This window comes from Lemur catta, chromosome 17, assembly GCF_020740605.2.
Source record: "Lemur catta isolate mLemCat1 chromosome 17, mLemCat1.pri, whole genome shotgun sequence".
Lineage (NCBI taxonomy): Eukaryota > Metazoa > Chordata > Mammalia > Primates > Lemuridae > Lemur > Lemur catta.
The window spans coordinates 40,911,024-41,032,346 of NC_059144.1; the positions used below are offsets into that span (position 1 = coordinate 40,911,024).

Genomic DNA, 121,323 nt, shown 5'->3' on the forward strand with positions numbered 1-121,323 from the left:
ATAGCACTTCCGTCAGTTATGAATTTAGGCAGCAAGGCATAGTAGTACTGGCAGTTCCGGTGACATTGTCATAAACCGCCCCCACAGATTGTTTTGTATCTCATTACAGCTGTTGCAGGTGTCTGGAAATAGAACTTAGCTCTTTGTGACCTCAAAATTACAGTTACTAGACCCACTGCTGAATCTTGTTATTTAATTTGTTAATAAAGAAGGACATATGCTACTATATCACATCTAAGAATATTTTGATAATTGCATTTCAGTAGAATTTGTTTCTGTTGTAAGCCTATGTATTTTATTTTATGGACTTTGAAGTATTATCCTGAAAAGGAGGTCCACGGATTCCATCTGACTCCCAAGGGGGTCCACAGTACACAAAGTTTGAGAACCCCTGCCCCAGCGGGTCCCAGTAGACAGTTTACAAACGCTACTCCACGCTGAAAGCTCCCGGAGGGCAGAGCTCTGGAGTCTGTAACCTGGAGCCCAGCACGGAAATCACATCGATGGCCAATGTTTATGTAGCACTTACCGTGCCAGCCTCGGTACTAGACCCTCTGCACGGATGGTTTCTGTTAATCTTTGTACCAGCTCTGGTGAGATGGGTACTATTTTCAGCCCCATGCCTCTCTCTGTCTCTTTACCCAACTTCATTTTTCTTCTTAGCACCAGAAGTGTCACATATTTTTATCTGTTTATTGGCAGCCTCCCCCACGAGGATGTGTGTCTCTTGAAGGCAAGGATTTGCTTTGCTCGGTGCCACCTCCCCAGAGTATCAAAATATGCAAGATTTAAGGGGATGCCAAAAACTCAGGAGTCAAGATAAAGACTATTTTACTGCAGTATTTAAAAAAATCAAAATTAATGCCAAAAATCCATGATGAACAAAATATCAAAATTTCGAATAGAGACAGGATCCAACCCTGCACTTGCACAACGCTGCCTCGATCTCCTCACCCTATTCTTGGCCTGCTTGATACATAAGGGGCGCTGACGTGGATTAGCCTCATTCTGCAGATGGAGACTGAGGCAGGGAGGCTGGCGACCTCCCCGATGCCAGTAACTGGTCAGTGGAGGAGTCGGAATTTTGAACTCAGATGTCTAGTTCCAGACCCAGCTCTCTTAAACCCTGCACCATCCAGCCTGATGAATTATCCTGTTTAACCCTTTTGGCAGAGGCGGTAACCTGGTGAAATCAGATAGATTTGGGTTAAAATCTCAGTTTTGCCACTTCCCAGTTGGGTGATCTTGGACTAGTCATCTCAATGCTCTGAGCTTTAGTTCCCTCAGCTGCAAAATGCAGATGATAATAACGTCTTTCCAGGGGTGTTTCATGAAGACTGCAGCCCATAACACACCCTAAGGGTTTGCAAAGCCCTGGAGACACAGGGGGTCTTGGGCTGCATTCCCCTTCCTGCAGGCGCCCCTGATATGTGCGTGTCTATGTGTGTGCGGGTTCTCTGAAGCTCCTCGCCTGGGTCTGGGGCGAATGAGCGTGATCTCCCGTGTTAGATTGTTACCTCCGTGAGGGTGGGGACTCTGCCCGATTCAGCTCGATAGCCCCAGCACCAAGCTGAGAGCCTAATACACAGCAAGTGCTTAATAAATGTGTATGAAAAGCAAAAATGCATGAAGGAAGGAGGCAAATGAAGGGAAAGGAAGAAGAAAGAAAGAAAGGAGGGGAGGGCATCTTAATTTATCTCAGAATCGCATGCTTATCCACAGTTGACAGGCAGAAGATGCTAGTACATGTTTGTTGAGTGAATGAGTGACCTACAGACCAATGACTGGTGCCGCTAGGAGACTGTGAAGTTCTTCTGAGAGCTCCCATGCAGGCCTGAAAGTTTCCAGGGTGGCCTCCTGCCTTCTGGGTTGCAGTGAAGTGAGTGCTGGATGAGGGGCCCAGGGATGTGGCTCTGGCCCTGCTCAGCTGCAAACACACAGTAGGGCACTTGGCAAGTCATGCAAGTCTGGAGCTCAGGGTGCTAATCTGAATAAAGGGACCAACACTGCTCTCAGGGTGGTTGTGAGCAGGAAATGTGTACATCAGAGGCTCTGAAATGCTGGCCACAGACACACAGTCAGTCTCTGATGAAGATTTCTCCAGTTCATGGCCGGAAAGGAGAAAAATAATAATGAGTTTTTCGTAAAGATAAATGAATTCCACTGAAAAAACTGTTCTCCACCCACTCCCTCCAGTCGCTGGTGGGAGCACACACGGGGCTGCCTCTGTGGCAGGTAACTTCGGCACGATGGCTTTCCGACCTACAAGGAGCTTATAAACCCTCCCCCGACAGTGTGATTACTAAGGGTGTTTCTTTTTTTTTTTTTTTTTTTTTTTGAGACAGAGTCTCACTTTGTTGCCTGGGCTAGAGTGAGTGCCGTGGCATCAGCCTGGCTCACAGCAACCTCAAACTCCTGGGCTCAAGCGATCCTCCTGCCTCAGCCTCCCGAGTAGCTGGGACTACAGGCATGCGCCACCATGCCCGGCTAATTTTTTCTATATGTATATTTTTAGTTGTCCAGATAATTTTTATTTCTATGTTTAGTAGGGACGGGGTCTCGCTCAGGCTGGTCTCGAACTCCTGACCTCGAGCCCCGCCTCGGCCTCCCAGAGGGCTAGGATTCCAGGCATGAGCCACCGCACCTGGCCTAAGGGTATTTCTTAAAAGAAATATGCACACAGTATGAAATGACTTCATTTATGCACGCATTTATTTATTTATTCCACATTCAACAAATTAGTTATGGAGGACCTACTATGTGCCAGGCAGGCACACTTCCAGGCACCGAGGGCCCCTGCAGTGAACAAAACTGAGACAAATCCTTGCCCGTGTGGAATTTACATTGTATAGGAGGGAGATAAACAACAAACAAAATAAATAAATAAAATAGAGCGTGTCAGGAGGTGACACATATCATGGAGAAAAATAAAGTAGAGAAGGACTGGAGTGTGTGTGTGTGAGCGCGTGGGAGTGTGACAGTGGGCGTGTGTGTGTGTGTGTGTGTGTGTGAGCACGTGTGGTTGCTATAGGGTGGTCAGATGAAGGGGTTGTTGAGAAGATGACACCTGGAGGAGGTGACAGATGAGCCATGGGGCCAGCCTGGAAAAGAGGTTCCAGTGTGGGGAGCAGGCGGGGCCAAGGCCTCGGGGTGAGAGTGTGACTCGCCTTCTGGGAAGTTGACGGTGGCCAGTGTGTCTGGGGACAAGCACGGGAGGGAGTGGCTAATAAGACAGGACATCCAAGAGGGCAGAGGGGTCAGAAGGGACATCCAAGAGGGCAGGGGGGTCAGAAGGGTGTCAGTCATGGTGGGCACGTTTGGGGAACAGGGAGGAGGCCGGTGATGTCACAGTGGAGCACCCTCGGTGACAGCAGGGGAAGCTGAAACAAAGAGGCGGGCAGGAGCCAGCAGAGGTAGGGATGTGCAGACCCAGCCAAGGACTTTGGGTTTTATTTAACACATGATGGGAAGGCTTTGGAAGGTTTCGGCAGCAAGGTGACACGATCAGACTGACAGTTTGGCAGGGCCCCTCTGGCCACTGTGTTGAGAAGAGTCTGAAAGATCAAGGGCAAAAGAGCCCAGTCTAGAAGCTGATGCAACAATACAGCACTAGACAATGGTGGTGTGGCCCCGAGCAGCGGCGGGGGAGGGGCAAGAAATGCAGATCCCAGATCTATACTGATGGCAGAGCCTGGAGGAACTGCCGATGGGCCATTCATTTCGGCACTATTTATTATAGCGAAAGTTCAGAAGCAACTGAACTTGGCAGTCGGAGACTAGCAATGACCGTGTACAATAGACCACAATATAGGCTTACAAAAAAACGAAGAGGCTCTTGGTATATTAATGCAGAATGATTTCCAAGATATATTAAATGAAAAAAGCCAGGTGCAGAGCAGTGTAGACAGTATGTTGCTATATGTGTGGGGTAAAATAAAACAAGGCAAAACAAAATACATGTATATGTATGTGTGTGTTTGCAGAAATTATCTCTGGAAGGGTACGTGAGAAACTGGTGGTAGTAACTGACTCTAGGGATGGGGGACTGGGCCCCAGATGTGCGAGGGAAATTTCACTGTTCACGGTACCTTTCAGATTTTGTACTTCCAGAGATTCCCAACTGGAGGTGATTTTGTCCCCCAATGTCCAGAGACATATTTGGTTGCTGCAAGGCTGGGGGAGATGCTCCTGTCATCTAGCAGGGGTCAGGGATGCTGCTAAACACCCTACAGTGCATGGGACAGTCCCCACAACAACGAGCTGGCCTTAAATGTCAACCATGCTGATGCTGAGAAGCTTTGAGCTCTTAAAAAACATACTAAAAGTTTTGGTTTTTTATGGATGGTGTTTTCTCTGAGATTATGTATTTTGGGGGTTTGAAATAGCCTCTGATTTACTAGGTGATGATAGTATGTAGTATGTGGTAGTTACCTTGTCAACATCTTTAAACGTTGGCAAGGCTTAGACACCTCCCCAAACTGTGTTGGAAATTTTACTGGGCTATGAAATTCTAAAGTCTGGAAACCACTCTTTCCACTCAATGGGCTTTGGAATGCAGTGGTTTTTTAAAGACGTCAACAAAATCTTTGATCTTTTTCCCTCAAGAGGTGGGATTCCCTCCTTCTGAGTGCGAGTAGCATTTAGTGACTCACTGCCAACAAATAGAATTTAGTAGAAGTGATGGGGTCTGGTTTCTGAGACTAAGTCACAAAAGGCATTGCGGCTTCTTCCTTGCTCTCTCTCTTGGACCATCCCACGGGGGAGGGGGGACGCCAGCTACCGCGCCGTGAGGACACTCAAGAGCCCTACGGAGAAGGCTACATGGGGAGCAACTGGGCCTCCTGCCAAGAGCCAGCAAGGAACTGAGGCCTCCTGGCCACCACACAAGCAGATCTTCCACCTTGGTCAAGCAGAGGACTGCAGCTGATGTCTTGATTGCAACCTCAAGCAAAACACCCTCCCTGCCCCCCCAGCCAGAACCACCCAGCTAAAGGCGCTTCTGAATCCCTGACCCACAAAAACCTATGAGGCAATAAATACTTCAAGGTGCTAGATTTTAGGGTAATTTGTAACACAGCAGTAGACAACTAATACAGAAATTGTTGAGCTCTATCCGTCAAGGCAGAGATCACACAGTGGTAGCTTGTGGGCGGTCGTCTGCCCACAGATATAGGACTAACAAAATCAGAATTAATTGCTAACACTTAAAAGTTGGGATATTTTCCCATAAAAATCCAGATTTCTGACTTCTCTTGAAAAGAGCTGGCATTGCTGGGCCTGCATCCTTATGGGGTAGCAAGCAGTGGGAGATGAATGGCATCCACCCCTTTAGACGGGGTATGTGCTCTCCAGTTTGCCACACTCACCACCGCTCCCTTATGTCTCTTAGTTGGGTTGCTTTACTCATATATGTTACTTTCTTGGCCCCTGTAGGTGTTTGAATTGTACATTTTATTGTGAGACATTTTTTATGAGAGAGGGAGACTTAGGCATAGCTGACATGAAAACCAAATGACCAGAGTTGGGGCTTTGCTCCATGAACACAGCATCGGGTGGGTTACCACTGGCTTGCATATCGGGGGTGACAAGCCAGGTATATTTTCATGCCCTTCCTCTTCTGGGGGGACAGAAAAAGCCTATGCTGCCTGTCCAGGTCCCCAGGCTCCCAGATTCAGGTCCCCTTACAGCTCTTCATACTCTGCCTCCCTGTACCCTCCAGGAAATAAAACAAACATCACCAAGCTTGTTTTCTCCATACCTTTTATTGAACTCTGCAGACTTCATTAAGGGACCATTTGCTTAGAAATTCTTAAACATTTGGACATATTTTACAAGACAGGACAGCAGCTGGAGGTCACACAAGGATCACAATTTCATCTCACTACATGCATAAAAGACACTGGGTTTTTTGTTGTTTGGATTCTGTGTGTGTGTGTGCACGCACGTGTGTGTGTGTGTGCGTGCACACGTGTAATGCTCATTTTCACCTTTACAGGAAGGACTAGAGACGTCAACTGACAAGAGATGAACAGGACCATGAACACACCCCCGAGAAAAAAGCGGCTGAGGACATTGGTCATTTATGGCTAATGTGGTTGGCTTGGCCCCCATCAAGGGTGGGGTGATCAGAATGGCTTTGCTGGCAGAAAAGCCCCAACCTCACACCACAGGTTCCTGGGAGAGACAGGGTCTAAGCTGATGGGATCAGGGCACATACTGTCACTGGGGGGGGGGGCTTGGAGCTCAGGAAAAAAGGAGACCATTGGCTCTAAAAGCTGGAGGACAGGCTGGCCCTCGTATGCAGCTGGGCTCCCACGGCTCAGGGAATGCAATCCAGTTTCCAGATGTGGGCTCCCATGTTCCTGCCCCAGCAAGCCCCAGACCACGGGAAGCCCCAACTTTGGACTCTTGACTTAGCCCATTGGAAAACCACTTGGTGGTCTCCCCATGGGCCATGTGTGAGCTAAACTAGAACATGAGCCTGAACAATGCAGGGTAGGGGAGTAGGAAGGAGGTGGGGCTGTCCCACGGGGCCCCAGAAGTGTGGCTCTGAGAGGGCTGTGGCCGTTATCAGCTTGGGGCCCACAAGTGTCAAATTTGGACGTCACCTTGACCCCAGATTGAGTCAAAGAACAGATGGCGTTGACGGAGCAGTTATGGGCTTCAGTGGGAGAGGGGTGCCCTCTTTCTCCTCCCCTCCCAGTGAGCAATGTCACAAGCCAGGTGAGAACTCACAAGCTCCTCTGTTCCCCACACAGCCACGCAGCCCATTGTTCACTCAGAGGCCAATCATTCTCACACCCACTCACTTAAAAACACAGGCTGGACGACCAGTATGTGCCAAGGGCATGCATTGGGGGTGACCTTGAATTTCTGGTGCAGAAATGGGGCTCCCAGCCCTAGACCTTGGATTGAAATCAAAATGGATGTGGAGAGCAAAGGGGCCGGCTGCCCGGCCCAGCGGCCACGGAGCCCTCTGGTCCCCCACATTCAGGCACACCCAACTCTCCGATGTCCAGCTCATACAGGAGGGAGCCCCAAACCCTGGTGGAGCCTACGGGGCCGTGAGCCAAGCCGTGGAGAACACAGAATTTTCTGGGCCTCTTCTGTCCTGTCACCTTCTTTCCAAACCTGGTTCAGCTCACAGAAGCAGGAAGGGCGGGGCGATCCACGCACGGCCCTCGCAGGCATTCTGATGGAACAGGATCGGGAGTTTCCTGCATTTTCATGAACTGTGCAATACACCTTGCATTATTGCAACTTGAGCGATTTCTGCAGGGCAGAGCTTCTAGAGGGGGATCTTGGAAACAGACTTTTGTTTTATTTGGGTTCTGGAAGAAGGCAGCTGCCTGGTCTACCCATTAAAACACATCATCCTGCCAAACCTCATAATAAAACCACCCAGACCACCTGGACTTGGCTTCACCCTGAGGTCGAAGGGTTTGAGGTTCCTCCAAACCCACCACACACAAAACCGCTCTCGTCAAATGCTTCCCTTGGAGGATGCATGGTCCAGGCAGGTTTGGGGAGGACATAGCAGACGTGGGTGAGCGGATGTTCTGCTTGGAGGCAGCCAAAGCCTTGCTTTGCTGTGAAACCGGATTGTGGCTGCCTCTCCCTTTCAGCCCTTCGGAATTTACTTCATGGCTGGGGACTTTCAAAGGTCTTGAATGGGATCTCCTGTTTTATTTACCAGAAAAAAAACAAAACAAAACCCTTTGGACTGGTGCCATTCGCCATTGCCTGGGCAGTTGTGCACTGGGCTGGCTAATGGGTAACAGATAATTGCGTCTCTTGTACAGAAAGCCTCAGGCTCATGAGGGCACAGGGTCTGGGCAGAAGGGCTAGAGCACCGTAGGACGGCCAGCCAGCGATGGGGACTTCGTGGATTGCTCTTTGCCTGGCCTGGGAAGCATGAGTCTCAGTCCAGTGTGGTACCTGGTCAGTCACTGGGGATGAGCTGGATAGGTAGAGGGCCATTAAAATTTTCCAAAACAAGGAGCCAGGAGGAAGCAGGGTGTCCTGCTGCCACCTTGCCTCTTGGGCACCCCCTCTGACAGCTCCAAAGCCTAGAAGTGGAATTTCTGCTAACTGTGCTCTACGCCTTTGCCTCTGGCTCGAGCCTGTGCCCAGAATGTTCAAAACCTTCCCCATCTCCTCGCCCACAAACACACACCCCAAGAAATAAAGAAGGAGAATTTCCTTGATTGTTCAGTCTTGATAAAAATAGCCACAAGCAAGGGTGTTTGCTTATCTGGGCATCAAACCTAGGAAGTTACTGGGAGACAATTTTTTTTTTGGTTTTGTTGCTCTTGCGCAAAAGTTTTAAAAAAATCTTGTCTATATTATTTGGTTCTGGTTCAACCCAGACTACCAGGAATTTTTGGAGTGGGAAAACTCTGATTAGGGTCATAGTTCAGAATAAGAAATTCATATTTGGGTTGGGTTCCTCTTGAGAGTTATTTGATGGGGACGGTTCACTGCTACCTGGGGGTCCTGGTTTGGCTCAAATCTCTGATTCTGGGCAGAGCCCAGAGCCCCACAGCTGTCAGGGAGGGAGGTGGGATGCCAGAACTGAAATGAGTGCAAGTTGGAGATTATCTGGCCTTTCTTCCTCCTGTGTGAGCTGATGGATGGAGAATCACTTTCTGCTGAAGATACCGCTTAGTGAGATGTCCTCTGCCCACCCGAGGCTGAAAACCGCCTACGGAATTAATTATCAGGACAGTCCAAAAACTCTGCAAGGTTTGGGCAGGTAGGAGCTATAAAAGTACAACTGTCCTTGCCACACATCTCTTGCTCTGTGGAGCCAGGCAGCTGGGAAAGGGAGGGGAGATGAGCTGGCAGATTCTGGGGACATCTCTTCTCAGGGTTTGGCTGCCAGGGTGTCTGGCCATTGTTTTTTGGTGCAGCTGTTAGAAATGGATTGAAATGAGGAACTGATAAGAAGTCGATGAGATCTGAGGCCTAGCATGTTCTTCTGAGGTTTGCAAGAAGCTGAAAAAGCTCTGGCCTTTGTATTTGATTGATGTTACAGATCTATAGGGTGCCGGACATGGGAACAGCCCAGCCAAAAGGAACTTAGGTGTGTTCTGGGTCTTAGAAATGGCAGTGGGAAGTTCGCTTGCATGAGATTTTTGGTTTCAAGATCTCTGGGGATGAGAAAACTCAGTCCCTTCAGATCCCTGGAGGGGAGTGGGGTATGAGCTAAACCAGCCCACATGCCATGCTGCTCCGGAGGCCCATCTGGAGCTCTGCTTCCCTTGGTCTCCCGCCTGCATTCACGCCCTGGATTCTTAAGCACAATGAATAGGAGACACACACAGACTGAATGAGGAAAGTAACAGCATCGACAGACCCTAGGCCCAGTGTCAGAAAATGCCTCGGCAAGGAAGTCAGGCCCCGAAGTCTTTCCCTACTCCCAAGAAGTCAGAATCAAAAGGAAGAAAAGAAAAAACAGCCCAAGGGACAATGGGAGAAAATGAAAAAGACCAGAAAATATCAAAGCTACGAGAATGACCAACAATGAAACTCCTAAGATAGTATTCTGTATTACAAAAGAAGAGATTCGACTCAATTGCCCTATTATAAATTTGCTAAAAATACATATATATATATATTTTATCTGAACAGAAAAATAGACTACTCTGAGATGCGTGGACATCCTATGACGTAGTCGCGCATCAGATACTTCTAGAGCCAAAAAAATGGCAACAGAAAATGCAGAGGTAACTCTTATTTCTGGGTGTAGCCAGGGCTGGTTTGGGCTGCCCGGGCGGAGTGATGGGAAAGCATTTGGATGCTGTCCTACAAGCGGTGGTAGGCGAGGAAACACCAGCTCGGGGCGGACGCTCTCCTTTGTCCGGCTGGGGTCTCAGGGGAGCCCTCTTCTTCCTTTCGTCCACTTCACAGCTACAGAAAAAGTGTGTTCCCAAAGGAGCGTGTCCTGGGGGGCTTTTTGCCTTGCCCTCCTTTGATTCCAAGTTTCTTGACTTGAGGCCGAAAAGCCTGGGGTTATGTTACTTGAGACTAGTTGGCAGAGAAATAAGGAGAGGAGAGAGATAGAGACCTGGCTTTAGTGGCCCTTGTCCATGGTGAATTTTAAATATCCCCTTGTCCGTGGACTCCGTGGACTCGACACTCCAACCGTGGCTGGAGCGAGACAGAAATATACAATAGTTACAAATATCAACAATACATTACAGTTTTACAGAAGAGAATACTGTTTAGTTTTTCTCCGTAGAAACATGAATCTTATTATTAGGAGAAAGGGCAGCTACAGTTACCAAGACACAGTGGAGGAGAAGTTGGGAGTCAGTTTGCAAAAGTTCGTGTCACCAGCCGTGCTCAGGGGCAAGCCGGGGGAGTTGAAAGGAAATGACCTTCTCAGGATTTTGGTGTGTCCCCTTCTTACTCTTCTTCTTCATTCTTCATCCCCAAGGCTGTTGAGAAAGGGACTTCACAGGAACAAATGTTCTTTCCTCTTTTTTCTTCCCCTTTAAAGTGTGCTTAAGATAGAATTCCTAAAGAAGGCACTGCGAAATCTACTGCACCAAAGTCCTGTTGTTTTCTTTTGCCCAAAGATAAAGAGGTGAACACACTCTCTCCTGCAAAGCTTGCCCAGCTCGCCCGCCGCTGGTTGCAGACTCTCGCCCGTGTGATTGGGACACGTAGCTGCCCGGTCCCTAGCCCTTTCTGATAATGGTGGAAGTTGGAACTCAAGTTCAGCTGGGTTCTGGATGAGTTTCCTTGAATTCGCCAAAGCGGCCAGCATCCATTCACCTCCAGCCCCTCCTTGTATCATTTGTTTGCGTGGATTTGTTCCTTTCTGCTTTTGTTGGTTGAGGAATGGGTGGGAAATGAACCACCAAGTCAAAGCAGTATGTGCCTCCAAACCATTGCTTTCCTCTTCTCTTTCAAGGCCTGTCAAGTTCACTTCTCAGTGGAGACGCGTACGTAGATTTCCCAGTGCGTGTACATACGTGTACGTAGATACAAGTTGGGTATATACATATTACAAACCTGGGTATGTTCCCTTTTGGTGGATGGGGGCTGGGAAAACGTAACAATATTCTATTTCGAATTGAGCACAGGGTAAAAGCTACATTCCCACAATACATACACGCATAAGTAAAAGAAAAAAACAAAACAAAACCAAAACGGAATACTTTCTAAGCATAGTATATGCTGAATTTCAATTATTCTGTTTCTATAAGAACTCTATAGGACTCTGGCTATTAAGCCTGAAAAGGTAGGTTCTTAATGATACTTCTGAATTCATCCTTCAAAAGTGACTCAATAAAATGCTACTTTAAGGTCAGACAAAGTACACGAGGAAGGAAGCGCCAGGTCCTACACGACCACACAAGGCAGAAAGGGCCTTTGGTTACAAGGAGAGTTGCACCAATTGGTTATTAGTTTTTTAATAAAAAGAAAGAATTTCCAATCTGTACACTTCTCATCTGCTTCAACCAACAAATGAAATGCCTCGATTTGAAGAAGGGGTGGTAAGTTCCTTCTCACTATATATGGCTATGTTTAAACATATTCACTTTCCTGATATGTAAAATAGACTATATTATTATCATTATTAATTTTTACAGATAGCATCAGCTCTAAAAATATCTGAATCAGAAATCACAACTATTTACTTTTATCAAAAAGCATTTGTTTGTTTTCCCTGAATTTCACATTTGTGCTGATGGTGGACACGGATGGTGATGAAAACAGGAGACACAAGAGACTGCCGGCGGGGAACCCAGACGGCCGGCGGGGAACCATTCCACAGTCGCTGCTCAAGAGGCCGCCCCCCCCCACCCCAGACCCAGACTGTGCGCTCGGCAAAGTGTTGTGGAAGAGCCGCTGCTCCTTCCCTCGGGTGTGCCAACTGGCACAGACGGATCTCACACTCCCCACGCCCCTGAGTCCCTTTGCATTTGTTGTGCAGGTATCTGAAGATACCTAAGAACAGGACTGAACCCTCTTGGGGGATTCCACAGTCCCTGCAGATGCTGAGAAGTGGTATGAACTGGATTTGTATACAGCAGAGAACAAGCATTTTTAATGGTGGTGGAATGACCCCATGTCATCATACCTGTGACAGGTGGCCCAATCTCATGCCATTATACAGAGGGCAGGCAGAACAACTCCATGATATTTGTGTACTGACAGGTGGGTCATACCGTTGTACCAATAGGCAGACCAGCAACAGGTTATATTAAGAACAGGTGAACCAACACTGTCTTTGTTCCATCGGGAAGACATATGCCTGTTACTGTATTGAGGATAGGCAGACCTACACTATTGTACTTGGGACATCATCTGTCAACATTATAAAGAGACCAACATTGTTCCATTGTACTACAGACAAGCAGACCAATAACATGTTATCTTTACTGACAGATGAGCCAACACCGTAGCATTGTATCAATCAGTGGTTCAACCCAATGTCACTGTACTGAGGAGCTGCCAACAACACCATGCTGTTGGACGAAAAGCAGGCAGGACAGTGCCAGCTCATCAAACTAGGACAGGAAGACCAACATCAAGAGAAACAGCAGAACCGCCCAGGATGCGCACACATACTTATTGCTTTTGTCTGTACCGGCTGCACTGATGGCTGCAGGAAGGAGAGTTGAGCTTTTTGTACAGACAGTGACACTGAACACACACCAATGGCTGGTTGACAAGAAAGGGAACAGAGTAAGACACCCAGTGTCCAACTGTCACTGTGTCCTTCTGAGATGTGCATGTCTCCTGTACACTTGACTTTATGAGAGGCCCCACCCGAGGGCCAAGAACCCCTCCTGACCCATGAGGGTTAAGGGGATACTTCAGAGGGACAGGAAAGGAGCCCAAAGACTGTTATATGGCAGACAGTGATGCCAGCACAATATCACCCACCGTGGCCAGAAACAGGCTTGTAGCAACAACCCAACTACAGTCCCAACAAGTGGCCCACGGAAATAATGCTTGTTTTAAAGTGCAAGATGTTGACACTGTCCCTGGTAGAACCTATTTTTGAAAAACATAAAGTGCTTTTTATTTTAATTTTTTTAGCTTGAAAACCACAGGAAACAAAGAAGAATTTCTATTATAGTAGGCGCTTTCCCTGCCATAGCAGGAAGTATTCAAAGTCTGAACTGGGCATTTCAATTATGGGTATTTTTTTCCTTTTCATTTTTGCAGGTAAAAAAAAAAATCAGATTTTTATGCTGTTCTTTAGGAACACATAGTCTCTTTGAATAAGCTATTTCTTTTGCATATTTGACACTTGCATATCTTTTGTGTCTACACTAGTGATATACAGAAAGCGTTTTCCTCCTACAACCCTAAAGCAATGCTCTGAGTTCATACTGTTGGCTGAGTGCCCGCCTTCTGACCCCTTCCCAGATCACCAGGGGGCAATTAGAATTGAGTACAAGTGGTGCAACTCACCTATGATATCTCAAAATATAAAATCTCAGGTACTATGGAACACCGAAGTCAATGAAGACATTTGAGTAAGAGTTTTGCGCTGGGATCGTTGCTTATGGAGCAGAGATTTCCCCATGACACAAGCATTCTCTGGAGCCTTCTAACTGTGGGATCCATCCAGGAGGAGATGGACAAGTGTAGGTGGCCGGGCAACACACAGTACCAAACTGGTCAACCCACTCTTTTGACACCAGCCACTTGTTCCAGCATCCTTCTCCAGCTGAAGTCAGGAGGGATGGAAATGCTGCCCTCAAAGAGAAGGTTGGGGAGTAGGTGGCCTCAGTTATGTCTAGAATGGTGGTAGTGGTGGCTGTGAGTTCTGCTCATGTAATCTCCCAAAGAGGGCAATGGAATTGTTACAAGGAGGAGCTGTACCCTATGGCTTGGCCAACTTCATGCTGATGAACCTGTCATGGCTCTCAAGGTCTTAGGGAGCCTTCTCTGGAGACTCTCTTCTTCCTGGGGGCTTTGCTGGGCCTTTCTGTGTCAGAGTTCCTGAAGAAAAGCTCTGTGGCTTTTCTGAGCAGCCCTCCTCTTTGGATCTTGCCCCAAAGTCTCTCCTCCATGGCGGGGCAGTTCAGAGGCCTTGATCCTGTGAGCTGCCATGGGCTCCCGCCCCCGGCAACACACGGACGTCGGGGGAGATGTGGTTCTCAAGTTTGCACTTTTCCTGACCACTGGGGCCTTTTCCAGTCAATGCTTCTGTAGAGTAAATACAGTTCTGCCTTAAGAACTTAGGGGAGGTGGGTAAGGGGGAGCTTTCAAAGTGGTTCTTGTCTGATCTTGTCCCGACACTGAACTTGGGGCTGGTGCTCCCTTGGAGGCTTTTGGGAGGGCTGGAGTCCACACTGTAGAGCAGCTGCCCCTCCTCATCTGTGTCTGCGTCAATGTACTGGTGGATTCCCGCCTCGAAGCTGAATGCTATTGCTGTGTGTTTCTCGGGTGACCGGGGGGGTGTCCTAGCACTTGCTGTAGTGTAGATGGAGGACTCTGGGCTCAGCACAGGCTTGTCCAAGAGTGTGGCACACTCCAGTCCAGCGACAGCAGCTGTAGCACCCCCCCGGTTCCTAAGAGGGTCATGGTACATCCCCAGAGTGGGGAGTAATGGACTGGGGTCTCCCTCCATGAAGTTGACTTTAAGTGCTCGGAGCTTCAAGGGGTTGTTGGTCTTCATGGAACTTTTGGGGCTCTCAATGAAGAAACTAGAGTGATGGCTGGCATCGGGGGTGGGGTTGGCCTCTATGAACCTACCACCACTGGCACCCAGAGCTCCCCGCCAGCCCACCTCTGGGGCCATGCTGCCCCCAGTCTTGCTGGGGAGTGATGTTAAAGGGCTGTGGGAGAATCTGGTGGCTTCAGGGAAGTCTGTGGCACAACTAATGAAGCTATCAATGCTTGACATACTTCGCATGTCAATGACCCCTTCTGTGCGAGTGGGCAGAGGGGCTACAGGGCTGGGGATACTCTCCATTTCAAGTTCTTCCTTTGGTTTGCTCTGTGTTGCTGACTCCTTGGTGTTGAGGATAGGTTGGGATTGGGTCTTGGCCATCTTATTGTACATGTCTTCCAATTGCTGAACGTTCAGGTGCTGAGGACTAGACGATGATCTGGCCTTCTCAGGGGATCCCTGCTCCTTGGTTTCAAAGGACTTACTTGAGCTGGTCTCAGACAGTGTCCTTTTTGTCCATTTCCATTTGTTGGGAGACAAGTGGTTATCTTGCACTTTATCCTTCTTACTCATACTCTCCCCATTTTTCTCAACCACGATGTCCATCATCTCGATGCTCCGGGCAAAAGCATCCTTCATGTTCATGGACACAATGCTGCCATTCCGCTTGGCTCTCTCCAGAGCCTCCCTCCGCTTGATTGCTTTCTCCTGCCTCTTCTGCTCCTTATAGAACTCAGAGAAGTTATTGACGATGATGGGGATAGGAAGAGCAATCACCAGGACTCCTGCGATGCAGCAGAGCCCCCCAACAATTTTCCCCAGGAGAGTCTTGGGGTAGATGTCTCCATACCCAACGGTTGTCATGGTGATGGTGGCCCACCAGAAAGAGGCCGGGATGCTTTTGAACTTGGTGTCATCCTCATCCTTCTCAGCAAAGAAGACAAGGCTGGAGAAGATCATGATGCCCATGGCAAGGAAGAGGATGAGCAAGCCCAGCTCGTTGTAGCTCCTCCGCAGAGTGAAGCCCAAAGACTGGAGGCCGGTGGAGTGGCGCGCAAGCTTAAGGATTCGGAGAATACGCATGATGCGGAAGATCTGGACCACCCGGCGGACATTCTGGAACTGCAGCACACTCTTGTTGGATTCGGTGAGGAAGATGGTGACATAGTATGGCAGGATGGCCAACAAGTCAATGGCGTTGAGCGGGCCCTTGAAGAACTTCCACTTCTTGGGCGAGGAGAGGAACCGCAGGAGGTATTCCATGGTGAACCATGCAATGCACACGGCCTCCACGTGGGCCAGCTGCGGATTGTCTGTGGTCTGGCCGAACTCATCGAGGCTCTGCAGCTCGGGCAGTGTGTTGAGGGACAGGGCAATGGTGGAGAGGACGATGAACATGATGGAAATTATGGCGAGGATCTGTGAGAAGAAGAGAGTGGGATTTAGTAATCAACAACCAAGGGGATGATCATCATAGTACCCTGTGTCTACAAGGCACATCTCAATGTTCGGGAGCATTTTCACATCTCACCAGTCACTTAATGACTGAATATTTGAGCTAAAAAGATAATTTATCTGAACCCATTTATCGTCTGGGTGTGAAAACTGGGGCCCAGAGAATTGAAATGATTTAAAGCTAATCAGCAAGCCCAGGGGCAGCAAACTTACAGAGGGCCAGACAGAAACTATTTTAGGCTTTGAGGCCCATGCACCCCCTGTTGTCACTCCTTGACTCTGCATTGGGAGCATGAAAGCAACCTTGGAGAATACACGAACTAATGGGCATAGCTGTGTTTCAATAAAACTTTATTTACAAAAACAGACGGTGGACTAAATTTGACCAGTGGGCCACGGTTTGCTGACTCCAGATCCAAACCAGTGGTTCATACTATTATGGGATGGGGTGCTACCTTCACAACAATGATACTAATAATAATAGCTACCCGTCAAGAAGAGGGCTTGACCTAGAGAAAGGGCTCAGTGGATATTGTTGAAATTAATGGGATCTAGGCCAATCTCAGACTACGCAGAAAAGCAAGTAGATGTAATAAATTGCTCTGAGCGTCTTTTTAAAAAAAATATAAATGAATCACATCATTCCTCTGCTTAATAAGACTCCTCAGGACTAAATGAAAACCTCTAAACCCTCCGTACACCTGTCTTTGTTTTGGAGACTTGCCCTTCCTCTTCCCCTGCCCCTGCTGAAGGGGGTGGGGGACTGGTCACTGTTTGTATCATCTGGTCCTGGCTGCTGCGGATCGGCCCAGGGTTGGACAATCTGTACGCTGGGCTCAGCCAACTCACCCTTGAGAATTTGAGCTCAGGGATCCGGGGGGTGAGTAGGTTATGGAAGGGTGAGCCCCTGTATTAAACAGTCAAGGAGAATCTGGGCTGGAACCAGCTCCATGATAAGCCCAAGCCCCAAGCAAGTGTCTCCCAAGTTGCAGGGGATGGAGATGCCATAAAAAACATCAGAAAGCTGAACCTCTGAGAGAAGCCAGAGAATGAAGGGAAGAGGCAAAGGGCAGATGCAGTGAGGACACAGGAGGGTCCTAAGAAGGTGCACAGGGCATCAGCCTGTTTTGGGTTCAAGCCCCAGCTGAGCCACTTGCTTACTGTGAGCAAGTTGTTTAACCTCTCTAAGCCTCACTTTCCTTATCTGCAAAATGGGATGATAACAACAGTATCTACTTCAGAGAAGTGCTGTGAAGATTAAATGTGTTAACACATGCCAAGTGCTTAGGAGAGCAGCAGCACACAGTGAGTGTCTAATAGATGCCAGCTATCACCACAGGGGAAATATCGCAGCCCACACCACCCTGTCAGCCCAGACCACCCAGCCTCGGAGTGACCCAGCTGGACTTTGCTTCCTGCCCTGGTCTGAGACTGCTGCGGTGTCCTGTAAGTAAAGCCAGTTGCTGCGTGGGTGAGTGTGGGGTTTCTGGCACCTGCGATGTCCCTAGTAAAGACACATCATTGTTGAGTCCCTCTCATTTTGACTCTGACCCCTCTCTCTGGCCTTTCCTGCCACAGGTTCCCACACTACACACTTCTCTAGCCACACGCTATGGTTGGTCAACTCTGCATATCGGAGCCTCTTTCTGTCTGTCGGTGAATTCCAAGCCATCTTTTAAAACCCAGGCCAAGTGGCTCCTTCCCTCTGAAGTGTCCCTGCTTTCCCCAGGCAGGGCTGGCTGCTCCACCCTCAGGGCTCCCTCATCATTCTGCCATACCTTGGGGATACTTACCACATACGTCCCATTATGGGTGTACATGCGTGCATGCATATATGCGTGTGTGTGGGGGGGGGTATGCGTGTGCCAATTTTGCCCGGAATCTGTAAGTGTTGTGGGGGCAGGGATCAGTTCTGAGGTTTACCTGCGTGTCCCCAGCACCTCGCCCAGGGTGTGACACCCGATAGGTGCTGCCAGTGTTTGTTGGCTATTGAGCAACTTCACGGGGCTCTAATTGGAAGGGCCAGAACCAGAATTCATTTTTCAATTTGGCAAATATTTATTGATCATCTACTACGTGTGAGGCACTTTGCATGACGCAGGGGATACCACAGGTTGCAAGAGACTCTGGTGCCTTTATCGGCCAGCTGTGATGATGAAAGGGAGTGTTGCACGGTGAGTGTTGCCCCAACCTCAGTTGCTCGACTGACGTCTTGATTTTTTTGCTATAGTCATATCTGACACGGCTAAAAAATAGCTTCTGAGTCTTAGTTTCTTGATTTGTACTCATTGGAAAAAAATTCTGTAATCACTTTCTAAAATGAAATATTCGATACATACAAAAGCAGACCTATAATTTATGAACCATAATCAAGTGAATACCTGTGAACCCACCACCCAAATCCAAGAACAGAGCAGGTGGTAGCACACTGATACTTCCTGAGTGTTCTTCCCACTCCAGAAAAAATCTTTGTGTGGATTTTTTTACCCTTCATTTCTATATAGTTTTCAATACAAATATATGTCCCTAAAGAAACTGTTGTTTTGTTTTGCTCGGTTTTGACATCATACTGTATACATTCTCCTACTACCTGTACCACTCTTTCCTTACTGGTTAAAACAAAAACCAAAAAAGCCCACTCACCTTATTTTAGCCTTATCCTAAGAAATAATATGCAAAACCCCTGATTTTTTGTGCTAGGGGTATTCAAAATAGATATGTGATTATTGGAATAAAACCCTTCGGCAGCATGCTTTTTGGAGCTCCTGTGTTGAGGTGAGGAGTGTGCTTCCTGGAGCTGGAATCCCAGCCCTGCCATGCATTGGCTGAGTGGCTTTGGGCATCGAAACTTCCCTTGCCTCAGTTTCCTTAACTGTAAAATGAAGATATACCAGTGGTGTTTAATGGGATGATTTTGACCTCTGGGGACACATGGCAATTTCTGCAGAAATTTTTGGTTGTTATGACTTGGGGGAGGGGTGCTCCTGGCATCCAGCGCGTGGAGGTCACAGATGCTGCTAAACATCCCACAGTGCACAGGACAGCCCCCCAAAGCAATGAATTGTGGCCCCCAAACATCAATAGTACCAAGGCTGAGAAATTCTGGGATATGCCAACTGTCAGCCCCTCCCGAGTTGTGGAGCGGGGGACACACAGTAGGGCAGATCTTACAGGGTAGCCCGTGGGCCTTAGGGTGAGTCCTGCAGGAAGCTGTGCCGGCTTCATTCCAGGGAGTCTGTTTCTTTAAGAGCTGGGACGCCCTGTTTCCCCCAGAGGCTGGCAGGGGAAGCCTGCTCCAGCTTCTAACCCCAGACAACTCCAGGGAAGGCCCACATAATTGATGTTCTGCTGACAGACGCATGAATTATGCACCCAGCTATTGTACAGTCCTTGGTGTCTGTTATTCTAAGGCGGGCACCCCCTTTGTACCTGAGAATGTGCCCTCCCTTCTCCTCCCCTCAGCCCGAGGATGCCCAGGAAAGGAGAAAAGGGGAACAGGGGCCCGCTGGATCCTGGGGGTGGGGCAGTATCTGCTGCTTGGGGTTGGGAGGGTCAGAGCACACCGGGCCTCCATCTCCTCGCACCAAATGGCATGTGTGGCAATACAGCATTGGGGGGGCCCCTCCTGGCCCTGCCTACAAGAATATTTTCTTTTCCAGATCCACTGAAGCCCACAGAGTCAGGGCCACACTTCCAGCCTGGGAAACTTCCTAACGTGAACTAAACCCTCTGTGCCTCAGTTTCCCCATCTATAAGACAGAGGATTAATTGCAAGACTGAGAATTCAATGAATTCATATGACCCTTAATTCGTGGCACAGTAACTCTTAACTCGTACTGTTTTTATTATTCCACAGCTTTATATTTATTTATAAGCTGGTTTTGAACTTGGGTTGAATCCAGTGCTATTATTTCCCAGCTACGTGCCCTTGGACAGGTCACTGCCCCTCTCTGAGCCACCATTTCCTTTTCTCTAAAGTGGAGACAAGGCTGGGTGTGGTGGCTCCCAGCACCTCGGGAGGCCAAGGTGGGAGGATCACTTGAGGTCAGGAGTTTGAGACCAGCTTGAGCAACATAGTGAGACCCTGTCTTTACAAAAAATAAAAATTTAAAACATTTAAAAAAGAATGGAGATGAAAGTAATTGAGCATTTACCACATAACAGCCACTTAATATATATTGTTACTAAATTATCAGTTGGGTAATTTAGTGTCAGCCACTCCCAGCCCCTGGACTAGCTGCTTCTAGAAGGCCAGGGCTAGGTCTGTGGACCCCCTGTGACTGGCTAAGGCAGCAGGCGTCCTCTAAACAGCTCTTGAGCCCAGAAGGACAGTGTTGATCAGGTCTCTGGGACAGGCCCCAGGAGTGGGGGACGAGCCACCACCCGGGAGCCCTCCTGGACCTAGCTCAGGCCCCAGTGGGGCCTCTGCTTTTCTGGGATCTGAGCCCAATCGGGTTTGGGCAGAACTCCAGGAACCCAGGGAGCAGAGGCGGGAGCCAGCACCAGGGACTCAGAGGCTGTCCCCAAATTCCCTCCCTGCAAGGAGGCTCTAGATCCTGCAGCCCACCTGTCTGCGCCAAATGGGAGAGGGGGCGTTGGTCCTCTGGGAGAGGAGATCGGCAGGTGGGTCTCCAGGGTGGAATTCAGGTGTGCTGTAGCCAGGCCCTCCTCGTCCTAACTGCCAGCTTTGGTGGCTCATCACCATCAGGTGATGCCCCCAGACTGTTATGGCCTCTGCACACCTCCTGCTCTTCCAGGAATGCGGACAAGGTGCGGAACGTCCATATGGGAAAGTGCTTAAGCTTCTCTCTGAAAGGTGGGGAGATTCAAGCAGAGAAGGGAAGCGGCTCACCCATGTCACACAGTCCTTTGTGGTCAAGGCTCTACAGTAACCTCGAAGCTTTGTCAAGCTGGGAGCTGCTCCTAGTGTTTAGGGCTTGCAAATTGCTCTTCGTACACATGCATGTTTATAACAGCAGGATTCATAATACTTCCAAAGTGGAAACATTTGTCCATCAACTGATGAATGGATAAACAAAATGTGGTCTATCCATACAATGGAATATTCTTCATCCATAAAAAGGAATGAAGTACTGATATATGCTACAATGCGGATGAACCGAGAAAACATTATGCTAAGTGAAAGAAGCCAGGCACAAAAAGCCATGTATTATATGATTCTATTTATAGGAAATGTCCACATAAGGCAAATCTATAGAGACAGAAAGTAGGTTAGTGGTTGCCAAGATGGGGATAGGGATTAACAGTTAATGGGCATGAGGGATCTCATTGGGATGAAAATGTTCCAAAACTCATTTGCGGTGATGGTTGTACTACCTGGTAAAATTTACTAAAAATCATTGAATTGTACACTGGAAATGGGTGCATTATATGATATACAAAATAAGCCTTCATAGAGTTACATGAAAAGTTGCTTTCCATAAAGGGCAACTCTTTGCTTTCCATCCCCACAACCACATTGACAGGTCACAGGACAGAAGCAGAAATCCAAGCAAGCCACAGCCTGCTGTAGACTCTACAATGGCTCCCCAGGCTCTCAGTTAAGTTCTGATTCCTTTGCATCTAGTTGGCATATGTTTATTGAGCACATACTAAGTGCTATGCTAGTTGCCGAGGATGCAGCATGAAGAAGAAAGAAAATTTCCCTGGCCTCACAGAGCTGGTAGAGAGAGACAGACAAAATAGTAATAATAATAATAAATATATATAAATATATATATATATATATATATATATATATATATACACACACACACACCAGGAAAGGAGCAAGGCGATATCAGACAGTGTTATATGCTGCATGTTATTGCAAGAAACAAACCAGGGTGTCAGTAGAAAAGCACTGGGGGTGTCCGCAGGGGGTTGGGTGGTCAGGGCAGGCCTCTCTTAGGAGGTGCCTGGTTGCTGAGACTGGAGGATGAGAAGGAGTGTGTGTCATTCAAAGATCTGAATGTTCCAGGCAGCAGGCACAGCACATGCAAAGGCCCTGAGGTGGGAATGAGCCTGGCATGTCAAGCAATGGAAAGAAGCTCGGTGTGGCTGGCGCTGCGAGGGAGGGTGGGAGGGGGAGGAGATGAGGTCAGAGAGGCAGGGGAACCTGATGAAACATGATAAACAGATTTCGCTTCTGCATTAAGACCACCTTTCTTCTCTCCCATTTTCCCCGTTTCTCACTGCATAGTCCACACTGACTCCTGCTGAAGCCACATACAGTTCCCAAGCTGCACCTCCAGATCCTTGCCCAGGTTACCCCAACCCCAACCCCAACCCACTTCTGCTGTCCCTTCAGGCCTCAGCTCAGGGGCCACTTGCTCCAGCAAAGCCTCTCTGGCCCCCAGCTCCGAGGGGGCACCCCTGTCCGCTGGGCGCCCCCCCACCCCCCAGCGCTTCCCAACACAGCACGGGCTGAGCTGAGATTCTTTCCTTCTGTCCGTCCCGCAGTGAAGTGTCGGCTCCACGAGGGCCCCGGCGGGTCTGTCTTGTTCCCTGCTTGTCCTCCAGCTCCTAAACCAGTGCCTGCCACAGCGTGGGTGCTTCCTACCCAGTCGATAAGTGAATGAAACCGAAGCCAAGAGGATGAAGTGAATTTTCCCGGGTCAAAACGGGTAAGCGGTAGACCCAGGACTCGAACCCGCGGCTCTGGGTTTCCCCAAGACGTTTTCAAGGGCGCGGGAGGAGGCGGCTTCCGGACCGTCAAACCTTCCGCTCCTTTTATGGTGCTTCCGCTTCCCCCAGCTTTAAGGGGGGATTACAGCCGGCGAGTTTTAATTAGCAGGGTCACTGGCGCAGATCCGATTAGGGGATTGGGAGCAGCCGGCGGTTGGCCCTGGTGGGGGCCGGGGAGCGAGCGGAGTCGGGGGCCTGCAGGGGGCGCTCGCGGGCACGAAGGGCAGGGACGGGGGAGCCGCGCTGGACAGCGAAGGACGGAGGCGGAGGCCTTCACCGGGACAAGAAGGAGTCACAGGGGTGGGAAGGGGGCAGTGGCGCTGCTGAGGGCACCCGGGCTGTTATAACCCAAAGGCCTCGGTGCTGAGAATTAACTTAGTTGCCCACGTTTCAAAATTGGGAGATTTCACATCAAAATCCGGATTTTCAGATTCCCTTGGCAAATCAGATGCTCTGTCTTCACCCAGCTGGCGTTTCCCCTGGCAGCGCCTGGCTGGAGCCAGGGAGCAGCTGCTCCGTTGGACAGGGCACAGGCCCCCGGCTTGCCACAGGCCCTGCACCCCTTTCAGGATCTGTCGGTCTCTGCAGGCGTCGGGTTTGCAATCCCGGCCGCACCTGCTGGCAATAATGAAGGCAGCAACCGCTAACCGACCTGCTGCTGTGTGTGGAGAACTTTCCAGACAAGAACCGCACCTGATTGCACAAGGGTCAAGGAGCACAGGGGTCATACGTGCTGCACCCCGCCCATCCTTTGCGCCATACCCAATCCATTGCCAAGTCTGCTCAGTTGTCACAAACATCTGCATCTGTTCCATTCTCTTCCCCAAGCCACCGTCAACTCCCACCAGGACCACTGCAAACAGACTTCTTTCTGGTCTCCCCAAAGACACTCTGGCCCCCTGTGGCGAAGACCACTAGATGTCCTCAATATCTATTCTTTGCTTCTTCCACTGTCATTGTTTTAACTGGACATAGGGCTACCCAGAATAAAGACTACATTTCCCAGCTTCCCTTGCAGCTAGGCATGGACATGTGATTAAGTTTGGCCAATGGAAGGCGAGCAGAAATAACACAAACCCTGTCTCCTTTTCCTCCTTCCTGCTGGCTGGAAGGCAGCCGTGATGGGCAGAGCTGGAGCGACTCTATTGGATCTGAGATGGAAGCTAATCCCAGCCCTAGACTGGCACTTGGACTTAAAAAGTTTGCCACCTCCTGTTCTACCTCATAACGTCTATCTTGTTTAAGCCACTGTATTTTGGGGTCTCACTGTCACAGTAGCTTAGTCTATACCCCACCTCACTCTCCAGCCTTGTCTTGTTCTGTGCTCCTCTGTGCCCTCTCGTCTCAGACACGGTAGCTCTCCCTCCGTCCTGCATAGTCTCCACAATCCTCCTTGCCACACAGCCTCCTTGCCCATACTGTTCCTTCCGTCCAGAATGCTTTTCCCTGCACTCTGCTTGGTTACTTCCTACTCATCCTTCTTAGCTTAACCATCACCTCCTCAGGGAAGCCATCCCTGACCTTCCTGGCCGAGTCAAATCCCCAGCCGCAGCTGCAGAAATGTCCACCTCCACTGGCTGTATGCGACCTCAGGGCAGGGGTTGCGCCTGAGTTTTCTCAATTTTGAATTCTCAGAGCACAGAGTAGGTGCTCAGTAAATATTTATATAATGAAGGGTCTTGTTTCACCCTGATAATAATTCTACAGGCTTTACTGTGCCTCCCCCCATTTTACAATTGGGGAAACTGAGGCTTAGAGAGCAAATGTCCAAAGTGACAATTAAGAGAGTAGCAGAGGCAGAGTTTAAACCCATGTATACTAGTATACCATGTATACTGAAGCCTTCTTTCATTTATTTATTTTTTAAACACCTGGGGTCTTTCTTATCCCAGCATGCTGGGGTCTGGATTATGCTTTCATGCTCTCACTTGAACCATCTCCCGGAAGTGACTGGGCTCTTCCCAGCAAGCCCTGGGCTGGGCAACCTCCGCCTAACAGACCAGCCAAGTTCTCATGAGCCTCGCCAAAGGCAGGAGTTCTGGGAGCCGGTGATGCCACGACCTCCTGCCCACCTGGGGACAGTAGCCTCTGGTGCCTGCAGAGGGAGGAGGTGATGAGGAGGCTTGTCTCCAAAGGGGAGAAACACAGGACAATGTCCTTCCTGCCTGAGTGATCACCAATTTCCTGTATTTGCTGAGGACGTGAGCGGGTGTGGGAGAGACTGCCAGGCTTAACCGTGATGAATGGAAGGGTCCACCCCTGCTGCAGAGAGCAGCGTATTGAACAGGAAACAAGGAGCACAGGAAATGTTAGGCAAGGACAGTGTCCGGAGGTTCTGCTGGCCACAGACCCGTCCGCTTGCCCCCTAAGTCTCGCAGGATAGGGAGTGGGGAGGGTAGTCTCTGAGAGCTTGGCCAAAGTGGCTGGGTCGCTAAGGGACGCTAATTATGTGAGTCTGGAGAGATGCTGGGGTTGGGTACCACTCTGGCTAACGTCTGAATGATGACTCTGTGAGTGGTCTTTCTTGACAATAACCAGATTTGCTGGTTAATGTCCAACATACATTTAGAAGGAGGCATTTGGGTGGCTTAACAATAGATCTTTCTCATGTAGCAGTTTAATCTCTCTAGAGATTCACCCTCAGGTGAAATGGACACGTGGGTAGTCGGGACACCTAGTTTTAATTCTGGCTGGGCACGCTTAGGTCAGTGTATTCGCATCTCTGGTCTTACTCATGCCGTGTCCACCGGGAGTCTGGTGGGTCTCCAGCACAGTTCCTTTCCAAGTGGTGACTCAGGAATCTAGTGGCTCTACTGTCTCAATATGTGGCTTCCACTCTTGCCAAAGCAGAGGAAGGGACAGCAAGGACAACTCACACTTGCTCTGAAATGCCTGAGCCCAGAAATGACACACATCATTCCCTCCTCCGCCAGTGAAGTCTATGATCTCCCTCAGGGGGACACAGTTAGTGCATCGAAACCTATAAAATGTGTCACAGCAGGCGAAGGGGATGGTCCTCAACGTGGGTTTGTGCATGTATGATACACAGGGTGCAGAATGAAATGACTGGCATCTCTACTTTTACTGTAAAAAAAAAAAAATCAAGTTTCACTGCCATTTAGTCCATGAATTAATATCAGCATCCTTGTTCACTCTATGTCAGCCAGCTGTGGGGGACAGAGGTGCCCTGAGGGAAGAGCAGGGGTGTTTCAGCTCAGCAGGTTGAACAGGGAACCCTGGCATCTTTCTCTGATGGCGACAGTGCAGTGTACTATGCCTGGGTGGAGACTTCTAGCACTCACTGTGTCTGGTTTTCGTCTTCTTCCTGGGCACGCTGGGGGACTCTATTTCCTCCAGGCAGCCTGGCAGAGCTGTCTGACTGGTCTGGCCCACAGGGAGGTGACATGCCTTCTCCACATGCAAACTTTGATGTGTAAAGTCAGGGGATTGTAGGTTTGTTCAGTTACTGTAGCGTAACTAGCGCCTTCTGACTAGTTCATCTGGTCGAGTCAGCCGCAGATTCTGCTCTTTGGTTCTGACCTCACTAGTCCGCTCAGACACAAATGAATGGCCAACAAAGCTCCCGGCAAAGCCACGAGGGTTCGAGGGTTCGGAAGCAGCATCAGTGATGCAAACACAGGTGAACATCAAGACAATGGCTGAACTGAAGCTTGTCCCCGAGGTAGGAGCCCTTTGGCAGCCACAACACGGCTTAAAAACAATGATGATTGCATCAGATCTGACAAGAACTTGGCCAAAAAAGGGTTGAAATTATCAGGAAGACTCTTTGTAATATGAATTTTCATCCACTTGCTTTTATAATGAGCCCCATCTTCATTCATTCATCAAACAAAGGAAGAAGGCAGAATAAATGCAATTTTGAAATGAAGGCATGAGCTAGATGCCGTAGGAGAGAGACAGCAGAATGTGTCGGTTGGGAACCTACGTCTGCACTTTAATCTCAGCTTCCCAATTTTCCAGCTGCGAGAGCTTGGACAAGTGTCTTAACCTCCCTGAGCCTCAGTTTCTTCATCTGTGGAATGGGGATGGCAGGGTTCCTACCTCACTGGGTAGTCAGGTGAGAATTCAGTGAGAGAGTGCACACGGTAAGGGCTCAGTGGATGTTAGCGGTTCATTTGTTTTAAAACTGGGAGGGACACATTGCCTTGATTTAAGGAAGACCTAATGGCGGGAGCTGTTACGATGAACTATAGTTATTATTTACCGGAGGGAGACCAAGTAGAAGGGTGGAATCAATGAGACCTGGGTTCAAATCTTGCCCCTGACTTTTACCGGCTGTTTGAATTTACACGAGGAAACTCAACTCTCTGAGCGTCAGTTTCCTCATCTATAAAAGGGGAATATTAACACCTACATGGCCAGGTCTTTAATAAAGATTTACCTCATTCATTTGTTCATTTGTTCAGTGATGTGCCAGGTGCTATTTTAGGCCCTGAGTCTATAGCAATGAACAATTCAGGAAAAAATCCCAGTTTGTGGGGAGCGGACAGCCTTGTTGTAGAGGAAGGGACACACGATGAATAATAATAACAAGTTGACAGGATAATTGTGGGTTATGAAAATTGCTATGAAAAAATGAAGCAGGTTGGGAGGAAAGAACAGGACTGTGAGATGGTTGCTTTGGCTGGAGTGGTCATGGAGGGCCTCTCTGTGGAGGTGACATCTGAGCTGAGACTTGAATGATAAGGAGAACCTGGTCATGTGAACATCAGTGGGAAAAGCACTCCAGGCAGAGGGAACAGCAAGTGCAAAGGCCCTGAGGTAGGAATGTGTTTGGTAAGCATGGGTGAGGTAGGGTGGGTGATGGGAGAAGAACATGGCGACGGGGGCAGATGTTACACTACGTGCAGAGCACACTACAATTATTGTTAATTTTATTAGCAGCTGTCTTCCTCTGATTCCCTTCTTTGCCCCCCAGTAAGGATGTGCTTTGAAGGAAAATAAGGACGGCCATTCCTGTGTCCTGGAAGGTCCCCTGGGATTTTTAGTTGTCCCCCCCCTGAAATCACTCAGGGCATCAAAACTCCAAGTCCTTGGTCTGATTGTTGAAGGGGAGGCTGACTCATGGAAGTGCATGGAATTATTACACTACCTGCCCAGGAAAGTGATAAGAAGGTGACCAGGAGCTCCAGGCATAACATTCCGAGCTTTGGCTTTGACTCTTGGGAGCTTTGCCTGCCACCTCCCATTCTCTCAATTCTTGAGGCTCAGGGGTGAGTTCCCCATGGGCCTGGGGCCCCTTTGAGGAAAGCTATGTGCTCCAGAGACAGCAAGCATCCATTTTCTACTCTTTTACATTAACGGAATCCTGATTTTCAGTGGGCTAATGTGGCTTCTTTGCTGTGCTTCTCAGCCTTCCCTGCAGCCAGATGGAGGTCATGTGCTTGGATATGGCTAATAAGAGGGAAGTGGAAGTTTATGTGGGACTTCTAGAAATCTCTTCCTCTTTCTAGACCTTTGTCCATCCTGCTGCCAGGGATGATCATGTGATGGCTGGAACTTTAGCAGCCATTTAGAGCCACGAGGCTGCAAGCCACACTCTGCGAAAAGCAGAGAAAAGAGGTGGAATGAGCCTGGGGCCATGACAGTTTTGTAGAGCCACATACTAGTCCTGGACTGCTTACATCTGGACTGATGAGAGAAATACTCTTCTCTCTCTGAGTCTCTCTCTCTGTTATAGCAGCCAGGCCCAGATCCTAATCAACACAGCTGAAGTTAGCCCAGTAACGCTCCATTACTTACACATGGACTGCCAACCCATTTGACTGATAGTGACACTGAGGCAAAAAGAAGCCAGTTTCCCAGAGTAACCTAGCAATGGACTTGAAACAAGTTGCTCTGAAAACAACTCCACTCCACGGAACCTGAGCGGCTCCTCCTGCCCTTAACCAGCTCTAGTCCACAACCTTCCTTCCTGCTCTGGACCCCTAGCAGCCCTCACTTGCCGGGGATAAAAGGGGAGTCAGTAGAGTCCTCGGCACCTTCTCATTTGCTGTTCCCTGGGCTTTGCCCGGAGAGACCTTTGCTCGCCACCTCTCCACTATCCCCATTTCCAGTTGCTTTCTCTCTTCTTTTTGGACCCAGGAGAAATGTCACCTCCTCAGAAAAGCCTCACCAACTTTTCCCAGGCTGAATTAAGTGCCGCAATCTGAAGTCATCTTGTTTATTCATTTGTCCACTCATTTATTTTCTGCTTCCCCACCAACGCAGGGCAGCCCTAGGAGGGCAGGAACGGCGGCCAATGGCAAGGCTGGATCCCTACTGCCTGGCACAGAGCCTGGGATGGGGCTGGCACTCGACAAATACCGGTGCATTAAGGGAATGAATGAATGACTGAGTAGATGAATGGCTGGTTGGTTGGTCAGTTGGATGGGTGGGTGGGTTTAGAAACCGTCACCCCAAACAGCTCACCCAAATGCAGTATGTTTATTGAGTACTCATCCTATGCAAGGCACTATGGGAAAATGCAAGCTTGAATTAGCAGATAAATGTCTGATAATGATCTAATTACAGCTAATATTTATTGATTTTTCACTAAATCAGGCACTGCGCCAACTGCATTATAGGACCAATCTAATTTACTCCTTGTATCAACCCTGAGAGGTAGATACTCTCATAATTCTTGTTTTGCAGTTGGGAAAACCAAGGCACAAAAAGGTGAGGCTTCGTTGGAGGAGGAATCATTTGGGCTGGGCTCGAAGGCTAGGGATGGATTCCAGCAGGCAGAGAGGGGAGGGGCGGGCGTCCCAGGCAGAGGCAGCTGCACGTGCAAAGGCCTGGAGGAGGGGAACGACAGTCTGCACAGTTCGGCCCGGGCAGGTGTGCAAAGAGAGAGAAGGCTGGCAAGAGTGGGAGCCACCACTTCCTGAGCACCCGCCACACGCAAGGTCCCAAGTCACTCCAGAAAGTGGCTCCTCTTATCACCTTCATTTTTCAGAAAATGAATCCAAAACTTGAAGCATTAAATAACTTGCCCAGAGCCATGTAGCAGAATTACGACTTGAACTCAGGCTGGCCTAACTCTGAGGTGGCCCTGCTGGGTCAAAGGGATATTCAAGTGTTCTGGAAAAAGATGACAAAGGCAAGCCAGAGAGTAATGTTAACTGAGCATGTACTAGAAGGCACTTACAGCATGTCATCTCATTTAAGCCTCACCAGTACCTAGGAGGTGGGCATTACTGTGGTGGACAGGTTTCTGGACTGTTGGGCATGTTTTTGGGGAATCATCTCTCCTCCATTTTCATGTATTCAGTGGAGTTGACCCTATTCCTCAGCTCCAGGGGTTAAGAATGAGACCCAAGCTTTATCCCCTTGGCCACAGTGATTAGTTTAGCAGTGTGGGCATGACTCAAACTGCCCAGTTAGGGTTCACGTTGGGACTTTCTCTGGAATTAGTAGGAAAGAGGTGCTGTCTTTCATCAGCGGCTGTTGAGTGGACAGCATTTCAACCCCAAGAAGCTGGAGGGTCAACTCTGGCCCTCTGGAAAGAATCTGCCCAAGAATGCAGCCAGTGCAGGGGGACTCTGTGCTGAGAGACAAGGGCAGGTTTCTGATGACACTATTTGAGTGCCTGCCTTCAGCCGTTCCTGAAGATAGTAATCCGGACTTCCCAATAACGTGAACCAGTTTATGCCCTTTTTATTTTGATTTGGCCAGTTTGGGTTGGGTTTCTGATCCTTGCAAATAAAAAGTGACCTGGCTTAACAAAATTGTCATCTTAACTTTACAGATGAGATAGCTCAGATTCACAGAGGTGAAATGACTTGCCGAGGACCACACCGTCAGGAAGCGGCTGAATCACTCTGAAATGTCACACAGAAGGTGCCTGGCATCTACCAGGTCCTCAGCAAATCCCAGTTCCCTTCAAGCACAGACCAAGGAATAGTGGCGAGGGGGACTGGAGGAGATACACCAGATACTCCAGTTAGTGACCCCCCCCTCCCCGCCCCGCCACACACACGCCAGGGCCCTACGCTCCAAGCTGCTGGTCAGACTCTGAATTCCATCTGGAATCCTTCAAACATTAACTCTCCCGCCCTCCGCTCGGGTCTGGCAGGAGCAGGAACGAAGGCCCTGGAGTTGGCACATAAAGCGAGCCAGCTGCCAGGATGTTAGCATTTGAACAAAATTCCTGAGGATCCCACTCCCTTCAAAAAATGTCATCCAAGGGTCCTGGCTACAACCCAGGGTTTCCAGGGAAGGGCCTGAAGTCCTGGCGCTTCTTAGAGACTTACACTTGGTAGGAGCTCGCACAGATAATGGTTTCAGCACCACCAAGGGTCCTGTGGTCATTTGAACTTCTCAAAGGCTCCTGCACATTGGAGCTCGATGGAGAGTAAGGGTTTAGCCTGCAAACTCTGACGCTGGACAGAGTTGGGTTCCAATTCTGGCTCTTGCCAGCCGGGTGACTTCTGATCTCTGACTTAACCTCTCTGAACCCTCTGTGTGAAACGGGCAGGACTGGAAGGTGAAGTCAGGCAAAACAGGTGGATGCTCCTAGAGAAGAGTTTGGAGCTTCTTTAGCTTCTGGGGAAGCAAATGAGTTCTAGATATAGGTAGAACCCTGGTGTGGATGTCACATTCTCTCTCTGAGCCTCAGTTGCCTCATCTGTAAAATGGGGGTCAGAACAGTTCCTACCACACAAGTGGTTGTGAGGCAGCAATGAAATTATGCATGGAAAATGCATACCCCAGGGCCTGCCACTTGGTGCCTGTGAGTGGCATGGCAAGTGTGAACCAAGGCCACCCTGCCAGCAGGAGGGTCCCACCCACGGGCCGGGAGTTTTGGCCCACACAGTGAATTTGTTGCCAATGTTTATTTTCCCTACAAATTCAGATTCCAGCTTCTTAAGAAAAATCTGAAGCTCTGGCTACGCGGGGCCCGTGTTCCTCTGTGGCACCCCCAGGCTGCAGCGGAGTGGCAGTGAGTCCAGGCCCGGGCTCTTAAAGTCTCACGTGCCCTGTGCTCATTGTTTATGCGGTCTGCTTGGCCTCTGCAGGAATCTGGGTTTGTGAGTCCAGGAATAAATCACTGGAAGTGTGGCCGGCGATGAGGGAAGAGATTAAACAGTGCCGGGAGGCAGTCATGGGTTGCATATGGAATGCGGGCCGAGATCTCGGAATCAGGGTTGTGGGGGTGGAGTCCGGCCCGCACAGGCCCCCCACCCGTGCGTCTGTGGCCTGCACTTCCTGGTCTGCAGGGGGCTGTGTCGCTGCTTCCTTAGAGCCCCTGGTAGCATTTCCCCCCGCCCTCCCCGCCCCCTTCTCTCCCATTTCTAGACTGCTTTGAAGCCCCCTCCCATTCTCCGCCACAATAGAGTCATGGGACAACGAACAACAGGCAGGAGAGGGAGGACTACTTTAGCTCAAGTGTACTTGGAGGGGCTCCCGGAGGAGGTGATGAATGAGTGGAGAGCTGAGGAATACAAAGGAGCCAGGCATGTGAAGATCTGGGGAAAAGGTGTTCCAGGAGGAGGTAACAGCAAGTGCAAATGTCCTGAGGAAGGGAGGAGATTGATAAGCAAGAGGAGGAGGGTATGAGAGATGAGGTTGAAGAGAGAAGTGAGGCCAGGCCTTTAAAGACCTGATGAGATGTTTTTGTCGGCTGGGCACGGTGGCTCACGCCTGTAATCCAGCACTTTGGGAGGCTGAGGCAAGAGGATAGCTTGAGGCCAGACAATTTGAGACCAACCTGGGCAACATAGAAAATAAAAAAATTAGCTGGATTTGGTAGCGTATGCCTGTAGTCCCAGCTACTCGGGAGGCTGAGGTGGGAGATCGCTTGAGCCCAGGAGTTCCTGCAGTGAGCTATGATGGCACCACTGCACTCTAGCCTGGGCAACAGAGTGAGACCCTGTCTCTTAAAAAAAAAAAAAAAAAGACATTTTTACTCTGAGAATCATGGGAGCCACAGAGGGCTTCTTAGCAGGCTAGTGACGTGGCCCACTGTAGGTTTTGAGATCCTCCAGCTGTGTTTAGGAACAGCCTGTAGGAGGATTGGAGCAGAAGCAGGAATCAAAGCGAGGAGGCCATGGCAGGTGTCCAGGCGAGAGATGGTGGCTGTTGAGAATAGGGAAGACAAATTCAAGATTTATTGCGGAGGTAAAACCAACCAAGCTGCTGACAGCTCAGATGTGTGGGTTGAGGGCACGGAGAGTCAAGGTGGAATCCCAGGTTTTGTCTGGAGAATAGTGGTGGCATGTCCTGAGATGGGAAGGACTCTGAGGAGCACCTCAGACCAGCTCATGGGGGGCCGGGAACATCGGCTGAGGGTCTGGATGAGACGCTGCAGTCAATGGGGAGCTCGGGAGGCTTTAGAGCAACAGCAGAATATTCATTCAGCCATTTGACAAATGTCTATGGGGAGAGTTGGTCGGCATTCCACCCCCTCCCAGACAGCAAAGCTCCCCACCCAGCCACGGGCTACGAGGCACAAACATGCTTCCTGGGACCAGGGTGTGCATCAGGCGGCTCTACCCACCCATCCATGGCTCCCTACGTCTCCTACTCACCTCCTGCTTTAGGAGCCAAAGGGCATTTTAAAAATATTTATTTAATTACTGCCTGTTTTCTCCTCTAAAAGCTCCATGAAAGTAGGGACAATCTTCTTCACTTCTGTATCCCCCATGCCTAGACCTGTGCCTGGTACACAGTAGGTGCTCAATAGCTACTGAGGAACTGAATTTTTTTTTTTTTTTGAGACAGAGTCTCACTCTGTTGCCCAGGCTAGAGTGCTGTGGCGTCAGCCTAGCTCACAGCAACCTCAAACTCCTGGGCTTAAGCGATCCTACTGCCTCAGCCTCCGGAGTAGCTGGGACTACAGGCATGCGCCACCATGCCTGGCTAATTTTTTCTACATATTTTTAGTTGTCCAGATAATTTCTTTCTATTTTTAGTAGAGACGGGGTCTCGTTCTTGCTCAGGCTGGTCTTGAACTCCTGACCTCGAGCGATCTGCCTCGGCCTCCGAGAGTGCTAGGATTACAGGCATGAGCCACCACACCCGGCCGAGGAACTGAATTTTAAAAATAAATAAACGAACCCTAGTCTGCTACACTGAAGGACTGATTGAGACACCGCAAAGTGCCCGGCTCGGGGCTGGTACACAGTAGACATTTAATAAATGGTAGTGAACATACACAGAAAATACAGCCACTCTGTCCACAACCCTGGATCCAGTCTCTGGTGGGTCTTGGGGCTTCCCCAGGGCAAGAAGGGGTCGAGGAGCAGGAGGGAGGGTGGCCTATGACTCACCCTCCCGGAGCTCATGCATGGGCTGCTGGGCGTGGTGTCTGCACTAATCCCAGCTAAGCAGCGGGATGTGTAAGGATGTGTAATCCCAGGCCTGAGTGTCCTGTCCTGCTGGCTTTAGCCTGACCTTGGCTGGGACGACCCACGTCAAGATGAGCGCTCCTGCTCCCCCAGGCCACCCAGAACTGACACCCTCCACACAACCAGGGCCAGAGACCAAAGAGAGCCCTTCTCTGGGAGCAGAGGGTGGCAGGCTCATCTCTGTACCCCTCCTCCATTCCTACACATTTGCCCTCACGTCCCCTCTGATGGGGAAATGCTGTATAAAAACATCGTCAGGGAAGAAAAGGGACATTCATTCATTCATTCAGCAAATATTTATGAAGCCCAAACTATGTGCCAGGCACTGTCCCAGTTCCTGAGAACACAGCAGTGACCAAGACAGACTCTGTTTCCAGGGAGCTGACATTTGGGTGGGTGAAGCAGGCATTAAGTGAACAAACGGGCAAGTTAACAGGTCACTTCAGGAATTGCAAAGACAATAAAATGGGCTAATGGGACAGAGAGTGACTGGGCGTGGGGGCGTCATCAGCTATCGTGGTCAGGGAGGGCTTCTCTGAGGAGGTGATGTCTGAGCTGAGACCCAAAGAAGAAAGATCGAGCTGTACGAAAATCCAGGAGAGGTATGTCCGGGCAGAGGGAAGAGATTTTAATCCTCACAAGTCATAAGAGTTGGCACTATTACCTCCATTTTATAGAAAATAAAAATAATGACTAAGATTTATTGAGCACTTATGTGCCAGGTCCTCTTCTAAGCACTTAACATGCAATAAGTCATTTAATACTCAAAGCAATCCATTATTGTCATCCCATTTTATAGATGAGGACACTGAGCCACAGAGACGTTAACTACCTTGCCCAAGGCCACACAGCTAACAGGTAGCAGAACTGGGATTTGAACCTACGGCTGCTCTGCCCTCCAGTGTATGGGAACAACCCTTATAAGAGCATAAGGAGGAAAAACCTGAATTGTTTAACATCTACCATGCATGAAGACCTTTGACACGTGTCATCTTGATGTGGCCCCATGTCTGAAGGCCACCCCCTGGCCACCTGCCCTACAAATCTCTTTCCCCTTCTGATAAAGCCATGCTGACCTCACCTCCAGCACCAGGAGTGGCCATGTGACCCAGCCTGGTCCAATCAGCACAGGCCAACCCTCTTAGGCACAGTGATTGGCTGAGGGATGGGCACGTGACACAAATAGGCCAATGAGAGTGAATCCTGGATCTCTGACTACGACTACTAGGGAGGAAAAGTTCTCCCTTGAGGGAGTGGCTGGGAGCGGGGAAGCCTGGAAGGCCCCGGAGCTCGCCCGACGGTGAAAACCTCCCAGGGGACGGCAGAGACAAAAGATGGAGGGAGACTGAGTTGCAAAGCCACGTCCTGGCGATATTGTCCGCGGGCCTGTGCATCTGGGCCGGAAGCCAGAGCCACCCTGGACTGTGGGTTGCACGAGCCGATAAATCACCCCTCCCGTTCCTGCCGGCTTAAGCCAATTTGAATTGGATTTCTGTCACTCGGAACTGTCACAACATTTGTTTCCCTCCTGTAATACTCTCCCTTCTGTTCTCTCCTGCTACCACCAGTATTATTCTTGCTACCACCATTAATGTGACCATCACTGCCGTCACCTGTACAGTGACGACTTCCGTCAACACTCCTATTCCCCCTACCAGGAATAACCGCATCGCTGCCACTGTTATCACGGGGACCGCCGGGGCCGTCACTGCTCCTGTGATCGACGCTGTTACTGCTGCTCTCACTACACTTTCCAGCTGTAAACCTCTCCCCAGTTTCAAAGCGCTGTCACAATCCTGTCTCGTTCCTTTATAAACCTCACCACAACCCCGTGAGCGGGGCAAGGTGGGTGTTGTTAGTTCCATCCTAGCGGCAAGGACACAGGTGCGCAAAGCTGATGGAAACTGCTTGCAGCCATAGCCAATGCTGCTCAGACTTACCTAGTCATTCGCTTATGGAAGAGATGTCATTGAACGCGTTGTGTGTGAGGACAGGCTCTGCTAGATGCTGGGATGCAGCAGTGAACACAGACATGGTCCCTGCCCACACTGAGCCGCCAGGTGGATGGGCTCCAGAACATTCCAAGGAGCCTCCTTCACAGGCTCCACAGGAAGCCTGGCCAGGACCATTCTCTCGTCTTCAGGGTTCTGAGACCATAGCGGAGGAGCCCAGTTTGTGAGCAGAATTGAAGCACTGCTGTGGATTTTACCTCTTCCCTGAGCTGCCCTGGGCAATAGACTCAGCCTTTGAGCCTTTCAGCCACACAGTGAATTCCTTGGTGGGGAGGGTCCTGACTTTACTTTCCCATCTCTGCCACAGTGCCTAACATGGGGCTGGGCACAGAGTAGTGACTCCACAAATGCTTATTAATGGGTTGTTGCTCAGAGGCAAAACTAGGCCTCCTTCTTTCCATCCATCCATGTATCTAACATCCATCCATTTCCTTCCTTTCTTCTTTCCATCCATTCTCCATTCTATTCATCCATCCATCCGTGTACCCACCCACCCGTAAGTCCTTCCACCCATCCTTTTTCCTGCCTTTCTTCCCCCCTCCTTCCTTCCATCTATCCATCCACCCAACTTTCCATCCAGCCATATTCTTCCACTCCCTCCTTCCTCTTGCCTTCTCTTTTTCTTTCCTTCTCTCCCTCCACCCCTTCCTCCTTCCATCCATCCTCCTATTCATCTTCTACTCACCTCCTCCTTCTATTCATCCATCTTCCATCCACTTATCCATCCATCCATCCATCCTTTCCTTTTCCTTTCTTGTGTTTGTCTTTCTTTCCATCAATCATTTATTGATCCCTCAAGCCCGTCAGGCCCCATGTCAGCTGTTGTGGATAAAGTGACCACCACTTGACCCCTTCCTTGGAGAGGGCATGTTTGAACCAGTCCAGTGGTTACTCCGGATCAAGACTACTTTCCCTATCCCTTAACCTCTCCTGAGCCCCTCAAAGGACCTGAACTCTCATCTAGGCACACAAAGTTCTTCAGCCATTTGTTTTTTCTTGCCTGTGTTTGAACCCTATCCCAGAGTCACAGTGCACAGACCAGGTACAAAGTGACCACTGCTCCCTCCTGCAGTTCCTGGAACTGTCCTTGGCCTTCAGGGAACAAAGCCTGGCCTTGGCCAAAATGTGACACAGCTTTGTACAAGCGCCTATTGTATGCTGGCATGATGGCGGGTGTGATGAAAAAGACAACTCAAAATTTCTGGGCCTGAAGTCCCCTTCTAGTTTCAATCCTTCCCTTTTATCCATTTTGGGGTAAGGAACCAGCCCGGAGAGGGGAGTCGCTAACCCTGAGGTGGCTCAGCCAGTCTGCAGCAGAGCCAGGACTGGATTTAGGGTCTCCTGACCTGGTGTCCTGCCCCTCCCCTGTCTCCCCAGCCTGCCCTGTTCTCCCTGGACAATGAAGGGCTACTCCAGCCTCCGGGATTGTGCACCTGCTTTGCCCTTCCACAGCCTCCTTCCCTAGAAGCTTAACATGTTCCGGGCTCTTAGCAAGTTGCAAGGAGCTCCTGAAATTGAACAAACACAAAGCTTGATTCTCTCAGCCTCTTTTCGAGGCACTCCAAATTCCCACAGGGACTTCTTATCTTCCCTGACACCCTAGTTGAATCCCAGGCTTCCTGTTAGAACTCTTCCTTCTGGTTTTCTGAATGGTGCGCTCAGTCCTCTCCCCACAGCCAGCCAGGGGTTGAAACTCCACGGTGTCCTAGGCCAGGCAGGAAGTGCCGAGGACCAAAGCAGCCTGGATATGGAGCTCCAGGAAGGAGCGCTTGGGCCATCACCAGCTCCAGGAGGGAACAGAGATGGGCACAGGGTGTCCTAATTTTCCAACTTCTCAATACAAACAACAACAAAAATCTAATTTTTTTTTTTTTTTTGGTGAATTCTCCTAAGTCATTAATGGTGGCGACTAATTAAAATATGTAAATGCAGTTCAGTTCAAACAACACACATTGACCAGCTAGATCTGCCTCTCCTCTCTTCACAGCCTCTTCTGGTCTCTGCTCCCCTCCCCTGCACACCTCAAATTGCCACAAGGGAGCTCAGCTCCAAGAAGCCCTGTTGCTTTGAACACAAGCAACATAATTATAACAGTAGCAGCTACCAAAAATTGAACATCCAAATACTCAAATCACCCCTATGAGATATTGTTACAAATTTCACAAATGAAGAAAACACGAGGCTTAGAGAGGTTAAGGAACTTGCCCCAGATCACACAGCTAAGTGACAATCTGGATTTGAGCCCAGGCCTTTGTGACTGCAAAGACTGTGATCTAGCCCAGTGGTGGTGACAGCGTCCCTCCCCTGGGAGGCATTTTGGAAATATGGGGGAAGGCAGGTGTTTCTGGTTGTCACGGTGATGGGGTGGGGGTGGGGTGACACTGGCATTCAGTGAGTGGGAACCAGGGATAAGCGATGTCCTTGATGCACAAACAGTCCTGCGTCATGAAGTCTTGTCCTGCCCCACTGCCAAGAATGCCCTGGTTTTCTCTCTTCCCCCACAATGGCAGCCATTATTGAGTGCCAGCTGTATGCCAGGGACTTTAGATCTAGCAGCCCAGTGAGGTAGGTACTATTAGTGTCCCGACTTTACAGATGGGAAAACTGCCTTTCAAAGAGGGGAGATGACTTGACAAATGTCACATGAACTGGGAAGTGGCAGCAGGGCTGAGACTAGGGTGAAAAGACGTAAGGGTACAAAATTTAAGGGAGTGCCAAAAAACTCAGTCATCAAGAGAAGTAATATTTTAATGCAATATTTTTTAAAAATAAAATTGAATGGGAAAAAAATCCATGATGAACAAAGTACCTGCATTTTAAATAAAGACAGGATGAGTAACAGTGGCCTCTGAGCCATACTGGAGTCCGAGGGAAAAGGAAAAGTTCATGATACTGATCTTGGATTTCTGTGCCCCAGGTGGGTATTTCACTTGACACACCCTAGTCCTGACCCTGAGCGGCAGAGTCGGTGTTTGAACCCAAGGCCATGCTGAGGGTATCTGTCTCTATCTCGCCAGCCTCACTAAGACATGGGGAGTCCATAATTCCACCCCCAGTTCGCCAGGCCTCGAATAGGAATGGTTAAATTATAGGCCCTGGAAAGCCGTGATTTGTAAAGCAGTAGACAGACAGGCCTTTAATTAGAGCCGGGCGGGTGGGTGGCTGGCTAATACTAAGTTCTATAATACTAAGTTCTGTAATAAGCGCTGTATTTTTAAATTCACTGGCTTGATCACACACATTCTGGAGGCCTCTCTGGAAACCTGTTCACAGAGAATAGGGTAAACAGCTATTTCTGCCCTGAGAGAAGGTAAATGACTTTGCAGCGGAGTGGCTATGCCCAGCGTGTGCTCTGCGGGCAGCAGATGGGACAAACCCCAGCCCTGCTGTTGGCCGGCAGCATGGGGTTGGGCAGGTCACGGCCCCCTCCGAGCCCTGTTTCCTCATCTGCAGTGGGACTGAGAACACCTGCCACGCAGGTGGCAGTGAAGATGAGAATCAATATATAGTAGAGTCGCATCCTAATGGGTTTGGTTCCAACAGTAACCATGTAAGATAAGTATTTGTTGTTTACTTTTGAAAATCCCTACTTTTATATAGTAAGGACCTGAAACTGGGCAGTTCAGAAGCCAAAAGTAACGTCCTTTATTTCAGATGTGTCCTCTTTGAGGCAGGAAGGGAAACGGCTCATGCAGGGGCTGGGGTGGGTGATGGTTAGGGAAGGGTGAACAGGTGAGGGGGTAAATAAAGGAATTTTTCTCTGCTGTTCTTTCTCAAGTCTAATAGACTCTCAGATAAGAAACTCTGTTCTAGCTGAAAGCCTTGGGCGTGCAGAAGAGCTTGTTCCGGTTCAGGTGCTAAGAAACAATCAGCAGGGCTTCCAGACCTCACTCCCTGCCTGTTTCTGGCTGTGATCACACAGGGGAGCTGGCTGCTGTCCACAGAAACAGTCACAGTGTATTTAGCCTGGGGCTGCTGACTTCCTCGGGAGTGTTTATTTGTGCTTGTGTTGCCTCCTTTACTTCCACAGATAATTACCAAGGATGTGCACAAATTGGAGGAAAAGACAAGACATTCTCAGTGTGTGAATGACCCTGATAATGGCGATGTCAGTAAACAAACGTTAGGTTAGGAATGGAAAGATCAACAGATAACAAACCTGACCTTCCAATTAGGGGCGGCTGTTAGCCAAAGGTTGGGTCCAGTGATTCTCAGCAGGGTGGTACTGCCCTCAAGGACATGTTCTGGAAATCTGTGAGGGTGTCACAAGGATGGCAGGGGATGCCTCAGGCACTGAGCGAGGGGAAGCCGGGGATGCCAGGCAACCTGCAAGGCACAAGACACCCTGCTCCATGAAGCACTGTCCCTCGATGTTGGAATGTCCCGGTGGTTGTTCAGGTAGATGAACAACTTGTTTAAATTTCCTAGACTCTGACTCCATTTTACACATAAACACACCAGATATCTTTTGCCGAGGTTTTAATCTACGCTGAATTGTCCAGAAATGCCATGCTTGGATAGAGCCAGGGAAGAACTGTACTTTCTTCTGTTCAGAACTTTACCAAGAGTTATTCACAATTTTGGAAAAACAGTGTAGCTGATGGCAATGACACTTGTGGTATGAGAGCTGCCAACACACCTGTACCTCTGTTTTTGTCGCCGCCACACTCACAGTGCTTCTATGTATAGTGTAAGCACCTGACAACTTCGTGGTGTTTTTAGGTGTCATTGTTGTGACCAGGCATTTGCATACTGAAATGCATGCAAGCTTAATACAAATGTCCTTGTAATTCTCCACTAAAGTTCCACTAAAGTTAGGAATTACATTGACCTGGGCTTTGAGAGTGGAGAGCCACAAACCTGAATGGTGATGTGTTTATACGTCTCATGGACTGAGGCTGCCGTCCTGCACTTTCTCCTCCCTCCTGGATTAGGCTACAACTCTCTGCTTACACTTTCAGAGCGTCTGCACTTTTTCTTTGGGGCCCTTATTAGAACCAAAATGCAGGTGCACCACCCTGAGAGGCAGCGTCTCCTTAAATCTTGCATCCTGGGCACCTCACTCGCCCACCCTCTTCCGGGCTCTGTCAAATTGACTTTAGTTATTTGTTGGACTAGCTGTAACACCCGTATCCCTAAGCTGGGACATCCAGCACGAGTACCCGGTCTGCTGCGTTCATCGCTGTATCTGCAGTGCCTAGCACGGTACCCGGCAAATGGTAGTCACTGTTCGAACGCATGAAGGGCTGTATATTTCATATATATCATAGGCAAATAAAAATGAATACATTTTAACTTTATGGAAAGGCTAAAAAAATGACCAGCCCTGGGTCAGGTGCCAGGTCTGCAAAAGCAAGTTTAGACCTAGTCTTCCTTCCCATCTAGTAATGGAGAGATAGATGCACAAATTATTGCAAAGCAAATTATTGCAGGTCCGGGGGAAAGGGACCTGCCCACCGCTTGGGAGAAACTAAGTCGACCTTTGTTGGGGGGAGTGAGGACAGATTTCCTGCAGGAGGCACCGCTTGAGTCTTGGGGGGAGAACAGTTTGCCAGGTAGCCACCAACCACCCAGTCCAGTCCCTTATTTTATAAATGGGGAAAATGAGGCTGGGTCTAGGCCCAGCTCTGCCACCATCCTGCTGTGTGACCTTGGCCAAGTCTTTTCCCTTCTTTGGGCCTCAGTCGTCCCATCTATACAATGAGATGACCTCTAGGGTCAGCCTGACCTGCGAGGACAGAACTCTCAAACCAGCAGCTGTCGGGCTGCATCCTTCCCTGCTCATGGTTGCGACCCGTTTATGCTGGGAGGTATTTGAGCTGGTCGTCTCTGTCTGAAACCTGCATGAGGCTTAAAAACTTTGTAAATTAGATGTGTGGCCGCGCGGAGGAAGCAAGGGAAGGAGTGGTCAGAGAAGATGCTGGAGAGGCAGGCGGGAGCCAGGTCATACCTGGTTGGAAGGTCACGGTGAGGAGCTTGCAATTTATTTTGAGAGCCCGGAGGAAAAGGAGGCTCCGGTCTCCGAGTGGACGAGCTGCCTTCTCTCTTGAGAGCCCCAGGGCTCGTGGGAGAACCTGACTGTCGCCCCAACCCGGGAAACCTGGCTGGCTTGTAGGTAGCCTCCCTCGGGGTTAGGAGGGGCCCAGTGTGGCACCTCCTGCACACACCAGCCGCAGTCCCCGCCTGGAGTGCCTCCCGCTGTCCCTTGCTTGTCCAGCCGCTCCTCAGCCACCCTTCCTCAGAAAGCCTTCTCTGACCGCTGTAGCCGTGGGGACCTCTTCCTCCCCACCCAACCTCCTGACGTTGAAATCCTCTGGGGCAGTTTGGACTCCAGGGCCTTCCCCAGGGATTACGATTCAGGAGGTCTGTGGAAGGACCTGAGAATCTGCATTTTAAACAAACTCTTCCAGGTGGTCCCTCTGCCCAGCCTTGGAGAACACGCCGGCTGCTGGCATGTTCTCAGAGCTACCTCTGGGCAGTAGGCGTACATGGTATAAGGGGGTGAGGGGACAGTCAGTGGAACCAGAAGACCCTGGGTTCAAATCTCAGCTCTGCCACTTCCTCGGCTGGATGATTTGGGCCAGTCCCATCACCTCTTAGAGTCTCGGTTTTCTTATCTATAAAATGGGGACAGTCACATCTACCTCAAATTGTTGTGAAGGAGATGACAAATATAATGTGTCTAACACAGAGGGCGGCCCACAGTTGGTGCTTAATAAATGCAGTCTGGTCTTCACCCCATACAGCTCCCCTAAGGGCCTGAATGAGACTAACGAACACACACTGAGACCCCTTACGCATCAGGCAACGCCTCCAGACCAGGGCCCGGCAAACTCTTCTGCAAAGGGTCAGTAAATATTCTAGACTTTGTGGGCCGAGCGGTCTCTGTCACAGCCAGTCAGCTCCGCACGGGAGCACAGCCACAGCCGCAGACAAACAGAGATGAACGAGCATGGCTGTGTTCCAATAAACCTTTATGGATCCCGAAATTTAAATTTCATATCATTTTGACATGTCACGAAATAATATTCCTCTTTTGATGTTTTCCAACCACTTGCAAATGTAAAAACTGTTCTTAGCTTGTGGGCTGTACCAGAACAGGTGGCAGGCTAGATTTGTCGCACGGGCCCGGCTCGCTGGCCCCTGCTTTAGACACTCTGCATGTATCAACTCACAGGATCCCGATGAGACAGGCGTGTTTTTACAGCCCTCTTTTTGGACAAGGAAACGGAGGCTCAGAGGGACTAAGATCCTTGTGCAAGGTCCCACAGCACGAATAGGAAACATTTTAGTCTTTGTGGATCATTTGGTCTCTGTTGCAAAAGATGCCGTGAGATTTGAACTTGGGCAGAGCTGGGTTCAGAGCCCACGTTATTAACCACGGTACTATACTGCCTTGCTGAAGCCACACGAGCCTCCAATGTATACACCACATTTCAAGAACCAGTGACCTCATCTCTAAAAACCAGAATCTTTTTGCCTCCATTGAGGTCAGGTTGGAAAGAGCCCGGAGGGTGGAGGGGGTTCTCGGGCCTTTAGCCACCCGAGCCGTGGCTCTGGGAAGCCTTTGCAATCTGGTTTCCGGCGCTGACCCTCCCTGGCCGGGGTGCCCCTGGCTGAGTAATGAGTTCTGACTGCTGCCCGCTCGCTGGGGACCTTCAACCTCCCTGCCCTCCCGCGTTGCCCTCCATCTCATTCGTGTTCGGTATTTTTGTTACATTAGTTTGACATGACATTCCCTAAATGACATTCAGCTAAACTGTGTTTTTCCAGAATAGGAGCTTGCCACCCTGTCAGCACTGCTGCATCTGTGATGCTGGCCACATGTGTGTCATCTCTCCACAGGTGCAACCATAGGGTGACAAAAAAAAAATCTGAGAAAAATTTGGTATGGAAGAAAAAATTCATGTTCCTTCCTTCCTTCTTATTCATTTGTACTTTTGGAGACACAGTGGCAAACATGACAGTCAAGATTCCTGCCCTTGTGGAGCTCACTTTCTAGTGGGGGAGACAGATGGTAAACAAATCAGATAATACGAGATTGGGGTAAGTGCTATGAAGGAAAACACAAACTGGGGATAGCACATGGGGCAGAGTGTGTCCCTGTCAGCCATTCTCTCCTTTCCTTGGCGCTGCAGAGCCACTGAGGGTGAGAGGGAAACAAGGCTGCCCAGAATAAGGACTGTTTCCCAGCCTCCCTTGCAGCTAGGAGTGGCCAGGGGACATGGGTAAGGTGAGAAGACAGCTGCAGCTTTCCCTAAAAAGACAAGGTGTACCTTCTACTTGCCCCAGCTAGAAATTCTGTCTCTCGTACCAGTCTTACCTCTCTTTTCCTATCCACCCATCCATCTGTCCATCCATCCACTTATCCACCATCCATCCATCTGTCCATCCATCATCCATTCATCTATCATTCATCCACCCACCACCCAACTATCTATTTGTCCATCCATCCACCCACCCACCCGGCAAGCATTCATGGAGAGCCTGTGCCAGATTCTGGGGACGTAGAAACTAAATAAACTCAGTCTATGCCCTCAAGGAGCCCAGAGTTCCTTAGGCAGAGTAAGTACCTAAGCTGATTTATAAAACGTGACAGAAATCCTAGGGTTCAAATCTCGACTCTGCCACTCCTCTTGTATGACCTCAAAATAGTAACTTCACCTCTCTGAACCTCAACTTTCTCTTCAGTAAAATGGAGATGATTTCTGCCTCCAAAAGCGAGACGAGATCAGAAGGGTAAAGCACTTTTTGGGGAGCCTGGCACACAGTAGGCGTTCAACATATGGCTCCTATTATTCTGAGTGGGAACCGGGGAAGGTTTCTTGGAGGCTTCTGGGCTCGACAAGAAAGGATGGGAAGAATGTGGATGTGTGAGAGGGGAGGAGGGAGAGGGAGTTGTAGGCACAGGGAGCGGGAAGAGCAAAGGCCAAGAAGCAGGAAAATTAGGGTTCGCACAGGGGCCGGTGGGAGAGGGACGCTCTGGGTTCCCTCCCGCGCACTCTCGAGCCGAAAGGGCCAGGCCAGGCTGGGGGTGGCTGACAGGCTCGGAGGGGCGAGGCCCTGCCGCCCAGGTGGCCCAGATAGCCACAGAAGACAGAACTGGGTCATGGGAATTAATCGCCACCAGGCAGCCTGCCCTCCACCCACTCTGGGCTCTCCGGGCCTGGCGGGGTGGGAGGAGGCTCATTGTGACACTTGGCTGTCGCACAGGCTTCTCCCGCTTAACGAGGCCACATGGAGCTCTTGATCCCCTGCCACCTGCTCCTTTCTGGGCTTTTCCTGTTTCGGGCACATGGCACCTCCATCCTCTCAGATCTTCAGGCCATGAACAGGAGAGCCCTCTTCAATTCCTCCCCGTCTGTCCCCAAATCCTGTGGGCTCTGCCTTCAAAAGAGTCCAAGCCCAGTCTGACCCCTCCCCTGGCCACCACCCACAGGACTACTGCAGGGACCTCCCCGCTGCTGTCCCCCATCCTCCCTCACCTGCAGTCCATTCTCCTCTCAGAATGAGCTTTTTAAAACGATCATTGATCCTGCCACTTCCCTGCGTCCCAGCGCACCTGGAATAAAAGCCAGCGCCTCACACGGCCTTCAAGGCCCTGCCCGATCTGGCCGCGCCCCCTCTTCCATCTCACCCCACCCGCTGAGCTCACCCCGTTTCCACCTCACTGGCCTCCCTGCTGCTTCTCCAATGCCCCGAACTGACCGCAGCCTCTGGGCCTTTGCACTCGCATGTCTCTCTGCCAGGAACGCCCCTCACCTGGATCTCTGCACGTCTCTGTCTCTTTCCTTCTCGTCCTTCAGGTTTCAGCTCAAATGTCACCCCAGGGGGGCCTTCCTGGCCTCCCTGGCGAAGTAGCCACTTTGCCCTCATTTATTATCCCATAACCCTTCTCAGGGCTTTCAAAGCACTGGTCGTTTCCTTCTGGACTTAGACTATCTCATACACAGCACTCGGGTTCCCCAAGAAGGCAGGGATGTGTCTGTCTTGATGCCCTCTGCATCCCACCTCCCTGGTACACAGTAAGTGCTCAATAAATGTTTGCTGGATGAATGAATATACAAGGCCTTCCCCAGTAGGGAAGTTGAAGAGACCTCTCAGAACTAGAAACACAGATGTATGGGAGCATCTTCTAGAAATCTGCGTGCTATGGCTCCTACAGATCATTGCAGCCACCACACCCGTGGTCCAGGTGCAGAAGCTGAAGTCCAGAGCGGGAGGGAACTGGCCCAGCCACACAGCCCTGCCACAGCAGAACCAAGGCTGGGACCCAGCCTCCCGCCTTCCAGCCGGGCACTAGTTCCCAGCTATGGCCTCATAGAATGTCCCTGAAGCCCCTGCAGTCTGCAGACCCCACCCTGCTTCAGCCACCCCTTCTCCCCCTTCCCCATATGGAGACCTCTTCTAGATTTGTTGGTTTCTAGAAAGCCCAGAAAGAAGCAGAATACCTGCAGCCTTTTCCCTTCTTGCATTTGTTTTCTTTGGCCTGGGGGGGCGGAGAGGCAAGATCACTGGCCCAGGGATTCATGCCACCTCCAGGGCCACAGTCAAGGGTGGCCAGCCCCAGGGACCCCTGCCCAGCCTCTGTCCTGAGTCCTGCAGGCTCTGACTGCCCAGGGCCCTCATTAAACCATCGCAGCCAGATGATTATCCCTCAACTTCCAGAAGATTCTGGATGGGAGTTTGGGCCATACTCAGGCAGGGCAGGTCAGGGTTCATGGCTCAGCATGGTCATGTAACCTTTGGACAGCTTCTTCTCTGAGCCTCAGTCTCCCCATGTGTAAAATGGGGCAAAGCCCATTGCAGTGAAATAAACAGGAAATCTTTTCTTGCCACCACAAGAAAAATCAGCAACCACAGTTTGAGCACCTACTGTGTGCACTTTTCTAAGTTCGTTAATTGTAGCTTTCAAGGCTTCTGGACTGGGGACCAAAGTAATAAGTACAGCTCCAAAACAACCCAGCAAGGACACATACCCTGAAATAAACGCTCCGCCAACAGAACGTGTCTGTATTACGATAACGCATGCTGGTGTCTTCTGTTCTTGTGTTTGCAATGGTGGCTGTGACCCACTAAATTGATTTTGTGACCATCAGTTTGAAAAGCACTGTGTTAACTCATTTAAATCTCAAAAGAAGGTTTCCGGGCATGGTGGCTTATGCCTGTAATCCTACCTCTCTGGGAGGCCGAGGTGGGAGGATCGCTTGAGCTCAGGAATTCAAGACCAGCCCTGAGCAAGAACGAGACCCCATCTCTACTAAAAATAGAAAAATTAGCTGGGTGTGGTGGTGCATGCCTTTAGTCCCAGCTACTCGGGAGGCTGAGGCAGTAGGATCGCTTGAGCCCAGGAGTTTGAGGTGGCTGTGAGCTAGGCTGATGCCACGGCACTCTAACCAGGGTGACAAAAAAAAAAAAAAAGAGAGAGAGAGAGAAGAATTAATATCCCTATTTTATAGATGAGGAAGCAGCTTCAGAGAGTTACTTGCCCCAGTAAGAGATGGAGCTTAGAGGCCACCGCAGCCCTCAAATCCTTAACGATTAGCCGGGCTGCAGCTTTAAGTGCTGGGCCCTGGTGAGCAGGAACCCGTCCTGCCATGGGGGGATGGAAACCTTTCCAGGTCCTCTGGCAAGTCCCTTCCTTGGCCCCAGGCAACTCCTCTTTTGGTTTCCCTAAGCAAGATGTCAGGTTAGTAAAACAGATCCCAGAGTTTAATTAAAATAATGACCTGTACAGGAGGAAGGGCGCCAGGGCCTGCTAGAGGGGGGATGAGGAATTACAGTTTTGCTCAGGGAGGAGGTGGGGAGGAGGCAGGGAGAGAGGAGAGTGGGTGGGAGAGGATGTGATAGGAGAGGAGAGAAAGAGAAAAAAGGGAGAGAAGGAAGGAGGAGGAGGAGGGAAAGAAATGATGAGAAAGGGGGAAGGAGGGAGGGACAGAGTGAGCTAGAGAGAGAGTCTGACTCATGAAAGGCAATAATGCTCTCACTCTGACCCCTCCTCCCCGGGAATCCCAAACCTCTTTCTACAAGATCTAATCTTGTCACTCCTCTGCTTTAGAGCCTTCTGTGGCTCCCTGGTGCCTTTAGAATAAATCCAGATTCCTCACTGAGGCTTGCAGGCCCTCTGGGATCTGACTACTGCTAACGCCACCCCCTTTCCCACACTCCTCCCCTGTCCCCACACCAGTCTGGTCCCAGGGGTCACACACGGGCTGTGCTCTCTCTTCATGCTTCTTGCCTGGGCTAACTGCAGCTCTTCCTTCAGGGGTGATGTTTAGACATCACTTGGGGCATAGGGCCGAGCCCCACTGGCAGTACCCCCTTCCCACATGGTTCACAGGGGAGACAGAAAACATGTGATTCAGTGCATGAAAGGACAGATCATTTAAGACAGAGATGGGCACCAGGTGGAAAAGCAAATGACTAAGCTTTTTGAGGACCCTCCGTGCCAGGTGCTGCTCAGGATGGTTTCCGTGCATTTGCTGTTGAATCTTGCTCCAGCCTGAGAGGTGGGTGCCCTTGTCACCTTCGGCCCACGAGGGAACGAGCTGTAAGGCAGCTCGCTCGCAGCTTCTCCGGCAGAGCCGGGTTCCACTCAGGCAGCCTGGCCTCGGAACTCCAGCTGTTAACCACCGTGCTTCCCTGTGGCTCCAAACAGCCAGAGGATGGGGCAGGTGGGTGGGGGGGGGCATGAAGTGGGGGCAACTTGATATTGGGTGGCCTGAGAAGGTGACCTGCAGGCTGAGACAGAGGGGCTGGCCATGCAGAGGCAGAGGAAGGAGCCCAGAGAGCAGCAGAGGCCCTGGGAACATAAAGACGACAGGGAGGCCAGGGCGGCCCATGCAGTGGGTGAGCACAGCCCAGCCCCGTGACAGGGTGCAGGGCTCTTTCCTCTCTGTGGGTGGCCTTGGGAAGAGGTCTAGGGGACCCAGGAGGGGAGGGGCCGCCAGTCTTTGCGGCAACCAGAAGTCATGCCTGCCTCTTGCAAGATGATGCCTTTACTCTTATCATACATGTGGCTCATTCATTCCCTCCCTCCTGCCTCACCATGGCTCACCTGTCCCCCAGAGCCCTCTCTAACATCATATCCTACTCTCCCCTTCATGTTCCACTGTGGCCACAACGGCCTTCTTGCTGTTCTCCCAGTATAATGAGCTCACTTCTACCGCAGGGCTTTTGCATTGCAGTTTCCTCTGCTGGGGGTGCTCTTCCCCCACTCTGTGTTGCCCCCCCTCACACAGGCCTCAGCTCCCAGGAAGGGGTTGAGGGTGGGCAAAAGGGGGTGCCATTCTGCCCAGACCCCACAGTCCCTAAGCAGCTTAGACAAGAGTTTTCACGATACAGGTGTAAGATTATTCACTGCAGCACTGCTTACTCAGTCAAAAAGCTTGGAAACAATTTCAGTGTTCATTGATAGAGGAAAAGTTGAATTGGCCCTGGGCTATCCAGACAGTGGAATACTACGCAGCTGTAAAAAGAGCAGAGGTGGCTCAAAGTGCATAAATAGGGAACAGTCCCAAGGTGTACTGTTAGCAAACAAAGCAAGGTGAGCATGGTATGTATAAATAACGCCCACCTCAACAGAACAAAGAAAAAAGAATATGCACATATATGGGTTTAATTATATATGGATCTATTATTTCTGGAAGGGACTAGAAGAAATTGGTAGCAGTGGCTGCCTCTGGGGGAGGAGGACTGGGTGGCTGGGGGACAGGGAGGGAGAGGACTTTGCACCGTGTGCCCTTTTGAACACTTTGACTTTCATGCTAAGAAAATATATTACCTATTCAGAAAACTGACATTTCAGTATTTTTAGAATTTTGACCTTATCTCTAAATGGGTTACGTACACAAACGGGGACAGAGTGACAGCCATGAGGAAGGATGCGGCTCATCAAACAATGCTCCTCCTACCTCCTGACTGATCGCTCCTACAGCACACCGTGCACCTAAAATGTAAATATATAAATGAAGAGACTAGACCCGGGGTTACCTTGTGAGGCCCACACTCACATCGCACCGTCATTTTGTGTAGGTGAGCCAACAACTTGTCCAATTTGACATTTTAAATGTATCACAACTTTGGGGACATCTTCATTCTTTGTTTGCTTGTTTTCTTCTTAAATTAATATTCCAGGAGTCTCAAAAAATGGAAGTCTTCCAGGCTTCTCTTGGCCTGAGGGGACCCTGTCCCAGTTCTCCTTAGGGACGGGGGAGAGACGAGGGAGGCTCCGAGAACAGGGCCAGGAAGCCTGAATTCTCAGGAGGAATGGAAGCCCACAGTCCCACATTTAGCCGCTCCCAGGGGTTGGTGACAAGTTCACCAGGGCACAGAGGCAGGGCCAGGCTTTCCCCGGGGGAATGTGGCCCCTGCTGGCTGTGGCAAGAGAGAATTCCTCGCCTGCAAGGCTGGCCTGGCTATGGACCGGGGGGAGCGTTTGTGGTTTTGTAAGTTGTCTCTTCTGGAAAAAGCCCCTCACGGTGCCCCTACCCATTTCTGAACGACTCCAGAGCCCAGGCTTTTGAGCCATTATATCAAAGTGAGGGATGTTGACTTAGCCATGGCTCTGGCCTGACCTGAATCAAGGCCACAGTTTCCCAAGAGCCCACGTGACAGTGGAAACGACAAAAGGACACTATTAATAACGTGTATGTACTTAACCCATTCATGAGCATCACCCTCCGCTGTCTACAAACCCCATGCCACCTGTGTGTCACTTACATACAGTAAAGGTCTCCAATCCAGAGCCCTCTCTGAGATGCCACCTGCTGAAGCCAACCAGGGCGGGCCTAGTTGGTGCCTTGGTGCCCAGGGCACAGATGGGAGGGGCCCCTTGTCACGCTGCAGAGTGCTGGGCAGCGGCCAGATGACTCTAGTCTGTCCTGCCAAGCCTGGTGATGGGGGAGGCACCGTGAGCCACCAGCGACAGGGAACCTCACAGTATCTAACACAAGACCGGTCAGATCTGCCTTCAAGAGCTATCTGGAACCTGCCCACCTCTCACCACCCCCACAGATACGCCCTGAGCCAGGCCACCATCCCCTTCTGCCCGGACTGTCGCAGTCGCCTCCTCACTGTCTTCGGCCCTGGCCCCTGCAGGACAGCACAGTCCATTCTCCACATTCGTCCAGAGGGTTCCAGGACCTGAGCCAGATCAGGGCACTCTTCTGTGCTCAGAACGGCCCCACGTCTCCCAGTGTACTCAGGACAAAAGCCACAGTCCGTACAGTAGCCCGCAAGGCCCTGCAGGGCCTGGCCCCTCCTTACCTCTCTGGCCTTACGTCCGTCCGTCCACTCCTCCCTGTTTCCAGTCCCCTCCAGCCACACCGGCCTGGCTGCTACACCAGGGGCCCAGCCCCAGGGCCCTTGCACTTGCTGTGCATCTCTGCCCAGAACACCCGCCCCAAATATACACCTGTCTCCTTTCCTTGCTTCTTTCAGGTCTCTGCTCAAATGTCACATCCCCAGGTCTCTGCTCGAATGTCACATTCCCTGACCACTGTATTTCAAATAACACCCAACCCCCATCAACGCTGCTCCCCTTACTCCTGATGTTTTACATCTATGGTAGATATTATATATTTAATTGTGTCTTACTATTTCTCTATTGTTCTTCTCTGCTTTCTAGAACGCAAGCTGCATGAGCTGTGAGTCTTTGTCTCTTTTCTTACTTGCTGTACCTTCTGCACCTAGCAAGGGGCTGCCACAAAGCAGACACTAAATAAAGATTTGTCAGAAGAACAAACAAGTGAATTCGAGGTCTCCAGACAGACTCCTCAGGACTCTGTCCGGGCTGGTGGGCTCTGAAATGCCTCCTGGGTCTTTCTCTGCAAGAAATGCAACCAGCGTCCTGTGGGCTGGCAGTCTACATGCTGGCCACATGTCCAGGTGACGGCAGCAACCATACCCACTGGTCAGTGTATTTTTGTGGTTAGAAGCAAGTATACTCTGTTTCCTCAAGGCAGTCAACAAATACAATGAGAACCTTTGGAACTCAAAGGAAAGTTTGAGTTCTAAACTTTCCTGCCAGAAAAGGAAACTAAGGCTCAGAGAAGTGAAGTGCCTTGCCTAAGGTCCCATGCCACTAAGAGGAGGAGTCAGCCCTCAAACTCTGGTCTTCTCACCCTGAATCCAAGAAAAGATGCTGAGAGGACATGGCCCTAAGACAGCCATGCAGACAAGCACAGGCCTGTGGCCAGGCCCGAAAGAAACGAGGGTTCCAGGTCATCCAATGACAAAGCCGGCCAGTCACGCAGCACCATGAGCTCAGGCTGAGGTCACACTCACTGCCAGTGTGTCCCTGGGAGGTGTCCAGAGAGCTCTGGCCCTTTGCTCCTGAAAGCTTCAGTGAGAGGCGAGGGAAGACGTGTTTGGAAACGTCTCTGAACTCTGTTAAAGCGGGTGCTGTAGGGGCCCAGGGCAGCCATGTGTACAATGTCCTGCTGACCCAGTTGTGGGTCTCCCCAGTTCTGAGAAGACACTGGACCAAGGCTGGGCAAGAAGGCCTAGATGTCCAAGCAACACAACCCCTCGGGTGGAGCAGGGACACTGGCCTGAGGACAGAGAAGAGAGGAGCTAGGGACCTGCTTCACACTTGGCCCACTAGGCAAAATGAAATCCAGCCCAAACCAACTGTGGCCAATGCGAAGTTCTAAGAAATATCTTGCCCTAGGACAAGGCTGTTACGGTTTAACAGTCCTGTGGAACATCTTCCTCCCTCTGACCTCCTGACAGGCCATGAAACCACCAGCCATGTGAGTCTCAAAACATAGCCCCCACATTCTCTGACACTCCTCCATCAAGAGGTGAGGTTTATCCACCCTCCCCTTAAATTGAGAGCCCAAATTTGGTAGAATATGGCAGAAATGACAAGGTGCAAGTTTTGGAACCCAGACCTTGAGAAACTGGCATCTTTCATTTCATGTTTCTTGTGCGATCATTCCTGGAACCCAGACACCGTGCCATGAGGAAACTCAAGCCACCCAGTGGAGAGGAACTGACGGACAGCGTCAACTTTGCAGCCAGGCCGGGGAGCCCCAGGTGAGCCCCGCCAGCCCATGCCACGTGCAGAGCGGAAATGAGTGAGCCCTGCCCATCCCTGCCTCCATTGCAGATTCGTGAGCAAATAAATGGTTGATTTTGTTTTAAACCACTAGGTGTTGGGGGGGTGGTTTGTTATGCAGCAGTAGATTCACAGAGCATCCTCTCAACTTGGAAGTAATTTCCTGAGCCCCGCTGGGACCCAAAATCCAGATGTAGAGCTTTAATGATAACAGAGAGGCCTGGGGGTTATTTTAAGGAGGGCCAATGAATCAGGTCAGAAGACTTCATCTGCTGACGTCCCCCCAGTGCTCCCAGCCTCTCCAGGAGAATAGCTGAGAACAGGCTCGGACTCTTCCCTACTTGAGACAGAATCCTCTGTTAATCAGATACGCCCCCAGATCCTCTGTGTTGGGGGCGAAGCTGGCAAAGACGGAGCATAGATGTTTTCCCTTAATTCAGGATCTTATATATTTTTCATGGAACATGGGACTTCCTGGTAGCTATCGTCCTATTTGGAATATCAAAGGACATAAGGCCATTCTATAGGCAAGCACCAGAAACCGCTCCTTCTGTTCGCTCCTCTTTCATGCATTCTGTGGGGCTGCCATGGAGATGGGGCTGGGAAGAGACGGGGAAGGTCGGCCTATAAAATCTCCACGAATGCCTCCTTTTGTCGGAGTAGGGCGTGAACTGGCTTTGTCCTGTGATTTTAAGACTCTAAAACTCTGCTGCCAAACTGTCCCTCCCTCTTAAGTTAGCTAGAAGTCCCCAAAGAGCCAGGATGACAGGGCAAGCCTAAGGCGTGATGGCAGGGTGGTCTGAGCAATCACAGTCAAGGTCTACCCTGCACGTGACGGTACACAGCTCTCGCATCAACATTGTCCCGGAAAGTCCTTTCAGGAGCCCAGTGGAGGGGACTGGATAAAACTGTGGTATGTCCACGCCAGGGAACAGCACCCAGCCACAAAATGCAATGAACTATTGACACGTGCTACACCATGGATGAACCTCGAAAACATTACGCTAAGTGAAAGAAGCCAGACACGAAAGGCCACATATTATATGATTCCATGTATATGAAATGTCCGGAAGAGGCAAATCTCTAGACAGAAAGCAGCCTGGTGGTTGCCTGGGCCCGGGAGAGGGGAGAATGGGGAGAGAATGAAAACTGGCATGAGGTTGCTTTTAGGGGCCAGGTGAGGTGGCTCACGCCTATAATCCCAGCACTTCGGGAGGCTGAGGCAGGAGGATTGCTTGAGGCCAGGAGTTTGAGACCAGCCTGGGCAATATAGCAAAACCCCTTCTCTAAAAAAAATTAAAAACCAAGCTATGTGTGACAGCGCACTCCTGTAGTCCCAGCTTCTTGGGAGGCTGAGGCAAGAGATCACTTGAGCTCAGGAGTTCCAGGCTGCAGTGAGGTATGATCACACCACTGCATTCTAGCCTGGGTGACAGAGCGATATCCTGTCTCAAGAAACAAAACAAAACAAAACAAAAACAAAAAAACAAAACCAAAAGCAAACAAACAAACAAAAAACCAAGGGAAGTTAGAGGGAAAAGACAAGGGCTGGAGAGGCTGGGGGTGTCCCAGTGTGGCGTGGCTCAGGCAGTAAATGAGTATGTACTGGTCAGAAAGAACAGAATCTGTGCTTTTCTTACTCACCTAACTGGGGACACCCCAGAGCAGGAGGCCCACTAGTTGAAAAGAGATAGAAAAGCCGAGAGTAATAATGACAACTGCTAACACTGCTTAAGTGCTTATTCTACGCCAGGCACTCTGCTGAGCATTTTACAGGTACGAACCCACATGCTCCTTCCAGAAGCCCTTTGAAGTGGTATTGGGAGACAATGCTCCATGGCTTTCTCAAGGTCTGCATGTCTTCTGAGCAAAAGACACAAGAGCTTTGTTCCAAACTACCTTCTCAAGGATGTCTGTATAGCAAGCAGCCTTGGAAGACAGAGACAGTACCTCCCTCTGGAGCACAGGGCAGAGGATACAGTTGTTTTCAACCGGTATAATAATGTCCCCAGCTGGGGCAAAGGCTGGGCAGGTTTGCCATTAGCGCCCTTATGAGATTGCAGGTTTCTTAAGTCCCGATCCTCCACTGTGACACAAACTCTCTGTGTGTGCAGGATTTACTTGGGTTGCTTTACGTTGCTCTCATGGAACTTGGTGGGCAAGCAGAGTGGATACAAACATGAAGTTCATGCTGCCTGCTGTGCTGTGAGTAATAAAGTCCTCTGTCTCTGACCCAGGAGTCTTGTCTTCTGCTGGCATGTATCAGACTGTGACAGGCTCACTCGTTAGACTGCAAGCAAGGCAAAAGCTCAGACCCTTCCCAGTTCTTTGGTAGGTACTCACATCACCCCCATTTTAAAGATGAGCACTCTCAGGCCCAGAGAATTGAAGCTTCTTGTTCACGATCACGTAGCTAGCAAGTGACAAAGCTAGAACTGATACCCAGACAGATTGGAAAAGGCAGAAGATACGTCGTGTAGGGGATTGGAGAAGGGAACAGCTGGAAGTGACAGGAGCTGAATGCCGCAAAGGTACACGGAAGGTCGTGCCTCTCAGCCTCCCAAACCCACACACCCCCAGATGCTGCCTGTCCCTACATCCGGCTGCTGGGGCTGAGCAGCCAATTTGGGACGACCGCGATATATTTAACAGTGAGTCACGCTCTTCCCCAGCACTCAGCAGTGGCAGGCTTGGGAGGATGCAGGGAGCATCTCTGGGAATCCATGCCCGAGGGTCGCCATGGCAACTCCACCCGAGTTGCTTGCCAGCAGCTGGGATGCCAGTGCCTGAACCAAGGCACAAAACGATCTCACAGACTGAGTGCGGCCGAGGACACGGCTCCGCCCAGGGGTTCACCAGGGATCGATGGGAGGGTCGTGAGGACTCAGTGATAAGGAAGTCTCACGGGCTCACTATCCAGGTCACCGTCCTCTGTGGAGGCCTGGGGCCTGCCCTGAGGGGACGAGCACACATGACGAGACGGGTATTGTGGTGAGCACCATCTCTTTCTGCCCTCGTTCCGTTCACCCACTCTCACAGAGAACCCGCTCCATCTCAGGCTTCTAACTAAGTGCCATTACAACATCTAAAGACTGACAGCAACTAGGGAATGTTAACCACAGATCATCTTCTAGAATAATCCTGAAGACTTCAGAACCTAGGACGAATCAGCCACACCCACACATGAACACCAAATATGAACATCCAGTGAAAGCAATTTGGAATCCATTCATTCATTCATAAATTCATTCATCAGTTTGTCCTCTCAGTTGTTCATTCTGAATTAAAATTAGGATCCTACAGGCCCGACATAGAACAGGATTCAGTTAACTCTGTCTTTATCTCCTTCTCCTCTCCCCTCTCTTACTCCATTCTAGCCCACTAGCCTTGTTGCTGTCCCTCAAACACACAGACTCTTTCCTGCCTCAGGGCCTTTGCACTTGCTCTTCTATCTGCCTGGAAATCTCTTTCTCCAGATAGCCATGGCCTGACTCACTCCCTTTAGGTCTCTGCTCAAATGTCCCTTTTCAGAGAGACACTATCAAGACCACCCTAGGCCGGGCACACTGGCTCACACCTGTAATCCCAGAATATTGGGAGGCCACGGCCAGGAGTTTGAGACCACCCTGGGCAACATAGTGAGACCTTGTCTCTACAAAAAATACAAAAATGAGCGGGGCATAGTGGTGAGCACTACGTAGTCTCCCAGCTACTTGGGAGGCTGAAGCAGGAGGATCACTTGAGCCCAGGAGTTGGAGGTTGCAGTGAGCTATGATAATGCCACTGCACTCTGGCCTGGGCAAAAGAATGAGACCCTGTCTCAAAAAACAAAAAAGAAAAACAAAAACAAACAAAGACAGACAGATTACCCTAGGAGAAAGCATCCAATTCACCCTCAGGGATAAGGCCAAATATATACATTTATGTGACCTATACTTTGCCTTAGTTTCCCCCACCTGCAGCAAGGAGAGACAAGTTGCAAATTAGAGGCTTGTGTAAGTTGAATCTAGCCCACAGATATGTTTCGTTTGGTTTAAATAGTATCTCAAAAAATTGAATTAGTTGCTAACATTTACAAATTTGGGAGATTTCATTTTAAAATCCTAATTTTCAATTTATCTTGAGAATATAGAAGATCAAGCTACACATCCCTGCCTCTGTACCTGCAGTTGGCTGGGCATGAGCAGCCCAGCCTGCCGAAGGCCCCACGGGGCCCTCTTCCTTCGTTCACCTGGCCATGTTCTGCCTAGGGGCGTCTTCGCACTCACAACCTGGCTCTCTCGTCTGAGGTCTCTAAGGATGCTCAGACTGGGATGGAGGGAGTGGGGCACAGTGGTTAGGAGTCAGGCAGACGGGGTTACAATCCTTGCTCATTTTGCTGATCACAGCTCCAGTTTCCTGTGTGTGATATGAAATCTCAGAGCGTCAATGTGCAAATTGAACAAAACAATGTGTCTGGTAAAGTGCTTAACACAGAGCCTGGGATATAGGACACCAGCAACAGGAACTAAGAAAGAAAAACACTTTCTTTGGTCTTTAATGATAGCCCATCCCTTGACCTGACCCACTGGGTCTCTTGTCTCAGAAACGGGGAGACAAGCGAGGGTTGTTTGCTGCAAGTCGTTCTATGTCAAAGCAGGAAAGAACTTGGACAAAGCTTCAAGTCCAATCTTTCCCGCCCCCCTTAGGTGAGTAAACTAAGATCAGAGAATGAGACTTGCCCAGGAGGGTTCTAACCATTCTTCCCCCAGCTGTTTGTATCCCAGTGAAATCTGCTTAAACCTGGAATTGGCTGAGTGTAGACCGGAGCTATGGGGATTGCTGTGGGCACCTGCTGTTTCTAAGTGCCCAGCACCTTCTCACCCTGTATTGGTAACAGCGCCCTGATTTTCTCCCCAGAAACTGTCCCTCCTTTGATCCTCAGGAAATGGCTCCAGGTGTGGGCATGTGGCTGGGACCTGGCTGATGGGCACCTTCCATTTGAGGCCACAGTGGCTGGTTCAGGGTGGTCACTGGGCACAATCTAGGTCAGAGCATGTCAACCGCAGGGCTCTTGGGAGCTACTGGTACCTACTGCAGCGGCTGTGCTGGTGGGACGCCAGCCTAGGCTGCAGACAGGCATCTTTGCTGCCACTTGGGGGAGCCGCCTGAGAGTGAAGCCAACACAAAGGGAAAGAGGTCAGGTGATGGAGGAAGATGGAAAACTTATAACATAATTTGAGCACCTGGATCCAGCCAAGCCTGAAGCCATCCATGCACCCTGGGCTTTTCAGCTACCTGAGCCGGTCAGTAATGGGTGATGGGGACCACTGGGGGCTGGAAGGAAGGAAAGGGACGTGACCAGAGTTGGTGTAGGGACGTAGCAGTGAGCATCCCCTGGGATCTTAAGTCTGGCCCAGGGTTCTCTTGGGGTCAAACTCCATCCTGGAGGGCATAGAGTGGTGAGAGGGGTGGTGTCTCCCACCAGCGCCCTGGGCTCCCAGCTCCCTCCTCTGACTGTCTTATAATAACAGTGTTTTCGACGCAGACGTTCTGGGTCCCCTGCTGTGGATCACTCAGCTACCCTTCCAGGGAGAAAACAAAAAGCAGTGTTTTTCCGTGTCTATTTTAGGCTGCTGCCTACATCTTTGTTCTTCATGAGGAACACACACTCCCGGGGGCCCCTTTCTCAGCTGCGGCCCGGCAGCCAGGTCTGGACCACCAGGCTGGGCTCGTGATGGGAAGAACTGGCAGCTGTAGTGGAATCGTGCCAACCAGGCCAGGAGCTGCATGGGGGGATGTTAGCATGAGGTTCCAGAAGATGCGCAGGTGAGGGGGAGGTAGTTCATCCCAGCCCAAGTGCCAGCCCAGGCGGACGTCTTCCCTGTCTGTCCTCTTTGACTACTCTGAGCAGCTACGAGCGCCCACCCTCGTTATCCCCCGAGGATGCTGCCTGGGATTTGGAAGGCTGCGCTGCATGGGACACAGGTGTGCATTTTAGTGATGTGCTGAGAGAAGTAGGAATTTGACTGTACACAGAGGGATCCAGCCCACCCATTTTACAGGTGGTAAAACAGGCCTCAAGAGGAAGTCTGGTCCCTTAGTGCAGTTGACCATAATCTACGAACAAAAAGGCCAGAAAGTAACATCTCAGAGGGCATGCACTTTGTCAGCCTTGGTCACCATTATGTTCCATCACAGAATATAGTATGCCCTTGATAATATACATCTGGGGAATGCATAACATCTCCACTGCTGTTTCCAGCTTTCACAAAGAATTCCCACACACATTCCCGCATTTTGACGGTCATGATTGTCTTTCTAGCCAGGAATCGCTTTTGTCTTCATTTTGCAGGTGAGGAAATGGAGGTTCAGAGAGGTTTAATTGCCTGCCTAAGATCACACAGCCTAGGTAGCAGCAGGACTTGAATCCAAGGCAACCCTCTTCGGGTAGAGGAAGAGACTTTGGAAGCGTCCAGCTGTGAGGTAAAAGCCTTGGTGTACAAGGACGACTGTGACCTTCGTTATACTACAAAATTAGGGGTAGGGGAGAGACAGAGAGAGCAGGTCCTCACAACGTTAACCAGAGCTACCACACCACCTGGCAGTTCCACTTCTCAGCATACACCCAAGAGAGCTGAAAACCTATGTCCACACAAAAGGTTGTACATAAATGTTCGTGGCAGCGTTATTCACAATAACCAAAAGTAGAATCAACCCAAATAGCCATCAAATGATTAAAGAGAAATGTAGTGTAGCCACACAGTGAAATATTATTCATCCATAAAGGAGGAACAAAGTACTGATACATGCTACACCAGCGGTCCCCAACCTTTTTGGCATCAGGGACCGTTTTCATGGAAGATGATTTTTCCACAGACCGGTGGGGAGGGGGGACGGTTTTGGGATGATTCAAGCGCATTGCGTTTATTGTGCACTTCATCTCTATTCTAGTTACATTGTGATATATAATGAAATAATTATGCAACTCACCACAGGTTGGGGATGCCTGTGCTACATCATGGATGAACCTTGGAAACATTACGCTAAGTGAAAGAAGTCAGTCTCAAAGGCCACATATTATATGATTCCGTTTATGAGAAATGTGCAGAATACATAAATCGATAGAGACAGAAAGTAGAGTACAGGTTGCCAGGGGCTGAGGGGAGAGGGCGATGGGGAGTGACCATTAAAGGGTACAGGGTTTCTTTTTGGGGTGATGAAAATGTTCTAAAATTAGATTGTGATAATGGCTGCATAACTCTGTGAATATACTAAAAACTATTGAATTATACATTTTAAATGGGTGAATTTTATGGCATGTGAATTATAGCCCAATCAACCCATTTTTTAATAGATCAAGAGAAGCATTTCCATGACAAGGGAGTTTTAGGAGGGAAAACACAACTGAGGAAGGGTCCCCAACACGGACAGCCCCATACTGTCTTCTTGGATGTCTCAGGAAGGACTTCAAGAAATATTTCAACTCTCAGCCCTGAGAATTTACCTGAGGGCTTGTTCCTACAGAGTTGAGAATCTGCAAGATACCTCCTCCAGGCAGCCCTCCCAGATATCCCAGCTAGAGATAAGAAAAAGAACCCACTGTGATAACTGGGAACCACTTGGTGCCTCAGTGCTCTGTTTGTGATATTGCACGGAAGCCATGCAACACCCTTGCTGAATGTGAGGTAGCAGCACCATCCCCATTATCCAGGTGAAGAAATGGAAGCTCAGAGAGGTGAAATGACTTGGCCAAGGTCACACAGCTCTTGGCTCTCTCAGCTACATCATAGTACATGGGACACACCCAGACCCAGGTCTGGGGCCATTTCTGAGGGAACCCTGACAAGTTCCTTGCCCTCTGTGGGCCTTGGTTTCCCCATCTGTACCATGAAATCCCAGCTTAGCCCTTCCATGTCCAGGTGGGGACTTAAGCCAGAGCATCCCCACCTGCCTCTGGTCTAGTGATGCTTCACATTTCCTCGGCTTTCCTGTGCACAAAGCCAAGCAGCTTCTCTCAAAGCCCTACCCACCCAGGGATGCTGGTCCACATCTGTGCTGTTTTTCTCGACTCCATCCCTCCCGTGCCTGGCACACTGCTCCACTTCCCAAACAGCTCTGCTGCTGCCTGCCGTGGGGTTCGAGGCAGATGATGTGATCTCACAGGCTTTCCTCCTCAGCATTAAATGAGGTGCTCTTTGGTGGCCCTCCCTTTTCTCCCAGAGCTGTAGGTCCAGCTTTGGCATTTTTGGGCCTGCGGAGAATTTTCCATCTAAGTACATACGCAGAGTTGCAAACACACACGTTTCTATATCCATCCATCATCACTCATTCAAGCATATATTCATTCTCTTGTCTGTCCACCCATTCATTCATTCCTGCATTAGCTTCATGCATTCATTAATTCAACAAATATGTATTGAGAGCCTACTATGTGCCAGGCACTGTGTTAGCCACTGGATACAGCGGACGAAGGGATAAAACAAGGTCCTTGTCTTCACAGAGCTCAGTCTAGTGGAGGAAGACAGGCCTTAGTAGACTCACACAGTATGAGCTTAAACTGGGATGAATGCCACCAAAGAAAAGTCCAGAAGAATAAGGGGGACCTAACTTCCATTGTCAGGGTAGGGGAGGCCCCCCTGAGGAAGCTGACATTTAGGATAAGGTCTGAAGTATGATTTCTGATTATCAGTTCTTGGTTTAAGAAGTAGAAAATGCTGACCAAAAGAGGCTCAAACGATCAGGGCATATATGATCCTGCCACATAACAAAAAGGCCTGAAATAAGGTTCCCCCATGATTGAGGGACTCAGCAACTCAACTCAAGGATCCAGCCTCTCTACCATCTACTCTACCATCCTCAGAGGGTCAGCTTCATTCCCAGACTGGCTCACCTCATGGACTTAAGACAGCTGCCACTGCGCTGGCCATCAGGTGAAGATACGACCACATTCACGCCCAGACCATCACTGGTGAAAGGAACCCCTGGTCTGATTGTCTCAGACAAGTGGTTCACAATTGGTTGTCATAATTGTCTGTGTGTGGAGGGGGGAGGTTGTGTGCCACTGGAGTCTAGTGTAGAGACCAGGGATGCTGCTGAACATCCTATGATGCACAGCACAGCCCCCTCCCAACAGGTAACAGTGCCAAGGTTGAGAAACCCTGCTTTAGACCGATCAGAACCAAAGCCTGAGTCCTGGCGGCCCCAGGTGGAAGGGGCTGGGGGATTGCTCAGGACAGGGCCCCTGGACGATGTAGTATCTCAGCTAAATCTTGGAAGACGGACACTGATTAAACTGGTGATGAGTCAGGCCAGCCGCTTGGCCATGTGGATGAGCAGAAACGCAGACGACCCCTCCATCTTCCCTGCCTCCTGCAGTGGCTGTGAGTCCCACACCGGCAGGGACTCTGTCCGTCCCTTCATTTCTTCATCCCCATTCCCATTCAGTGCCTGCCACCAAAGTGGCTCGATGCTTTGTTGTTAAAGAATAAGTGACTGGGATGGGGACAGAAACCCTCTCTGGGAGGTGAAACCCCAACTCTGAAAATTCCTGGGAGTCCTCCAGAGTACTTGTTGGGGACAATCATAGGAGGGTGACAGCACCAGAAAGACCCCCGAAAAGGCTGGATTCAGGCCTCTCATTGTGCAGACGGGGAGACTGAGGCACAGAGGAGCAGAGGGAATAGTCCAAGGTCCCTCAGAAAGTTGTGGGCCGGAATCTACGTGCCCCTTTCTAACCCCTTATCAAAGTCAACTGGAGATCCTGAATGACTGTGTAGAGACGCAGGGTCTAGCTGAGCACGGCTTCCAGCTCCTGAATTCAAGTCTATTTCGGGAATTTGGCCACTTCCCGCCTCCCGTGCCCTGACAAAGCTATTTTCCTGGATTCAGTTGCCTCGGGACCCCTAACAGGACGCCAAGTGGGGCCACCTTCCATGGGCGTGTGTCCTGCTCCGACTGCAAAATGGCCACCAAACCCACCAACTCACATGGCTGGCCCACGGACATGTTTTGTTTGGCCCTCATAATCCTTTAAAAAGAGTATTATTTATATTCTTGGCCCAAAATAAAAATAATTGGGACAGTGTGCCTATAATCCAAACTTCCTGCTTCTGTTGGATAATCAGAGGGTTTGGCAACACTGTGCCCATTTTTCTGCAGGGCAGCCCTTTGCTGGAGCTGGGCAGCAGCGGCTCCTTCCATCGGGATGTCAGTTTCATTGCATCCCAGCGCCCTCCTGGCCACATCACTCACACACAGGCCCGCCTGGCCCCAGAGGCATTCTGACACTGCAACCCAGCCCCGGCTGAGGGGCACAGGCACGGGGTGAGCAGGCCAGGCCACCTGGGGACCACAGGCAGGACACTCTCCCCCCCTCCCCCTCTCTTGGAAGGAAGCACTTTGGTTACCATGGCGACACGCTGCGGTTTGTAACACATCTTCCACCTGAAATGGAGAGGAGACGACAAGTACATCTCTCTTCTCAGCCCAGGCAACACCAGCTCCTGGCATCCCCCAAAACCTAAGAGCGAGAAGGGGGAGTGTGATCCGTCTTCTCCAATCTGGGCCCCCGTTTATTCAACCAACCCAGAGCTGGCGCGTTGGGAGGGGTTGCTTTAGATTTCATCTTATATAAAAAGACCAGAACATTTGTGATTAGAGACGGAGGAAGCCAGAGGAAGCCGTGGGTGTCTGAGACAGGGCTTTGTTTCTGGATCAACGTACACATTCCCCGATGCCTCCCTTCCCTCCCCATCCTCGTTCTTGGGGCAGAAGCACAGACCCTCCAGGCAACTCCCCGCAGCTGTAGGTAGTCCCCTCAGCCCGAAGCCAGCCCTTCCCCAATACCCTGGAGCCTCCAGTGCGCCAGGCATGTTTCTAGGCCGCCCACAGGCACAGGAGGAAGTAAGAGAATGAAACAAGAGAATCAGCCAGAAATAAGGCAAGGCCCGTGCAGTATTTCCCTTTGAAACCGAGAGCAAAGCAGCAGAAATCAGAAGGCTCATTGAGAAAAGAGGCACAGAGAGGAGTGCCAATTAGCACCCAGGTCCCCTTCTGGGAGTGTCAATCCATAAATATTAATGACCGTAATCATCTGGTATTAGTTATAATGCCTTGTAAATTAAGGTCATTTTCCTTGGAGTAAATAGCCGTGTTAATGGCAGCAGAAGGTAACAGGGCCACTGGCGGCACGCCAGGTGACGGCTGTCAGGATGATGGCATAAATTAGGAAGGACAGGTCCAATCTGTCAAGTGCAGCAGCCGTGTTCGCGCAGGTGGGGTGATGCGGTGGTGGGCGGGGGTGGCCGCAGCCCCCTGAAACAGGGCTCTTGGGCAGATCTAATCTAATAGGGACCAGTTTCGGACAGGGGAAGTCTGGGGCAGGTGCCGCTCCCGGGGTCTCTAGGTGTAGGCAGGAGTGGAGGAGGACCCCGGGGAGCTGGCACCTAGAGCTCAAACGCTTGGGGTAAGAGCTGCCGCCATCGCATTTCATCGTGACCTTGGTGCCTTGGATGTGTGACTCAGTCAGCCCTTCTCTGCTCCCACCAGGGCTGGCTTCTCCTTGCGGCACAACAGAGACAGAGCCTGGGGCTCACAATATTTCCAGGGTCCCCTCACCCATGTTTTAATTTCCTTTATAATTAGAAGGAAAAAAAAGAACTTTTAGGCTGAAGAAAATGTTTTGCTGCTGTATGTGATATTAACATATCCATCTTTATACCAATGCAGTCATAAAACAGAATGCCTAATATTTTATACGGAGAAAGGCAAAGTGCCCAGGGCCCAGGAAGTTCGTCAGGTGGCCCTGCTGCTGCTGTCCCGCACCCCCTCCCCTCCTCCCGCTAACCACGGGCCTTAAGCAATTAGCACCGCCTTGCGCAGTCTCAGCTTCATCCTTTGCCAAACAGGCTAATGATAATGAGGCCTCCCCGAGCAGGATTAAGTGAAATAACATCAGGGAGAGCTTTTGCCACAAAGTGGCGTTCAGTCAGTTGCTTCCCTTCCTTTCTAGGAGGTTCTGCTATCCTGGGAGTCGGAGGGGGATTTATTTGAAAATCTCAGGGGCTAGAGTAAGCCCTGGTAATGCCCCGGTAATGCTCCCTGCGCTCTCCGTGCTAAATGCACCGCCAGGCCCCTCCCGCTCCCTACTTCCTGGGCTCTCTGCTTCCTCTAAAGGGTAAATGCTTTTCTTGACCCTCTGAGAACACTCACAAGGCACTTGATTAAATGAGATAGAGCAAATAATGCCTCTAAATTACGACAGAAAGCAAGCAGCCATTATGACCGGCTCCAGCAAGGGGGCATGGAGGCTTCTTTGTTCCTCCTTGGCCAGGACCAGACACATCATTTGCAGATGATAGTGCAAGATGAAAATGTGGGCCCTTGGTTCAAAAATGATTATGAATTTCAAGACAGTGACAGCAGAGCCTCAAAGTGCAGGGCCTTTCTGAGCGTGGGGTCCGGTGCTCCTGCACATGTCACACACCACGACCGTGCCTGTGGTCTGCTCGCGACCGGGAGGTGGGCACGGTGGTGGCTGGGAAGGGGAGAGCAACCAGCAGCGATGCTCACTCCGCTTTTGCCCAGCACAGTGCCTGGCACAGCGTAGGTACCCAACAAGTATTTGTCCACTCACTCGTTCCCCTGGTGCTGGGCCTACGATGGCAGACAACGCCTGTCCCTACCAGGGCGGAAGCTGGACAAGTGGGCCAGGCGTGGCACCTGGTGGGTGAGACCCACACTCCCTCCCCAGAGGCTGGGCCATGGACCTTCTCTCTCTTCCCTCCTCCAACTTCCCGAGAAAGAATGATCCCTGCTTCCCAGTCAGGCTGGCCATAGCACTCCCGCCCCTGCCAGTCCCAAAAACCATAGGCCAGGAGTAAAAATAAAATACAGTTATTATGGGCAAAATAATAAAAGCCAAAATTTATTAAGCACTTACGAGGTGCTATTCTAAGCACTTTATTTATCTTAGTCCATTTTAATTCTCACAACAGCCTTCTGAGGTGGTCCTATTATTATTCCCATTTGGCAGATGGGGAAACTGAGGCACAGAGGGGTTAAAGTCATTTGCCCAAGGCCGTGCAGTTAGGGAGTGGGCAGGGCTGGGATTCAATGAAGGCTGATGTTGGACCAGAGCAGGGAAAGGCAGGAGGTAGAGTCACGTTGCTTGTGCTCAGCCTCTGGGCTGGAGGCCCACAGACCCCTAAGAGATGCCTTCTCCAGGGAGTAGAGGGCACAGGTGACAGCCAAGACAGTGGGGCCCTTTGAGAGCACTGGGCTGGAAGTCCTAAGACCCATGTTAGAATCTAGGCCCTACCACTAATTGTATGTCAACCTGGAGCGGTCACTCCCTCTGATCTGTACCCAGCCTCACCTCCTACACACTCCCCTGCACACCAGCACCCTGGCCTTCTCATACTTCCTAGATTCTACCAAGTGTATTCCTGCCCCAGGACCTTTGCACTTGCTGCTTCCACTTCTGCAGCACACTCCCTGCAGCTCTTCACACAGCTCTTTCTTTTCCTGGTTTAAATTCAAGGGCCAAGAAGTGCGCACATGTCTATGTGGGGGCACGATCTGCCTTTTCTGAGACAGAGGGGCCTTCCCTGACTGCTTCACCTGCTAATGCACGTGAAGTGCTTCAAACAGTGCCTGACCCTTAGCAAACACTACAGAAGTGTCTGGTACTATTATTCATATCATCTAAATTTGCAAACCCCTCACCAATCACTCACATATCTTTTCCTTCTCTATTTTTCTTCACTGCCCTTATCCCTTCCTGAAATTATATTACCTGTTTGTCTACTTGTGTGCCTCCCCCACTGGAGGGTGAGCTCCATGGGGGCAGGGACTTTGTCTCAGTGGCTTAGGACCCCCAGGGTTAGTACAGGGCTTGGCACATCATAGACACTCAGTAGGTATCTGTATAGGGAACACACATCTCGGAAAGGCGGGCAGTGATGCCGGGTCTCCTGGGAACAGGAAGCAACCTCTCTGAACCTCCCTTTCCTCGCCTGTAAAAAGAAGTAACAGTAGCCCCTGCAAAGGCTGAGGAGGAGATGGGAGGAGGTGACACCCTGCAAGGTGAGCTGCAGAGGAAGTGCAGTGATGTCACGGTCCCCGCAGTTTGGTCCACAAAGTTGGCCACAGCTACTGGTCAGCAGCCCAGGCTTGGCCAAGGGTGTCATAACGTGGTGCCCACCTGGGCTTTTCACACCCAGCTGGCCACCAGCCGCCTGACAGCATAGAGTGCTGACCTGGCCACCTGGCCTGACCCAGCCTCGGGCAGCATCCTGGGACCACCTGGGCTCCAGATCTCAGCCCTCAGGCCCCTGTGTAGACCCTCCCCAATTCACTCCTTCAAGAAATACTTATGGTTAGCCACTAGGGAAATGCAAATCCAAACCACAGCGAAATACCACCTCGTACCTGCTAGGATGGCTGCAATAAAAAAGACAGACAGTAACAAGTGTTAGCAAGAATGTAGAGGAACTAGAACCCTATAGAGGCTGGTGGGAATGTAAAACGGTGAAGTCATTTTGGAAAACAGTCTGGAAGTTCTTCTAAAGGTTAAACGTAGAATTACCATATGATCCAGCAATTCCACTTCTAAATATATACCAAAAGAAAGAAAAACATATGTCCACACAAAATTTGTACAAGAATGTTCATAGCAGCATTCTTCATGATAGCCAAAAATGGAAACAAACCAAATGTCCATCAACTGATGAATGGATAGACAGAATGTGATCAACCCAAACAATGGAATATTATTAGCCATAAAAAGGGACGAAGTGCTAACACATGCTACCACATGGATGAACTTGAAAACATGCTAAATGAAAGAAATCAGTCACAAAGGCCACATATTGTGCGATTCCATGAAATGTCCAGAATAGGCAAATCCACTGAAACAGAAACCAGGTCAGTGGCTGCCTGGAGCTGGGACGGGGTGGGGAGAAGGGGGAGTGACTGCTGAGGGGTGTGGGGTTTCTTTTTGGGGTGCTGTAAATGTTCTGACACAGATTATAGTATCTGTGCATATACGAAAAACCATTAAATTGTACACTTTAAATGGGTAAATTGTACATCCCAATAATATCTCAATAAAGCTGTTATATATGTATATGTACATATATAAAATCTATTTATGGAGAATCAGGTAAGCAAGTCAGGTACTACAAGTCAGGTAAGCAACACAAAGTCCCTCTCCTCTCAGGAAGCTGACCAAGAGGAGACAGGGGAACAAGTACAATTGTAATTTGACTTGTGGTGATAAGAAAAATAAAGCAGGCAGGGGACAGAGTAATGGCTGGGGATGGAGCTGCCCTAGATGGGGGACAGGCACTGTGGTCCAGGGAGGCCACTCTGAGGAGGTGGCATGGGAACAGAGACCTGAATATAGAGACACAGGGAGCCCCTGCTGTCAGGGAGAAGAGCATTCATAGCCGGAGAAACAGCAAGTGCAAAGGCCCTGGGGTGGGGGCATAAGCCAGTGGGGCTGAAGCGTCAAGAGCCAGAGGGAAGTGAACAGGTGGACAGTTGGGTAGGCCCTGTTGAGACCTGTGGCTTTATCCTGAGTGAGGCTTTGAGCAGAAGAGGGACATGCTCTGACTTAGGTTTGCACGGGATCCCTCTGGCCTCGTGTGGAGCATGGACTGGGGGGTGGACGTGGGCAGGACATGTGGGCAGGATGGAAGCCAGGAGACCAGCGAGGAGGCTACTGAAATAGACCAGGCGAGAGACGAGAGATGGGGCTGGGCCCAGGGCGTGGAGGCGGAGGTGTGAAACGGTCAGATGCCCGGTGAGGACTGTAGCAATTCCATCCAGGATCTTGCCAGAGCCTGCCCACAGCCCTGAGGTTCGCAGCGATTTTTATTACCATTTAACTTGACCCAGATGTCAGCTGAGATCGGGGCTTCCCACCTAATGAACACTGTTTGAATCCCTCCCAATCTCCAAGGTCAAGCCCTGTTCCACTGCCTGCCCCAGAACTCCACAAATGCCCATGGATTGGCAGGCTCAGGGTCCTTGCTGCTTCTGTCCCTTGCGTCCAAGTGCTGACCCCCAACTGGGCCCTGTCTCAGCCTCCACCATCAATTTCCAGGACTAGTGCTAAGGGGCATTTGGTAGCTCAGGCCCCCTGGGAAGCATCCGCTGTACCCACCCAGCCACACCCCCCGGGCTCTCCCATCTCAAAAGGTCTTAAAAAGCTATCTCCTCAGCAACGCTGGGCCCCGGGGAGCACTTCTCCTGCCAGCCACTAACGGAACACGCTTGATCTGCGTCATGCTACACACCATGGAGGAAATGGAATCGCCGAGAGCTGGAGAAACATGTCCAAGGTCACAAAACTCAGATGTGGCACGGCCGAGAATTCAACCTGCATCTGAGGCTAAGGCGAGTGACAAAAGAAGAAAAGCTAGCCTTCCTGAGCGCCTGTTACATTCCAGGCATTTTGTACGCATCGCCTTTTAAAAATTGTATTTTTATATAAATAATGTTAATTTTTGAAGGATGATACATGTATGCAGTGTGAGAATCAAAAAGGTACAAATGGGCACACAGACAAGAGGGGGCTCCCCCTCCTGCCTCCATCTCCTGTCACCCAGCTCCCTGCTCTAAAAGCAGCCACTGTTCCCAGTTTCTTCTGGATCATTCCAGTGATGAACTATGAATGGCAGGCCCTGCTAGTTGTCCACCCATTATCCATCCTCGCTGGCAGAACCCCAATTCTGTTCAGGAGGCAAAGTGTCCAGATAAAACCACTCACATTCCCAGATTCCCTTGCATCTAGCAGCAGCCGTGTGACCCAGTCCTGTGCAATGAGGTGTAGCTGGAAGTCCCCGGGGAGGGCGTTCCTTTCTACTCTCAAAAAAAAAAAAAGTCAAATTGCCTGGAAAAGAAAACTCTTGTCTCTTTAATTTTCGTTTTGTCCTTTTTCCCTTCTTTTTTCCTCCTGTCTGGAATGTGGACTTGATGCCCAGAGGTAAAGCAGCCACCTTGAGACCATGAGGATCAAAGTCCCATACTCAGAATGGGAGAAAGGAAAGGAGGAAGGTACCTGAACCTTGAGCAGCTGCACCAGTGTGAGCTGCACAGCTCTGGAGCTATTGCATTTGTTCAAGCCATTGTTTGTTGGATTTTCTGATCCTTCCAGATACATGCCTTCCTAACTGATGTAGTGTGTCTAAATAAGCATTTATATTATCGATATTCTTCCTTCCCCACAAAAATGGTAGCACATACTACACCTACCCTTCAGGATCTTACAGCTTCACTTAATAATATATCTCAGAGGTTGTTACAAATCAGTACACACAGAACTGCCCAAAACTTAAATGAATATGTCAAAGGCCTTGAGCAGGTGCCCACAGAGCCTTCAACCTTCAAGCCCCTCTTGGTGCACATTTGGATTGTTCTCAACTTCTTATCATTGCAAACAATACTGCAAAGACTATTATTTCATTTCCCATATGTGATAGTGTCTCTACAGAGGTAGAACTGCTCAATGAAAGAGTAGATGCCTTTTAAATGTTCTTAGATATTGTCAAACTGCCCCTGCAGAGAGATTTGGCTGATTTGCATTTCACCAGTGATGTTCGAGCACGCGCCCACACATGGTCTCTAATCCTTTCAGCAACAAGATAGGATAGTGTCCACTCTGCTGAGGCTCAGGGAATTGTACGTGACCTGCCCAAGATCATCACGGGTAGCTGGTGGAACGGGGATGTGAACCAGGGTCTGTCTGATGTCAAAGCTGTGCTTGTAAACGTTCCCACAACATTGTCTCCCAGGCAGGCTGGATTCCAGAGACTCTCAGCAACCAGGGAAGAGTGACTCTGACCCAGGTGCCGGTCTGTGCCTGAGAAGGGCCTTTGGGCTGAGCTGCGGGGAGACCTGTGTTCGCCCTGGGCTGGATTCCAGCTCAGATCTGCCACTGCCTTGATGTGTGAGCAAGGCCTGCCTCGGTTTCCCCATCTGTTAAATGGATGGCTTGGGGTTGCTGGTCTCTAAGATCCTTTAACGCTCAGCTTCTTGAAAATGTCCATGTCTGAGGGTCTCCTGGGAGCTGCTTTTCAGACTCCAAAATGGAAACAGTCTTCTGCTGTTTCCTCCATTCCTGAGCAAGCAGAGGTCAGCAGCGTCCGGAGGGTTCTATTTCTATCTGTGGACTGAGGTCACATTCCCTGGAGGAGGCTGGGCCATGGGGGCAGGGAACAGCCCGCCGCCCCGTTTTCTCTGCAGGGCACATCTCCTTCTAGCTCTGACACCCAGATTCTCAGGGCAAAGACACCAATTACGGTTTCATATAACTGAGTGCTCTCCAAACTGCTTTACATATGTGATCGGAAGACAGGGACTACTCTTACCCTCATTTTACAGATATGGAAACACAGGCACAGAGAAGTTAAACAACTTGCCCAAGTCACCCAGCCAGTACATGGCAGGCGGGGATTCGGCCCAGAGTTTCTCAGCCTTGACACTATTGGCATTTTGGGCTGGATCATTCAGGTGGGGGCCGTCCTGTGCACTGCAGGATGTTTGGCTGCATCTCTGGCCTCCACTCACTAGATGTCCCCTGCGTGTGACAACCAGAAATGTCCCAGACATTGCCAACTGTCTTCTGGGGGTCAAAATCGCACTCCTGCCGAGAACCGCTGCCTTAACACAGCTTTGGAGAAGTAGATCCTAGGTCCTTCTGGGGACTCTTACCCTTCTGATCCTGGCTCAGGTGCCGGGGAGACACTGACTTAGAGAAGAACCTTGCTGGAGGGCCACACCCTGCGCAGAGGACAGCAGTGTCTCAGCACAGCCTCCTCTGAGGCTGGTGATGGGAAAACTCAGTGAGGGGCACCAGCAGGCAGAGAAGGAAAGCCTGGGTGGTGGAAGTGGGCTTGGAGCTTGGCTGTGTGACCTTGGGCAAGTGACTTAACCTCTCTGAGATGCAGTCTTCTCTGCCAAAATCAGAGTTAACCCTTGCAGGGTTGAGGTATGAAGCCGAAGTCAGATGTCATTATTGTGAATGAAGAAAAATGAAACTGAAAACCACCTCCATGGAGGGTCTAGTCTAGTTAAATAAAGTACAGCCACGCCACAGAAGATTATGCAGCTATCAAAACGAATGCGGTAAATCTATTTTTTGCTGATATGAAAAGATCTCTACGGCTTATTCATTTATTAATAGTTAAAAAGTAAGCTACAGAATGGTATGTATGACATAATCCCACTGGCTTTAGAAATAAAAATGGCCTTTCAACCTACCCTTATTGAACACCTACTTCTTGCCAGGCACTCTCCTACGCAGCAGGAATGCAGCAGTGGACAAAACAAGCAAAAACCTCTACTTCCCTGGAGCTGGTGGAGCGTGCGTGTGAATCTACAAACACACGAAGACGCTGTAAAGATGTACACGAAAACGGTTTCTTCTGAGCCTGGCGACATGGGAGTGAGATTTCTATCTTTCCATCGAACACCCTTTGGTCTTGTTTGCATTAGTCTTACCATGTGAATGTGTTCATTTTAATGATCAGTTTTTAAAAGGCTGGATCAAAAAGTGGAGGAGAAGACAAAGAACTGTACCTGGTTCAATGGAAATGGTTGCTTTTATTATTATCATGCATTTATTAGCTGTGTTTTTGAGCACCTACTATGTGCCGGGTACTTTGCTAGGTGCTGAGGACACAGAATTGAGCAAGAAAGATAACAAACTGGCCCTCAAGGAGCAGACACTGTAGTTGGGGGGACACAGGCATTAGGGAAGTGACTGCAAGTGTCATTAGTGTTACAATGATGATGTCCAGGGGTTACAGGGGTATCAGAGCCTAACAGCAGGGAGGCCTGCAGGTCTGGGGAGCTGGCTACTGGGTGAGAGCCTGGGCTCCAGCCCTCTCTCCCCACCCTTAACTCCACCCTGGGCTGTTCACAAGGTGGGGCCCCTCCGTGGCTCTGGAGCTAAAAAGAACAGCTCCAAGTGATTGAACAGTTACAACCAACCAGGCACACCGTAAGCATTTTATATGTACTAACGTATTTAATCTTTACTATAATCCTGTAGATGGTATTTTTATCTCCATTCTATAGATGAGGAAGTCAAGGCACAGAGAGATTGGGTAACTTGCCAAAGGTCACACAGCTAGGAAATGGAAGAAGCAGAATTCTAACCCAGATATTCTGCTACAGACCCCACGCTTGTAACTACCTCTTTTTATCACTTTCTTCTCCTTCTCCTCTTCCCTGCTTACCAGGGCCAGTCCTCTGCTTCCACGCCCTCTTCCAGGCATGAGGATGGCCCAACCCTCCACATCTTCACCTGTCCCAGGGGCTCATAAGGTGTCCTGGCTTTGCCCTTGGAGCCCAGGTAGAAGAGGGGATAAGGTGAGCAGGAGCCAGCCCGGTGTACACTGGTTCCTCTGTCTGCCTGTCTTTTAGGGATAAGGATCTAGGTTATTCTTAGAGCCCAAGTAACCAGACTGAATCTAACTCCAGCCCATGAATGAGGCACAAACTGAGTCACACTGAATCTTGACTGTGGCCAAATATTCCTTCATGACCCTGGTCCTATGCTAAGCCCTGACCTGGCCACACACTGATTCCTAACTCTGGTCACAAACAGAGCCCTGATCCCGGTCACAGGCCAGGTCACAGACCTGCTCCTAGTCTGAGCCATGACCCAGTCTATGCACTGACGTTGGTCTCAGGCTGAGCCTGGATCCTTGTCCAGAATAAGCCCTGGTCCTCATTACATACTGAATCCAGACCCTGGTAGCACTCTAAATCCTGACCCTTCTCACTGGTTGAGCCCTGATCCCGGAAACAGACTGAGCCCTGATCCTGGATACACACTGAGCCCTGACCCTCATCACTGACTGAGCCCTGATCCTGGCCATAGCTCAACCATAACGTGGTCCTAGGGTGAGCCATGACCTTGGTCACACACTGATCTCTGACCTTGGTCACAGACTGAGTCCTAAACCTGGTCATACATTGAGCTCCATCTCCACATGCTGCTGTCTACTGTCCAGGGGTCCAGAGAACTCCCAGAATGCCCTTTTCTCTCCTCACCCCAGGGCTTAGATCAGTCATTTGACTGGCCTGTACAGAGGTCGCCCAGCTCGCCACCCCCAGGGCCAATCTGGGGGGACTAGGGAGCCCTAAGAAAGACAGGAAAGGCATAATTTAGACAGAGCTAAATTCTTGGGAGACCCCTTTCCAAAACCCAGAGGCTCCTAAACTCCTCCTATTTCTTCCAGCTCTTCTCTTTCTCCCCGATTCACGCACAAATTTCTCAGGAAATAAAATTCCTCGGCAGAACCTGTCTTTCAGGAAGGGAGGTCAGTCAGCAGCCGGGCAGACTCTGTCCTCAGGAGGAAGCTTGGCCAGCAGGAAAGGACCGGGCTCCTGCTCCCAGCAAATCTCACTCACTCTCCTGGGGGGCTGTGAGCTTTTGGGGTGTGCTGAGGCTCACAAGGGAGCCAGTCCTCCATCCTCCCGGCAGCTGGCTGCCCCTCAGATCTGTCCCCTCCTAGGAATCTGCCCCAGTGTCTGAGCAACGAAGGGGTGAAGATTTTGGAATGGTGTCCCAAGGTGCTTCCAAGGACAGCAGGGCTTGGGTGGGGCCTCACACACTGGGAGGAGTGTCCTTGTGGCCTCCTCAAGGAACGACGTTTCCTCCTTTAGACCCCTGAAAATAGGGGTGGGGGATGGGAGGAGGAACACACGGCTCACCCCTCCCCATCCCAGGGAGAGCAAACATTTGAGCAGATGTGGACATTTCCCACCAGGTCCCCTCCCTGCTCTGGAAGGGAAAGGGTTGGGCTTCTCCTGGCCAGGGGGCCCTGGGGGGAGGACAGAGGTGCAGTTGTGGAGGCTGGGTGGAATGTTCCAGATGAGCATCATTCACACCCTACCAACCCATGAGGGCAGCCTGAGTTGTGTCCTAGTGAGGGGAGTTGACAGTCGAGTATCCAGTGAGCCAGTCAGTCAGACGTGAGGGTGGGAAACAGCCAGTCAGCCTGTCAGCCATCTTGTCAGTCAGACACAGAGACAGGCAGACGGTCAGTCAGCCGCTCAGCCATTTGACCAGGCACGTGGTCAGACAACCAGGCAGACAGACGGATGGTCAGTCAGTCAGATGAGGAGACGGACAGACCCCAGGCCTTTTGTCATCATCTATTACTCAGATACAACAGACACCGAGCAGACGACAGAGAGACAGGTAGGCTGTCTTATCAGCCATCTTGCCGGTCAGCTGTAGAGACAGCTAGACAGTCAGTCAGACAGGAGAAGGACAGCTAGGCTGAGTCGCTCGTCTAATTACAGCCAGCCAAACACTCTGGAAGACAGACAGACAGACTGTCAGCCGGTCAGACAGACATGGAGACAGGCCGATGGTCAGTCATCACACTTGGTGAGACACCCAGGCAGACAGACAGACAGACACTCAGTCATTCAGACACTGAGAAAGGCATTCAAACAAGGAAATGGAGAGAAAGACAATTTGTCTTGCATATAATTAGTTACGTGCAACTGCCAGCCACACAGACTGTCAGTGAGTCCCCCATGTGCTCAGAGCCCCGACGGTGTGGTCAGACGGGGAGGGGCACTCGGTCAGACACCCACCGTTCAGTCAGACGTGCAGACGGACAGCCAGGAGGTCAACCACCCATTCAGTCAGATGGACAGACAGACAACTGTTCATCCAGTTGGTCAACCATCCAATCAGCCAGACACTCGGCCTCGTGGTGGACAAGTGAGACAGTGTCAGTCGAACCCAAGCTGCCCCCTGGCCAGTGACACAGCTGTTCATCACGACAGACATCCAGGCTGGGACCTGGACACCATGAGGGATGTTAGGAAAGGGGGCAGGTGGTCCTGAGCTCACAGAATAACTGGGGGTCTTGAGACCCTTCTCAAGACACAGCCCCCTAAGCAGTCAGGGAAAGCCTCCCGGAAGAGGAAGGAGGAGGACCAGTCTCAGCAGACAAGAACGAAGCATTCTGGGTGGGCAGCCAGGATTTGAGTGTCCCCTTTTCCCAGCCCCAGTCCTCTTTTAGCTGTGGGACAGTGTCCACACACCTGCCCCGAGCTCTCTGTCCTCCCCAGGTCCCACGTCACCCTCTGAAGCCATCCCCCTTCACCCTTGGAAGTGCCTGGCCTCCCCCTATAGGCCACATGCCTAGAGAAGGGGCCTAGGGGTACGTGTGCATGCGTGTGCACATGCGTGTGTGCGTGTGTGTACGCACGCTTCAGCTCTGCCAAGTCCTCCCTCCCTCCCCCCGCCCTGGAGTGGGGGTTGGAAGGCCCTCCCAGGCCACTTCCCATTTTGGGAATTGGGCTGAGAACTATGCGGGAGACAGAAATAATTCCTTTTTCGAGCCTGGCCAGGGCTGTAGCAGCCCAAACACTGGCACCAAACCAGCGCTGGGGAGGGGCCCGAGAGGGGGCAGCCGGGGGTGGGACGGAGCCCTGGGGCCCAGGGAGACAAAGGCCCGGGTGTCTGAGGAAAAACCTCCTCGTCCGGTGCCAGGGCTGGGTACCAGGAACCTGGAAGATTCAAAGCTCCCAATGTGGAGCTGCCAGGGTGGGGGAGGGGGTGACAGAAAGAAAGAGCAAGAAAGATGTCACAGAGGCTCTGCTGGCAAAGGTAACTTGAAAAATAGAGCACTTCTGCTGTCCAAGAAGGGTCTCCTGCGGGCACATCCCCTCCTATGGGCAGATCCACTGACCCCTCGGGTAAGAGACAGTAGCCAGGGCAGCACTCAATGCAGGTGTTGTTCTGACCCGAATTCTAACAGAGCCAGCTTTGCACCCCTGCTGTACCACTTCCTAGCGTGTGACCCTGGGTAAGTCACCTCGACTCTCTCAGCCTCACATTTCCCATCTGTAAAATGGGAACAGCTACAGAGCCCACTCCCCAGGGTGGCTACAGGATTGGAAGACACGGTGGATATAGACAATGTAGCCCCTAGTAGGTGTACAATACGTGTTAGTCCTTCCTCCTCTCTTTCCTTCCCTCTCGAGGCATTATTATCATCTCACTGGGTTCTTACAGCAGCCCAGCCAAGGCAGATCTCGGCTGCCAACTTCTGGGTGATACCCACCTGGAATCAGCCCCCGTCTCTCTCCACTGCAGTGTCCCCTTGTGTGAAATGATAGTTCAGGACAGGAGGAGGCGTCCCTGAGAGCCCTTGCAGAGCATCAGCGCCAGAGTCCCTGGTGATCTTCAACCCTGACTGCATCACCCCAGCATCCACCCTCCCTCCCCACCCCTCCCTGGCCTGCTGGGGATCCCTGTGGCTCTGAGGAAGCCGACCTCACCTCCTCCCCAGGGATAAGCCAATCAGCACATGGCATCCCCCCAACCCGGCCACAGAGCTTGCTCAGAGCAGGGCACGTGACTTAAGCAAGGCCAATTTATCGACTTCGGAGGCTTTGGCTGGGAATGCTGGGAGCTCTCTGTTCTTCGGGATGACATGGTATGCAGGTGTGAAGCCTGGAGGTGCTGCAGCCTTTGGGGCTCCCATGAGGGACCAACCCAAGAACAAAACTGACTCACAGAGGAGGACAGAGTAAATCCTTGACATTGCGATGACATTGTGACGCCTCCCCTGCCCAAGGATCAAGTCTCGTCTGGACATTTCGGTTACACCATACAATAGAGGCCCTTTAGTGTGCATGCCTGTTTGATTTGGCTTTCTGTTTCTTGCACCCAAATACACCCCAACAGACCAAAATATACCCCAACACTCTACTAAAGACTTTTTGCCAGTTTTAATCCTTATTGTGACCCTTCTAAATAGATACTATTGTTCTTCCCATTTTAGAGATGAGGAAACTGAGGCTCAGAGAGCGACATGACTTGTCCTAAATCACAGAGCCAGAAAGTGTCAGTGCCAGGATTGAAACCTGGCAATGGCTTATCCTCTTTTCATAATGCGATATGACCTCCCTTTCCTCATCTCTCTCTGGGCAAGTGAGAGGGAGCAAAACAGTAACAGCCACCATCAAAGTCCAGCAATCACTGTCCCAGAGAAGACCAATCACATAACATCAAAGCCTAGAAGATGCTTCGAGATCATTCAGCTCAGCACTCCATTTCATAGATGAGGAGACTGAGGACCAGAGTGGGGAAGGGACACACGGAGCAGGGGGTGCTCTGGGAACCAGGGACTGGGACAGCAAGAGGAGATTTTTCCTGCAAGGGCAGAGGGGTCACTGCTGGTTCACACCTGCTGGGGGAAGCCCACTTCTGGCTCCCGTCCTGGCCAATCAGAACTATTCATTCCCCTGGCAACAATGATTGGCTCAGTTTGGGCATGTGACCCAAATCAAGCCAATCAGAGTGAATCCTGGGACTTGTGCTGGGACTACCTGCAAAGAGATGCTCCCAATCCTCCCCGGTTAGCTCAGGTGGAGGACAGGCTCCAGGCTCAGAGTCTTTGGCGGGCTGCAGTGGATAGTCGGAGTTTAATAAGCTAGTTTGTTTTCATGGTTATTAATTTTTAAGCTTGTCTTCAATTAGGGTGACCAACTCAACCTGGTTTGCCAGGACCATTGTGATTTAAAACTGAAAGTTCCGTGTCCAGGGAACACCTGGGTCCCAGGGGAGTGGAGGCAGGAATGGTTGCTCTTCACTTTACAGGAATCAGATACTAGCTTTTCATTAATGACAAGTTCCTTTTAAAATAAACATTTAAATTTAAAAAGGGAGATGTTTAAGGGAAAAATACTAAGAAAACAATAGTACCTTTGGTGAAAGGTAACGGCAAAAAACCATGAAAGCTGCGTGTGAGTCAGGGACGGTGTGGGGAGACACACAATGCCTGCAAGTCCCGAAACTCAAGCTCAGTTCCTGGGCTGGGCTGGCGGCTGACTGGCTGTGTGACCCTGAACAAGTGGCTCACTGTCTCTGAGCCTCCATGTCCTCCCCAGCTCGCAAGGCCAACTGTCCTTACAGCAGGCAGAGAGGACAGAGGCAGAGCTGGTGTGGGCAGGCGGGCTCTGTTCACCCTTTAAGAGAGCTACTTCTCCTCAGAGTGTGAGCTCCTCCCAGGGCAAAACCTGGAGCCAACAGCAGCAACTCACAAATCCTTGGAGAGGCCCGTCATTCCCCACGAGGCAACCGCTGCATTGGGCTGATGGGGCTATGTCTGCAAATTAGCCACCATTCAGCTGAGACGCCCTCTAGAGATGCTAATTGCCTGGTGCCCAATGCATCCCCACCCCTCCCTGGCTGGCACAGGCGGTTGGCTGTCGATCCCCTGCCATTATTGTCGGATAACAGTGCTTGATTTTGTCTACACAGACCAGGGCCCCTGCATGCATGCTGTGAGCATCGAACTGCCAGCTAGCACAGCGTGTGAAGCACGCATGGTTCATTAAAGCTCTCGGGCAAAGCACACAGGTGCCGCAGAAATCTACTCCCATGGACAAATCCGTGGGTACGTGCACCCTGATACATGCCTGCTGAGGCCCCCAAGTATGGGAACGGATCAGCGTCATGTGTGCATGTGTGCTCTGTGAACCACGCATACACCTGCTCAGAACAGCCCCGGACGTGTACACGTGGGATCGAGTACATGCTTGTGCATACAGGCATGCCACATGGGGCTGCTGTGAGGATTAAATGACAGAACACCCGTAAGGCACCTTGAACAGCACCACGAAGTTAACTGCCCCTTAGTAAATGAGATCTCTTATTATTTTCCCAGCGCTCTTTTATTGAGGTGTAATTTACACATAATGAAATGCACAAGTTTTAAGTTTTTAGTGCAATGCCTTTTGATAAACGCATACATCTGCGAAACTGCCACCCAGTTAAGGTCCAGAACATTTCCTTCATCCAGAAAGTTCCCACAGGTCCCCTTCCAGTAAATATCCCCAAAGGCAATCACTGTTCTGATTTCTCTCACTATAGTTGAGTTTTACCTGGTCTTGAACCTCATATAAAGGGAATCGTGCAGTGTGTTCTCCTTGATGACAACTATCATGCATGCTTGGACGTGTGCAAAGACAGCCCACACACTTGCACGGAGCTCAGACACACTCAGAAATGGGCACTTCCGAGCTATAAATCCCTGGGCCTTGGCTTGCATCTCAGTGAAGCCTCTCCAGGTCCAGGTGGCTAAAGGAGGTGGGGGAGCCCCTGGCGCTGGGTCCACACCGTGGGGAGGCTCCTTGCTCACCTCCCTCAGCTCCCCTCGCTGGGTGACCTAAGGCAAGTACTTAAAATCTCAGTTTCCTCCTCTGTAAAATGGAATGAATAATAATATGTAACTCATAATAATTCCCCTGTATTGAGCGCTTACTATGCGGTAGGCACTGTTCTGAGGGCTGCACAAGTCCTCACCCACTCTCTCCCTGAGCCCCAGCAACCCTATAATCCAGGTCTAGTTATTACCCCTCTTACAGGTAAGGGACCTGAGGCACAGAGAGGTGCAGCAGCTTGTACAAGGTCACACAGTCAGGAAGGGGCAGAGCTGGGATTTGGACCTAGCCCGGCTCTAGAGCCTTCACTTGCCATCTTCGCAGTAATCAGTCACGGAGGATTACGGGAGTTACTGTGTCCATGCTCTGGAACCCACCGGGTGCCTGGCGTTACACGTGGCTACCACCAAGAACGCCTACGTCCACTGTCTCACTGAGGCCTCAGAACAGCCTCATTTTACAGACGAGGAAACTGAGGCTCAGAAAAGTCAGTGGCAAAAAATCTAGGTCTTCTGATTATAAATCCCATGTTCTTTCCATTCCCCCACTCGGGATATTCTGTTCCACGAGGCAGAAACTTTGTTTTGTTTGCTATGTCCTCAGCACCTAGAAGAGTGCCTGGCACATACTTGGCACTCAGTACATGTTTTCCCAGCAGGGAGCTGGGGGAATCGCCCAGCCCAGGGCTGTCCTTTGACAGCTGGGAGACCCGAGACCTAGAGAGGGGGTGTGACTTGTCCAAGGTCACACAGTGTCTTAGCGCCACTGAATCTACCATTTTCTCCCCAGCCTGGCTCACTTTCTCTACCTCCTGACCTGAGCAGGCCAAACGATTGGGGAGCCCCTGCGGCACTCTCAAAGCCACGTTAATGGGGGGCTGGCACAGAGCCTCTCCCAACTTCATTAAGCCATCCAAGGTCGGCGAGGAAGGCTGCCAAGCTAAACCTCAGAAAACGCCGGCTGAAAGGAAACGAGGCCGGGCTTGCCAGAGCTCTGCGCTGGGCATGGGAGCGTTTCTGGCAGAGAAGGCAGGGAGGGAGGGAGGGCCGGGCCAGCCGCTAAAAGCCCTCCGCGAACAAACGCTCGGACTGCAGCCCACTCTGGCCACTGTCCCCTCCCAGGCAGCAGAAGAAGGAAAACTCTTCAGCCTGGCAGGGACAATGGAGAGTGGCCTGGGGTCTGTGCGTGTGGGGACGGGGCCACCGGGAGCCTACCCTGAGGATGAAGCGCTGGGGAGCGGGCAGACTGTCCCAGCCTGAGGGTCACTCTTGGCTGCCAACCTCTAAGCACTCGGACATGGAAGTCAGCTTTAAACACACTGCTCACCTCCCTGCGTGACTGTGTCAGGTGTCCCTAGAAGCAGAGCCTGAGGCGGGGATTCTTAGGCACGTGATTCGCTGAGGAAGTACCTTTAGAAGACAGGGACGGGGCAGGAGGCCAGGCCGGTCTGTCCTGCAGGGAGCTCTGGAGTGTCAGTTGTACCACAGTTGATCCCACCTTGATTTGCAGTGGCAAATCGGCTACAGGCTGCCCTGCGGAGCGCGGAGCGGCTGCAGGTTGGAATCCCCCAGGCACGCGACCCCCACGGGCCAAGGGCAAGTGTGAGAGGGGGCAGCTGTGAGGAGGGGACAGCTGTAGGCTATTAGCAGACGGTGCTCACAGCAGTGGGGTGTGGGTGCACCAGCTTGTAAATGGGTTGTGGGTGAGGGTCCCCACATTGGCTAACCCCATATTGCATTAATCCATCACCACCTAAACCTCCCCAACTTAGGGCCAAGCGTCAGAAGAGAGGGGAAAGACTGAACTGAACTGAGATCCAGTTTCCACCACCCTTCATTGCAGGCCATTGAAGCCAAGGTTTGGGAAAAAAGGCACCGCTCACGCATCTGGGCTAACCGTGCGGGTGGTACCCACTACACCTGCAGGACTCTGGAATCTGCAGACACTGGGGGTAGACCTTCAGAATCGGAGCTGTCGGGCTCTCTGAAAGCTGCACCTGCCGATGTGGGGGGCTCTCCAAGGGAAGACAGAATGTGGCCCGGCTCGAGCACCAGGCTGAGCAGATGAAGTTACAAGGTGAAGAAAGACGAGGCGGCCTGGCCAGGCCTCACGGGAGGCCCCAGGACGGGCTGTGGAGGTGGTGAGATTGATCTTGTGAGAAGGTGGTATGACAGAGCCGGGGCAGGACACAGGCAGAGGGGCCTCGGGGTAGGGGAGGGCCTGGCCTGCAGCCCTGGCTGCAAAAGGCACTGGACCCTTTGGCCCTGAGCAGGGCCCAGGGCGGGGCCCCACTTCAGCTTCACCCACGCCAAGCTAAAACCCCTCACCTGGGCACAGCACTCTGCAGTGAGAAAACAACCTGTTGTTAGCGCAGCATCTTGACATGGCGGAGTCAGGAGCTGAATTCTACACGTGGGAAAACTACGGCTTAGACAAGTGCCACTAACTTCGTTCCTTAGCAAGTGTGGATTAAGCACCTACTGTGTGCCAGGCACTAATTCGGGTGCTAGGATACTTCAGCAAACGGAACAGAAACCCCTGCCCTCATGGAGCATATATCCAAGTGGGCCAGGAGAGAGGCAGGGAAGGAAGTAATTTTAACAATTACTGTGGGAAAAAAGAGCAGGGGTGGAAGCTGTCATCTGAGATGGATGGTCAGGGAAGGCGTCACATTCTGAAAAGGTGATATTTGAATAAAAACTTGCAGGTGAGGTAGCAAGTCATGGATGTAACAGCAGGAACAGCCTCTGCCAAGGCCTCGGGGGTAGATTATGGGAGGTGGGAGATGAGATCAGAGAGGTCAAGGGGAGGGGGGCAGGTCCTGCAGGGCCTCATGGGCCACTGTAAGGACTTGGCTTTTACATCGAGGGAAGTGGGAGCCATAGGAGGGCTTTGAGTGAGGGGTGACGTGATCTGACGGGTTCTCATAGGATCCCTCTGGCTGCCGCAGGGAGAATGGGCTCGGGGAGCTGGCGAATGTGGAAGCAGGTGACCAGTGAGAGAGTGACTGCAACAGTCCTGGTGAGAAAACGTAGTGGCTTGGTTTAAAGTAGTTTCTCATGAGTCAGATGTGGTGGCTCACACCCGTAATGGCAGCAACTCGGGAGGCTGAGGTGGGAGGATAGCTTGAGCCCAGGAGTTCAAGGCTGCAGTGATCTATGATTGTGCCACTGCCCTCCAGCCTGGGCAACAGAGCAAGACCCCATCTCTAAAAATAAATAAACATAGTTTCTTAACTTTGGCACTATGGACATTTAGGGGTGGATAATGCTTTGTTGTACGGGACCGTCCTGTGCACTGTAGGATGTTTAGCAGCATCTCTGGCCTCCACCCACTAGATGCCAGTAGAACCCTGCCCCCTGGGTATGACCTAAAATGCCTCCAGACATTGCCAAATGTCCCCTGGGGAGCAAAAGTCATCTCCAGTTGAGAACCTCTGGTCCAGAGCAGACTGGCCAACTATGGCTCACAGGCCAAACGCAACTTACTACCTGCCACCTGCCATCAGTTTGTGCAACCTGCAAGCTGAGAACACATTTTTTTTTGTTTTTTGAGACAGAGTCTTGCTCTGTCACCCTGGGTAGAGTGTAGTGGTGTCACCATAGCTCACAGCAACCTCAAACTCCTGGGCTCAAGCGATCCTCCTACCTCAGCCTCCTGAGTAGCTGGGACTATAGGCACACATCACTGCACCCAGCTAATTTTTTCTATTTTTTGTAGAGATGGGGTCTTGCTCTTGCTCAGGCTGGTCTTGAACTCCTGAGCTCAACTGATCCTCCCACCTCAGCCTCCCAGAGGGCTAGGATTACAGGCGTGAGCCACCACGCCCAGCCCTGAGAACACATTTTTAAATGGCTCCACCTTAAGTGATTATATAAGCACCTACATACTATCCTCAATTTTGCCTCTCGGACTACAGACCTAAATATTTACTATCTTGCCCTCTAAGAAAGAGCTCACTGACTCCTGGTCCGCAGTGTTAATGGGGGTGGTGGAAAGAGGTTGGAGTCTGGATACACTTTGAAAGCAGAGCCCTGGGGTTTGTGCAGAGATCCCAGAGAGAGCACGAACTGATGTACAGGGAGTCGTGAGTGGCTCCCAGGTTTTGGCCTCTGTGCCTGGAAAGAGATACTGTGTGCAGACTCACAGGTCCTCAGAATGGAAATGCCCTTAAAGATCACTCAGCCAGCAATGTGCCCCCATTATGCAAATGAGGAAGCTGAAGACCAGAGAAGCTGAGCACCTTGCCCGAGGCCGCACAGCTGGCAAGCAGCAGAGCTGGGTCTGAGATAGTTGGTAACTGCAGGTTGGTAACAAGCAGTTTGATTCAGACAATAGGGGTAGGATCGTATCAGGGTGCGAGTTGAATTTCATTTTGGGAATCTAATACTTCCGAGACATACGAGGTGGACGTATGTTTCCTTCCCGTTCGAGAGTGTTAAATGTCTCTCTCCACACTCGTGCGCAGTTAACTCCTTAGAGAAACAGGAGCATACTCTCTGTGATGCTCCCCGGCCAGCCAGGGCTCCCCGGTCTCCCTGTGAGCCCCTTCCTGCAGCCCAACAGACTTGCCGAACTCTCGTGCATCCAGATGTGGGACACACACCGCCTGTATTAGATGCGTTGAAATCCGGATTTCTCAACCTCAGCTGCACAGCGGAATCACCTTGGGAGCTTTGAAATATACCAATCCCTGGGTCCCACTCCTGAGTTTCTGATTTAATGGGCCTGGAGGGTGGCCTGGCCTTGGGATTTTTCAAAGATCCTCAGATACTTGTCATGTGCAGCCAGGACCAGTTTAGTTGTCCAAGGACAAGACGTCGAATCACATTGATTCACAGGTGAGAAGGTGCTGCCCTTCCCAGTTCTCTTCAAATCTTCTGACTCGTCCCAGTGTGAAGCTAATGAGACTTTACCACCTCCCTAACACACACAGTCTCCCCTTCTAGAGTAGGTGAGAGTAGGTGTTGGGCTCCAGCATGTGGCTGGAATTTTAAGACATGATTTATGGCAAATGGTTCCAATTCTTCGTGGTATCAAATTTCCTCTGAAGACAACTTAATTTAGAAAAGTAAATGAATTAATATAAAGAAGACTATTAAGCAAATCCCATTTCAGGTATGTCCTCTGGACCTAATGATGGTCTGTGACCCAAGCTGGTCCCCTCACACTTGTTGCCCTCTGGCCACAGGGATTGGTTCAGAGATGATCACATGACTCGAGTCAGTCCTGGGACTTTTGCTGGAAGAGCAGGAAAGATGGCCTCTCTTCCTGCCACAGGATGGAATCTGGAGGAAACGTCAGCTGGGAGAGTGGAAATGACCTGCCTGAGGACACGGGCACTAGTGGTGGAGCTGAGATTTGAACTGTGCCCACCTGCCCCCAAAGGGAGTACAACTGCCAACTCAACTATATTTCTGGTGAATTCTCTGGGGTTCTTCATTTTAAAACCTCCCTTGGACCTTCTGTTTCCTGGGTTTAGATTCTTCATATGTAGGGTTTACTTAAGTAAAATTCAACAAAGCCCCATAAGATATAACCCAAGTAGGTATTTTTAAAAAGCTGGTAGAAGACAGTAGTGATCATTCCACACACTCTGAGCACCAGAGAAGACAGCCCGCTGTTTGCAAAGAATCTGGTGCCCTGTTGCTTTCAGGGGATGATAAGAACCTTCTGGTTGGGGTTCCAGTCGGACATTTCAGACCATCTGACCCACTCCCCACCCAAAGGAGTGTGAAGTTTGCTTTCTGCCAACTTTGACTAACCTCTGCATCCATCCATCCATCCATCCATTCATTCAACACAGTTTTACGGAGGAGTTACACGGAGGTAGCAGAGTGCAAGGTGCAGGAGAGACCGACGCCCACAGCAAAGTCCTCCTATCGGGGAGCCCACAGTCAGACGAGCAAGCGGATGGTAATCAAATAATTGCTTAAACCGATGTGAAATTACAATGGGAGCAAAGGCCATCCAAGAGAGAGACGTAGAACTTTGAAAACCCATAACTGGAGGATTTGACCTCTTCAGAGATCAGGAAAGGCTTCCTGGAGGAGGTGACATTTGATCTGGGAGCTTTAGGACGAGGAGGCAAATAACTGAGTGAAGAAGAGCGGAAGAGCATTCCAGCCAGAGGGAACAGCATGTGCAAAGGCCAAGGCAGGAGGAATTTAGTAAGTACGAGATCGGTGTGGCTGATGGCGGCGGGTGATGAAATCAGGGAGGTGGGCGGCCTGGCCTCGTGGGGGCCATAGTCATTCATTCATTCAACAAATATTTATTTAGTGCCTACTATATGCTAGGCATAGTTTTAGGCACTGGGGAAATAGCAGTAAAACCCAACCAAGTCCCTGCCTGATGGAGCCTACGATGTAGTGGAATGAGACAGACAAGAGCCGGGCAAACCTGGAACGTGCCAGGTGGTGACCAGGGCTATGGAAACAGTAAAGGCAGACAGAGGAAAGGAGGGGGAGGGTGTGTTACAACCACTTCCTCGGGCTGCCGCCCCCTTCCGCTGAGCGCTCATTATTTGCACCATTGTAAATAGAGTTTAAAGATGATGTTTTTTAGCCCCCTCCACCCCACGATCAATAAAGCTCCCCCTCCAATTGGCACCGACAATGCATTTGTGGTGACGGCAGTGACCAACAAACTGTTCCGCCTCCCCACTATGGCTGCCAGCCCCACATCTCCCGAGCCGGGAAGCCACAAGCCCTTGGCACTCTGTTCTGGCCCTTGCCTGACACTATTTGCCTTTCTCTGGATGGTAGAGCAGTGAGATCATCCAGGTGCCCCCAGAGGTTTGGCAGAGCTGCTTCCCTGGGCCTGCTCCAAATCAGCCAGCGAGGAGAAGAGGTGGATTTAAACAGAGTTGACAATGGGCTTGGGGGCTTTGGCAGGGATGGGGCAGGGGAGCCATATGTCAGCTGCCTTTCTGAGGATCCTGTCACCTCTCCCAGCACAGCCCAAGTGGACAGACATCAGAAACAGAGGCATAGGTAGCAGAACTCTGCTGGCTCAATGGAGGTTTGGGGACCTTCTGTGGTTTGCATTGCAGCCAGGAGGGCAGATGATGAAGGGTTAATGACACATAGAAGGGGTGAACTCACAACATAACAAGTAGGGAACAAGAGTTCTGACTCTAAACGCCAGTGTCTGAATGTGCCTGCCAGAATTCTGATGGTGAATACTGCTGAAGTGTTCTGACCTTGAACCTCAGAATTCCAACTCTGTACATGAGTTCCAGCTCGGAACATCAGCATTCTGACCTTGCCCGCTAGAGTTTCAATCATGAATAGCGACTTTCCGGCCATGGACTCCTAGGGTCCAATTACAGATTTGAGGATTCTGACCTTGGAAGGCCGTCTTCTGACCTTGAACCTCAGAGTTGTGACCTTGAATGGCCATGCTCCGACACTGAATACCACAGCAGTGATCTTGTGCAATGGAATTCCAGTCCCAGGCACTCTAATCTCTACTGAGAATCTCTGAACGCCCAAGCTTTCTGGCCTGAAATAGCGGAGCTGACATTACTCCACAAGGATATCGCATTTCATTCTACACAATAAACTTTTCCACAGGCCCACAGCCCTTAGAAATAAGCCAAATGCTTGGATGGTGACGATGATGATGATGATGGAGGTAGCAATACAAATACTGGCTTACATTTGTGGCCCATCAGGCACTTTGCTGAGCACCTTGCATGTTTCATCTCATCCATCCTCTGGGCCACCCCAGGGAGTTTACTATTCTAATGTTACAGATGGGGAAACTGAGGCTGGAGCCAATCCAGTTGCTATCCCAACACAACATCAAGGGCTTTTTCCTGCCACTACAGCAGCTTTTTCCTTCCTGCTCTGGTTGGAGGTTAGGTGGGGGACGTTGGAACTCACTAGCTAGTAAGGTGAGGATTTACCTGAGAATTCCCCTGACTTGTCTTGGCATCCACCAGGCACGAGCTGCCTTGATTTCTGGAGCCAAAGCCTCACTTTGGTGCGAGAGTCATTGAACAAATACTTGCCGCCCCGGGCTACGCTGGAAGCCAGGAATAGGAAGAGGGGAGGAGGAATGTGACGGTTAACTTTATGTGTGCACTTGACTGGCCGTGGGGTGGCCAGACTAAACACTTCTGGGTGTGTCTGCGAGGGTGTTTCTGGATTAGATTAGCATTTGAATTGGTGGACGGGGAAAGTGGACGCTCTGCCCGGTGTGGGTGGGCAGCATTCAGGCTGCCTACGGCCTGCGTAGGACAAGAGGCAGAGAAGAAAGGAGTTTGCTTCCCAGGCTTCCTGCCCGTCTGCTTGAGCTGGGCCCAGGGTCTTTGCCTGCCCTTGAACTGGGTTTATACCATCGGCTCCTCTGGTCCCCAGGCCTTCCGACTTGGACTGAATTTCACCACTGGCTTTCTCCTGGGCGTCCAGACTGTGGGACTTCGCAGCCTCCATAGTCGCATGAGCCACTTCCTCATCATAAACATCTTAAGGGTTCTGTTTCTCTGCACTCTAACTAATACAGGGGACATGTTGCTTCTGTTGCCCAAGCTCTATCCTTTCCTCCCTTCCAAGTGTGGGGCCTCAGAGGCAAGACAGGACCCCCCTCCCATTTCTAGCCACCTGAAGGCTCTATGCTGTGAGGGTCAAAAAAATCGGAGCCCCAGAGGCTACATGTGGTCCCCAGACATGTTCTGTTTGACCCTCTCAAGTGTTTTTAATTTTTTTGTTTTTTCTGAGACAGAGTCTCGCTCTGTCACCTCAGCTAGAGTGCAGTGGCATCATCGTAGCTCACTGTGACCTCAAACTCCGGGCTCAAGTGATCCTCTTGCCTCAGCCTCCCGAGTAGCTGGGACTACAGGCGCACGCCACCATACCTGGCTAATTTTTCTGTTTTTTATACAGACGGGTCAACTCTTGCTCAGGCTGGTCTTGAACTCCTGAGTTCAAGTGATCCTCCCGCCTCAGCCTCCCAGAGTGCTAGGATTATAGGCGTGAGCCAGTGCACCTGGCCTCAAGTGTTTTTAATTTTTAAAAATTACTTCCCAACATTGAAAAATTGGGATCATCTCACATGCAAATTAAAATTTCTGGCTGGGCCCAGAACAAGCCCAGAGCTGAACAGCAGCAGCATCCTTAGGTGGGCGTGCATGCTCCAGGTTACCACAGACCCCTCCACTCCCTGCCGGGGGGGGTGGCTGGGCGTTGACACTGAGGCTGACCAGAGTCCCCAGTGAACCTGCCCTCCTGAGCCCTTGCCGCCCACTGCTTCACTTGGTGACAAGGCCCACATGGCTCCCGTAGCCATCTGTGCCTGAGGCCCCAGCTCTGGCCTTCACGTCCCTAGGTGGGGAGGGTGGGGGGAGGCACTTTTTCCTTGGCTGATCCTCTGGGACTGAGGGGTCTTCTACTCCCCACCCGTAAGGACCTCTGAGTCCTTCTGCCCCGTGGGCAGGGATGGCTTCATGGCTGTACAACCTGCATGGTCCAGCAGGGCCCTGAGCTTAGCAGGGCTCCAGAGTTGGCTTAACACTCTGCTATCACTGTCTTAAAATTCTTACTAGTTTTTGAAAGAGGTAGCTGCATTTTCATCTTGTACTGTACCCCACAAATTCTGTAGCTGGCCCTGCCAGCAGATCTCTTAGTAATTAGAGGCACTCAGCCCCTGGGGACCGCTCTGCTCTGTCTGGAAAACCACCTAGCCATGCGGCCAGGGAGGGTCTAAAATTTTTATACAGGAGGGACTTGGGGGCATCAACCTAGGAGGAGGAAGAGGGAAACGAAGGGACTGTCGCTGGGTTGTATTTGCATAGCACTTATGTAACTTACAGGAGCTCCATGTGCCCACCAAGGAATGGGGGGCTGTGATGGAGACTGGGGATGTTTGGGCACCTCCTTTCCAGGCACGCCTTGGCATCCCCATTGCATGAAGCGTTCCGGCAGGCAAAGGTACCATGGGGGCTGCGTTAAGGCAAGGTCGGGGGAAACTCTCTTGAGAAGAGGAAGGAGGGAAGGAAAACAACTTGGCATGAATGAAGCCTCTGTGCTCAGCCCGGCACAGTGCTGGGCACCTGGAACAGGTGAGCACACCTGTCTTTCCAGTTGCTCTGCTTGGTAGTTACCATGCCCATTTTCCAGCTGAGGAAACTGAGGCCCAGAGAGAAGAAGGGTCTGCCCAGGGTCTTACAGTGCGTATGTGGCCGTTCTGGGATTAGGAACCCAGAGTCCCACGCCAGAGCTCCTTCCACTACCCCGCCGGAGAGCTGGCGTATGAGGGGAGGAGAAACGTGCAGGGGAGGGGACAGACGCCTGCTCAAGTGGGCCTAATCTCAAAATAAACCAGAGAGACATTTTATCATGGAAAGATTGTAAATACCACAAGTCCAAACTGGTCATTCAAGGTCAGGGAGGGCCTCTCTGAAGAGGTGACATATGAGCTGAGATCTGAAGAATGAGAGGGCCCAGCTCACACTGCAAGTATGGAGTCAGAGACCCAGAGAGGTTAAGTGATTCATACAAAGTCACACAGCTTGCTTGCGTTTTCCCTCTCTCCCTGCTCCCCCCCACAAACACCCACCAAGCCCTTCCTCTGCACCAGGCCCTGAGGCGACATCAGATCACAGCTCTGCAAACTTTTCCTGTAAAGGGCTATTAATAGATAACAAACGTGTTTTAGCCTTTATAGCCACACGTCTGAAAGCAGCTGTACATGATAGGTAACTGAATGGGCCTGGCTATGTTCCAGTAATACTTTATTTACAAAAAAGGCAGCCCACCCACCCTGCTTTAGAACACAGAAATGAATAAGATACAGTCCTAGACTTGAGAACATCCTGTTTTATTTGGGGAGATGAAACAAGTCGAGAAGAAAATAGGATACAAGAGGGAGCATGCTAAACCGTGCAGGAGAGGGAGAAAGGAAAACTTGCAGGAGCAAGATCACTTCTGCAGGGGGAGGACAGAAATCACGCTGAGACTCCCAGAAAAGGTCACCTATGCTGAGAAGCCCTCTCTGACCTTGACCTATCAAAACATCCCCTTCTTTCCTTCATGACATATGTATTACACTCCGTGTAATTATTCTTTCATTTAATTTTTTATTTGTTTAATGCCTGTCTCCCTCCAGTAGGCTATAAACTTCACGATGGCCGTAGATTATCTCTGCCAGTTCACATTTATCTCTTGGTGGTTCTTTGAGGAACCACCTATTTCCCATTCTCAGTCCTACCCCAGCTCCAGTCATTGACATGTGACCCAGACCTGGCTAAGTGATTGGCTCAGGGTTTGGCCAATGAAAATCAGCCCTGGGATTTTGCTGAGACTATTGGAAAGGAGACTTGCTTTCTCCCCAGGAAGCAAGCCTGAAGTTGCAGGAGGCTGTCTTTCCAGCCGTGTTGGTACAGCCTGCTGAAAAGCCAACACAGAGAGGAATAGAGCTTGGAGACATGGGAGACCATGTCCTGATAACATACTTAAGCTCCTGGATCCAACTCTGCCTGAAGCCTTACCTAACCCAAGACTTTTAAATTATATTTTCACACAGGCCCATTTGAGCTGCATTTCTGTCACTTGCAACCAGAACAATCCTAACTAGTAGATACACAAGTGCTTCTCATGCACCCAGTGCTTGACATATAGTCACATGCACTAAATGTTTCTCACGCAAACAACAGGTGGCGTTGAAACAGGTCCTGAAAGCATGCACGTACACCCACGGAAAGTTAGAAGGACCACGGGAGCCTAGAAAGGAAGCCAGCTTTAAACGAAAAGAACTGTCTCAGAGAGAGGAGGGAACTGAATCAAATTACAGTCACGATTTCAAGGAACAATAAAGGATGTGCAAACACATCCACCACTAAAAAGAGATAAAGGAAAATCGATCCATCAAACAGAAGGTGGGAATTCTAGACAAGTGATACGCAAATGAAAAGCTGCCTCAACATCACCTTATCTTTCCTTTTGCTTCTCGTATACCCTAACAGGGCAACCAGCGGCTGCCTCTTTAGTACATTGGGTCTACAAAGACTGGGAGGCAGGGCTGGCCAAGGTCAAGGGCTCCAAGATCACACGGGCCTTGGAAAGACTCAGGGATGCCCTGTAGGTAGCAATTAGTGAAATATGATGATCTATTTTTAGAAGCTGTTTGATTCCAGTTTCCATTACCTGGTGGGTGTGACCGTGTGGCATTGGCAAATGTGACATCATTCTCTCAGCGATGGTGTCTGCCTGCCGGGCCGTGGTGGCCAACTGTGGGAGAGACCAGTCTTACTGGAGAGCACAGGTGGAGCAGCTGGGGTGTGAGGGAACACGCCAAATGTCTAATGTAACCGTGTGTCCCCCTTCTGTGAATGGAGGGCAAAGATCACTTCTTCCTGCCCAGGAAGTGCAGGGACAGGCAGCAGGCAGAGACAAGGAAGGTGGAAGCAGGGGGATGACCTGGGAGACCCTTGCCTTGCTGATCAGTCATCACAAATCATGCATGTTTGCTTATTTATGCACTCAACTAAGGTCTACTGACAAAAAACTGCAATAATAATACAAAGCAAGTACCAAACACTTGCTGAGTGCCAGGTACTGCTCTGTGTGCTTCATACAGAATTGACACAACACCCCAGTTGTTGCGAGGCTCTCCAAATTATGGATCAGAAAATTGAAGCCCAGAGACGTTAAGTCATTCCCCAAAGGGCACACAGCTCAAAAGTGGCTGGGCTGGGATTTGAACCCAGGCAGTTGGGCTGCAGAGCCTGTGCTCTTAAGCATTCCTGTCTCTCTGTGGGCCAGGCCTGGCATCCACGGAACAACCCACAAGCTAATCTTCACAATATTTTGTTCGAGGAAGGTATGAACGTCAGGTTTCCGGAGCACAGAGGAGGGAGCAGTCAACATTGCCTGAAGGGAAGTGTGGGTGGTGGTGGGGGTGGTTAAAGAAGGCTTCACAGAGGAGGTGCTGGGGAGCTGGGCCTTGAAGGTGGGGGGTGGGGAGAGAGAGGGAGAGAGAGAGAGAAAGATAGGCTGCAGTTGGAGAACAGGAAGAAAGGGGTGCAAGGCAGAGGAATCAGCTTGGGCAAGGCTGTGTTGCAGCCCCGGGGAAGGATGGAGTGTTTGGGGAATGCAGAAAGGTAGGTGTGCAGGTAGCTGAGTGTCTGGACAGAGGCTGGGAGGAGATGAACATGGAGAGATTGGCTGGGGCTCTGAAGGCCGGGTTAGGGAGTATGGACTTTATCCTGGGGGCAGGGGGATGACTAAGAGGGGCAGATTACATTTAAGGAAGACGGCTCTGGTTGCCCTTCAGAGGAGGGACTGGATAGAAAAGTCTGGAGGCAGGGAGGCCAGTGTGAAGGCTCAGGGGCTCTGAGGAAAGGCTAGAGCTTGGCAGTGACCCACAAGGTCACCCCTCTGATCTCACCCCCCACCCCTGCTCTCCCACTGACTCACTTTGCTCCAACCACTGGCTACCAGAATGTTCCCTGAGTGTCCCAGGCATGCTCCTGCCTCAAGGCCTTAGCATGTGTGTTCCCTCCACCCACAGCACTCTTCGCCCAAATGTCCACACGCCTCTCTCCCTCCCTTCCTGCAGGTCTCTGCTTAATGGACCGTTCTAGCAGAGGCCTCTCCTGCCCCCCTGGCTAACCCCAGCACTCCCCTCCCTCCCTGCAGACCTCTCTCCACAGCACCATCCAAAACATTCCACGCTTAGTTGATCTTGTCCTTTCATCCATAAATACTTCAGTGTGTGTGTCTAAAACATAAAGATCTTAAAAACGTATTCACAATAGTATCATCGCGCCTAAAAATAGCATTCGGCCCTCATTAACAGCAAATGTCCAGTCCAGTTAGCACCATCTTTCTTTCCCTGACTGACTCACCACCTCATTTCTTTTTCGTGGTTGTTAGGGTCCAATCAGGACCTGTATTTGTTTGTTTTTTAATGGTCTTGCTCTTTCTCCCACTGGAATATCAGTGCCACAGGGGCTGGGATCTTTGTTTTATTCTCTGCCTGGCATGAAGTAAGTGCTCAGTAAATTTCGCTGAATGAATGCACACAATCAGTCATGATCGTAACAGCTTGTGATTGGCCTTACAGGCCTCGTGTGTTTATTATTGTTATTTGCCATAATTATCTAATCTAATCCTTACAACCTCCTTGTGAGGTGGGGGCTGTGATTAGGTTCATTTTATGAATGAGGAAACTGAGCCACTTGACCCGAGCATTCTCAGCTAAAGAATGGCCAGGGCCCATCACATAGCCTGGGCATCTGTGACCACCAGTGGAGACTGGGGGTTTGTGGCTTCCCAGGAACTGTCCCCACACCTCATACATACCCCCAATCCAGCCACTTTTCACTGACTTCTGTGCCACCACCCTCTTCCAAGCTGTCATCTCTTGCCTGGAATAATGCAGCATCCTCCTGGCAGCTGCTCATCCCGTGTTGCTCCGATGCCCACTCTCCACGCAACGTCTTGTGGGTGGGGGTCAGGGCGCTGCCGAGCCTCCTGCAGTGCACAGGGCAGCCCGGCGACAGAGAACGCTCCCTCCCCAGATGTCAGTGGCACTAAAGGTGGAGAAAACCGGGCTCTGGCTGAGAAACCGGACACACTCGTCCAGAGTGTGACAGAAGCAGCTGAGAGTCACACGTCTAGCAATGTGTCAGTAAGAAGGGTGAAAAGTCCCGAAGTTTATAAACAAATTCTGTTTTCATCAGTGAGTGTGTATTGTCAGTTATCTCTAGGATAACATCATTCATCCATTCATTTACTCAACACGCAAGTATTGAGTGCCTGCTTTAGGCGGGCACTGAAGATACAACAAGGAACAAAACAGATAAAAACCAGCCCTTGGAAGCTTAGAGTCAGGTGGGGGAGAGAGAAAGGAACTGCATGTTAATAATTAAGTAACTGTATGCTGTGTCAGGCGGACACGAATAAAGCAGGCGACGGAATGGACAGTGCCGGAGGGGCGGGTCTGTCTTACACAGGGTGGCCAGGGATGGCCTGGCTGAGAAGATGGCATTTGAGCTGAGACCTGAACAATGTGGCCAGTGAGTCCTGTGGCTGTCTGCAGGAAGACTGTCCCAGGCAGAAGGAACGGCAAGTTCAAAGGCCCTGAGGTGGAAGCGTGTCTGGTGGGCGGCTGGAAGGGTGTTGGGGAGAGAGGGAAGATGCCAGAACATGGGCCCTGTGGGCGGGGCTAAGGATTTCAGCTTTTTCTCTGAGTGAGACGGGAGCCATGGGAGGGTTTTGGGCAGGGGCCCGAGTTGCTGTGTGGAGGACAGGCTGGCGGGTGGGAGGCCGGGAGTGGCAGACGGAAGGAGGCTCCCACAGTGGTCCATGCGGGAGAGGCTGGGGGTCACGGAGGCAGCAGTGGGGTGGTGAGAAGTAGCCACATTCTGGACACGCGTCACTCACACTCTCTCTCACTTACATCCACCAAGCTGTGTCGAGTGGACAAGGAAGCGTGGGGCCATGCTGGGTGTGTCAGAGACTGTCCCATATTCCGGCAACAATCGTAATAGCTGCTGATCCAGATGGTGACCCCCTGAGCTCTCAGCACCCGCACGGTGCTCCACAGGCCAGCATCCCTGGTCCTCCCCATCCCGCGGCTGTCCCCCATGGCTGGGTTTCCTGGCCCCTCCCGTGGGCAAAATCACCAGGGACAACAAGTGGTGCTGGGGGAACCCAGACAGCTACGTGCAAAAGAGTGAAGTTGCTCCCTTATCTTGCACACCACATACAAAGGCTGAAACATAAGACCTAAAACCATAAAACTCTTAGAAGAAAACAGGGGAGACGCTTCGTGACATTGGATTTACCAACAATTTCTTGAATGTGACACCCAAAGCACAGACAACAAAGGAAAAAATAGACAAAATTAAAAATCTCTATACATCAAAAGACACAATCACCAGCGTGAAAAGGCACACCACGGAATGGGAGAAAGTGTTTGCAAATCACATATCTGACTAGGCATCAGTATCCAGAACAGACGAAGAACTCCTACAACTCAACAACAACAACACAAATAACCCAACTTACAAATGGGCAAAAACTCGAGTAGACGTTTCTCCAAAGAAGATACCATCGTCCCTGCTTGTCTGTGGTTTCACCTTCCATGTCAGTTACCCACCGTCAATCATGGTCCAAAAATATTACATACAATAAGATATTTTCAGCGAGAGATTATATCCACATAACTTTGACTACAGTACGTTGTTGCAATTATTCTGTTTTATTATTAGTTCTTGTTGTTAATCTCTGACTGTGCCTGATTTGCAAATTAAACCTTATCATAGGTATGTATGTTTAGGAAAAAACATAGACTGCATAGGGTTTTGTCCTATCCATGGTTTAGACATCAGGATGAGGGAGGACTACTCTGTACAAGTGGCCAGCAAGCACATGAAAACTTGCTCGACATAACTCATCACCAGGGAAATGCCAATCGAGACTAGAGTGAGATATCAGCTCACACCCGTTATGATGACTACTGTAAAAAAACGAAAACTGAAAATAGCAAGTGTTGACAAGGATGTGGAGAAATTGGAACCCCGGTGCACTGCTGGTGGGAATGTAAAATGGTGTAGCTGCTACAGAAAACAGTATGGCACTTCCTCAAAAAAATCAAAAATAGAATTTCCATCAATTCCACTTCTGGGTACATACCCCAAAGAATTGAAAGCGTGGACTCAAAGAGATATTTCTTCCCCATGTGAATAGCAACATTATTCACAATAGTCAAAAGGTAGAAGGAAGCAAGTGTTCACCAATGGATGAATGGATGGACAAAATGCAGTGTACACATACAATGGAATATTACTCAGCTTTAAAAAGGAAAGCAGTTCTGACACAGCCTACGACATGGATGAACCTTGAACACATTATGCTAAGTGAAATAAACCAGTCCCAAAGGACAAATACTGTAGGATTCCACTTATATGAGGTACCTAGAGCAGTCAACTTCGTTGAGACAGAAAGTAGAATGGTGGGTGCCAGGGTCTGGGGTGAGGGAATGGGAGGAGTTGATTAATGTGTATAGAGTTTCAGTTTTGCAAGATGAAAAAGTTCTGGAGATTGGTTGCACAGCCATGTGACTATGCTTAAAAATGGTTCCAATGATAAATTTCATGTCATGTGTATTTTACTATTAAAAAAAATCACCTAAGGGGTGTGTTGCGATTGTGGAGCCTAGGCACGGATATTTTGCAAAGCTCTGGTGATCTCAAAATACAGCCAGGGTGGAGAGCCACTGCTCTGCGAGGCGTGGCCCATTTATTATCCACACTTCTGGGTCTCAGAGAGGTGAGGTGCCTTGAGGGCTCATATGGCTAAGAGGCAGAGGAAGTGGGATTTGAAACCAGGCCCCATTCCCAGGCCCATGGGAGTATGTCTCACATGGCAACATTTTCTTTCTTATTTATGTCACCAGGGGAAACATTTAAGGAGAATTGGCACCCTGGATATCAACATGTGAATTCTGGCTCCCATCCCACCCACCCCAGTACAGGGCTGAGGTGCTCCTCTTGCCCCTGGCTTCACCTAGCTATGCCCAGTCCTACCAGAGGCACCAAAATTAAGACTATTCAACCTCAGGGAGAAGGTATGACCTTATGTATTTGGTGTATCTGTTAAAATAATGCTTAATGCTAAACCAGTGTCTTCGATGGTCCCGTCCAGTAGCCTTTGGGGATAAGGTCATTCTGGATCAGGGGCCAGCAACACGTCCAGGTCAGATGGGAGATGCTGGGCAAATCTCTCACCTCTCAGCACTCCCCGAAGGTGGAAAGCAAACGCTGGGATAGCATCCCTGGAGCTTGCTTCTCACTTCCTGAAGGTCATTCATACAGTACAGAGGTCAAAGTCATGGGCTTGGCAGTCAGGGAGTCCTGGGTGCGATCTGGCATCTGTCCCAGCCTCCCATTTGATGCATGTGTGCCCCTGGGCCAGCCACTTCACCTCTCTGAGCCTCTCAGCTATGCGATGAGGGTAATTGTCCCTCCCTCATGCAGTGGCTGTGGGAATCAGATGTAATGGTGCATTAATGACCTTTGCACTGTGCCAGACACCTGGTAAGCACTCAGGCGGTAGCTGTCGCCGCCACTACTGTTGTTTTTATTGTATCCAAGAGATGAGGATGAGGCTGACTGCACCCTGTAAGTCATTTTATGACAATGCCCAATAGACGTTCGGTTGTAGATGCCTCTTAGGCCATAATAAAACACCAGGACACTGAAGAAATGGGGTTTCCCACAGGTTTTTGGTTGGTTTCCCCAGAACCAGATCCTAAGACAAGGATCTGCGTACAAGTGGCTTATGTGGGAAGTGGTCCCACAGAACTCTGGAAGGGGAGGGGGACATGAGACAGGGAAGGAAAAGAGGTCAAACAGGGTGTGTTATCAAGCAAGGGACCACTGTGGGCAACTGGAGCTTACTCCCACTGAGGAATTCTGGGAGCCAGTGTAGAACATGCACCTCTGGGTCACGCCCCACCCAGGGGTCAGGGAGCCTGAGTACGTACACACCTTCTGCCATCAGTCAGCAGCTGAGTGCTGTTCCCGGCGGGGTTAGTCCTCTGCCTCCACTGGACTCAAGTGGCCAGAGAAAGCCTCTGGCTTTACAATGAGCATGTAGCATTTTATAAGAATAATTTTTTTTGGAGACAAGGTATCCTTCTGTTGCCCAGGCTGGAATGCAGTGGCACAATCATAGCTCACAGCAACCTCAAACTCCTGGGCTCAAGCTATCCTCCTGCCTCAGCCCCCCGAGTAGCTGGGACTACATGCCACCACACCCAGGTAATTTTTGTTTTAAAAGGTTATTTATCCTACAGGATTATCAGGAGGATTAAATGGGATGACAGTTAAAAACAAACAAACAAAAAACCCCAACAGTTATCAAGGACTTTCTATATGCCAGGCCCTGTTCTAGGTGCTTTGCGTGCGTAGTCCATTTAATTCTGGTAGCTATTCAATGAGGCGGGCACTGCTATGGTCCCCAAATTGCTGTTGGCTGAAGGAGTCAGGGCACAGAGAGCTGCAATCGTTTGCCTCAACTCACATGGTCACCGGGAAGAGGAGCCAAACTCTGAACTTGGGCACCCCAGCCCCGGGATCAGGGCTCCCGTCCATGGTGCTATCAAGTGTAGGAAGTACACAAAGTGCTGCCTATGGAGTTGCTGCCTAATTTTCTCTTCCAGTTAATTAAGCTTTGGCCAAACTGTTAATTTGGCCAGAACTTTTTCTTCCTAAGCATTTTCACATTCTCCCGCCCATACAGCCTTTCAAAACCCCTGGGAGACCAGCTGCCGAGACATGATCCTGGTTAAGCATCCGGGAGGGACAGAAAGATCCCTGAGCCTCAGTGGGGGGAATGATGGTGGGGCCAGAAAGGCCTGCGAATGGTATCTGGTCTTTCACCGCCTTGCTGTGTGATCTCAGGCAAGTCACGGACAAATCCTGGGCTCTGGGTTCCCCTTAAGCAAGAGGAGACACTGGGGTGCTCACACACAGCCTCAATGCTTCACAGGCACTATCCTACTTAATCCGCTGACAGCCCTGGGGCGCGGGTTTTATGACCACCCTCATTTACAGATTAGGAAATGGAAGCTACAAGAAGTGAAGTCCACAGCTAGCAAAAGGCAGGGCTGGGATTCAAACCCCGGTCTGTGTGACCCTGCAACCAGTATTCTGAATCTCTGAGGGCTGGAACTGGGCAGCCATCTTGTGACATGAGGCATCAAGCTTGAGGACCAAGCCACCTGCAGGGGTTGGAAGAGCAGAGAGATGAAAAGAATCTAGAATCCTGATGGCATCATTGAGCCAGTAATGCAACCTAAAACCAACTACCTTGGAACTTCATGTTATGTGAGATGATGCATCTTTGTCCTTACTGAAGCTGCTTTGAATTTTCTGTCCTGCTACTTGCAGCCCAAAGCACCCCTAACTGGTACACTACCTGTTGGAGGGATTTCAACGTGATAGCAGATATAAAGTCCCACTAATGCTTGGCACAATAAACAACAGCCACTCTGGAAATGAGAAAGTTATCTCAGGGCTTTAACCCTGAGACTATTCCAGGGAATGCAGACATTCCTGGCCTGACAAATCTGTTGCCCCTCTCTTTTGCTGAGAAAACCCTGTAGGGTTTTCCAAGAAAGCAGAAACCCTAGCACTGCAGCCCTGATACCCCAGTGGGGCTGACCCCATCTTCTAAACAAGAATCAATCACACTGCCTTTTGCCTAATGGATTTTGATTTTCACTCCCTTGACAAGGAAGCCTAGGGCCTGCGCTTTGGTTACTCTCCAAGTTGCCAGAACATCCCCATCAATTATTCACAGTGTTAGCTCAGCCTCCCGGGTGCTGCGACCCGGTTTGCAGCAATGCAGCCCCCCAAGCCCTAGAAAAAGGACTGTGCTCCTCACTGTTTACAACAACACATGCTAGGCACAGAGTGAAATTTTTGCGATTTAATGACGACCCTGAAAAGCGGGCCTTTTATCTCCATTTTACAGATGGGAGGCTGAGACTTGGGAAGGTGAAAAAATTGCCTAAGGCCAAAATCTAGGGAAGTGGTGGGGCCGGGCAGAACCTGGTCAGTCCTTGCTCTTAGCATATGAGACGTGGCCATTTTGCTACCTCGCAACCACCCAGAAATGATCCCCCATTTGGTCCTTTCACTCTGTGGACTGGGAAATTCCCACAGGGCTCCCCTGTTTCCACAAGCAACGTGTCCAAGCTGGGGACTAGGTAGGGACGGGGTGGGCAAAGTGATGACTGGAGGAGGCCAGTGGCACAGGGAACTGGGTCGCAGGTGGGCAGTGAGAAAGAATGACAGGTCCCCAAACCCTGAGACACAGAGACTGACTGCTTGCTTCATTCATTCATTCATTCATCCCACATGTAGTTATTTGAAGCTCCTCTGTGCCAGGCACCATGATGGGTGCTGAGAATGGAGCAGTGAATTCGTGGTGTTCATATTTTTGTGGGTTTGAAACAGGAAACAGGAGAAAGAAATGTCACTTCAGATGGCGCTTAAGGCCTATGTGGGAAAGACACTGCAGGATGCAACAGAGAGTAAAGGGAGGGAAGTTGTTTTAGACAAGGGTCAAGGAAGGTCTCTCTGAGGAGGGGACATGTGAGCAGGGACCTGCTCAAATGACGAATGAGGGGAAGGGGCTGGCCAGGGGACAATCTGGGGAAGACCATTCCAGGCAGTGGGAACAGCAAGTGCAAAGGCCCTGAGGTAGGATACATCCTGGCCTGTTTAGGGAACGGCAGGAGGCAAGTGGGGCTAGAACCAAGTGAACCAGAAGAGAGTGACAGGGATGAGCTCAGAGAGGTCATGGGAACAGATTCTATAGGGCCTCATATGCCAGGATGACAAGTCTAGATTTTATTCTGAGTGCTATGGGAAACTTCTGGAGGATTTTAAGCAGATGAATAATGTGATCCAATTTGCATTTTGAAAAGCTCACTGTGGCTGCCATGTGGGAATGGATTGCAGGGCAAAAGAGGAAGCATGGGGACCAGGGAGGAGGCTGCGGCACTTGCTCATTGTGGAGAGAATGCTCCGTTGGAATTTCTGGCTCCTGCTTGCCTGCTGTGTGGCCTTAGGCAAGTTAGTTAACCTCTTTGAGCCTTGAATTTGTGAAAAGTGGGATAATAACAGAGAGTTGTGTTGTTACACTCCGTACACAGTAGGTGTCTGATCAGCAGGATTTCTATACTGAGGGCCAACGAGCCCGCCCGTCTGCCTCCCCATTTCAGCTCTGGCTGCAGAAAATCCTAGATGGTCCATCTGCCAGGAATGTAAGCCGGCAGCACCCGCCTGGGATCACAGGGAGGTCATGAGGCTCGTCCCAGCAAGCAGATTAACCCAAGGGAGAGGAAAGGCTCTTCATTCCCAAACGTCGCCTCTTGCACGCTCCAGTGCCTGTGCCTGGCGGCCACACGCCAACCCAAACATGGCCCTTTGCCTGCTGCTTCTCCAGGAGGGCAAACCCTCCCATCCCCTGCCCTTGCTCTCAGGTCTTAGGGACAAGAGAGGAAGGGAGAGTCATGTCTGGGTCTAAATGGGGTTTGGAGTGGGGGAACCTGTGTCAGGCCTGGAAATAGCAAAATAAGTCTGTTGATCCTAAGCTGATTAAGGGTGAGTGACTCTGTCTTAGGAGGGAGGCTTTTTGGACATGAAATCGGGGCAGGATTATGGAGAGAGGCAGCCCACAGCCTCAGAGGAGGAAGCCGGGCCCAGGAACCTCTATGTTCTACTCAGGGTGGGCAGAGAAGAGGAAAAACGTGCCGGGCTCCCTCCACCCTCCTACTGGCCACCCTTTCTGCAGCCGCTCTCAGGGGCCTTGCTGTGGGCAGCCAGCTCTGTGGGAAGGACCCCAAGAGTCCCCTTCAGACTGGGACCTGCAGGTGGGCCTTTAGTGAGAACTGAGCCACAGAGACCCCACAGCGAGAGGCCAGGCCTGGACAGGAGCCAGCCGTGGCTATTTAATTATGGATGGAGACTAGACTTCCTCTTCCCCACCCCCTTTTGCCACAGATGTATTTACCTGGCCCTCTTTTAGGCCCCACTCTCAGAGAGTGAGTTACCTGCTCCATGTGTTTCCCAACTTGGTCTTGCTGGATCTCAACATCAACAACTCTCTTTCATGGGCTCTCCCTGGGCCTCACGAGACCGCTTTGGTAGCCCTGAACACACTGTGTTGTCATTTGCTCCCGACACCCAGCACACTGGCCTCGTGAAGCCAGGCCCCATCTCTCCCAGGCAACACAGAGAGGGTCTCATCAACCAGTGGCCTCCTGGCCTGCCCTGGCCCCAACCCAACGCCCCGTCAGTCCCTCACAGCCTCGGCCTCCACCCAGCAGCACACAGGACTCCTCGGCCCACCCCATGTGATCAAACGCATTCCTACCTCCTCCTCCTCCTCCTTTATTTTTCACATTGCCTCATTTTTCATGTTTCAAAATTTACATCCTCTTCCAACAGCATCTTTACAAGCTGCACCAAACCATTCTCGAAATAAACTCACCAAATAAATACCTAAGTAACCAGGGGTGACCTCTGGCCCACAGGCACCCACAGCCAGTTGCCTGTGTCACGCACATCCACACCCACCCCTCAGAGTGCCGCTGCCTTGTTTTTCTCACTTAGGTTGAAACTACCTGGCAGTATCTTGACATCCCCCAAGCATGACTGTAAGTTGCTTCCATTCCCTTCCCGGTACACAGTGGGGTTATAAATATGGAGATATGTATCAAAACCACAGGGCAACCCACTCCAGCCTGGGTCTGGGACTTCCCAGGGAACCAAACTCTCCTCCATCCCAGAGAGACTCTAGTGTCTCTCTGTGCTCTCTCTTATTCTTCAGTGTCCATCTTCTTGTCCTGGCCTTTTGTACAACCCTATAAATCCTTGTCCTCCACAAAGTAGGTGTATAAAGTATTAGATAAAAAAAAGGATGGAAATGCCACTTAGGAAAAGTCTGAGGGGGTTGGTCCTCAGCCCTGGGAGCTCAGCCCTCGCCCCTCCCCCTTACTGATTTTCATCTTGGGGAACTAAGCCAGAGTCCCCCAGCTGCGGTCCTCACTGTGGGGACACACACAGGCAGATCCCCCCAGCCCAGCAGCCCCCAGATCACAGACTCACCTTGGCAGCCACAGAGGAATTGGGCTTCTCCAGTAGGTCCCAGAGTTTTTTCCTCTTCTCTGCGCAGCACGTGTTGTCGAACTCCTCGCCCTCCCGCTCCCGCAGGGTCTCGGCCTCACGCTTGAGCTCCTCGTTCATCTGCTCCTTCTTCTGGTGGTAGCGGGCCTGGCAGCAAGACTCCAGGTAGATCTCGTCGATGCCCCAGTAGTCGAGCTCTTGGCTGAAGCTGAGCGCGCACATCTCCTCCATCATGTGCAGCCTCCCGGTGCGGTAGAAGTTGAGGATGGAGGTAAAGGCGCCCGGGTGGCGGTCAAAGAAGTACTCATTGTCGTCGAGGCTGTAGTCGTCGCACACCTCGAGGAGTGAGTCGTGCGTGTTGCAGTCGCGGAGCTTGCCCAGCCGCGTGCGGGGCAGGCGGTCCAGGGTGCGCCAGAGCACCTCGTGCGCCAGCCCCCCGACGTTGAGGCGGACGCGCCGGGAGCACGCCTTGCTGCGCACGATCTCCATGGGCTCGGGCGGCAGCGAGCTGGTGGAGCGGGAGCCATGCTTCGTCATGCCCGCCGGCATCGCTGGTCCGGCCGCCCCCGCCCCCCCTGCCCCCCCAGGCCGCTGTCACTCCACGGCAAGGCCCGCTGCTGCGGGGGAGGGGGGCAGGGAGCGCTGTGGGCTGCTGGGGGCGCAGGGGACCGCGCGGGCGCGCGTCACGGCCGTCTTCTCACCTCCATCCCGACGGCTGCGAGGCAGAAAGCGAAAGCGGACGCGGGTCAGCAAGCGAGGAGTTGGGCATGGCTCCTCCCTACCTCTCCACCGGGGTCCCAGCTGGCCTTGACCTTCCCCGCGCTTAAGCGGCTCAGTGCAATAGGATGGCTGGGTGCTGTCCCTCCAGCCGGTGCTGAAGTCCGCCCCACCCCGCGGGTGGAGGGAGGGGCCGCCCTTCGGGGCGGGGAGACGGCCCCGAGAGATGCCCCTGGAGTCCCGGAGGCCCCACCCCCGGCTTCCGCGGCCCAGGCGCGACCCAACAGCCCGGGGCGCTGTCCGCCCCCTCGAGTGCTGAAACTCTCTTCTCTGTGGGTCTCCCCGTCGAGTCCCTCAATGGGGAGAGAGGGGCGCTGCACGGAAAACTTTTTCTTTCCTTTTAAAAACGAGTTCTCACCTTTTCCTTCCCCGCTCGAGATTATCAGGATTTGGGGGTTAGGGAGATGGTAGCGGGTTTGCTTTTTCTAAATCTTAAAATATTTGGGGGTTTCTGGGGGTTCCAGGTGCCCACCTGTCAAAGGTCACAACAGACGGGGTGTTCACGACAGCCCCTCTGTCCTGGAACGACCCCTCGCCACCGGAGCACCTCCTGAGGTCGCTCCAGCGCGGAGGTGGCCGCGAAGACGGAAAGCCACGCTCTGCCCAGAGTCCTGCCCCTCCCTCTGCGCCCCCTACCCTACCGCAGGAGGGGCGCGCAGACAACCGGGATCCGCCGGCTCCGTCCTCCCCCCGCTCCTTCCCCGCCCCCTTCTCCTCCTCCTCCTCCCCCCTCCTCCTCCTGCTCCTCCTCGTTCCTCTCCTGCGATGGCTTTTTATAACTCCGGGTTCTGCGCCTTTCCCCGGGCTTGGAAGGGAAGGGGTGGGGGAGGTGGGAGGCGGGGAAACGAGCTGGATTTTCTGGCCTTTTCAAAACGTGCCCTCCTCCTGCCGCGCACTGGCGGTTTGGGGGGTTTCCCCCCGAGCCCCCTGGCATGTGGGGCTCACATCCTCGCCCCGGGTTGGGGACCGCGCGTCTCCCAGGCCCCAGCCCGTGCCCGCCTCCCCCCACCCCGACTGAAGCCGCGGAGCCCGGGCAGACCGACAGGCCAAGCCGCGGCAGGCGAGCCCCCGGCCCGGGTCCCCCTGAGCCCCCGCTGCGGGCCCTACGCCCCAACACTCACCCCCAGGGCGGCCGCCTCCCGGGGCCAGGGACCGCACATCGTCCCGGCCGCCCGGGCGCCCCCGCCCGCGGGCAGCGGCGGTCCCGGGGCCGGGCTGGGCCCGGCCTACCCCGGCCGGGCAGGCGACGCGCCCGGGCTGCAGGCGCGGCGGGGCCGGGGCGCGCTCTCCGAGGCTGGGGGCGCGGGGAGCGCGGTGGGCAGGACCGCGATCCGGCGGCGCCTCCTCCGCCGCCTCCTCCTCCTCCTGCTCCCGCCGCAGCGACGGCGGCGGCGGCTGCCTGGGCGAGATCAACAAGTCCGGGCTGAGCTTCGGCTCCGCGCTCGCTGCGATTCTGTCCCGCACTTCGAGGCGCCGGAGTCGGGCACAGAGGCGGGACGGCGCCACCTGCGGGTCGGAAGCGCGCACGCTGCTTAACTCCTGCCTGCCCGGCCCAGCCTGCCGGCGAGCCCGGGGGGAGGGCTCCGCGCCCGGCCAGCGCGGTGCGCCCGGCGGCTCGTCCCTGCCCACCTGGCTACTTCCACGGCCTGCGTCGCGACCCCGCCCTGCCCAGTCCCGCCAACAACGTGGGGTGAGCACTTGCTGTGTGCCAGCTACTCTCACAGGGATCCGAGATACAGCTGCGAACCCAGAGCAAACATCCGGCCCGCACGGAGCTGATTGGAGACAGACTATAAACAAAAAAGTGAAAGGATGTGTCAGGGGTGATGGGCGCGGGAGGAAATAACGAAGCGGAGGAGAGGGTCGGAGCGCTGGGGGAGGGCAGGTTGCGATTTTAAACAGCCCTTGTTTTCATGAGCTTCCATTCTAGAGTCTAGGATGGATTCTACATCCTAGTGGGGGAAGGGGGGCGACGCACACATCAACAAATAGAGATGCAGTGTGGCAGCGGGCTAGAGCTGCTAAGAAGAAAAGCAAAGCGAGGTAAAGGGAAGAGAGAGTGAGGAGTGAGCTAGTTATATAGTCCGGTGATTCATTCATTCATTCATTCATGCATTCATGCATTCAAGTTGGACAGCCGGTTCTTGACAGCTTCCTATGTGCCCCCCAAGTGCCAGGCTCAGCGGAGGAAAGTCCTCCCCTGGAGCTCCCTGTCCAGAGAAGGAGGCAAAATCCATCAAATAATCCCAGAAATGAATATAGAGCTGGAGGATTTACCCAGAGAGGCGGGCAAGGCTTCCCCAAGGATGCCACAGTTGGGCCCTACATTTGCTCATTTATTCTTTCAAATACTTATTGACTGCATCATAAGTACATAGGTGCTGGGGGTACAGCAATGAGCCCCCGCCCGTAGGAGAGAAACTGAACAGGACACAGGGCTCCACAGGAAGGCCTTCCCCTCTCTGCCCTTCTCTTCATGTCTGGAATTAAGGGATTGGTTTCCATAGAGTTGCACAAAATATTATTACATGTTTTTAACCTGTCCCCGTCTCATCACCTCCTTCATCATCATCCTTGTCCAGGGTACGATTATCTTGTCTCACTGCAACCTCCTCCCCAGTCCCCCTGCTGCCACCCTTGCCTCCTACAGTTCATTCCCCCACAGCCACCGGGACAATGGTTACATTGCATACATTGGATCATGTCTCTCATCTGTTTAAAACCCTCCCAGGACTTCTCTTTGCTTTAGACTAAAACCTAAACTTCTGACCTGGTGCCCTAACTCAGCCCTGCTCTCCTCTCTCAGCTTGTAGACCAGTGGAGGAAGACAGGCAACTAAAGAAACAATTTTTTTAAAATGAGAAAGTTTCTGACTATGGTGAATGTTATAAAAGAAATGGAGCATCATTTTTGGGAAGAGACCAGGCTGCTAGCTGTACACAGGGTGGTCAGGGAGGGCCTCTAGGAGGAGGTGAACAGAGACTTGAAAAATAACAAAGGACCAGCCATGGAGAGAATGAGGGAAGGGCATTCCAGGCAGAGGGCCCAGCATGTGCACATGCCCTGGGGAGGAGCGGGGAATGAGCTTTGTTTAAGGAACAGCAAGACAACCAGAGCACCTGGCACAGAGGAGGCAGGAGGAACCATGGGGGTGGGGAGTGGATAATGTGGGTTCCTATAGGCCATAGCAAGGACTTTGGCTTTTACTCTGATGAGGTAGATGGGAGCCATTGAGCAGAGAGTGACTTAGGTTAGACCGGCATCACTCTGGAGGACAGTTAGAGGACGGGGTGGGAGTGGGGAGAGCAGCGAGAAGGCTGTTGGAGCTGTCCAGGAGAGAGATGATGGCCGCTGGGTTCTGGGTGGTGGGAGTGGAGGTGGGGAGAAGGGGGAAGACAGAAAATATTTCAAAGGCAATGCTGTCAGGATGTTCTGATGGTCTGGATGGGGGTGGTGAGAGACAGAACAGTCAGAGTTCCTCCTGCTTCAGACTGGGGTCTGAAGGGTCAGAAATGGTTCTCATCTGGCCCTCTCTTAAGCTTAAGCTGCTGTAGGCCACCTCCCCCCAAAGGTCAGGGCATTCCTGCAGGAGGCTGCCAGAAACAATGAAGCCTTCCTGACGAAAAGCAAAACAAGTGACTCTATAATGGTAGCATTTCCAGGCATTACTGCAGGACACTGCCATCCAGGTACAGCTGCAATGATGCTCAGACACGCCTTTCTTTTCTACTCCACTTAGCCAAGCAGTGAGGACGAATGTTTGCTGAGCACCTATTACAAATAGTTCTCTGAGGGTTCATAACAGATGAGTTTATTTACAGATGTAGAAACCGAAGCTCAGAGAGAAGGAATCTTGCCCAAAGTCTTGCTGGCAAGTGGCTGGCAGAAGCAGGATAGGAATCTGTTTGTTTGACTCCAAAATCAATGGGCTATCTAAATACTAGAGCAGCCACTCTGCAAAGCCCTTAATCCATCAATTCATTTATTGATTTATGGAATCATTTCACATGTTTACTGAGCATCTACTATGTGCCTAGCATGGATGTCAGTGCTGGGAATTGAGGGTAAATAACTGATATGGTCCCTGTCCTCACAGAGCTATGTGCCTCTCTTGCAAGGAACAGGACAGAAAACCTGCTGCTTGTTTTTCTTCCCCGTTGCTTTATTCATTTCTGCATTCCCTTTATCCCCATTCCCCTCCCACTGCCCTCTCCGGCCCATAGGAAACAACCGTCATGTGCAGAATGTATATTGTTTTGTTTGCATGAATTCATAAAACTGTGTTTGGTGTTTTGTGCGTATTTTAAAACTTAAGGGTTTGTATTATAGATTGCATTCTACTTATTTTTCCCTAAGATCCATCCGTGTTGCTGTGGGTACACCAGCCCACTACTCTTAAGAGCTGCACAGTTGTCTATGATGCCGTGTGTCCCCTCTCCACTGTCCACTCCCCCCATGGTCATCCAGTGCAGCTCCCACCACTGCAGTGAATGAACCCGTGAGCATCCTCCTACATGTCTACTTACGGGCTAGTGTGATGATTTTTAAAAAAATATTTCCTATAGGATTGGAATTGATATGTCATTGGGTGTGTACGTATTTAATTCAAGTCCGTACACCCAGATCTCCCTACAAATGTGTGCTCTGGGCTGCATCTCGCTCCTACAGCCCCACGTCCCTGCCAACATTTGGCATCATCCAGATATCTCAGTTTTGACAGTCTACTGTGTGCAAAGTAACATCTCAGCGTATTTACGCTTGCAATTCTCTGATTGCTAATGAGTCTGAGATCTCTTCATACGCTTGTTGTTCCCCTCCTGTATAAATTGCCTGTGCACGTCATGGCCCATTTTTCTACTGGAGCTCCTGTTTTTTTCTTGATAACTTGAAGGACTCCTTTGTATAATGTAGATTTTAAGTCCCTTGTGGATTTTAGACATCAAGAATATCTTCTTCCACTCTGTGACTTGTCAATTAACTTTGTCTGTGGTGTCCTTGGTTAAGCAGAAATTCTTTTAATGTGATCAAAATAATTTATTTTTCACCATATGGTTTCTGCTTGTAAGTTTTTGTTTGAGTCTTCCCCTGCCCCTATGATGCAAACATTTTTGTTTGTTTATTTTATATTTTTATCTTTTATTTTAGGTCTTTAAGCGTGTGTGTGTGTGTGTGTGTGTGTGTGTGTGTGTGTGTGTTATTTGGTAGAAATCCAACTTCATTTTTTTCCCTATAGCTGTTCAGTTTTCTGAAAACCATCCATGAAATAACTTGCTCTTTCTCCCACTGATGTTGATCCGCAGGTCACCTTGAAGTCCCTCCGCGCTCCCCACTCTGCTCCATTGGTGTATTTGTCCTTGTGCTCATGTCCTGTGTTTTATTAGTGTGGCTTTCTGATGTGCTTTAGTACCTGGTAGGCCTGGTCCCTCTTCTTCACTCTCCCTTTCTAGGGCAGACTTAGCTACCTGTGGACTTTTAATCTCTACAAATTTTTAGCAAGTTTATTAAGGGGCAATTACTCTTCCCTCCCTCTCCTCTCCTACTCCTGATTACTAATCTGCCACCATCTCCTACCCGCAGCACCTCTGCCCAAGGAAACAGCTGCGGAATGTAGGTGGGTCTCTGGAAAGAAACCTGGGGCCAATCTTCCAGTTAGCTGGGAAGCTATTTCCCCACAAACATGAGCCAGACAGATATTTTGATGTTATTATGTTTCTTTATTTGTTTAGCCCAGGGCATATGTTACAATGCCGGGAGATGTTTTTGATTGTCACAACCCCAGGGGAGAGCACTCTACTGGTCTCCTTGCTGGCACCTAGTGGGTAGAGGCCAGGGACACTGCTAAACGTCATACAAAGCTCAGGACAGCCCAACACAATAAAGGAATCTCCAGCCCCAAATGTCAACAGTGGCTAGGTTGAGAAACCCTAGATTAATTTAACAGAAGGCAAAGATTTTCCCAGGCTGGAAACGCCATTCTCAACCAATAATTAATGAGCACCTACTATGTGCCAAGCACTACTCCAGACTCTGCAGCTAGAATGGGAATAAAAGAGACATTCTCTGTGCTCATGGACTTATAGTCTGCTGGGAGACACAGTTAACAAACAAGCAAATAACTAAGTCAGATGATTCAGACTGTGATAACTACAGTGAAGGAAAGTAAACAGGAGGAAGTGACAGTGTGTGACTAAGAGAGGCATCAGCAACTTTAGACAGGGTGGTCAGGGAAGGCTGCCTGGGGGAGACAATATATCTAAGCTGAGAACCTGAGGACAGGAGAAGCCGACCACCTGGAGTTCTGAGGAAGGAGGTAGAGCAAGCGCAAAGCCTTGAAGGTGGAAATGAGCTTGGTGTCTTCTAAGAACTGATGGGTGCTGGGACCAGCCATGCAGAGCCTGGTTGTGATTTTATTCTCAAGGTGAAGGAAGGAGTTTGGGTTTTTTCTAATTGCATTGGGACGCCACAGTAGAGTTTTACGCAGAGAAGCCCCATGTGCTGACATGTGTTTGGAAGTCATTGCTCCAGCTGCTGTGTGCATTAGGAAGTGTTGGAGGACAAAAGCTGGTGGCAGGAACACCCACGATGAGGCTTCTGCAATTGTCCAGGCCAAAGGTAGTGGGACTTGGACTGGGATGAGGGTGGTGGGGATGGCTGGGCAATCTCACAGCCACAGGTGTCTGATGGGAGAGTCTTCCCCAAGCCCAAGGCCAGTGCAGGCTATTTCACATCATGTAGAGTCTTCCCCGCTAGTGGCCTGACTCTGGCAAAGTCTGGTTCCAGATTCAGACAAAGAGCATCTTGATACACCTGGATCTTGGAAGTGAAGATGCTGGGAACAGCTGTCACTTTTCAGCAAACAGCTCTGTTGCTACTACTTGTCCATTCATTTACTCAATAAGGATTCCGTGCAAAATTACTCAGGATGGCAGTGTGACCTAGTGGCTCAGAGAGAGGATTCTGGAGTCAGAGTGGTACCATTACTTACTTGCAGAGTGACTTTGGACAAGTGGCCTAACCTTTCTGAGCCTCAATTTTCTCATCTGTAAAATGGGCATGGTAATACAGAGAGCACCCACTTCATAGGGTCATTGTGAGGAATGTATAGAAGGCACTTAATCATCGCCAGCTCTCACTTTCTGGTAGACTGTAGGTTACCTAAGGGCAGGAACTGGTTGGTCCTGCTATCTCCAGTAACAGAACACTTAACTAATAGAGGCTTAAAAAATAAGGATATTTTCTTATCTCACATAAAATGTTGGGAGGAGGGTGGTATGAGAGTTGATTCAGCAGCTCAACTATGTTATTAAGGACCCAGGTTTCTTCCACCCTTTTGCTCTGCCTTCCTCAATACATGAGCTCTTCGTTCCCAAGCTTGTTGTCTCATAGGCACAAAATGGCTGCTATCACACCAGATATCAATTTTCATAAAACTATATTCAAAAAGCAGAAAGAAGCCAAAAATAACTCTTTTATCCTGCTTCTCTCTCTCTCTCTGGTAATCCCTCCACCCACTGCCCACTTCTGCTACCATCTCATTGGCCAGAACTGGGTCATATAGCCACCCCTTGACTAATCACAAGCAAAGAGAACAGGATTCACCCCAAGGAGTGGGTTTACTACTGCCTTTACAAAATTGAAGTTCCCTTAATAAGGAAGAAGTAAAAATGGAAGTTGGGTAGGCAGCCAACAGTGTCTGCTGCTCTGTTCACAAGTGCCTAGCACAATCATTGGTATAAAGTAACTGTTCAATATATATTCTTTTGATGAATAAATAAACCCACTTATGTGAGGGCATATAAGAAACTTATGAATAGGAGTCATCTTGGACTCCAGGGGTATCCAATCTTATTGGTGGGGCAAGAAATACAGAAACAAAATTGGCAAAGAACTCTCTTATTGTTCCCCTCCCCAACTCCAAGCCTTTGGTGAGGAGAGGCCCCTGAAATCATTTACAATCTCAATGTTGGCTGAACTGATATTTGTAAATATCTTTTTAAAAAGAGATGGGTGGTGTGTAAGCAGTGTTCCAACAGGCAGTGCCCTATACCAACTGGCACAGGGCATACGCTGGGGGTCTGCAGGCCTGTGTTGTTTGACCATTAGATTATTTTTTTATTTGAGTCAATATTTAAACATCAGGGGAGTTTACATAAAAATATGGATTTCTGGCTTCTCCTGAAAAATTAGAGGATCTGATAAACACTGGAACCACATTCTTGTATGGCATGGCAATTATGGCCGGCACAGAGTGGTGGCTGCCCTTGGGTCACACCTGCCCCCTTTAACAAAGGACATGCTCTTCTGCTTGCTACGGTCTCTACTTTTGCCTAATTTCCTTCACTCAAGTCACTGTTCTTATTGATGTTACCTGCCTGGTCCCGGTGTAAATTTACTTCTTACATGCAAAGGCCAAGGAAGTCTGAAAAGGTTGTCTTGCATTTCTCTGTTTCCCCAGGCTCTGCACAGCACCTGATTTAGAATTTCCATTTTCTGAATGAAAAGACTATAAGCTATTTGAAGGTGCATGGCCTTCATTTCTAACAATTTTCTGCTATCATAAGGGGAGAGAGTACTGGAAATAAAGTCATTACAGGGGGAAGTAAAGCCCAGAAATTGAGATACTGAGTCCTGAGAATATCATTAGAGCTCCTGGATCCAGCCATGCCTGAAGCGGTGCCACTGGATTTCCCAGTTATGTGTGATAGTAAATATCCCTTTTTACATAAGCCAAATTGAGTTGTCATTCTGTCCTCTATAACCAAAAGAGCTCAACTGATACAATCTTCTCTCCATTGCCTGGAAATTTATCATCTACTTGACAAGAACATATACTTATAGGAAAGAGGGCAAAAGGAATCATAAAACTCAGAATATTCTATACAGAATTATAGACTATTCCCCAATTAGATCTCAAATACAACTATTTCATTTAAAGATGGAGAAACTAAAAAGCTCAGTGAGGGGAATAGTATCCCAGTGGTCAACCAGTGAGTGGGTAGCCAAGCCCCAACACCAGGTCACCCGACTCCTGGGGCAGTGTTCCCAGAATGTCCTCTGCTCAGGCCCTCTTGGCAGACATCCTGCCAAGATTTTTCTTCGAGGCTGAGTGAGGTCAAGTCAACCCAATTTGCCCGTGTAAATACAAGTGATATCCCCTTTAAAAGGTGCTGGCAAGAGACATGTTCATTTGAAGTCAGATCTTTTTTCTCTTGGACTCCATAACACCAGCCATCATTTATTTATAATTCCACTGAGTACCCTACTCAGCTTACTTGGCACATCTGGACATGGAGCAAGGCTAATTAATCCCCCTGCCCCCCTGAGTTCCTGGGTAGGAATAATTGCTCTGTGAGGGTAGTTGCAGGGGTACCCGAAGGCTCAAGGGAAAGCATTACATCTCTGAGTGTGTGTCACTCCGGGCAACCGCTCTGTGCTGTGGCTTCGCCCAAAGCCCCCGCAGCCCCAGGGACTTTTCCATCAGCTTGGACTCCAGTCTTCTCGCCCATTCCTCTTTTGTCACACCCCAAAATAATAATCACAATTATGAGTAAAAAGGAGATAATAATAGAATCTGCTTCACAGGGCTGCTGGGAGAACTAATGGGAAAATGCATATAAAGTGCTTTGCGCCTTGCCTGAAACTAGTAACTTCTCATTGACACAGTGGTAGCAATACTAACGACCACAGTAATAGCAGCCTACATTGACTGAGCACCTACTACGCACCAGGCACTGTGCTAAATGCTTTGCACGTGTCTGATCTCATTTAAGATTCTTTCTAGCTTTTTCACCCTTGCGTTGAATATTCTAATAGAAACAAGACCTGTTGGCTGTTGGATGATACTTGAGTAACCAGATGTCTGATTCTAGCGCCTACTCTATTTTCTGCAAGCCTGGTTGTCTTTGTCAACTCCTGGGTTCCCAGCCCAAGTTCCTGGTAAAGGAATGAGCCTGATTTTCTTTTCTTTTTTCATTTTTTGAGTTTAAAAAAAAAGTTTTTTTAGAGATGGCATTTCACTTTGTTGTCTAGGCTGGCCTCAAACTCCTGGGGGCTCAAGTGATCCTCCTGCCTCAGCCTCCCAAGTAGCCTGGACTATTGGCATGTGCTACCACTCCCAGCTGAGCCCAGTTTTCTGATCAACCCAAACATCTATCCAACTCTATTTTTTTCCTGTCACCAACCTAATCATCCCCTCATCTATCCATATAGTTGGCCACTAAATGATCAAATTACCCACTCACCCATCCATCTACCCACTCTCCATGCACTCACCCACTCACCTATCCATCTACCCACTCTCCATGCACTCACCCACTCACCTATCCATCTACCCACTCTCCATACACTCACCCACTCACGCATCCATCTACCCACTCTCCATGCACTCACCCACTCACGCATCCATCTACCCACTCTCCATGCACTCACCCACTCACCTATCCATCTTTCTTTCAATTCATTCATATATTCCATCCACTATCCATCTTTCCACCCACTCATCCACCCACCAATTTAGCCATCCATACACCATCTGTCTTTCTACCCATCCATCTATCTGCCCATTCACCCACTCCACCATCCACTAAATCACTCATCCACCCCAAATATTCATGCATCTCTCCACTCCTCACTTTCCCATCCATCTATCCATCCACTCATCCATCCATCCATCCATCCACTCATCCATCCACTCATCCATCCATCCATCCACCCACCCACCCAGCCACCCCCCACCCAGTCATCACCTAATGTTTGGAGTGATGCTCTGTGCTGATCCCTGGCATGGTCTCTTGGCCTCCCTCCCTAGGAGGAATCGTGGGTGCCACCAGAGGGTCCCCACAGAGAGAGACAGATAAACCTGCATGTAGCCCAGCCTGCCTCTTTGTGGCCAGGACTTTCAAAGCCACTGACTTCCAGGGTCTGCGGCCAAGCAGTGATGGAATGCAGGCAGGGATGGATGGAGGCACAGGCTTCCAGCAGAGCAATTAGAGGTAAACTAATCTCTCTTCCCCACCGAGGAGCCTGGGAACTCCGAGATGCCATGGAAAAGGGGCGAGTCAGCAAGAGGAGGAAATCAAAGCCACAGAGATCAAGAGCTAATTAACTGATCCTCCTGAGATAATATTTCATTAAAACCCAGCTCTCCTGCCCTCTGGGGACTGCTGCCTCTCCTGCCCCCTCTCTGCTGCCCTTGTCCACCCATTCCTTGGCTCATCTGCCTCCCCCCCTCCCCCTCCCCCAGCCTTATTCCCCCTCTAATCCAACCTCCCCCAGCGGCTAGGGGAGACTTTGAAAGCCTCCAGTCTGAGCATGTCACTCCCCTGTTTATAATCCTTCATGACTCCTCCTTGCCAAGACAAAGGACAAGCTCCCGAGACGAGGCAGAGGCCGTTCTTCATTGAGCACACCTTCTCCACGCGCCTCTCCTGTCACACAGCCTGGGGGTCGCAGGGCACAGAGCGCGTTTCCAGCTTCCCCACACACCACCCCTTCCCACATTTCTGCATTCGGCAAAGATGTTCCAACCTCTGGCCCAGTGGTAGCCAGTTCCCGAAGATAGTCCCCAGTGAACTTGTCTCATTCGCGCCTTTGCTCAGTCCCCTTCCACATTGGCTCTGGGCTTGGCCTTGTGTCTTGCATTTCCCAGTAGAGTGTAGTGACAGTGATGCCAGTTCCAGGCCTAAGCCTTTAGAAGGCCTGGAAGCTTCTGCTTTTGTGCTTTTGGGAGCCCTGAGCCACCATGTAGGCAGCCTGGGTACCCTGCTTTAAGGGACCATGTGGAGAGATGGCACAGAGAGTGAATAGCCCCAAAACTACATGGAGAGAGAGGCTCAGCCACCCCGCTGTTACAGCCGAGCAGAGCCTTCCAGCCACCCCTACCAAGGCACCAGACATGTGAGTGAAGCGTCATGGGTGTTCCAGCCTCACCTGACATCTGCCCACAGCTACATGAGCCACCCAAGTGACACCAGCAGAAGAACCATCCAGCGGTAAGCCCCTGTCAACCCACACAACGACGAGAAATAATAAAATGGTTCTGTGTTAAGTTGCTACAGTTTGGAGTTGTTTATTACACAGCAACAGATAACTGATGCAAGGTCTCTGCTCCTGCTATTTCCACTGCTTAGAATCCTTCTCCAACCCCAACTGTCTTCTTTTCCTCAAATGGCGAACTCCTAGTCACCTTTCAAAGTCCATATCCAGTGTCAACTTCCCTACCTCCTCCTAGCCTGAGTTAGTGTCTCTTTCTTCTGGGAAACTATTAGGAGGCCAACTTAGGATATTCATTTTTTGGTCTCCTTCACTGACAATGAATGACAATATTCACTCACTTAATGCTCACAAGAACCCTAGGAGGGAGATGCTACTATTATCTGTCACCCCTGTTTCTCCAGTGAGGAAGCTGGATTATGGAGAAGTGCCCCAATCGCCCTGGTACTAGGTGGTTCAGCAGAGATGCAAACCCAGGCAGAGCCCACGCTCTGTCCACTATGGTATACGGCCTCTAAGTACAGTATGAGCAGTGATGACATCTATTATCTCATTTAACACAAAATCCAGAAGCCAGGGTCTGTCACGGCAGCAGCTTAGAGGTCTCAGGATTCTTGGCTGATTTCTGAGAGAGTCTCCTGTCCTCTGATTTCTGAGAGAGTCTCCTGTCCTCTGATTTCTGAGAGAGTCTCCTGTCCTCTGATTTCTGAGAGAGTCTCCTGTCCTCATGACCACAAGATGACTGCCCTGGTCACATTCTCACATGACCATTCCGAGAGAGAGAAGGAGAACATCTCTCACATTTCTGAAGTCCCACAGACTTTCCCAGCCACCTCACTGGCCAGTACTGGGTCACATGACCACCACTGGCCCAGTCCCTGGGGAGGGGGGGGTGCCTGCTGTCTATGTCTGGCTTGGCCCCGTTTTGATTTGGAGGTTGGGCCCATTTTCTCTGAGAACTTGGCTGCCCGATACCCGAAAAGAAAAATAGGGTTTTTTTTGTTTTTTTTTTTTTTTAGCAGATTGGGGGCTTGGCTCTTGGCCAGGCAATCAGCATTTCTTCCATAGTGGGCAGGTCTCAGAACCCCTGATATAAAATTCACCCCAACGACCCAGATGCTCCACAGGTCACCTTTGTGGGTTTGCATAATGTGGGTGCACCTGCCTTGTCTCTCCCAGACCACCCTGAAGTCCTGGGGAAGGTCCTAAGCAATAGGACAGCACACTGCCAACGCCCCTATTCCTCACCCTCTCTTCCCGCAGACACACCCTCGGACCACATCTTCCAAACACCGGTCCAGTGAGGTTGAGTTTTCACAGCTCCATTGTGAAATGAAAGGGGAAAAAAAGGACGATGGAACTAGATTTCTTTTTTTTTAAGACTGGGTCTTGCTCTGTTACCCAGGCTAGAGTGCAGTGGCATCATCATAGCTCACTGCAACCTCAAACTCCCGGACTCTAGCAATCCTCCTGCCTCAGCCTCCTGAGTAGCTGGGACTACAGGTGTTCGCCACCAGGCCTGGCTAATTTTTGTATTTTTTATAGAGACAAGCTCTCACTGTGTTGCTCAGGCTGGTCTCGAACTCCTGGCCTCAAGGGGTCCTCCTGCCTTGGCCTCCCAAGGTTCTGGGATTACAGGTGTAATCTAGGCCTAGAACTTGGTTTTCACAAAGCTACATTGATACCATTTAAAGCCTAGTGGTTTACCTCTCTACTTAAACCCAGGGCACTTAACATACACACCAACCTCCTGGCCACAGCTGACAGCAATGTGCTCCTGGAGCTTCTCTGGCTGCCCCCTCACCCAGCCTCAGCCCCTCTGGGGTGCTCACGGTTTCTCCAGCACACCAAACCTCTTACCTCTTTAGGGTCTTTGCACTTGCTGTCTCTTTTTCTTGGAATGTTTGTCCTCTGGTCCTTTGCAAGGCTGATATTTCTCATTCGGACTTCAGCTCACATGCCACCGGCCTGCAGACTTTCCCTGCAGACCCCTAGAACCCAGAATGTAAAGCCAATGGCTCAGGAAAGCCAAGCCCTGTCCCTCTGGCCCTGCCATGTGGCTCAGACCATGACTGGTAAACAGGAGAGCAGAACCCAGCACTTCTCAAACTGGGCTATGGTGCCCCTCTGGGGGCAGGTACTGACGTTCTGGCAAGACTACATTTCCCAGCCTCCTATGCAGCGAGAGGTCATGTGACTAACTTCTAACCAATGGGATGAAAGCAGGCTCTTCTCTTTGCCCCTCCCTCCTTCCTGCTGGCCGGAATGTGGACAAAATGGCTGGAGCTTAAGCAGCCCTGAGTGGAAACCACTGGTTATAGATGCTAGCAGGACGAGAAAAGTAATTGTGGAGATGCCTCACCACCTCTGGTCTCCTGTATCTGCTTGAGAGAAACAAATGTCTGCTGTTTGTTGTGTGACTTTGAGAAGTCTGCCACACACAGCCAAATCCAGTCCCACTGGATGTGCCTCATGACCCCAGATGAGGAAACTGATGATGACATCTGCCCTGGGCCATATTTTCACTCCAAAGTTTGAGAGAAAAAAATAATTTTCCCCTTTTCATTGTTCACAGAGCCAATTTAATCCATTTTACCCTTTCTTTTTTATCCTAAAGCAAATGCATGCATTCTGACAAAGGATGGAAGACAGCCAATGAATTTTTAAGAGATGTTTTGTGTTGTCTGCTTGTGACTCTCTACCCCAAGGTCCCCTATGGTGCCCAGTCCCTCCACTGCCACCAGGAGCATCACTGACAGAACTGTCTCAGGAGGCAGATAGGCCTGCATTGGAATCCTGAGTCTACTACTTCTTAGCCACCTGATCTCAGGTGAGCCACTTCACCTCTCTGACCCTCAGTTTCTTCCTCTGTGAAAATGGGGATAACAATACATGCCTTGGCAGATGGGTAGAGGTGTGACTTGATTCTGTCTATGAGAGGCCCTGCAAAGCTGGGCACAGAGCATGTGCTCTGTGCTCCCACCCCAGGGGCTAACCTCACCATTTCAGACATGGCCGACTCCCTCCATCAGAATCACACTCAGAGACAGTTACACAAACAAGGATGGTTTAATAGATTTCAGCATGTTTCCACTCAACAATGCTATGTGAAAATAGAACTCTTTATTAAAATAGCCATAACAATCACTGCTACTCAGGAAACACTGTTTATTAAAAAAATCATCAAAATCAATGAATTTGGGCAAGACAATTGGACTCTCAGAGCCTGTTTCTCCACCTGGAGAACAGGCAGGTAAGATATCACCCGCTCCCTGTTGGGGGGGGGTCACTCGTAGGGGAGGTGGCTCTGGGTGGCCCATGTGGTGAGGAATTTACTCCTCCTCTGTCCCTGGAGAGTCAGGGAGATGCCAGTGTGGCCTTAAGGCAATCTAACACTTGCGCATCTCATTTTGTAACGGAGAAGAGACAGCTCTAAGGCTCCCAGCCTCGGCGACACCAGCATGGCGCCCCCCACCCCCACTCTAGCAAATTTATTTTTCACAGCCACTTTCTATTTTTGGCAGCAAGTGATACATGTTGTCCGTTACTGGCAGTAATCAAAAAAAATTCCCTTTTCCTACAAATTTAAGCTTAAAAAGTGAGTCTGTTTAAAGAAGCATATTTAGTAAACAATAATATAAAATACAGCAAATAATAATAATGACAATGTTAAGGAAACACTTCATTAGATCAACCTAAAAATATTTCTAACACATGTCCTGCAATTTTGTGATTCTTAAACAAGGTATGAAGAAATATGATGACGTATAGGTACCTTCCTAACCAACCTGCAGCAAGTAGCTAATCCACTCATCTCTCTTCTCTATAGCTTATTTTTTTTAAAGAGGAAAAAAATAATAAAGATTAAAACAAGGGCAGGTTTATAAAAAATCATCGCCTCTTGAGCCATTCTTCAATATCTCAGGTGCCAGCTGGAGCTGCCTGGTGGGAGAACTGTCTTTTCCTCGAGTGATTCACTAATGATTGTGGCTCCAAGGAGGTGCCACCTTTAAAGGGAATTGGCCCTTCTTTGAAGGTAGGTGAGAATCTAGTCTCAGTGACAACCGAGCCTGATTTGGAAGGGGGAAGTCGTAAGGGCTTTCCCCCAGCACAGCAGGGTTGCAACCTGCGAGACCTTCATAGCTATTTCTGCTGGCGCTTTCTTCCTTCCCTTCCAAGCCACGATGAGGCAGCTGAGGGTTGCCATGGAAACCGGCTCCATCCTCCCACAGGAGGCTGCCAGCTCCGATTTCCTGCAGAGTTAAGAAGCAGGCGGCAGCGGGGTCACCCAGGCGTGAAGATGGGTTTCCCTGGGGATATCCCGCCTCCTGCCAATCACAGTGTCTGTCTGGGAATCCGGGGGTGCCTAGAGGCTGAGGCCAGGGAAGCCCCCAAGCCCCAGCGCCGCTCTGAAAGAGACGAGCCTCTGGAACATTCAGAGGTCGCGGGTCCTGTCCTCTCCCTCCAACTGAAGCTAGAAGGACATTGTTGTGTGTGTG

At 50.6% G+C, this 121,323-nt stretch overlaps 1 protein-coding gene across 1 annotated transcript; it reads right to left on the minus strand.

Moving 5' to 3' along the window:
• Window positions 1–13,179: 13,179 nt before the first annotated feature.
• Window positions 13,180–104,771, minus strand: KCNB1 (potassium voltage-gated channel subfamily B member 1). The gene is made up of 2 exons (XM_045529245.1): window positions 104,039–104,771; window positions 13,180–16,063 (listed from the first exon to the last, which is right to left on the minus strand). The coding sequence occupies exons 1-2, from the start codon at window positions 104,603–104,605 to the stop codon at window positions 14,054–14,056; spliced, it is 2,577 nt and encodes an 858-aa protein (XP_045385201.1). The 5' UTR covers window positions 104,606–104,771; the 3' UTR covers window positions 13,180–14,053.
• Window positions 104,772–121,323: the final 16,552 nt, after the last annotated feature.

What these genes read in the sequence shown, in the direction of transcription:
- KCNB1 (XM_045529245.1), bottom strand. Translation starts at nt 104,605, where the DNA reads ATGCCGGCGGGCATGACGAAGCATGGCTCCCGCTCCACCAGCTCGCTG. An exon ending in ATTCCTCTGTGGCTGCCAAG is followed by an intron (nt 16,064 to 104,038) that starts GTGAGTCTGTGA and finishes TTCTTCTCACAG; the next exon opens with ATCCTCGCCATAATTTCCAT.